General features: G+C 38.0%; 5 protein-coding genes and 1 pseudogene across 17 annotated transcripts in view; all 6 read right to left on the bottom strand.

Moving 5' to 3' along the window:
* The window catches only part of LOC104613312 (Ubiquitin-like superfamily protein), a 19,338-nt gene extending 6,287 nt beyond the window's left edge, over positions 1 to 13,051 (bottom strand). The window contains exons 1-4 of the mRNA XM_010281088.3: positions 12,904 to 13,051; positions 12,724 to 12,802; positions 12,577 to 12,641; positions 12,332 to 12,471 (exon numbers count right to left, since the gene is read on the bottom strand). Coding sequence (XP_010279390.1) covers positions 12,332 to 12,471; positions 12,577 to 12,641; positions 12,724 to 12,802; positions 12,904 to 12,906 — 287 coding nt within the window. The 5' untranslated portion in view covers positions 12,907 to 13,051. The remainder of the gene's footprint in view (positions 1 to 12,331; positions 12,472 to 12,576; positions 12,642 to 12,723; positions 12,803 to 12,903) is intronic.
* Positions 13,052 to 46,536: 33,485 nt separating this feature from the next.
* On the bottom strand, positions 46,537 to 51,670 carry LOC104613311 (amino-acid permease BAT1 homolog). 3 transcript variants are annotated; one of them, XM_010281087.3, is made up of 8 exons: positions 51,154 to 51,670; positions 50,769 to 51,029; positions 49,350 to 49,368; positions 49,134 to 49,203; positions 48,705 to 48,886; positions 47,550 to 47,839; positions 47,298 to 47,427; positions 46,537 to 47,007 (listed from the first exon to the last, which is right to left on the bottom strand). In XM_010281087.3, exons 2-8 carry the CDS (start codon positions 50,927 to 50,929, stop codon positions 46,660 to 46,662), a joined length of 1,200 nt encoding a protein of 399 aa, XP_010279389.1. In that variant the 5' UTR covers positions 50,930 to 51,029; positions 51,154 to 51,670; the 3' UTR covers positions 46,537 to 46,659. The 3 variants fall into 3 exon arrangements, with proteins under 3 accessions (XP_010279389.1, XP_010279388.1, XP_010279387.1); XM_010281086.3 differs by having other exon boundaries at positions 48,984 to 49,203; positions 50,769 to 50,955; positions 51,154 to 51,667; XM_010281085.3 differs by having other exon boundaries at positions 48,984 to 49,203; positions 51,154 to 51,665.
* A 10,218-nt stretch (positions 51,671 to 61,888) lies between these two features.
* LOC104613349 (uncharacterized) lies at positions 61,889 to 62,293 on the bottom strand. The gene has a single exon (XM_010281128.1). The coding sequence runs from the start codon at positions 62,291 to 62,293 to the stop codon at positions 61,889 to 61,891; it is 405 nt and encodes a 134-aa protein (XP_010279430.1).
* A 14,751-nt stretch (positions 62,294 to 77,044) lies between these two features.
* Positions 77,045 to 77,913, bottom strand: LOC104613310 (large ribosomal subunit protein uL24z pseudogene; annotated as a pseudogene). Its single transcript, XR_016085208.1, has one exon. The product of XR_016085208.1 is annotated as a large ribosomal subunit protein uL24z pseudogene (transcript).
* Positions 77,914 to 84,748: 6,835 nt separating this feature from the next.
* Positions 84,749 to 91,880, bottom strand: LOC104613308 (lipid phosphate phosphatase 2-like). Of its 4 annotated transcripts, XM_088903599.1 has the most exons (9): positions 91,706 to 91,880; positions 89,952 to 90,142; positions 89,459 to 89,683; positions 89,250 to 89,337; positions 89,041 to 89,150; positions 88,822 to 88,915; positions 88,467 to 88,655; positions 88,265 to 88,324; positions 84,749 to 85,382 (listed from the first exon to the last, which is right to left on the bottom strand). In XM_088903599.1, exons 3-9 carry the CDS (start codon positions 89,672 to 89,674, stop codon positions 85,174 to 85,176), a joined length of 966 nt encoding a protein of 321 aa, XP_088759725.1. In that variant the 5' UTR covers positions 89,675 to 89,683; positions 89,952 to 90,142; positions 91,706 to 91,880; the 3' UTR covers positions 84,749 to 85,173. The 4 variants fall into 4 exon arrangements, with proteins under 4 accessions (XP_088759725.1, XP_010279384.1, XP_010279382.1 ...); XM_010281082.2 differs by lacking the exon at positions 89,952 to 90,142 and having other exon boundaries at positions 91,626 to 91,880; XM_010281080.3 differs by lacking the exon at positions 89,952 to 90,142 and having other exon boundaries at positions 91,706 to 91,879.
* A 4,399-nt stretch (positions 91,881 to 96,279) lies between these two features.
* LOC104613307 (lipid phosphate phosphatase 2-like) lies at positions 96,280 to 108,943 on the bottom strand. 7 transcript variants are annotated; one of them, XM_010281077.3, is made up of 11 exons: positions 108,569 to 108,943; positions 108,363 to 108,438; positions 108,183 to 108,289; positions 104,930 to 105,151; positions 104,734 to 104,821; positions 104,531 to 104,583; positions 104,301 to 104,391; positions 103,720 to 103,908; positions 103,554 to 103,613; positions 97,020 to 97,224; positions 96,280 to 96,554 (listed from the first exon to the last, which is right to left on the bottom strand). In XM_010281077.3, exons 3-11 carry the CDS (start codon positions 108,258 to 108,260, stop codon positions 96,500 to 96,502), a joined length of 1,041 nt encoding a protein of 346 aa, XP_010279379.2. In that variant the 5' UTR covers positions 108,261 to 108,289; positions 108,363 to 108,438; positions 108,569 to 108,943; the 3' UTR covers positions 96,280 to 96,499. The 7 variants fall into 7 exon arrangements, with proteins under 7 accessions (XP_010279379.2, XP_088759722.1, XP_088759721.1 ...); XM_088903596.1 differs by having other exon boundaries at positions 96,287 to 96,554; positions 104,531 to 104,640; positions 108,183 to 108,280; positions 108,569 to 108,937; XM_088903594.1 differs by having other exon boundaries at positions 96,288 to 96,554; positions 104,531 to 104,640; positions 108,569 to 108,936.
* Positions 108,944 to 144,179: the final 35,236 nt, after the last annotated feature.

The following is a 144,179-nucleotide window of genomic DNA, read 5'->3' as shown; positions in this document are numbered from 1 at the left end:
ACTGTTGCAGCTTTTGGTTCAGCCCAAGTGAAGTCTATCTAGTGTTCTACCAGCACTGTGAACACTTCTACCAGCATAGCAATGTGGCAAACAGCTCCAAGTTCAGGGTGGTTATCAGTCCGAAACCCCTCACCACTGCTGTGAGATTACCTAGGGAGCTGCCAGCTCCAAATTGTTCAGCACTGTGAACCCTAGTTGAGGACTGATGTCAGCAATCCTAGTATTAGCCGCAAGGAAGGGCACTCTCTTTACAGTTGCAGTACTCAAAGTTCAAGTGGAGTCTGCATAGCACAATAGTTGAGAACCCTTAGCTTCAGGTCGGTTACCAGCCCAGAACTCCTTGCTTGCTGTTGTAACTGAACTGTTTTAGAACTGTGACAATCTCGGCAAGTCTGAAACTGTGCCGAGTGCTGTAAGAACCTGCTGTGATCATTTCAGCTAATCAGATCTGCTCCAAAACTGGTTCAGAACCTTCAGAACTGCTTCGGCTAGTCTTAATCAGTGTCACCTACACAGTGGCTGCAGTCAAGATGTCTTCAATACCCAGAGATGTTTCTTCTAGAGATAACAAGCCTGCGGCAAGTGGGAATTTTGTCACCAGCAACAATGATGACAACTCACAAAATACACCAACAATGTCTTATTCTCCTATGGGACAGGTTGTTGATTCCTCTGGAACTGGTACTTTGGGCTTCACTGCTAGTGAGGTTGAGGTCCTTAGCAGGGCATTAGCCCGTCTAAGAAATAATTCTTTTGCTTCTACATCTCTTGCTAGATCAGGTACAGCCTCTGCCTTCAATGCCACTGGCTCTATTGACTCTACTTCTTGGGTTATTGATTCCGGTGCTACTGACCATATGACACATATGTCTTCCCTATTCTCTTCATATCATTTGTTGTCTGGACAGGATAAGATGAGAGTTGTTGACGGGTCTTTCTCCACTATCTCTGGAAAGGGAATTGTTGACCTAAGCAAGGACCTCTCTCTTAAATCAGTTTTACATGTTCCCAGTCTTACCTCAAATCTTTTGTCTATTTCAAAACTTACCAAAAATTTGAACTGTAGTATAACCTTTTTTCCTACTCATTGTGTCTTCCAAGACAGAGTGACAAGGAGAACGATTGGGTGCGGTCATGAGTATGGAGGCCTCTACTACCTTGATGCAGACATCGTCTCAGCCCTACAAGCATCTGCTGCTAGTAATCCGGAAAGTGTGGAGTCAATAGCTAAGCTGCATCTTTGGCATGCTAAGCTAGGTCATGTGTCTTTCTCCTCATTAGAAATGTTGTTTCCTGAATTGTTTAAGAGCATTCCAAGTCATAGTCTAACTTGTGAAGTATGTCAAATGTCAAAACAATGTACAACTGTGTATCCAATTTCCAGCAATGAAATTTGTGCTCCTTTTGATTTGGTTCATTCTGATGTCTGGGGCCCTTCACCCATTGTTTCCTTTGATGGCTTCCGGTACTTTATCAGTTTTATTGACCACTACTCTCGTTGTACATGGATCTACCTATTAAAAGGACGGGATGAAGTACCACGGATAACCATGGCATTTTGCAAGATGATTGAAACACAGTTTAATAAGAAGATTAAGCAATTCAGGTCAAACAATGTTACTGAATACTTTGAAAAGTCCTTGAACTTATTCATGGAAGATGCTGGCATACTACATCAGTCATCTTATGCTTATACTCCACAGCAGAATAGGGTTGCTGAGCGCAAGAATAGACATCTATTGAAGACAACTCGAGCCTTACTCTTCCAGCACAAAGTCCCCAAGCAATACTGGTCTCAAGCTGTACTTTCTGCATCATATTTATTAACCCGGATGCCATCTAAGGTGTTGGGTATGAAAACCCCTTTCTCTGTTTTGTGTCCCACTTTTCCAGACTTTCCCCTTCCTCCTCGGGTCTTTGGCAGTATATGTTTCATACATGTGAATGATCCAAAGAAGACCAAACTGGATCCTAAGGCTACAAAGGGAATATTCTTGGGGTACTCTCCTACACAAAAGGGTTACAAGTGTTATGACCCTGTCTCCAAGAGAAAGTATGTCACCAGAGATGTGGTCTTCTTTGAGTCTCAACCCTATTTTCAGTCTTCTCAAAATCCTCTTCAGGGGGAGACTAGTGGGATGGAAGAGGATTCTCATTCTCCCTCCTTTTTTGTTCCCCTATCTGCCTCGGGTCTTCCATCCTCTCTTCCTACTCCTTGTTGTGACATTCCGGGTCAACCCAGTGAGGCTCCCACTGTGCCGGTTACCTCTCCTGATGCTGCAAATGTTCCTGAAGGCTCCAGTAGGCAACAAAAAGAGATACTTACTTACAACAGAAGAAAAAGGGGCCCTCAACCTCATGACAACAACCAGTTGGACTCGGATTACTCTGTCTCTACAATCCAAGGTAATTCCAACTCTCATACTTCTGATTTGGATCTTCCTATTGCTCTCCGTAAGCCTATCCGCTCTTGCACCACCCGGCACCCCATTGCTGATTTTGTTTCTTACTCTCATTTATCTCCTGCCTATCACTCCTTTGTGTCTGCTCTTTCCTCTGTGCGTGTTCCTTCTAGGTACTCAAAGGTTGTGTCTGATCCAAGGTGGAAAGAAGCTATGAATGAAGAGATGAAAGCCCTAATGAAAGCAAGAACTTGGGAATTAGTGGATCTGCCAGAGGGGAAGAGCACTGTTGGGTGCAAGTGGGTGTTTACTGTAAAGCACAGGGAGGACGGGTCCATTGAAAGGTACAAGGCCAGACTTGTGGCAAAGGGGTTTACTCAGAAAGAAGGGATTGACTACAAAGAAACCTTTGCCCCAATAGCAAAGCTCAACACAATTTGGGTTCTATTGTCATTAGCAGCAAATTTTTCATGGGAACTTCATTAGCTGGATGTGAAGAATGCCTTCTTAAATGGTGACCTTCATGAAGAGGTATTTATGGAACCTCCACCAGGCTATGACTTTAGTAGAAAGGTGTGCAAATTGAGGAAAACATTATATGGGTTGAAGCAATCTCCCCGTGCATGGTTTGAGAGGCTCTGTGGGGCCATGAAGAAAGTGAGGTACACTCAGAGTGGTGCAGACCATACCTTGTTCATAAGGAGACAGAATAGTAAACTTACTGCACTCATTGTTTATGTGGATGATATGGTAATTACCGGGAATGACTTGGAAGAGATAAAAAGACTGAAGGAGTATCTAGCTTCTGAATTTGAGATCAAAGACTTGGGTCATTTGAGATATTTTCTTGGGATTGAAGTTGCCAGGTCAAGAGAGGGAATCTACATATGTCAGCGGAAGTATGTTCTTGACCTCTTAGAGGAAACAGGCATGATGGGGTGCAGGCCAGCAGATACTCCAATGGAACAGAATCATGGCCTGCAGGAATCAGTAGGGGAGGACTACTGTGATAGAGAGAGATACCAAAAATTGGTAGGGAAGTTGATATACTTATCCCTCACTCGGCCAGATATTACTTATGTTGTGCATGTTGTCGGTCAATTTATGCACTCTCCAAAGATCCCTCGTATGAAAGCAATTGAAAGGATTCTCAGGTACTTGAAGACTTGCCCAGGGAAGGGAATTCTCTTCAGGAAAAACAATAGAATTGAAATTGAAGCCTACACTGATGCAGATTGGGCTGGGTCTGTTGGAGACAAGAAGTCAACCTCGGGTTACTGTACATTTGTGGGAGGAAACCTAGTCGCATGGCGCAGTAAGAAGCAGAATGTAGTGGCTAGATCAAGTGCAGAAGCAGAGTATCGAGCTATGGCCCACGGGGTTGCTGAACTCTTATGGCTCAGAACTCTTCTTAATGAACTTGGCATTAAGGCTGAAGGTCCTCTCAGGCTGTATTGTGACCATAAAGTTGCCATCAACATTGCCAACAATCTCATGCAGCATGACAGGACAAAACATATTGAGATTGATCGGCACTTTGTTAGAGAAAGAATTGTCTCGGGTGAACTCTGTGTGCCTTATACTCCATCTGAGATGCAAATTGCAGATGTACTGACTAAAGGGCTGGCAGCAGCAAAGTTTAGGGACATGCTTGGCAAGCTAAACATGATTGATATCCATGCTTAGCTTGAGGGGGAGTGTTGGATTGAAGTCTTTGTATGTATGAATATTCGGCTGATAAGAGTTCTTATTAGCCTATACTTAAGTTTAAGTTGTCCTGTACTGGGCCTTTGTTAATGGGCCTAATCCTATTTAATGTTTTAAGTTGTCTGGGTGTCCCATCACTAATCAGGGGCATTCTAGTAACTTCCTGTATCATTGTACTACATCATAATATAAATAATAGTACTGTCGAATGAGCTGAATAGTTCGACATTCCAGCATCTCTTCTTCTTCTTCTTCTCTTTTCTGCTACTTCGGCTACAGTAATTTAACTTTCAATAGGGTGGCTATTTAAAGATCACAATGGCTTATGAAAGTACAATAATGAGAGGAGGAAATTCAAGTGGCTGGTGCGGGAGATGGAGGTTAAGATACGTTGGGTTAAAAGATCGGCTAATTCCCTAGCTGACGGTTTAGCTAAACAAGGGGCAGAAAGGGATTCACTTTTTTGGGCCAAGCTGTAACTTTAGTGTGTTTTCTTTCTTTTCTCTTTCTTTTTTCCTTTTCTTGAGATTCTTTGTTGCTCTTGGAAGATAAGCGTGTTTGTCTTCCTTTTGTAAATCTTCTTTGATGAATTAATGAAAGTGTTATTGATCAAAAAAAAAAGGAAAGTATTTTGCTTTCCACCCATCTAAATCTCTTTTCAATCCTCTCCAAAATCAATCTCCATAAAATATCTGAGTTTGAACCTCCCCCAATTGGCTTCCCCAAATAAGTGAAAGGAAGCTCCCCAATTTTGTATTCAAAAGCCTCTGCACACTCCAACATAACTTTGCTTTCAACTTCCCCAACTCCAATCACCACACTCTTGGACAGATTCACCTTCAACGATGTCAGCAACTCAAAATTTCCTAGAATTGCTCTCAAATTCAGAACCTGTTCAACTTAGGCATCCAGAAAAATTAAGGTATCATCTGCATACTGCAGATGGGAAATACATGGCCCATCTCTGCTCACCTTCAATCCTTCATTCAAACCCAACTGACCACTATTCTCCTGCAATAAATTCAGTATGTCCATGACCAGCACAAAGAGCATAGGAGAAACTGGATCCCCTTGCCTAAGGCCTCTTGATGCATGAAAGAACTCCAAGGACACACCATTTATAAGAATTGAGAATGAGACTGTGGACATGCATGCAAATATCCAGCTTCTCCGCTTCTCTCCAAACCCCATTAATCACTGAATCTCTTCTACAAAACCCCATTCCGCATCAAGGTTTTAAAAGGCTAAAGGCTTAGTTGAGGCATAATGGCCCAAAAAAGGTGAGGCTTAAGGTGATGCAAGGCATAAGCCTCAAAGCTTAAGAATAAAATTAATTAAAGTTTATAAATTGATAAAAATAACATACAATATAACAAATTTGATAGAAGGTATAAATATCCATAAAGTAGAAGCTTATAAGAAATAATTTTCAGTGTTTAAGTATTAAATAAAATAAAAACTAGTTAACTAACAATTATAAACATTCTACATTTCATATTTCAAAATGCAAAGTTCTCAAATAATTCAAATGGCCAATTTAGAAGAAAGGAAACATAGGAAGAATCATCAATAGAAATAGGATATTGGATTTATGGTCATTCAATAGTTTAGAAGAAAGAAAACAGCTTAGTTAATTTGATCTATGCAAAAAAAAAAAAAAATCAATAAAAAGAAAACAAATCCATTAAGAAAAGAAATGAGAAAAATAACAAACTTGGGATGTTAGATTTAGAATAATAAGAAGAAAATCTCACTTGATATATCCAAAAGAAACTAAGAACTTGATTAACCCTTTTTGCATTGAACTCTCCTGAAATACTAAGAGAAACTAATATAGCTTGTTTTTTCCCATTGGTTTTTTATTTTTACTCTTTTTATTTATTTTGCCCATGATTATTTAAGTGCTTCTTCCATATATTTTGAACTATATGGATGCATAAAATATATATATTTTTTGCATTAAATAACTAAATAATCTTTGATACTTAAGGCTTAAGCCTTGAGGCAAAATCTATGCACCTTGCCTCTAGGCTTAAGACTTAAGCCTTTGAAAAACAATGTTTCACATGGTCATAACCCTTCTCAATTTCAATCTTACAAACCAAACCCGCCCTTGCACTCCTTAATTTAGAATCTATGCATTTATTTTCCGGTAAAACTCCATCCAAAATCTGTCTACCATCCTCAAAGGCCATCTGAGATTCACCCATCACCTCATGAAGCACTTGTCTGAGTCTCTTTGATAACGCCTTGGCCAACAGCTTATATGGACTGCTGATTAAGTTTATTGGCAACTCTTCTTCCAGCAGGCTTTGATGAAGGAAAAATTAAATCCATCTAGAAAGAGAGCCTTATCCCCATTTATATCTTTCAATGCTTCAACAATTTCCCCCACCTCGAACTCCTTCGCAATCCAATTTACTAAAAATTCACTTAACTTCTTGGGAGCCATCTCCCCTAAAGACATCTAGCTTCAAACTCTCGAAGTGTATAAGCTCTTGTAATACCCCACCACCTTCTCTTGTATTTCATTCCAAGATTCCACCATTTTCTCTCCCACTTGGATTCTTGAAATGAAGTTCCTTCTTCTCTTTGCCTTAGTATAGGCAAGAAAGAAGACAATGTTTTAGTCACCTGCTTTCAGCCATATCATTCTTGATTTTTGTCTCCAGCTCTCCTCTTCTCTAATTAGCTTCTTCAACCCGGATTCCAACCTTTCTTTTTCCATCTTTCCCTCCCTTGTAACAACTCCCTCCTCCACCATCCTATCCAAATTCCAAATGGGCCATCTTTTGAAGGATCTCCTTCTTTTTCCCCACATTCCCGGAAACATTTTTGTTCCATATCTTAATCTCCTCCCTCAACATCTGCAGTTTCCTAATCAACATGAAACCTATTGAGCCTTCTACTTGCAATCCACCCCACTTCTCTTCCACAGTTCCACCCATTCAGAAAATTTCAATGATCCAACCACATTTTCAAACTTGAAAGGCTTTGGACCAGCAATCACCACAAACTGTCTAAGCACAATTGGCTTATGATCTGTCATGAACAGTGACAATGCTTCCTGGATTACTTGCTCTAACGTGCTCCTCCGAACCTCCTGGAAACAAAAACTTGTCCAACCTCCTTCATATAGGTGGGCAATGCCCATTTGTCCAGGTGAATCTACACCCACTCAATGGAGGATCAATCAGACCATGCCTCCTAATGAAGTCTCCAAATCTTCTCATCCCCAAACTTTCTCTCACATCCCTTCCCCCCTTCCATTTCCCCCTCAACATTCTATGTTAAAATCGTCATCACACACCAAGGGCTCCTCACTCCTGTCTTGCCCCCTCCACTCCAGTTCCTTCCAAAATTCCCCCATTAACCCTTCTCCATTTGGCCCATACACATTTGTAAGTCTCCATCTCCACTCCCCTTCCACCATTTGAAAGCAAATCGAAATTGAATGCACACCTACCTTCTCTCCAATCTTCCTGAGAACCCTTGGATCCCAGATAATCACTAAGCCACCCAATAGACCCAAAACCTTCACCTCCACCCATTCCTCATTATTAGATACCCAAATTTCATTCTTCAATCTTAAATCAAAAGTCTCCAACTTTGTCTCTTGCAACATCACCATGCCTGGGTTATGTTTTCTCAGAACATTCCACACTAAAGCTCTTCTTCTTTCTTCTCTTAGGCCCCTAGCATTCCACGACACCAGCTTCATCTTCTAACTCTACCTCCACCCCCTTCCCTTTCTCCTTTCTAATGTCCCAACTCTACTCTTAGTCAAGTATCCCTTCTTCCTTCCCCTACTATTTTTCTTTTATTGTATTCTTCCCTCTGTTTCTCTCAAACTACACAATCACTTTTCTCACTACCCCTTCCCCCAAAAAGAAGAGTCCAAGTTATTTCCCTTCCACCCATCTAACAACCAAGATGTCTATGTCAACCTTTCCCCTCTCTTCACAAATCTCCCTGTGCCTCTTCCAAGTTCAGCCCCCAATCAACACTTCTCCACCCCTAAAACTCTCTTCCCCCTTCTTTAGCTTATCCTTCTCCCTTCCTTCTATCCTCCTATTATAGGCTTTGTTGTGCTCCTCTTTCGATTTTTTCCTCTTCAAACAAGTTCCCCTTTAAACCACATCTCCTGACCCAGGCAATGCAAAGGCTGAAGAGTCAAATTTGGAATTTTCTGAAATTTTCTGTATATTTGTATATTTGGATAGTATGGGTATTTTCGACATTTTAACTAGTCCTATGAGAGGCTGGGTTATAACATCTTGTTCCTCTAGTTTAGTAGGGTTTGTCTTTCAATTTTCAGTTTATGTGCATTAGTAGATAGAAAGTTATTGTGTTTCTTCGTGCACAAGACAAGGAGTGGCATTTTTTGTAATTATGGTGAACTGTGAACAGTATTCCGGGCCACACAAGTCACTCTATAAATAGATGTATTCTCTTCCTTTTGAAGCTAATGAATGAATGAACGAATGAGAATTTCTTAAGAGCTCCCATGATGTATGGAGTGATTCCTACAAACCCTAGAGTGATTGATTCTTGGAGTGATTCATTTCTGTCTTCTGATAGTTTGTTCCAGCCCTACTGCATTAAAACCCCAAGATTTCCATCGCCCTTCCTATCAACATTGCTAACCAGCTGAGACATTTCCTCTATTGACTTCTACTGCAATTGGATTTTGCAAAAGTTGTCAAATGGATTGACCTGAGACCAGTGATTTAAAAAGCACGCCTAGGCGCACAGGTGGCACATTTTGGGGTATGTGCCTTGCCCAGGTCCTAGGTGCACACCTGGTGCGCCCAAGTCCGAGAACCCCCTATTTGCTAATGTTGTTCATTCATTCATTGCAATAAAATATCTTCTTAAAAGGCAATGAAAGTTATAAATTTATTTTTTATGTGAGAAATAAGAATTTCAGACCCTAACATGAACTTGTTTGGGCTTGCCTCGAGGGGCGTGGTACAAAGGCAACTCATAGAATCAAGAGTGCAATATGTTTTACATCACATTAGCTACTTGAAGCAATGCAATTAAGGAAAAAAAGAGATTGTGGGTTTTACGTGCTTGAAAATACTTTATATGTCTGCTTTTATTTTTAAATTTTCATTTGAATACGCTTTACATGTTATGTTTATGTATTTTAATTTTAGATAATAGGTTTTTTAAAACATTTATTTTAAAATTTAAGTTTATATTTTTTATTAACATTATGTTTAATATTTTTTGCATTTTTTTTAATTTTTTGGCATTTTTTTGAATTTTCTGGCTTTTTCTATTTTTTAGCTTTATTTTGTAATTTTGCGCCTCGCCTTGCACCTTGAGCCTCAGGCACAAATTGGCCCTTGCGCTTTTTTTGCGCCTTGTGCTTTTGAAACACTGCCTAAGACTAATCATCAAGGAGAGAAATTGCTGACTTCAAAAGGTCTTCCAATTTCTCTGGAAGGAAAGAAATTGCGGTGTGGATTGGAGTGCTAGGTATACCACTAAATGGCTGGAGCATCTTGACATTTGAAGAAATACACAGATGTTGTGGTAGACTGCTAAAGTTTGATCACAGGAATAGAATGTTGGAGAAGCTAAAACAAAACATTTTTTATCAAAAAATCCAGCAATTTCTTTACTTCCAAAGAGCCCACAAGATGGCAGATCAAAAAATCCTCCAAAGCAACTTGCCCCTAGCATTCAAACCCTCACAAGTCCACCCTTGCAGAAGCTGAAGTACTGATTCAGGTATGTGGGAACAAACACCAAAGCAAGACCAAGCCATTTCCCACAACTGATGAGAAAAACTAGAGTAGATAAAGAGGTGACTAGAGGATTCAAGGACCTCATTGCAAAAAGGGCACAAGATACTAGGAAGATGCAACCCCCTTCCGAGTAGCTGATCTGATGTTAGGCATTTACTAAGAGCCACAGTCCAAACCAAGAAAGCAATTTTCAAGGGAGAATGGGAATTCCAAATCAAAACCCAAGGGAAATCACTATCCTCTCTAAACACAAGGTTGTTGTAGAAGGGCTGAGATGAAAACTTACCTGTATACTCCCAAGACCATATTCTTTCATCATCAGAATGAAGGTTAGGCTTTATACTTAAATGAGGCTTAACATCTCAGTCAGTGAACCAGTTTCCCAATCATTGGGGTGATACTTTACCCAAAAATTTTTATCATATATCAATAACATCCTCGGATTTTAGCTGTTTTAAGCTTGGAATCTTTTCTACATTCCACTTTCAGCACCTATTTCAGCAGTTATCAAACACCACCTAACAACTGTCAATTAGATTAAATGAAGTAGGTCTTTTTTGCAAGCCGAACCTTTTTTTGGATGAACCTTTTTGTATATTCCCGATGTACAGGCTCTCATTGTATATGGGCTGATGTATTTTGACTTCACTCTTAATACAATTCAAAAACTTCCCTTCTTCAAAAAATTAAATGAAGTAGGATCTACAACAGGCTTAGAAGGATAATATCATGATTTTATCTAATTTAAGCTAAACAAATCAAGAATTTGACCTTGAAAACGAATGTAACTCTCCTTAGAAATGATGTTCTTGATCAAAACATAGTAAACCATTGGCAAAACTAGAACATTTTGTCTGCAATACCTTGGTTTTGATAGGTTGGTTGAGTATTTGTTAAATTTGGAATAGGCTTGAGTTTGATGTAGTTGAAATTGTTCAAATCAATAACATGATTCCCAAGGGTATTATAAAGCTGAAGGACGGTTACCCATTGAAGATAGGTAAAAGCAACAGACCTTCTAGTTGGAACTTACCATGTTCAACACCTATCTTAATTCTATGCTGTATGGGTGTCTTTTACCACATCTTGCTTTGTATAGCATTTCCACCATTGGCATTTTCCCTATAGTGAAATTCTAGTGATCAAACAATCTAAGAAGAAAAGGAATGAGGAATTATACTTGCCCAGCCTGGTTATTTTTGCAGTTTACAACACTAACAGTCTCTAAGAGAAAAGAATCTGATGAACGAGGAGTATAGGATTGGGTTTCCAACTTTTTTTTGATAATTGAATGAAATTTATTAGTCAGCAAAGATAAATAGTACAAGGACCCCAAGGAGAGGCACAAGATGCAACCTCTCCAAGCTAATTAAGTACAGCTTTCCAGTTTACTAGAACAAGTTACAATGTAGCACAAAAAAAACTTCCCTGGAAACCCCCTGTTTGGCCAAAGAATCAGCCAGGGTATTAGCCAATCTGCTTACCCATTTAACCTCAACTCTCATATTACTGGTTAACCACTTTACTTTTTTTATGAGGTCTTTGTAGCCCCAAATGGCAGCATCCAGTTTTAGAAGCCACCCTGTTACCACCTGAGAATCCCCTTCAACTAAGAGATGTTCCACCCCAAGCTGCTTGGCAATCTGGATCCCTTGTACAGCAGCTAGTATTTCTGCCCTTGTAGAGTCCCCCACTCCCACCGGTCCTGAGAATTGGGTTTCCAACTTTCTGTTACTTCTTTTCTAGTTCTGTTTGATTCTGATTACTTGTTCATTGACTTTGGTCCAAGTTATAGCTTATTACTTTGGTTTAGTGGCGTCTAACTTCTAGCAAAACCCAATACTTAGGGATTAAGGACTAAACAAAAGTGGATTTTATTCAAAGTTCACTTACCCATTATGAACAAGTTGGATATTTAAAAAGTATATAAGCTTACACGCATTGGACTTCCTGAACCAGATCTAGAGTCAAGAAATTCCACATATAGAACCTACAGGCTACAATAGATCTGACAAGTGACAACATCTACAGCCAACAACTGCAACCAAAAGCATGCAACATGGCACAAACAGAACCAGTTAGCTTCTGGAGGCTAGATAGGCCCGGTAACTACTCAACTTGTATTTTCTCATTTAAAAGCAGCAAGCATACCTCAGTAGGAGCACTAGCCAGGGAATCATGATTGACAATGAAACAAATTCTTGATTTTCATAACAGCTTGTTTAAGGCTGCATTGCTTTTTCTCTTTAAAAATAATAGAGTTAATTTCATATTCTTACTACTTTTTTTCAGTGATGGTTAAATAATTAAAATGTAATAATTTCCAAATGAGCTATACCGAATCACAAAATACGATAGTAACCAAATTTGACGTATTATCAACTCAAGATTACATATTTACGATTAGGAAGCACATGAGAAACAAACTACATTGAAAAAAAAAAGGAAAAATGAATTATATACCTCAACTCTTTTATGGTTGAATCGGGTTCGATTTTCAGTGCAGCATTCGAAATCTTAGGTGGAGGAGGGAGCCAATCCTCTTCGTTTTCTTCAGAATCAGTGACATTTACAACTTTGCCGCTTTTACCCGCTTCTTCAACCTAATAAGCATAGAAGAAAACCCCAAAACCAGAGGGGGAAATCCGTATTCAAATTCAAATATGGCGAACTTAAAAAGAAAAGGCAAAAGTTAAGTTGACACTTACTAAGGAAGTGCTACTACTTTTACGTTTCCGAGAGGGAGTTGGGGGCGAATCGAGGCAGTCGTCGGCTGAAAAGAGGGAAAAAAAAGAAATGAAAGTGAACCCAATTCAGCAGTATTTAAAACTTCAAAACATCTATGGAGAACTAACCATCATCAATCCATATGACATCTTTCGGCTGAACGCGGCTGTAATCGAAAAGCGGTTCCAATTCTTCGGTGGATTCTTCCTGAACAAAAATGAGAGTAACAGAGAAAGAGTTCTTAAAAGAAACCCTAAAGATGGTAAAAATAATGAGCTCGGCATGGTTGATGGATCAAGAAAGCTCACCATGTACAGAGTGTGAAAATTCCACTATATTCTTTAAGAATCAAGACGTATGATGATTTTAGGAAGAAGAGTTGGACAGTCCAAGCTCAGATAGTTGAAATTTTAGAGAGAATTCAGAAATTCAAGTATCGCGCGCCGAAGCGAAGGCAGAGGCGGGGGTTTGTTGTTTGTTAATTTGTTTTCTCCAGTAAAACGGGCCAAGATCAATAGGCCCGGTTCATTAAATGGGCCATATCGGCCCAATGAACTTCAAGGATTGGGCTACGTCCCAAATGGGCTGCTCATTGATTGTTTGATTATAAATGAAAAGAATAACTGGATTTTAAATGAAAAGATTCAGTTCAGGTACATCATCAGCGTTGCTGTCAGGCTGTGCATCCAATGTTTGATTTGTTTCATTTCCTTCTTTCCCTGCATTTTCGTCACCATCACCAATTTTGATTTTCTTCACCATGTCTAAGCCCTTTATTGAGTGATCCGGTTCAGCTGACGGTTCGCTCTCAACTCGGTCCCTTTTCCGGCTCACTTGTTCCGGGTCCTTGTTTTGGTTCATCATTTCATAATCTGGTTCATTTCCACTCGTCTCTGCCACATCTATCTCAGTATTGTCCTCCTGCTCCGTATTATTTGCCGGATAATGCATGACATACTCCTCCTGCCCGGTCAACTCCATGTTCTCCATTCGATCTCCATTTAATCCAAGCTGCTGCACCGCCGAAGATCCATAACCATCACAGTCCTTTTGCTGACACATCTTACCCAGGTCGATTTTCTCCGAAAAGGAACTGTTTGGATTCCACGTCAACTGGTCTTTCACCGGAGATAGAAACACCCGCAGGCTGCCGGAGCTCAGAAACTCCGACCTGCTAACCTTTGCCTGCGAACTAGATTCTCCAACGAACTGAGCTCGTTTATCCGCCTTGCGTTGCTCACCCACCTGGGGTTGCAGCTGAGAAGGAGATATCTTCACTTCTACCCTTTGACCAGGTTGCAGGCTTGACTGGTTATTTGTTTCCTGTGAACATACAGCACCCGATGAACTACCATCTTCTGGATTACCAGACGGTTTGGGTTGAAGTATGATTGGACGAATGTAGTTGTTCTCTTCCGGTTCTAACGGAGCTTCCAACCGGTCTCCATAGCCTCTCTCTCTCTTCCAGCGCTGCCTACCGCTAAATCCTCTATCATTTGATTATCTGTATTATTTGGGCAGAGCCTTCAGTGTGACCCAAGAATCCGCAGTTGGGCGTGGCGGGGGCGGGGGCGTGCGCGTGACTCAATTTCTTTTTTAAAATTTCGAATTTAATTTCAAATTAAAACTTTTTATTTTTTGTGTCTATTCTTCCTTTCTCTCTCTTCGAACACGAGCACCGTTCCGAAGAGTTTCTTGTGGAGACATCTATGTCCATTTACACACCATTTTTCAACATTATTATTTTCTCTGAAAAATCTAAACGTCAATCTTCTATGGTTCATGGACGTCTAATAAGTGGGTGCACACCTACAAATGGCCTATGGGCTATTTTATCTTAGTGACTGGTTTGCGATCACCCAGCACCATAGGGGGCAAATACCGTTTTAAGGTGAGTGACCAAGTGACATGACTCAGTCCTCTATTTTCCTGTAATTCTCAGTTTCGAGTTCCTACAACAACTTCACATCACAACAACTTCAGTTTGGAAAGCGATTACCAATAAGTTCCATCTACTCTCTTTATTGTTATTACAACATTCTTAAAACCGCATTTATGGAACCTATCTTTGCTAACCCCTTCATGAGGAATCGGATACTGTTAATAGCTCACAATTTCTCTAAGATTGAACCCTTCAATGGAACCAATTACAAACGTTGGGTTCCTCCATGTTTAGTGGATTCGGTTTGGTTAAGGCAAAAGCTACCCCTAATTGCTCTAAGGCAAACAACAAGCGTTGGACACTGGACTACAACCGACCACCTTTGCACCAACCATATCCTAAACTGTTTGTCCAATGAACTGTACAATGTTTACTCTTCCTACAATTATGCCTATGAAATCTGAATTGCATTGGACACTAAATATGCTTTAAAAAATGCCGAAAACAAGAAATATGTCATTGTCAACTTCCTACACTTCACCATGAAAGAAGACATGGACGTGTTTGCCCAAATAGATGAGTTATAAGTTCTTGTGGGGGAATTGGCAAAGGAATGCATGGTACTGGTAGATGAATTCATTGTTGGTTTTCTCATACAGAAACTGCCACATACATGAAATGATTTCAAAACCAGTATGAAACACAAGAGGAAATGACACTACTTTGGACCAAGTAATGGTCCAAATTAAGATTGAAGAAAATAACAGAAACAAAAATGATGACTAGTTTTCCAAAACCAATCTAGTAGAGGAAAAGACTACAAAATTCAAAAAAAAAAACTTGAATGTAAAAAATGACCAAAAATTCAAGAGGCAACAAAAGAAAGGAAATTGCTATGTATGTGGCAAACCCAGACATTACAAGAAGGACTACCGGTACTGAAAGAATGACTCTAGGAAACCGAAAGTCAATTTGACTGGGGATGTTATCGCATCCATGGTAACTGAGGTAAACTTGTTGATAAGCCGAAGGAGTAGGTACTGGACACTAGTGCTACCAAGCACATATGTGGGGATTGCAGTTCCTTCTATGAGTATACAATTAAGACTGAAGAAGAGCAAGTCTTCATTAGAAACTCACAAACTTCGAAGGTCATCGACAAAAGAAAGGTGCTCCTGAAACGGACCTAAGGAAAAATTCTCATGTTGAATGATGTGCTGCATGTGCCGGAGATCCGATAGAACATAGTATCGGGAGCACTCCTCAACAAAGTAGGATTGAAACTCACATTTGAAGCAGAAAAGACCGTGTTGACTAAAAATAAGGTATTTATTGGAAAATGGTACAATGCAGGAGGATTGTTTGTACTGAATGTTTCTGATATTATTATGAACAAAATTGTTTATTGTTCTACTTATATTTTTGTATCTTTCGATATTTGGCATGTTAGACTAGGACATCGTAGTGCTCCTTATTTAAAATGTTTATGTAAATTAAGAGTTTTGAATGTTCCTATTAATTTTACAAATAAAAAATTCCAAGTATGTATATAAGCAAGATTTACTAAGAAACCTCATAAAAGTGAACAAAGAGAAACTGAATTGTTACAACTTATACACAGTGATCTAGGAAATCTTAAATGTCATGAAGCAAGAGGAAGAACAAAATACTATATAACCTTTACGCATGATTTCTCTAGATATGCAAAAGTAGTTATACTTATATCAAAAGATGAGGCTGATCAAGCTTTCACAAACTACAAAATTGAAGTAAAAAATCAGTTAGAAAAGAAAATAAAAAGACTTAGAATAGATAGAGTAGGGGTGAGCATTCATTTTTTTTCGACTCAAAACCGAACCAAAAAAACCAAAATTTTAAAAACCGATATAGTGAAATGAAAAACCGAAATCGAAATGTACTTTCGGTTCGGTTTAATCGGTTTTAGTACATTTCGATTTTGGTTTTTCATTTCACTAGATAGGTTTTTAAAATTTCAGTTTTTTCAGTTCAGTTTTGAGCCGAAAAAAAAATGAATGCTCACCCCTACTCTATCTGTTCTAAGTCTTTTTATTTTCTTTCCTAACTGATTACCGAAAAAAACCAAAATTTAAAAAACCGATCTAGTGGAATGAAAAACTGGAACCGAAACTGAAATGTACTAAAACGATTAAACCGAACCAAAATTTTTTTCGATTATTTTGGATATTTCGATTAAAACCAAAATAATGGACATGAGCATGAAGCACTTATGTGCTATGTGAAACTGATAGAGTTATCAAAACTCAAAATCACTTGAAATTTAAAACCAAAATTGTCATTGTAACGTTATCAAAAGCTCCACCACTTCTAACCTCTGATTTCTAAACACAAATAAAAGTCCCTTACAAAGAAACTTTGCAATCAAAAAGTTAAAACTAGCGGGCTCTGCTGAGATACTCTAACCTATGCTAATATTGCAAATCATTTGAAAAGAAAATACTGAGTTCTAGCCTTCTAGGTTCTATCAAAAACAAAGAAGAAGAAGAAGAAGATTTATTTACCTGTAACCAAATATGAACACAACAATAAGTCTTGAAAGTGAAGTATGGACTCTAGAGTCTGGACAAAAGTCTGAAATCGATGGGAGCGAGTTGAGTGATGAACTAACAATTGGACTAACAGTCTAGCACTACCACACTGGGCATTGCACACTTGGAGTCTTGGGCAATACTCACAATAGGACTAAAGTCTAGATTTGAACTCTGGATTGAAGTCGTCGGCTCGTCGCTAGCTCACTGCTTTTCTCTCTGTATCTCTGGAGTCTCTAAAATCCTAAGTTTCAAAGGTTAAAGGTAAACTCAAAAATCAAAAGTCACAAAGTTCAGAACAATAAAACTAGAAGGAAGAAGTGAGAATAAGAACTACTATTTTGTTGATCGGTTTCTACGAAAAGAGAGGGAGGGTTGCAGGCTGCGGTGGCTGCCTATTCGTATTCCCTCTTTTATTGGATTTATTTAATTGTTTAATAAATTTGGCCTTTTCGAAAACATTAGATGCAATGGGAACCACAATTGTATTGTGTCCCATTGAATGACCCAATGATATAGAGTTTCAAAACTAAATCGGTTTTTTCAGTTAACTGATATGTCAATCACAAGAACCAAAATCGAAAACCAAACTATGTAACCGAATTCCAAAACCGAAACTGATCGAAACACCGATTAAACTAAACCAATTAAACCAAAACCAAAATTTTGATTCACTTTTCGGTTTTAACCGAATTGTGCTCACCCCTAAGATAGAGGAACTGATATGATGGACAAACCATTAGAAAATTCTTTGAAGAAAATGTAATCATACATGAAACCACAGCTCTCTATCAACCTGAATCTAATGGAGTTGCAGAAAGACTTAATAGAACATTGAAAGAAAATGATGAATGCAATGCTAATTAGTTCAAGTGCACCTCTGAATTTGTGGGGGGGAAGCAATCCTAACAGCTTGTCACTTATATAATAGAATACCACTAGACCTGTTCATGGGTCGGCCCGGCCCGACCCGACCTATAATTAAACCTAAAAACCCAAGTCAAATACCCCTCTTTTTTTCACCTCTTTCCCTTATTTTTCCAGCCGAACCCTTCTTCTCCACATCCTTTTTCCCTTCTTTATATTATTTTTTTAATGTAAATAAATTTTGAATTTATATTCTTTTTTTAATATAACTAAATTCTAATTTATATTGATTATTGAATAGGGAAAATTTCTAATTTTTTTATTAGGTCAGGCTTCAGGCTCGGGCCTAACATATTTCCATTAATGAAGAGTAAAAGCCCGGTCCGGCCCGACCCATGAACAGGTCTAAATACCACCTAAGAAGAAATGACAGATTCCCGTTGAACTTTGGCACAACAAAAAGCCTAGTCTGAACTACCTAAAAGTCTGGAGCTGCCTAGCAAAGGTTGGAATACCCAAACCTAAAAGAAAGAAATTAGGACAAAAAACGTGTGACTTTTTGTTCATTGGCCATGTACAAAATAGTGCGGTTTATTGGTTCTTTGTAATTAAAATATTAAAAATGTTGTCGAAAATAACACAATAATAGAATCCCGAGATGCATAGTTCTTTGATCACATCTTCTCTTGGAGAAAAAAAACATTAAATAGGGAACCTTCCCAAAACCAAGTTAGAAATCAAGAACAAGTGAGTGCTCAAGGAATCAATACTTTACTTAGGTAAGACCTAGACTTAAAGAGAAGTAAAAGACCAAGAAGAGAAACAAACTTGGGTAACGGAATGTTCACATTTTTTGTAGATAAGGATCCAGTAACCTAGCAGGAAGTTGTAACTTCACCTCATGCAGTTTTTTGGAAAAGAGCCATAAAAGGTGAAATAGACTCTTTAGTCACTAATCACACTTGGAAACTTGTAGATCTCCCACTTAGAACTAAGGCACTAGATTGTAAGTGGATCTTTAAGAAAAAACTAAAACCAGATGACACAATAGACAAATTCAAAGACAGATTAGTTGCTAAGGGGTTCAAACAAAAGAAAGATGTAGACTTCTTTGACACCTACTCCCCGGTTCCAAGATTAACAACAATTAGGGTTTTGTTTGCTATAGCATCCATTAACAAGCTAGTAGTTCATCAAATGGATGTGAAAACAATTTTCTTAAATGGGGAATTAGAGGAAGAAATTTACATTACGCAACGTAAAAACTTCATAATGCCAGGACAAGAAAATAAAGTATGTAAATTAATTAAGTCTCTGTATGGCTTAAAACAAGCTCCCAAACAATGGCATGAAAAATTTGATAATGTATTAGCAACTAATGGATATAGCAGAAATTATTCTGATAAATGTGCCTATAGCAAATTTGAAAATAATACAGGAGTCATGAGATGTGTATATGTTGATGATATGCTAATAATGGGAACTAGTATAGAAGTTGTAAAAGAAACAAAATAATTTCTAATGTCCAAATTTGATACCAATGACTTGGGTGAGGTTGATGTAATATTGAGAATTAAAATCCATAAAGAACAAGGAAATTTTATTCTCTCCCAATCAAATTATGTAAAGAGTATTCTTAGGAAATTTGGACACTATGATTGTAAACCGGTTAAAACACCTCTTGATTGTAACATTCACTTAAAAAAAACATGTAGGAGAACCTATTTCACAAAATGAGTATGCAAGTATAATTGGATCTGTATCTTACTTAATGAACTGTACAAGACCAGACATAGCTATAGTTGTGGGAAAATTAAGTTAGCATACTCATAATCCCAGAAATGAACATTGGGAAGCTTTAGTAACATTCTTAAAATATTTAAAAAGAATCATAAACTTTGGTTTACATTACTCAAGTTTTCCTCCTGTTTTAGAAGGCTTTACTGATGCGAATTGGATTTCATATTCAAAGCATAGTACTTTCACCTGTGGATATGTGTTTACTCTAGGTGGAGGAGTAGTATTGTAGAAATCGGTAAAGCAGTCATGCAATACAAGTTAAAAAATGGAGGCTGAGTTCATTACACTAGAATTGGTAGGGTCCGAGGTAGAGTGGCTAAGGAACTTGCTAGCAGATATACCACTTTGGCCATGGCTGATTCCGTACATATCTCTCCATTGTGATAGCCGAGCAACAATAGCCAGAGCTAAGAACTAGACGTACAACGGTAAAAGAAGGCACATCCGCTTAAGGCATAACCTGGTAAGACAATACCTCAGCGAAAGTACAATCGCTCTGGATTTTGTAAGGTCTGACAAGAACTTGGCAGATTCGTTAACCAAACCACAAACTTCTATGATGGTTTATGAGGCATCAGTAGGAATGGAGCTAAAGCCCATTACAAAATCATTAGTGATGGACACCCAACCTATGTGAAAGGAGTGGAAGTGGAGTATGTTTGTAGTTTTGCTTCCTCTATAGGTAGGGAGCCATAGAAGGAGAGGACTATAGATATTCCATGCATATGAAGGAGGTTGGGGGTGCTTTTCACACGTGCACACCGAACCGGGTCGGGTCGGGGCATGGGGTTGATGTCTAGGCTCCATCTTTGCAACAACAGTGGATATTCTTGGATGGACCAGGGACTCATTTCCACTAATAGCTTTAGATCCATTTCACGTTCAAAGCTTAGCCATAACACTTCACCCGTGAGGATTTCAACTTCATATCTTTTTGGATTATTCCATAGCTTCCTAACTTGTTCAACAACTTCATCAACATTCATCCATTTGTCCGTAAGAACTCTGCCAAAAAGACCTAGACTTCATAGATCCTCCACCATATCATCCTCTGTAAACTCAACCATTTTTAAACCCTTAACAGTTGCACTAGTGGAAGACATGACGAGAGAATAGCTTTGTTTGAAGAGGTAGATCCAAGCTAGCTTCAGGGGAACATCGGACCGTGACGGGATCTGCTCCTCACAAATGGGCGCCTCACAGGCACATCCCCCGTGCATTGGGAATATCTCCCGTGAATAATAACTAAAAAATACGATAAGATGTGCGTGTGAGGCGCTTGTGAGGTGCCAGGAGTGAGGAACTCAAGCACATCAGCTCAAACAAGTACTATAGAGAGACATGACGAGAGATTAGATCCCAACTCCTTGGGAAAGGGAAGCGTGTCCTTTTGAATTTTGACAGTTTTGACAGGGGGACAATAGCTCTGAATCGCTGAACGGGTGATACTGTGGCAATCCAAAGTATTTTTTCATGTCGATGGTTCCACGTAACATGCCTCTCTCCTTTCTCTAAATCCCCATCCTAAATATTTATTTTTTAATTCTAAATAATTATATATATATATACTAGAAAAAGTGTACGTGTGCGTTGCACCTGACAATATCAAATGATGATGATGATGATAGCCAGCAAGACAGGACCCTTGTGCGTTGCACGGACCAAAACCCTCCTGCTACCTTACGAACTCCCCGCGCCAAGACAGGACCCTTGTCGTAGGGAGTGGGGGGCAATTGATGAAGGAGAATTTGGCCCGACCTCGCAATCACCCGACACGTGGCGAAAACAAGCAACTCGGGACAGTAGAGCGCCCGAAGCGAGCACCGAAAGCAAGTCCAAGCTCACTACTGAGCCCGAACTCCACCAGACCGCTCTAAAAGGAGCCCGAGCTCCCTACCAAGAGTCCGAGCTCCCTACGGGGAGTCCAAGCTCCCTATTAAGAACCCGAGCTCCCTGCAAGGAGCACGAACTATATTGGGCCCCAAGCCTCACAAAGCTGTGACCCGAGCTGGCCCATGGCAACTCGGAACACTCCCCAAACCGAACTCAAGACATCTCGCTCGCCACTCCAACACTTCGCTTCCGAAACACCAGGCTGACCAAACGTACCTGACACCAAGGACGTCCGTATCCAAGGGCGACGCACCTGACTGATTTGGGATCTGACGCCTGACAGCCGCACTTCAAACGGCCTCCTGCTACCGCCACTTGCCACCGTCGTTACTAGCCGCAGAGACGGCTCCGACAAAAGGGGCAGTGGCGGTTCTGTCCGGCCAGAGGAAATGACATCCGAACTGGCAGGAGTTCAGAAGTAATCATGCCCGATCTGACAGAAGCCTGGAAGTGAGTGCGCGAGGTGGTTATAAAAGGCTCTTACCCCACAAGAACGAGGTATGCCAACTTTTGCGCTATCTGGTCTATCTTGCCTTGGAAAGACTCTAACTTGAGCTTCGGAGCCCTTACACCGGGTTCTCCCTGGAGCTTCTCTTCTCCTTCCGTTTCAGGCCCCTGCCACTCAGTTCAGAGGCAAGATCGTTGACAGCTAAGATCGACCGGATCGTGCATCATCAATTGGCGCCGTCTGTGGGAACGCTTCAAAAGGCCTCCCTCCAAAACTCTCATACCCCTTTCTTCTTCTTTGAAAAAATCAATACTCATGGCCTCTTCCAGCAACGCCGGACGCGGCACAGAGACAAACACCACCGGGGAACAGTTTCAAGTTCCCGTGGTGTGTGTTGGGCAGTTCACCATCCCCCTCTCGGTGGACGGAATTCCCAATCTGAATACGCCACAAGCAGTGGCGCCTGTAAACCTACCTGCCACAAACATCCCCTTTCCTCTCCCCATCGAGACTACCTTCACTGAACCAACCGCCGTCCCCCTAGCAGCTAGCCAAAATCGGTTGGACGACCTAATGTAGTGCATGCGGGCAATGCAAGCCCAGATGCAACAATTCCAGCAACACCAGCTTCACCAGCACCAAGTGTTGCACAACCTCTCCCAGTATCACTATCAACAACAGTTCCCCCAACTGCCACCGAACCAACCACTACTTCCACCTCGCCACCCTGCTCCGAAGCCGGTCCAAGCCTCTCCGCAGGATGGGCGCCTCCACCAAGGAAAGGCCTCCAGGCCCCAAAACCCCCCAAACAGCCAGGCCTCGTCCCCAGGCCGGAGAGAAAGAAAAGTCATCCCCGCCTCGCAGCTCGCAGGCGGGTCGGGAACCTCGCCCGCGAGATCGGCACCTTGGGGCTCCAAACCGGAGTTCCCACTCGTGGAAAACCGATTCGGCGCACTGGCAGCAGCGGACTACCAGCACTCCAGGCCCATCGAGCTCGACAACACGGAGGCCAGCAACGCCAGTACAAGGCCGACTCAGCAGCGAAGGCGCCGTCGAGGTCGACGAACCGCCACCTGCGTCCTGTCAGAGCTCAGAGGCAAAGGTGAGACGAGCTCGGACGAGGTAGGAATTGCCCCGATTCTCTCAGTTCCTTCCCCCCTCGCGTCAGAACTCCTGGCCGTCCCCTTGCCCAGAGATTTCAAGCTCCCGCCTCTAGACAAGTATGACGGGTCCTTCGACCCCAACGACCACGTTGACGCTTTCCAGTCCCAAATGCACCTCGCCAGAGCCAGCGAATCATGCATGTGCGTGGCTTTCACCACCACCCTCAAGGGGGTAGCCCACACTTGGTACAGGAACCTGGCCCCTTGGTCGATAAAGTGTTGGGCTCAGTTCGTGCAGGTCTTCACTGCACACTTTGTCACCAGCAAACGGTGCCCCAGAGCAGAGGAAAGCATCTTCGGGGTAGTCCAATGGGAAGGAGAACCCATACGGGGCTACATCAAACGATTCAATGAAGCATGCTTATAGATACCGCGGTTAGACCCCGCGGTGCAGCTCGCCGCAGCAAAAAGAGGGGTGACACACAAGGAGTTCAAATGGCACATGGTAGCTAACCAGCCCGCGACCGTGGCCGAGTTCCTCAAGCTCGCGGACAAGTTCATGAGGACGGAGGAGGAAATCAACCAACGAACCGAGGGCGGAAACGAGAAAAGAAAGAGGGATGGCGAGCTCTCTAACTCAACCGACCGAAAAAACCCGGCTCGGGACCCAAAACCGAACCAGTCGTTCCGAGCTCCCCTACTAGTTCGGACGGATTACACGCCACTAAACACAAGGCGGACCGAGATCTTAATGACGATTAAGGACGCCCTGTACGTGAAATGGCCACCTTGCCTAAAGGAAAATCCGAACGAAAGAAACAAGAATTTGTATTGTAGTTTCCATAGGGACCAAGGTCACAGTATCGAGCAGTGCAATAACCTCCGAGACAAAATAGAGGGGCTCATCCGTCGCGGATACTTAAGAAACTTTGTACAGCACAACAATAATAGCAATAAAGCGGATCGACCAGGCGAGCATGAAAAGGACGCCCCCGAAACTAGCAGCAGGCCTGCCGAACCGATGCAGCGACAGCTTCCGGCAGAGAGGCCAATTCGGGGAACCATCCATGTAATTGTGGGAGGTTCGGTGGTAGCGGGGAGTACATTGGTGGCAGCCCGGACTTCGGTTCGCGAAGCGGTCCTCGAGGAGCGGAACCCTCCGAAAAGGCCAAAGACCGAAGAGCCAATCCTCTTCACAGAAGACGACGCGCGAGGAGTTTGCTACCCTCATGATGACGCGCTTGTCATTAAACTAAGGATCAGCGACTTCGAGGTTAGGTGCGTGCTCGTAGATTCGGGCAGCTCGGCGGACATCCTCTTCAAATCGGCGTTTGATCGACTACAGCTGCCGAGGAGCGAACTAAAGCCCGCAAATACTCCTCTGGTGGGCTTCAGCGGAGAGGAAGTCAGGCCCCTCGGAAAAATAATGGTGCCTGTGGAAGTCGGCACGTGGCCTTGCGCGGTCAGACTCAACCACGACTTCCTGGTGGTCGCGACCCCCTCCCCATACAATGCCATAATAGGGCGGCCAATCACGCATATCCTGCGGGCGATGGTCTACACCTACTATTTGGCCATGAAGTTCCCTACGGACTTCGGTGTGGGGGTAGCGCGGGGCGACCAGCTCGAGTCCCGCAAGTGCTACGTTGCCGCCCTAAAGGGAAAGACCAAGGCAGCCGGCGACCTCGATCTAGAGCGGCCCCCGGAACAAGGCGAAGAACGAGTCTCGCCCACAGAGGAAACAGTCGCAATCCCAACCTCGCCTACGGACCCAGCTCGCACACTCTAGATCGGTGTTTCCGTTGAAGAACCCCTACGGACCGAACTGGTAAGTTTTTTACTTCAAAATTTAGATATTTTTGCATGGTCCGTGGCCGATATGCCCGGTATTGACCCTGACCTTATAACTCACAAACTTAACACTGACCCTTTACTCAGACCCGTTAGACAGAAGAAACGGAACTTAGCCCTAGAGCGCTGGAAGGCGGTCGACGAGGAAGTCGAGAAGCTCCTCGAGACAGACTTCATAAGGGAAGTCCATTACCCGAGCTGGGTGGCCAACCCTGTGCTGGTGAAAAAGACGAACGGCAAGTGGCGCATGTGCGTCGACTACACCGACCTGAACCGAGCTTGCCCGAAAGACTGCTTCCCCCTCCCTAAGGTTGACCGCCTAGTGGATGCGACTTTGGGACATGAGTTGCTAAGCTTCCTGGATGCCTACTCAGGCTACAACCAAATCCGGATGGACTAGTCCGACGAGGAAAAAACCAGCTTCATAATCGGGTTCGGTCTGTACTGTTACAAGGTCATGCCCTTCGGGTTAAAAAATGCCGGGGCAACCTTCCAAAGACTTATAAATAGGCTGTTTCGGCCCCTGATTGGCACAAAGATAGAGTGTTATGTAGACGACATGGTCGTCAAGACAAGGTTTTCACAAGAACTAATAAAAGACTTGGACTGTCTTCCAAATCCTGCGTCAGTTTAGCATGAAATTGAACCCCAACAAATGTGTCTTTGGCGTCACCTCGGGCAAATTCCTAGGCTACGTTGTCAATCGGCACGGTATCGAGGCCAACCCGGACAAGATAAAAGCCATCCTAGATATGAGACCACCTCGGAAAATAAAAGAAGTTCAGAGGCTAAACGGCCGCATAGCCGCTCTAAGCCGCTTCATGTCCAAGTCGGCAGATCGCTGCCTACCCTTCTTCAAAGCAATCAAAGGCAAAGGGTTCGAGTGGACCCAAGACTGTCAGCTTGCGTTTGACGAGCTAAAAGGTTACCTCGCCAGTGTGCCAACCTTAACTCGGCCTGAGGAAGGCGAAGTCTTAGAACTGTACATCTCGGCTTGCGATGAGGTGGTCAGTTCGGTACTAGTAAAGGAAGCAGACCGGGCCCAACGACCCATATATTATGTTAGTAAAATCTTGCAGGGAGCAGAGACAAGGTACCCGCAGATAGAAAAGCTAGCGTATGCACTGGTGGTAGCAGCACGGAAACTCCGCCCGTACTTCCAGGCTCACACCGTCATCGTCCTGACCGACAAACCTCTGAGACAAGTTTCACTCAGACCCGAGGTTTCCGGCCGACTGACGAAGTGGGCCATCGAACTGAGCGAGTACGATCTCCAGTACAAGCCAAGAACTGCCATTAAGGCCCAAGCCTTGGCAGATTTTATCGCAGAATGCACATTTAGCCTCGAAGCCCCTGAGCCGATCGAGCCCGAGATCCCCAGTTCGGGCGAACTCGGAGCTCCCAAGCCAAACGAGTCCGAACCCCGTGAAGTAGCAGCCAGGGTGGCATCCCTCCTGGTTAGACCAAGCGCGAACTGGGATGAGGAGCCCTGGATCCTTCACGTAGATGGCTCCTCGAACCAACAAGGCAGCGGGGCTGGAATAGTGCTACGCGGCCCGAGCGGAACAAAACTGGAATACGCACTACGCTTTGAGTTCACGGCATCCAACAACGAGGCGGAGTACGAGGCATTGATAGCCGGGCTAAACCTAGCACACAAGGTTGGAGCAAACCACATGGTTATCTGCAGTGATTCCCAGCTCGTGGTCAACCAAGTTACAGGCGAATACGAAGCGCGCGAGCTCACAATGATTGCATATTTGGCAAAAGTAAAGAAGGCTCTGCTCAACTTCCAATCACACTTCATCAAGCAAATCCCGAGGTCAGATAACGCTGAGGCCGACGCCCTGTCCCGACTAGCTAGCACGAGCCACAACGCCAGGAGAACCGTGTACGTAGAGGACTTACCTCGGCCCAGCATTCTCGGTGGGACAGAAGAGGTCGCTCCCGTCACTGAAGCAGAGCCGAGCTGGATCGACCCACTCGCGAGCTTCCTGCTAGACGGAACCCTCCCCGCGGACCGCAACGCAGCCAAGAGGGTGCAGCGCCAGGCAGCCAAATACGTCATGATAGACGAACGGCTGTACCGACGATCCTACATGCTCCCCTACCTGCGATGCTTGCGCCCTGCCGAAGTCGAGCTGGTACTCCGCGACACCCATGAAGGCTTGTGCGGCGGACACCTGGGGGTAGAGCCCTCGCCCAAAAAGCACTTCGACAAGGATACTACTGGCCAACGATGAAGATAGAGGCAATTGAGCTCGTCAGAAAATGTGACAAGTGTCAGAAGCATGCTAGCATCCACCATCAGCCCGCTGCCGACCTCAAATACCTCACCAGCCCATGGCCCTTCGCCCAATGGGGCATCGACCTCCTGGGGCCATTCCCACCAACAACAGGCGGGAGAAAATTCCTAGTGGTGGCAGTAGATTACTTCACAAAGTGGATAGAAGCTGAACCCCTGGCAATAGTTACAGCCCGAAACATACAGAACTTCTTTTGGAAGAACATTGTATGTCGCTTCGGGCTACCTCGGGTACTGATCTCCGACAGCGGCAAACAGTTTGAAGATATCAAGTTCCAAGAATGGTGCCAAAGTATGGGAATTAGTCAGAACTTCACGTCGGTCGCACACCCGCAGGCAAATGGCCAAATAGAAGTAATGAACAGAGCCATCCTCCGCGGACTGAAAGCACGATTAGACCGAACCAAGTGTTCTATGGGCTCACCGAACCACGGAAAAAACCGCCACAGGAGAGACCCTCTTTAACCTCACCTACGGCACCGAGGCGGTGATCCCGGCGGAAATTGAAGTGCCTACGTTGCGACTAGAAGCGTACGACGAACAGACAAACGAGGGCGAGTTACGCACCAACCTCGACCTACTGGACGAAGTGAGAGACCTCGCGCACATCCGAACTGCGGGTTACCAACAGAAGGTAGCTCGGTATTATAACGCGTGAGTAAAGAAGAGGAACTTCCGCGTCGGCGACCTGGTTCTTCGTAAGGTCATGGTGCCCAAACCCGGCGTAGGGAAACTTGGACCAAACTAGGAAGGACCCTACAGAGTAAAGAAAGCACTCGGTGGGGGAGCATACGAGCTCGGAACCCTAGAAGGAAAACAAGTACCCCGAGAATGGAACCTCGTCAACTTAAGAAGATACTACCTATAAACCACCAAGGCAAGTACCCCGAAGCCTAGGTAGAAAACGAACTAAAGGACCGAAATGGTCAGTTCGGAAAAAAACGCAGCTCAAAGACAGGACAACCAGCACTTAAACAAGCCAGCGGCTACTTCGTCATTATCAGAAGCCACATCGACCACACCCGAAGGACCTGCCTCCCCCTCGGAGTCCGGTTCAGCATCCGCAGCATTAGCCATCTCTTGAGTAATGCGCGAAGTGGATATGGCGCTGGTATCGAGCTTAGGGTACGTATTCCGGATCATCCACCGGCTTAGCTTGAAACCCCTCCTGTAGGAGTCCACCATCAGATCATCGAAGTCCGGCGAAGCAATATAATCACTGACAGCCTTCTTCTTCACGTCTTCGATGCCTTGAGAGAAGATCTGAGTCCTCTCCCTGATATCCTCCTGAAGATACTCGACCTGGTGCTGCAGGTCCAGCTTCAATTCCGCCATATGCTTCACCACCACTCCCATGGCCTCGGCATCTCTCTGAGACCTCGCCTGCCTAGACCGCACGAGGTGCGCAGCAGCCTCAGCAGCACGAGCAGCCTCCTCGGCAGCTCGCGCCTGCCTCGAGCACCTCTCCACCTGGTTCGCTAAGGCGTGAATAAAAGAGTTCACCTATCAAAGGGAAACGAGATCAAAGGAACGAATAGAAGAATAAAGGCCGAAGAACTCTAAAGAAGGGAGCACTTACCACCATAGCATGAGTAACGGCACGGCAGGCCACTTGGTGCAGAGGGAGCTCGGTCCACGCCGCAACTTCCTCGGGAAACATCGCCTCCTTACTCCGTTGAAGAGCATGAACAGGCGACAGCACGCTCCTGAAGTCCCTCGGGGCCTCCGAGCCTGACGGCCCAGCTTGCGTATGGGCAGACTCGGAGTAAGCGGGAGCCCCTGTGTGTGTGGTTTCGGCATAAGGAGCCCCCGCCGGCTCCTGCATAGGAGGAACCATCTCGGGCTCTATAGGCTGATCCTCCGCCGGATAGTCCGGCACCTTGGGCTCCGCACCCAGGGGTGGTTCGGCGCGAGCTCGCTTAGCCACCCGTTTTCTCCTCTTCATGCCCTGGAACAAGTGCCCACCTCGGGTCCCTCGAGAGTCCATCGTACCTGCGAAAAGGAGTTCGGCATCAGTAAGACACGTAAAAGAAGAGTAAGACAGGATCGCCGGGGAAAGAACCTACCCGAACTCAGGCCCGCAGCAATAAGCTTGGCCTCCGTCAGATACCGTTGACACTCCAGCCCAAGCCGCGCCCATTGCCGGAGGCCCTTCGCCGTCTCCTTATCGAGTGTGACGCCGGAGTCGGGAGCGGCCACCCCCCAGCCGGTCTAAAACGGCCACCCTAGCGCACTTTTCACCCCGAAATAGTCCCGCTTCCACGCCGGGACCTTATTAGGGAGTCTGTGTAAGAGCTTGAAGCCTGGGCGAGGAGAAAGGTAGTATGCCCGCCTACGCCCAGGAAGGGGACCCGCTTGCTTTTTCAGCATTAAAATAGAGGAGAAAATCTCCAGATCCAAAGGAAAGTTCTCGTCACAAAATAAGGAGATCGTCCCCACTAAATTCCTAGTGGAGTTCGGGTGAAGCTGGCCGACCGTCACACCGAAGAGGTTTAGAACCTCGACGAGAAGAGGATGAAAAGGCAGTCGCAGCCCCGCAACAAGCTATTCCCGGAAAATCACGATCTCATCAGGACCGTGTTCCCAAGGGAAGCTACCCGTAGGGATGAAGTAGGCGTGCTCCCCGGGCAAGTCGTAGTAGTCTATGAGGGATTGAAGTCCCTCGGGCGTCATAGTCGAAGGCCTGAACTGATCTACAACCCGGCCACGATGGGAGGTGGACGCCGACCTACCCGAAGCACCTCGGGCTGTAGGCTCAACCCCTTCCTCAGGACCTACATCGGGCTCACTTGAACTACCGGGGGATGCAAATTGGTTCGTAGAACCTACATCAGACCCGCTTGAATAGTCTGAACCCTTCGAACTAGACATCAGAGAATGGAACGGGATTCCAAAAGCACTCACCCGGGAAGAAGACTGAAGTAGACCACGAAAGCTCGAACAAGCTAGGAACCTAGGACGCGAGCTGAAGAGCCTGGACGCGAACTGAAACTTCGGTGCGAGCTCAAGAGGTACAATAGTAGCAAGGACGCCCCCCCCCCGCGCGCTATTTATATCCACAGCGGCCGGAAAGCGACGGCCCAGATCGAAGCCAATCCAATCGCCCACAGCCGCGCTAAATCGCACGTTTTTCGAGGCCAATCAGCGCACGTCTTTCCGAAACTGACGAGGCGTCACGCACATCCTGTTAGAGGACGGGTGTCAGCACACACCTTCTCGAAACTGACGGGGTGTTGGCGCACGTCTCCTCGCAATAAAAGCATCTACAGCTCAACTCTCGAACGACTACCGTCACGTCTCCTAAACGCGCGCCCCTTTTTTGAAAATCAAATTAAAGCGAGCGCCCTCAGCACGGACCAAAACCCTCTTGCTACCTTACGAACTCCCCGCGCCAAGACAGGACCCTTGTCGTAGGGAGTGGGGGGCAATTGATGAAGGGGAATTTGGCCCGACCTCGCAATCACCCGACACGTGGCAAAAACAAGCAACTCGGGATAGTAGAGCGCCTGAAGCGACCACCGAAAGCAAGTCCAAGCTCACTACTGAGCCCGAACTCCACCAGACCGCCCTGAAAGGAGCCCGAGCTCCCTACCAAGAGCCCGAGCTCCCAACGGGGAGTCCGAGCTCCCTATTAAGAACCCGAGCTCCCTATTGAGAACCCGAGCTCCCTGCAAGGAGCACGAACTATATTGGGCCCCAAGCCCCACAAAGCTGTGACCCGAGCTGGCCCATGGCAGCTCGAAACACTCCCCAAACCGAACTCAAGACATCTCGCTCGCCACTCCAACACTTCGCTTCCGAAACACCAGGCTGACCAAACGTACCTGACACCAAGGACGTCCGTATCCAAGGGCGACGCACCTGACTGATTTGGGATCTAACGCCTGACAGCCGCACTTCAAATGGCCTCCTGCTACCGCCACTTGCCACCGTCGTTACTAGCCGCAGAGACGGCTCCAACAAAAGGAGCAGTGGCGGTTCTGTCTGGCTAGAGGAAGTGACATCCGAACTGGCAGGAGTTCAGAAGTAATCATGCCCGATCTGACGGAAGCCTGGAAGTGAGTGCGCGAGGTGGTTATAAAAGGCTCCTACCCCCCAGGAACGAGGTATGCTAACTTTTGCGCTATCTGGTCTATCTTGCCTTTGAAAGACTCTAACTTGAGCTTCGGAGCCCTTACGCCGGGTTCTCCCCGGAGCTTCTCTTCTCCTTCCGTTTCAGGTCCCTGCCACTCAGTTCAGAGGCAAGATCGTTGACAGCTAAGATCGGCCGGATCGTGCATCATCAAGAAACGTGTCCATCTTTTTCAAAATTACTTTTTTTCTATACTTGTATTTCTTATATTTCTAAATTTGTTTATTTATGAAGTTGTGAATTATCAATTTGACCCAAATGGTTGAAGTACTTACTCACAACTAGACCTGTTCATGGGCCGGGCCGGGCTTTGACTCTTTATTAACAGAAAATTGTTAGGCCCGAGCTCGAGCCCAGCCCGACCAACGGGCCTATAACTTGGGCCCGAGCCCGGCCCTGATAAAAAGCCCGAAGCCCGACCTAATAAAAGAAATTCAAAATTTTCCCTATTCAAATGGACATTTTTTATTTTAATTTAGATGTTTTTTCCCCTATTTAAATGAGCAATGAGCCTACAAGTGAATCAATGACATTCTCAAATAAAAAAATTTATTGAAATAGACATCACATAGGGTTTTTATTTAGGTTTAACTATAGGTCGGGCCGGGCCGGGCTCGGGCCGGGCTATTTTGGCAAAGCCCGTTCCCGGCTCGAATTTTATGCGGGCTAGGCTTTTTGGCCCGAGGTTAAGCCCGCGGGCCAAACTGCCTGTTCAAGCCCGTCCGGGGGTCAGGCCGGGTCGGGCCGGCCCATCGGGCCACCCGGCCCATGAACAGGTCTACTCACAACCTAGATGGAAAATATGATTTAATTTCTAGGTTTATTTTAAAAATATAAAATTTCATTCTATTAATAATTATTGTGTATGGATTTATTAGTGGAATTTAATGATGATAAATAAAAGCATTTTTTATATTTCTAAATTTGTATTATTTATTTATGACATCATGAAGTTATCCATTTGACCCAAATGGTTGAACTACTTACCCTCCACCTGGATGAAAAATATGATTTCATTTCTATGTTTATTTTAAAAATATAAAATTTCATTCTATTAATAATTATTGTGTATGGATTTATTAGTAGAATTTAATGATGATAAACAAAAGTATAAATGTTGGATTAGACAATGTAATTTATTTAATGACTTGAATGTGAGACTTAATGAGAGGTAATTAAATGTACTTAATGGCAATCTTTTAATTACATTTTATGCCCTTTCAATAGAGGTGAATTAAATTCAAGATGAGGGATATTTCAATAAAAAAAATTTCAAAAGCCAAAACCTCCTCATTCACACTTTTATAAGTAGTATATATATATATATATATATTACTTAAAGCACAAGGGGGCATAAGTAGTATATATATATATTACTTAAGTAGTATATATATATATATTACTTAAATTACTTGAGGAAATAATAATAAGCATCTACACGTATGAAACTCAAGCGTGTGTAGATGACCCAACGGCATTGGAGGCAAGAAATGTGTGTAGATAACCGGTTAAGTAGTTATCAGCCATTAAGAGGAGATCAATGGTAGATCAATGGCTGAATAGTTTTCAACCAAAGAAGAGAGGTTTTTAGTTTTACACGTAACAAGCTAAAATGACATATTCTAAGCCGGTCATCGCATTATGTACCTTTTGAGCACATTAAATACCTAAAAATGATATTTTCTGAATGACATTCAAAATGGTTCAATGGTTCAGAAAATACCTGAATGACATTCAAAATCAATGGCTCAAAAAATACTCAGCCGGTCATTCAAAATCTATGATTGATCTCTTATTAACAACTGAAAACTACTCAGTCGGTCATTGGAGGCAGAATGAAATTCAAAATCAATGGTTCAAAAAATACCTGAATGACATCTAGGTATTTATTGTGCCCAGAAGGCATTGGAGACGAGATGACCGATTGAGTAGTTTTCAGCCCGTTACGTGTAATTTTTTGAACCATTGATCTTGTTAACTTCATATTTCATTCAGATATTTAATGCGCTCCAACTTAATTAATACTTGATGTACTTTCTTTTTCTTTGATGTCTTGTAAAGTTGTAAGTGTAGCAGTTACATGATTTTGTGTGTCCTTAAAATTCTTTCAAGATCAAAGAATTTAATGCAGTAGTATGAGTTAAGTGTAGCAGTTACATGATGTACTTTCTCACTGTTTTTGTTCTTGTTTTCAACTTCAAGGTCTTTTTTCCATCCCCAAAGATTCCAAGGTTAAGCATTAATGTCAAGGTTTTTTGGTCTTTTTCTCATCCCCAAAGATTCTAAGTATTTCAAGGTTTCTCATCCCCAAATACTTTGAAACATTAACTTCAAGGTCTTGTGACTGTTTTTGTTAATGACTTTGCAAATTTTGTTTGACGTTACTCATGTCGTATGTGCTTGGTGCCTTTTTAATTGAAGCTCCATAGAGCAAATGTGCGGTTGGGGTTGATCTCTAAATGAAAGAACATGTGCCTTCAATGCTATAAGCCTTCTTCTATGATGTAATCTTACTATACATTTATTACATGGTTACTAGAAAGGTACAAAGTCTTGTTTATTACAAAGATATTGACCGATAGGATGACACTATTTTCCCTATTTGTTGTAAAAGCATCTTCAGAGGTTTGCTTCGATTCCTTAGGATTCCTAAACCCATGTGCTTGGTGGAAAATGATGAACGTGGCTATAATACCAGCCTTGTGATTACTATTCACGTTTTGAACTCAATTCTTGCAACCATATAATTATTTTTGTTCATTATATATATCATATATGAACAATAATCAAACTTGCCCAACAAACACAACATTCCTTTCATGAAAGAATATTAAAATTCAGTGTGACAACAAACACACTTTGACACTACTGCTCACAATTTACATTGGTTCTTCCTTTTCTAGGCATTGGCAACAACTTGTACATTGGAGAGACTAGCTCATCAAATAAATGGGGCAAGAACATTCTTTAATAACCCCCTCTTTGCTTCAGTTCTTACAAATGAAACAACTTTCGTTGAAGCATTGTCACCTTCATAATAACGAATATGGAATTATTAAGCACGTTACAACATTTTTATAAACTTTAGAGCTATTGCTTTGTTTTCTTTTTCCTTATGTATCACACCTTAAACTACTTTGTCTATCCCTGCTCAATGATCCAATATGTTTACAGACTTGCAATTTCTCTATTAATTTCTTCATTTCTGATTTTTTCTTTCGAATTTATCATCATGTTTTGCCCCTGCATAATAGGGGCCCCTCGCTAGTTACTCCTTAACCAACAAATAAATAACATAAGTTTAACTATTTCAAAGTTCAAACAACCATAAAGAAAGAGGACTTGGTTTCTCAATGTTTAGTCAAGTGGCACCACTTTTCCCCACTTTCTCTTAAATTGTCAATAATTCATATTTATCTCCTAAATTATCTCTAACTCGGTAACTCCTATTAATATCTTAACTTATCTTTAATTTATTAAAGAGATCCTCTCCTAAACTATCTCTAATTCCTATTTATCCCCTCCCCCACTTTTTATCTACATCTATCTAAAGAAAGTGTTAATTAAAAAATTTTAGAATTATTTAAATATTATAACAAAATTAAATACTAACTTCAAAATTATTATTCAAAATACAAAAATTAATTATAATAGATTTAATAATATTCATATTATTATATTTTTACAAAATTCATCATGAAATTATGTAGTTACTGATGAAGGATGATTTGACCCAACCTATGAAATGGCGACACGTGGACACTGACTCAACGTAAGCGACAGCTCAGCATTGCGGTCTAGTACAACTAAGTAACGGGCCCATAAAGTAGCTCGCTACATCGTAGCGCACAAAAGGAGGAGCTCGCCACAACGCGAGCTCCGGGTTCCCAAGCTACCTCTAAAGGGATATTCCGAGGCAACTTTAACTTGCGAGCTAAGAAAACCAGCTCGCCCGAGCTCCCAAACAGACACGTCATCCCGATGACCAATTCTACTAAGGGTGCTCCTGAAGTATTCTAAGCTCGCTGCAAAGTAGCTCGCGAATGGGCCGCACGATCATTCCTCAGAAAGCTTCTATTTAACAGGTCGTACCAGTCAGATTGCGCAACGTCCCTTACTGACGGCGCAGCCCCTGTCCTTTCGACAATCTGCACCCACGTCTCTTAGTAGGCGAAGGCGTGCCTGTCACTTTGGAGACGTGTCACTCACCTGGGCGAGGAGTACGTCACAACGGCCACCTACGCAGCCTTGGTAGGTAACGGCTGTGGCAGGGGCCCAGTGGCGGTTATGCCCAATCTCGCAAGAGCGCCCCTATAAGAGCCCTCAGGGCAGAAGAGAAACTTCTTCAAAAAAACCTCTAATCTCTCGAATATAGTGATAAAGCGCGACCTCCACTCTTAGCTTTCGTTCTCTCTTTGCTTCCTATACACGATACTAACTTAAGCATCGGAGTATTCCCACCGGGTAAAATCCCCGGGAATCCTTCCTTTCATCTTCTTAGGTGTCGTCCGTCGCCAACAAGGAGCCAGTCAGCAGCCAGCTAGGAGTGCCCGGATCGTGCCGCATCATTTGGCGTCGTCTGTGGGAAGACGCTTCAAAAAGCCTTTATCTCTAAACTCTTTCAGTTCTTTCCCTCTTTGAAACAATCCAACGCTCATGGCTTCCTCCAACAACGTCGAACGAAGCATAGAAATAGATAACTCCAGGGAGCAACCCCAGCTTCCTACTGTCTGTATCGGACAGTTCACCGTCCCCCTCTCAGTGGACGGAATCCCCAGCTTGAACGTGCCCCTTACAATGGCACCCGTCATCACCCCACTCCCTGCTACAGTCGGAATGACGTTCACCGAGCCTTCGGTTGTGCCCCCAGCGGCCAGCCCGAACTAGCTGGAGGACCTGATGCAATGCATGAGCCATGCAGGCTCAAATGCAACAGTTCCAACAACTTCAGCTCTATCATCAGCACGTACTGCACCAGGTCTCCTAGTATCAGTATCAGCAGCAGTTCCCCCAGCTACCCCAACCTCAGCTTTAGCAGCCTCAGTTCTCGCCTCAGCGCCCAGCCTCGCAGCAAGCCAAGTCTCGCCGCCAAAGAGAGCACCCCTCCGACCGAGGAGAGACCCCCCAAAATCTCCCAAAAAATCAGGCCTCCCCCCACGGTAGATGAGAGAGACCGGCTACCCCGATCTCGCCACAGGCGGACAGGTCGGGAAGACCTCGGCTCGGCAGGTCTACGTCGCCTCGATAGTCAAAGTTTGGAGCCCTAATCCTTGAAAACCGGTTCGAGATCCTCGCAACTGACTCCAAGCAGGACCCTTTCGTCCGCAGCCATCACCAGCAGACCGAGCTATTCCCTGCGCAAACCATTCTGGACAACGTGGAGGTGAGAAGCACGAACGCCGAGCCCATCAAGAAGCAGAGACGCCGCCGCCGAGCTCACCGATCTGTCACCCGCGATTTGCCCGAGCTCATGGGCAAAGAAGAGGTAAGCTCGGCCGAAGCCAAAGCTCCCCTCCTCTCGGTTCCGTCCCCCCTATCTTTCGAACTCCTGGCAGTCCCGAGGCCCAAGGATTTCAAGCTCCCCCCTCTTGACAAGTATGACGGGTCGTTCGACCCGAATGATCATGTAGATGTCTTTCAGTCACAAATGCACCTGGCGCGAGCCAGTGAGTCGTGGATGTGTGTGGCCTTCTCCACCACTTTCAGGGGAGCAACCTGCACGTGGTACCGGAACTTGGCACCCGGGTCGATAAGAAGTTGGGTGCAGTTCGCACAAGCCTTCACGTCCCACCTTGTCACCAGCAAACGATGCCCGCGAACTGAAGAAAGCATCTTCAACATAGCACAAAGAGAGGGAGAGACCATCCGGAGTTATATCAAGCGGTTCAACGACGCTTGTATGCAGATACCACGCCTGGATCCCGCCGTATGCCTTGCTACAGCCAAGAAGGGCGTGATGCACAAAGAGTTCAATTGGCACATGGTCGTCAACCAACCCGCGACCATAACCGAGTTTCTAAAGCCTGCGGATAAGTTCATAGCCACTAAAGAGGAGATCAACCAGAAGGGCGAGGGCGCACCCAAAAAAAGAAAGAAAGAAGGAGAGCCTTCTAGTCAAGGGGACACCCGAAGGAAAAAGGAAACAGTTCGGGGGGCAAAGCCGGGTCAATTGTTCCGAGCTCCTACACCGGACCGAGCTGATTATACCCTACTGAACGCGAAGCGGGCCGAAATCCTGATGGCGATCAAGGACGCCCCGTACGTGAAGTGGCCACCCCGTCTGAGGGGGAATCCCAATGAAAGAAATAAGAGTTTGTATTGTAGTTTTCACAAAGGCCACAGTCACAGTACCGAAAGTTGTAAAAACCTCCGCGACGAGATAGAGGAGCTCATCCGTCGCGAATATTTGAGAAACTTTGTACAAAATAATAATAATAACAATAGTAATAGAACAGGTCGGCAAGGGGAGCATGGTAAACATGCTCCCGAGTCCAGCAGCAGGCCAACCGATCAACCGCAGAGGCAGCCTCCAGAGGAGAGGCCCGTTCGGGGGACCATCCACATGATAGTGGGAGGTTCGATCGTTGTGGGTTGCACTTCAGCAGCAGCACGGACGTCAGTTCGTGAGGCCACCCGGGAAGAGCAGAACCCCCCAAAGCGACCGAAGACAGGAGACCCAATTCTCTTCATAGAAGACGATGTGCGAGGAGTCCACAACCCCCACGACGACGCGCTCGTAATAAAGCTAAGAATCAACGACTTTGAGGTCAGGCATGTACTCGTCGACTCAGGCAGCTCAGCCGACATTCTATTCAAAGCCGCGTTTGACCAGCTCCAGTTGCAGAGAAGCGACCTAAAGTCCGCAGACACTCCTTTGGTAGGCTTCAGCGGAGAAGAAGTCCGGCCCCTTGGGAAAATAACAGTACCTGTGGAAGTCAGCACGTGGCCTTGTGTGGTCAGATTCAAGCACGACTTCTTGGTGGTCGCGACCCCCTCCCCCTACAATGCCATAGTAGGTCGACCGATCACCCATGTCCTATGGGCGGTGGTCTCCACTTACCACTTGGCTATGAAGTTCCCAACAGACTTCGGTGTGGGGGTAGTGCGGGGCGACCAGCTCGAGTCCCGCAAGTGCTACGTTGTCGCCCTGAAGGGTAAAACCAAGGTGGTCAATGACCTCGAACTGGAATGACCCACGGAGTAGGGTGAAGAGCGAGCCGCACCCACGGAAGAAACAGTCGCGGTCCCGACCTCAACAGCAGACCCAGCTCAGACGCTTCAGATTGGCGCTTCCGTCCAGGAGCCCCTACGATCCGAACTGGTAAGTTTTTTACTTCAAAATTTAGATATCTTTGCATGGTCCGCGGCAGAAATGCCTGGTATAGACCCCGAACTCATAACTCACAAGTTGAACACTGATCCTGTAGTTAGGCCCGTTAGACAGAAGAAACGTAACCTAGCCCCGGAACGATGGAAAGCGGTCGACGAAGAAGTCGAGAAGCTCCTCGCAGCAGACTTCATAAGAGAAGTCCACTACCCGAGCTGGGTAGCCAACCCCGTCCTGGTAAAGAAGACCAATGGCAAGTGGCGCATGTGCGTCGACTACACCGACCTGAACTGGGCTTGCCCGAAAGATTGCTTCCCATTCCCCAGAAATGACCGTTTGGTGAACGCGACCTTAGGGCATGAGTTGCTAAGTTTTGGACGCCTATTCGGGCTATAACCAAATCACGATGAACCCGACGGATGAAGAAAATACTGCCTTCATCACGGAATTCGGCCTGTACTGTTACAAGGTTATAACCTTCGGTTTGAAAAATGCAGGGACAACCTTTCAAAGGCTTGTAAATAAATTGTTTGCGTCGTTAATTGGCTGAAAAGTACATATAAAGCCTGAGCCCAGTAAATAAGTATATGTATTAATAAAATACATTTAAGCCCGAGCCTGAGCCCAGTCCAATCATCAGGCCTAAGTTTTGATCCCGAGCCCGACCTTCATATAAAGCCTGAAACCCAGGCCCAAGTCCCACTAAAAATTTGAAAATAGATTTTTTTCTTTTGTATTCAATAAAAGATGTTTTATTTATATTAAAAGTCCTCAAAACTCAAAAATAATTAAAAATCTTAATATTACTTCAAAAAAGAGAAAATAAAAAAGAAAAAATATTGTATATATATTTTTATTAAATAAAATATATTTTTTATTATATAATATATATTATTAAGTTGGGTTCGGGCTCAAGCCGGGCTTTTCTAAAAAGCCTAAGCCCGGCCCGAAAAAAGGTAACGCCTGGTGTTTTAGGATTGAGCCCGAACCTGTGAGGCCCTAAAATAATGTTCAAGTTCAATTTAGAACAGATCAGGCTGGCCTGGCCTGTCTTAATACCCGACCCATGAAAAGATCTAGTGAAAACTGGAAAGAGGAATTGTGTCAGATTCTGAGAAAAAACCATAATTGATTCTGAGAAAAAAGGCACATGTTAATATCATTCCCAAATACAAGAACGCAGTTGAGATCGTCAATAGATCTCATTTCTCCTGAAGTCGTCACCAAATACAAAGACGCAACTGAAATCGTCAATAGTTAACATCATTCTCAATACCTCTCTTTGTTTTGTCTTTATTTTCTTTTCCGTTGGGCCGGAAGGGGGAGGTTTATTGCACAGCCGTTGTCTGGTGCTTTGGGAGGTTGAGGACGATGAATAGTGTCGGTGAACAGTAGATTCCACCAAATGGCCCGCTACCTAATCTTTCTCTGCTAATAACGAGGGAGTTGTTCAAAGTGGCCGTGCTAGAGAGAGAGATTCTAATAAAACAATGTAGAGTTCTAATCTGAGAAGAGAATATGAGTTCTTGGTACTTGATCGGCTCCTCAGTGGCTTAAGGTCTCAATGAGAAATAGTGAAGGATAAATTTGACTTTTTGCTTTCGTCAATGTTTAATGAAAATGAGTATTGTCAAAGAACCTAAAGATAATATCTAAACATTAACAATAGAGTTAATCAATTAGTTAAATCATAAGGGTAGTTTAAGAAATTTGTCCTAATGTAAACATAGAAGAGCATTCAAGAATCAAGTAAAGCACGTTCACCATAAAATGTAGGCTCAAATGATTTGGCAAATTCATCATTGTAAACCCTAGTTATGGCCTTGCCCCCAGCTTCCTTTGATGGGTTGTAAGCATTCCTCTGGCCGCTCTCTATATTGAATGCTAGAAAACATATCACTAAGGATGTGGCTAGCCCTATCAGTGTGAATTTCAATATGTTTAGCATAGGCTAAGTTTTGATTTTTTTTTTTTTGTAGAAATAGGAGGAGCTACATAAGAAGGGGGTAGTTCAACCCCAAGCATCACAAAGACAAATAGAACTTAAATCCCTATAGATAGAGGAAGAGCAAAAACTAAGAGTACTAAGAGGAAAAGAAAGAGCTTGATTTGCCATATCGGTTAAGGCTTGATTAAATATGAACCTAGAAGATGATCACGAGCAAAAACTTCAGTAGTCTTTATCCATATCTGGCCATTGTACCACCCAGTTTCCTCATATTTGACGGTGGCGCTAAGCAGACAATTTCCAACGTAGGCATAACCGTGGTACATATGAAGGACAACCAAAGTAACAACGAAGAGCCCATTGGGCACTACTCCATAGACGCACTTGAGGGGCTCCGATTTTGAGTTGACCACACCGAACTAGGCAACGGGGAGGTCGACGAAGAGAGGGAGGGAGGCGTTGGTGAGGATGAGACGTCTGCAATAGCCTGGTAGGTCGCTAGCTACCCATGAGAAAGGAAAGGAGTTTGTCTTCTATTTGGTTCTTTTTGAAAAATTGAAAGAAAATAAAGGGTAAAACTATCAAGAGGTATGTTTAAATCCATTTTAAAAATTCAGGGTATCTTTAAGTCAGTTTCTAAAAATTCAAGGTATATTTAAGTCTTTTTACCTCCTTTTTTTTTATCATGGATGCTTGGCACTTGGCAGCAGGTGGAGCACGAAGGGGCATTCTTTTTTCAACAAATGGGGTGGGTAAGTTGGTAGGTCCCATGGAAAGAAAGAAACCCATATTTGTGTTTAGTATTAGTTGTTCTAATAGAAAAAAGAAAAACCCTCCCGAGACTTAGATAAATAACTTTCCTGTTGGGGCATAAAATTGCTAAGGCTCAGTTTTGAAAGAGAACAAATGCAAATATGTACAATGCAAATACATACAAAACAATACAAAATATAAGGTTTTGCACTCTACATATTTGCATAGTACTCCTTCAAAACTGAGCCTAATGGGTAATGGAACAATACTATCCCTTCAATAATGACCCTTTCATGGCAAATGATTTACTCAAAAACGAACAAGCCTAAATAGGAAATACCTCCCCCCTACTTCGAGATATCTTACATAGTTCAAAAGGTACATAGAAACATGATAAGAAGCGATCCCTCGTTGCAAAGAGTTCAAATAATAACTAATGAGGGCGGATTTGGCCCTCCAATGACATTGTGACACATGGCATCCTGAAATAGCTGGACGCCACTTAGGCGATGATTTAGAGTTCTAGATTATATTTCGTCTTCGCCTCGACCTGGCTACCTGCCATTACCGCCAACCTAGCGACTTCGACCACAACTTAGACTAGCTAGGAGCACCTCGTCTAGGGCTGACCTGTAGCACCTCGTCAATGGCTGATGTGACCTCAACGCGAGGAGTGACCTCCCTCGAGGGCTTGCCGACCTAACTGAGGTTCAGGAGGCGACTTGCGATTTGTGCTCGCCGACAAATTCAATATGCATATCCCGAAACTCCCAAGTTTCTAGAAAGTTGGCCCACGTACCGAGTGTTCCGGAGGATGGCCAATGTGTGTGGCGGTTACCTCCGGGGATCTCGAACCGGTTAGGTAACCTCCCGGAAATCTTGGATGTGGTGTGTGAAACCCACGCCAAACAAAGCCTATATAAAGGCATCAACCCCAATGACACGAAGAGGTACGCGCGATTATTTGCTCACTAGCTCTCTCTACACTCAAGCTTTCAGCTCGCAACCAAGACAACATAATACTGACTTAAGCATCAGAGCGACCTTGCCGGGTTAGCCACCCCGAGTCCTCTCACATTGATTCCTTGCAGGTTTCTCTAAAGAGCTACCCAACTCGGCAATCAACCTAGCTTGGCATCCACTCTACCCCCCAGCTCGACATCCAAGTCCTCATCCAGTAAAAAATCCTCCTCTTCGGCCTCTGAGTCATCGACCACCTGGAAGTAGTCCGAACAACAAGGTGCTGCCAAAAAAGTGCTTCATCAATTGGCACAGTTTGTGGCAAACACTACAAGAAGCTAAGTTCTCACCTTCTAAAAGGCTAAGTCCTCATCTTCCAGAAAACTAAAGATCTCACCTTTTAGAAATTAAAGTCACTTTCTAATTTCCCTTTTTATGAGCTCAAATGCACTTTTGAGCAGCATCAACACCTAGAACGAATACCGATTACTAGGGGGCAAAAACATCTATGATGAACCTAGAGAACTCCTCTGTGACAATCAGATAAATACCCCTTTACCGCATGTGAATGCCCCTCTCCCCGCGGTAGAGCCATCAGTAGTTCCCGTCGGGATCAAAGCGCGAAAGTTCCATGAGATGAAGCATGAATTTCTAGATGTGAGCATGGGAGCAGCTCGGCGTATTCATGTCGATGCAGAATAGGCAATAGCAAAATGACCTTAACAACCAGCAGCCTGGCGACAAGCACCTCGGAGTAAGGCTGTCCCCACAAGTTGAGCCAGTCATGGTTCCCATAGGAAGTTGATGGCCAATAGACTAAGCAGCTCTGCCGACTTTATTTCAGCCTGGATAAGCCTCATTAGTCCTCTTCGCGAGGTCTCTCCTACAGATTGAACCCTTCGTGGCTCCCGCGGGAGTTAGCGGCCTATGAACTATGTGAATGCCCTTGCGGGTCAAGCCCCTCAAGGCTCCTGAGTGAGTCGGCGACCTATAGTTAGTAGAGCTGCCCTCGGAAGTCGAGCTCACTGTGGCTTCTCGTAGGAGTGGACGACCGACGTCATTACAAGGTTGATGCAACGCAGCCGTGGCCCCGAATTTCTGACTCACACCGACAACAACATTATGCCCTCGCAAGGGGGGGGGATAGAACATGTATGCCGTGGTCTCGCAAGCACTCGTCCAGGAAGATAATCCCACGGGATGACGTAGAAGCAGTCATATGAGAAATTACTACAGAATGACCACTCGCTTAGGCGGAAAGGGCAAGCCACATGTTGGCTAAATAAGGATGAGGAGAGTGGACTGTGAGTCGCTCCCAGAGCCTAAGGGCTAAAGTGTTGAGCTGATAAAAGACATCGGCACCACATGAGACCCAGTTGTTTCTTCGGTATGGGAAAGACCAAGGATAAGGAGAGAGGACTATAAGTCACTCCTTGAGCCTAAGGACTTTGGTGTCGAGCTGACAAAAAATCTCGGCACAATACAAGACCCAGTCGCCTCTTTGGCATGGGCAGATAAGTCCTAGTCGCTTCTTTGGCATAGGCGTGCTAAGTCCCAGTCGCTTTTTCGGCATAGGTGTGCTAAGACCCAATCGCCTCTTCGGCATGGGTAAAATCAAGGATAAGGAGATTGGACTGCGAGTCGCTCTCAGAGCCTAAAGGATACGGTGCCGAGCTAATAAAAGACCTTTGACATCACATAAGACCCAATCGCCTCTTTTGCATGGGCAAAATAAAAAGCAATTCGCATTCAGCACGAGAAAGAGAACAAAGGAAAGACTAGTTCGCTTTCAGCACCATGACAGACGTAAATTTAGTCAATCTCTTCATAGTAGACCTCCACCTCGGTTTCAGGCTCCGCATCGAACTCACTAGCTACTCTTTTGAGAACCAGCTCGAAGGACGTTGCATCAAAGTCTACCTAGGTGGAGCAACCTGATAAAGCAGTCACATAGAACCCCCTCTTGAGGATGGCATGATAAACTTCGCTCTTGAGGTAATGGCCGGATTGTAGAACCCCTTGATGGTTCCATCCCTAATAAGGTAGATGTCATCGGGGTACTTGCTCCACCTCTCCTTGAGCGGATGAATTCGCTCTCGTGCCCCGATAATCAAGACGATGAGGTCCTGCGTAAGGCTGTAAACACTTGGACTCTTCCGACCTGAGAAGCAAATTGGACCAACGCTTTATCGAATCAGTCATTTCGGGCCAAAAGAAGCGATCTACTCCCTTCACCGAGCTACTTTCAGCTCGGGAGTGGGGGGCAATTGATGAGGGCGGATTTGGGTGACACATGGCATCCCGAAACAGTTGGACAACACCTAGATGCCACCTAGGCGATGATTTGGAGTCCCAGATCGTAGTTCGTCTTTGCCCGACCTGGCGATCTACCTTTACCGCCAACCTCGTGACTTTGAGCACAACTTAGGCTGACTAGGAGCACCTCGTCTAGGGCCGACTTGTAGCACCTCGTCATTGGCCGATGTGACCTCAACGCGGGGAGCAACCTCCCTTGAGGGCTTGCCGACCTGGCTGAGGTCTAGGAGCCGGCCTACGAGTTGTGCTCGCTGACAAATTCAGTATGCATATCCCGACACTCCCAAGTTTCTCAGAAGTTGGCCCATGTACCAAGTGTTCCTGAGGATGGCCAACATGCGTAGCGATTACCTTCGGGAATCTCAGACCGGTTAGGAAACCTCCCAAAAATCTCGGATGTGGTGCGTGAAGCCCACACCAAATAAAGCCTATATAAAGGCACCAACCCCAATGACACGAAGAGGTACGCACGATTATTTGCTCACTACTTCTCTCTACACTCAAGCTTTCAGCTCACAACCAAGACAATGCAATACTGACTTAAGCATCAGAGCGACCTCGCTAGGTTAGCCACCTCGGGTCCTTTAACATTGATTCCTTGCAGGTTTCTCTGAAGAGCTACCCAGGTCGGCAATCAACCTAGCTTGACACCCAGTTTACCCTCCAGCTCGGCCTAATCAGCTCAACATCCAAGTCCTCATCCAACAAAAATCCTCCACTTTGACCTTTAAATCATCAGCCACATGATAGTTGTCCAAACAACAGGGTGCTGCCAAAAAACATGCTTCATCGATAACAATGACCATGAAGTCGTCAAAGCTCCGGAGAGAGGTTTAGTTGAATCCTTAATGTTGAAAACATCATGGACAAATTCTGCGCAATGGTTATTTAAATTGAATTCGCTGACATTAAATCCCACAATGAACATTTGCCTCCTGCGACTGAATGACGGTACTTTTCCCGTGTACAGGATAAAATTTATGTTTCATGGCAGATTCTCCGTAAAAATTTATGAGGTGTGTAGAATCATATTTCTAATTTCTCGTATGTTCCATTTGGTTGATTTGCTAGAAAAGAAGTGTTTGATTGGCTAGAAAAAATAAAAGAAAAAAACTAAAAACTAAAGTTATTTTTTCTTTTTAGAAAGGTAGCTTTTTGTAGGTCTCATCCACCCGAGCTGGCACATTCAATTTTCTTGCATTTTCACTTTTCAGGGAAAATGGTTGCCACCATTGTAAGAAACTTGTTTTCTTTTGGATCAAGACAATACTGTTATGGCCCTCACCCACTTCTCAAAACCAACAAAACGTAACCCTAGTGCAGATTAGAATTTCCACCAGCCCACAAGTTACTACCACCATGACCAACGACAACAACAACAATGCAGAGGGAAAAAAATCAAATATATAACTATCAAATGACTAATGTTGGGGTGGTAAGAAAGAGGAATTGGAAAAAGCTCTTGCTCATTAATTTTGTTATTTCAAATCCTTATGTATTTGCTTCCTTATTTACCAAGCTACTGAGGGTATGAATTAAGACTAATAAATTTGATTTACAGTGTCTCCATTTGAATGTTTTGCTCTATTTCATCTTTCATCCCAGCAGTGACTCTAGATTTCATGGTATCAATTTACCATTGCTTCTCATATTAGAATTCTAGCTACAGAAGTCCAATTTTTAGCAAAACCACTACAGCTATGCATCAAAAGGAAGAGTCTGAGAATCAGTCTCATTGGGAAACTCCAAAGCTACTAGGTATAGTTTTCAGTGCCCATGTATTCAACTCCTATTCACCAAAGTAGATTGAATTGAAACAATTTGGTTACAGTTAGAAAAGGGCAGCTATATGACAATAAATGAATATATTTTTAATATTATGAAAGCTGTAAATTGACAGGCAATATCATATTTAAATATCTATGTTGGTTATGGGACCTTTGAACCAATGCCGAGCACTCAAGAACCATGAAGACACGGTAAGAATAAGGAGGCCACCAACTGCAACAGGAGTGTAGTTGAGAGTGTCCTTTGTAATGGGGTATGCGACAGGCAAAGAGAAGAGAATTGTAATTGTTGCTACCCAGAGTACTGCAATCCAACCAACAAGGATCCCATAGCGGCCCAGGTTGAAAGGCCCTGGAACAAAAGACTTGTGAACCAAGGTCACCCTAAAGAATATCGGTAGAGCATATGCAATGTAGAGTCCAATGGTTGCTATTGACACCATTGCTTGAAATGCCACTAGGCTCCCGAGAGACTGCAAAACACAACAAAAGCTGCAATCAGCTTGAAATGCCATTCTTTGTAAGCATTATTTAGAGAGCCAGATAAGTAATACAAGTCTTTGTGGTGATCATGAATGCTATGATACAACTTTGGCCCAATCTATTGAAGATTTTAATATGGAAAATGGAACATTGAATTAGAGTTGCACCTAATCCAGCTGAATTTCGAACCTATGGTTTCAATCTCCAGATTCTCCACATAAAACCACAAAATGAATATGATAAAAGAAACCTTGAAAAATCAAAACAATGATGTACGTACAGTTAATGCCATACAAAATGAGATGAAAACAGAAAGCCAAACTGCATTTATTGGGACTTCCTGTTTGTTCACTTGATGCCACAATGATGAAAAGGGCATAGCTCCATCTCTTGAGAATGCATATGCCATCCTGAAATTAATTGGATCACACTTAATTAGCTTTCAAATGAAAAAAAAAAAAAAAAGAAACTGCAACTATGGAAGTAAACATTTCCAAAAATGTGAGACAAAGAGGGGAAAAGGAAATTTCACCTGGAGTTGCTTGTTACTGAACTCATACCACAGAAAAATATGGCAAGTGCAATCACTCCTAAGCAAATGATTCCCCCAACTCCATTGCCATATCTACTCTTGAAGGATTGGTAAAAGACTTCAGCAATGGCATAACCACCAGAATCGTTGTCATGGCTCAAGAGCTGTGGGATGTTGGTTACTGCAAATGTCATACCAAGTAGGTAACCCCAACCAACAACAATAGAAATTCCAATTGCACTAATTATTCCTTTTGGCCCATTCTTGTCTGCACTCTTTGTCTCTTCTGTCTGAAGTAAGTTCAAAGAGAAACATAATTATTGGTCCAAGTAATGGAATAAAATTTAAGCAACTAACATGAGAAAGATACTGGAACTAAAACTCTGTGAAAGGGAACAATAATTCCTTCCAAATAGGGGTGCAACTTGGGTCAGGTTAGGTTGGGAATTTGTTAATTTTTTTTTACAAGTATAATTGTATTAAATTAGAGAGAGTTTCTCTCATGTATAAGTGTGTAGAATGGATCTGAACCCTAACCCAAGCCTGATATAGTTGAAATTGTTCAAGTCAGGCAACCCAACTTGCAGCCCTACTTCCAAAGATAAAGATGGATTACAGTACACAAGAAAAGGAAGTAAAGAAAGAAAAATAAAAGGAAAAACCAGCTCAGTATGTTATACCCAGGGATTAAAATATCGATACCATACACCTCGTATCGGGCATATCGATATTTTAATCCTTGGTTATGTCTGAAGTCAATGGATGAATTAACTTGTAATGTAAGTGAACTAAGAGTTACTTCAAGTTGCTTTAACTAAGAGTTAGATATCCATTGATTCCAAACTCAAAATGCCAGATTCTACAAAAACAGTAATCCATCAATACAGTTTAAATAGTCACGGAGGAGATCTAATGAAAATGTCTCTGCCAAACTGGCTATAACCAACAAGGGTAACCATTATGTATGACAAGCAAGGTTTTGAGCTTCAGCAAGGAATGACAAACTAATAAGTGATCTTAGGCAGGATATCAACATCACTCAAACATGTCCTGGTTTGAGACAAGAAGTTCGAAATATATGGCATGCTTAGATTTTCTAATTCTAAAGGCAGCGGGTTAATCTAAGACTACAATTACTATGACACCATAACTTACCATATGTGCAGATGCATCATACCCAGTAAGCGTATATTGACTCATAAGGAGGCCCAGAACAAGTATATATAGTTTGCTGTGGATGCCTTCCCCGCTATCTTTGTTAAAGTGAGTGAAAACAAATTTGGCACTAGCCTTCTCCGTTGCAACCATAGGAATGAGAATCATAAGGACAAAAACACCTAAAAAAGGCAAATATAAGTTAGGTACAAGATTTAGACTACATCAAGTGCTAAGATTTGAAGAAGAAAAATTAAGTTAAAATCCTAGGAAACATACCTATGACATTCCATGCGGCAGAAAGTTGTCCAAATAAAGATAACCATGAAATAGGAAGACAATTTAAAACGGCATGGATGAGCAAAATTGTTCCGTGGAAGCAAATAACCACATATTTAGAATCTTCATACCCACCACCATTTTTCCCACCTGTGCTAAGAAGAATGATCACTTGAATCAGCTGAGCAAGTGAAAAATCCACACTTGTTGTGACAGCCCACTGCAAATGTAGAAGTCTTTTAGGATGCTAGAGACTCAGATCATGAACTTGTAATAGGTCACACAATACCCGGAGAAAGCATGGGCTAGAAATGAACAACAAAGGTTTTAAACTTCAAATAGATGCATTCCCATTCCCAGATATACCTGACCAACAATGTTGAACCTGCAGAGGAAAAAAAAAAGAAAAGAAAAGCGTCAGAAGATCCAAAAATTCAATTTGACAAAGAAATTAGTTTGATACAGGACCAGGAACATCATAAGGTAAACTATTATTATTGTTGTAAAGAAAGACAAACAATCAAAATAATACAAACAAATAAAAACGTAGATGATAGCAAAAATAATGCCAGATGTTCTTCAGTTCTTATTCACATTTACCCAGGGTAAGAAGATGCTGAAGTCATTCAGCAGTCCGCACAGATTAAAAGAAGTCAAGGGACAGAAATGTACTTCAATCAAAGATTCTTTTGCTTTCAGATCCAATCTATTGTGAAAGCCATAATCTTTTTGGAAAGTATGATAAAGAGGGTCACAGATTACATCTTGTGGGTTCTCCTCAGAATTTAAATGTGATGGCTCACACAATCATCCTGCAAATTTGGGTGATATCCACCCAAACTTATTCCTGCAATTCTGTGCATCCATCCTAGAAACTCCAACTAATGCATATCCTATTCAAGTTTGTCATCTTAATATTTATTTCTCATCTGCACCACACCATTACCAAGTATCCTAACAATGAAACAAAACAAACCAAGTATATACAGAAAACATCTATTTCAGGAATTAAAGTTTTACTTCACTTTTGAGTTTTGACAACTATGACATCTGACAGCAGGGGCTGTAAAGCATTACACCAGTTCCTTAGTAGATTGTTAGAGGTTGGATCAGAGTAGGGATGAAGATGTGAACATTGCCTATGCATTAGAGTAATAGCTATATTAGATTATTAAAGGTCTGCTCAATCCCATATGCTAATTGGGGTGTATAGGATGGTAGACTGCAACAGCATAGTCCAATCTTAAACCTCCATTTCTTGGTAGAATACTGGAACCTACCAAGATCAACTTACTGTTCGTACTTGATAGATAACAAACTTCAGAAAGGCTTTCTTTGGTTAAAACTTTTCTCCAAAGTATCACTGTTTGAAGAATGAGTTTTGAGCCAATGATTTTCATATACAGATTTAAAATGATAGAATCACAAAATTCATCATAATTAATTTTATGAAAGCATGTCAAGCGCAGCCTACCAAAACGAAGATTACAAGCTCCCTAGGGGTACTTATCTTTGTTGTCTCCTTAAGGGAGCTTGACAGTATCAATTATAAATCCCAGTTGAAGTTGACAAGATTGCTCATTGATCCACTTCGAGCGTGTATATATATGCCCCCATAAAGTGGAAGAATAAGTGAAATTGGCAATTACCAATTCTTTTAATGGATAGGTTGGAAATCAGTCCACATGGATCAACACTTCAGCTTGGAATTAGTAACGATAGCAACTAGAAACAAAGTTATATAAAAATTAAAAAAAAAAAGAAGAAAAAGAAGAAATGAATTACCAGCCCGTTAACCATGAAGCAAAAGGCGCCCAGTCAGGGCAAGCGAGCTTGGCGCTCCAGTAGTAAAGACCACCCGATGTAGGATAGGAGGAACAAATCTCAGCCATCGACAGCCCAACAAACATGGTGAAGAGACCGGCAATAAACCAGCCATAGACCATAACAACAGGGCCTCCATATGTTAGCCCTGTATTGTAAAGGGTCGTTATCCCTGTGAGCACTGATATAATCGAAAATGAAAACGCAAAATTCGAAATCACCCTGCAATTTCCAAAGAAGACCCATGAACTAAAACTCCACCACGAACCAATTAACCTCATTATTATGTATATATGCGTCGCGTGTGTGTGAGAGAGGGAAAGAGAGAGAGAGAAAACACACCCACCTCTCAGTTGGTTTACTTTAGAGATGGCCAGGAGACATGAAGAGACGGCCCTTCCTTCCCATATTCGGAACGGGAATGCTTCAGAGGATTCAGGTCATGCACGGCTGCACGAGCTTGGTTATAAGCAGGAACTGAAGCGCGACCTCTCGTAACCACTCGAAACTCTTATGTTTTGATTTTACTCATGATTCTACTATATTTCTTCAGATGCTTTCTATCGACTGTTCCCCAATGCAACTCTCATGGATTTACTGTGGGATTCTTTTTTGGTATAGGCAATTATGCATTATTGGATGGAATTGTTCAGCCGCATACCAAAACTCCATGGTGCACACCACAGTCTGCACACGCAGAGCAGAGTATGAAATCCAATGGGTTTGATTGGTCAATTACATGAGAAATTGCCCTTGCACACTTGGTCGAAAAATCAGTTTTTCTCTTACAAAAAACCTAGTTTTGAACTTATCCTATGTTGGAAAATTATAAGTTTTGTTCAGTTTTTCAATATGAGTTGATTTACACTCGTTAGAATTAGTAGAGGAGAGTATGGGGATTTGATACTGTGCAGTGCATGTGTGCGTGTGTGCGGCGCAATGAGGCACTTTAAGGCGTGTGGCTCGCGATTGATGGCTCTGGTTTTGGTGCGTTGATGACCGTTGATGAGATCAACGGTCATAATTCGATCGGATGTGATCAAGAGGCACAATTCAAAGTTAATAGTCACCAACTGTTAACTACTATTTAAACAGTCACAATGTTCGAAATTGTGACTGTTCAAGGTGTCTTCTCTAAACTAGCACCTACATTTTCTTCATACATCTTCACAAATTATTTAAGGAGCATGAATCAGACTCCAAAACACACAATTTCGAAATTCACTCACTCTCTCTCTCTCTCTCTCAGTTCGGTCTACTACAGTCTCACAGAAGGTTTCTCTGGAGACTCTTCAACTTTGCTGGTTGCAGATTCTCGCCCAAGGCTCTGTTGTATCCTAGGAACGAATTTGCCTGTAACCTAATAGCAAACTCAGTAAAACTGAGTGGGGGTAAATAACGTTCTAAAGACAGTGTCTTCAGACGTGCGTTAGAGCTTCTCCTCCAAAATTACAGTGACCCCATCTTCTCCAACAGTTCTTTCGAGTTGTTTAAGAGAAATTCTATTAAAGAACGAGAGTATGCAACTATGGGATACCTCGCCCTACCAACCAAACTCTTGGTCTATGGCATTAACATTCATGATTTCCAGGTTGTTTAATTGGTAATTTAATTATTTTCTGATCCTGTTTATTCACATCTGATTATTTTCCACTTTTCTCTTTTCCTATTGAACAGAGATTTGAATCTTGGGCTGGTAGGGTTTTTTTTTATTTCTATTTTTTTTTCTAAACAATCTTTGGATTTGCAACTAGCCCAGCTAAGCTGGGGAAACAAATACTGCTGGAGTCAACAAATATAATATATGCAATTAATTAATTAACCAGTCATAATCTTGGTGTGGCTGCAAATGCAGATTAAAAGATAATTGCTGTGGGTAAAAAACATAGATAATCACTTCAATCTCGAGACATGAATGCAAAAGAAATGGTGACGAGAAAGGCTAAAAAGAGCAGAGGAATTGGTGCATATAAGTGCTTGCTGTCATGCAAACAATTTTTCTGAGATTTGGCCAAGGCTTTGAGTTGTAGTAGAAGTACTTTTGTTGAAGAAAGAACGAAATGGCCAATCAAATTAAATGCTTAAGATATTTGAGTACAAATGATCTCAAAATGAATAATTATTTGCATCGAGAGTTCGGCATTCGAGCTCTATATTCCAAATAACATTCATACATGAGAAATTTTACAAGTTTTTATATTATGAGGTAACCCCTCTCTCTCTTATAGCAGTATTTTACTAAAGGGTAAATTTCTTAAATTACAAACTGTATTCTTATTATATGAAAATTGACTAAGGCTACCCTGTTTCTAAAAATTACCTAAAACTTTTCATACCGTTAATATTCTATCTAAACTGTACACATGCGACATCACATCGTTATATTTTCAAAAATCCCTAATATACCCTTTTATAATCGAAAATCCCCAAACCCTTCAAATCCATAGTATTGCAGAGATTTTTTTGACCAAGCCCAGTTTCGAACCTCATCACCGACTAGCTGAACCCGAGATGAGGTAGGCGAGGTGGGGGAGGGAGGGTTTGGCGGCGACAACTGCTCTGTCGTAGTATCTCATCACCTGCGACAATTATAAGCACCTCACCAACTGAACCAGAGATGTAGCAACGAGGTGAGGTGGGGGAGGGAGGGCTAGGCGGTAACAACTACTGTGTTGTAGTACCTCATCACCAGCGACAACTGTAAGCACCTCACCGACTGAACCAGAGATGCGATGGCGAGGTGAGGTGGGGGAGGGAGGGTTTGGCGACGACAACTGTTGTGTTGTAGTACCTCATCACCGGCGATAACTGTAAGCACCTCATCGACTGAACTAGAGATGCAACGGCGAGGTGAGGTGGGGAGCTTGCAATCGAACATGGATTTCTCTCTTCTTCGCCTTCTCCGCAATCGAACAAACCGAACAGAGATTTCTCTCTCTTCTTTGCCTTCTCTGCAATCGAACAAAACCAAACAACTCTGCTAGGCTCCATCTTTCTCTCTCCTCTTATTCGTCTTCTCTATGATCGAACAAACCGAACATGCCTCTCTCTCCTCTTCTTCGTCTTCTATGCAATCGAACTGTTGTCCCCTGTCCTAAAGTGAACCCTCTTCTTCGTCTTCTTTGCAATCAAGCGCCTGTCCTGAATCAAACCCCTATGGGGAACCAATGAAGCGAACCCGGTTACTCAATGTCTTCTTTGCAATCAAACCCTCTTCTTCGTCTTTATTTTCTTGGTCACCGTTGTTGCAACTCCTAGCAGTGGCGTCGTCTTGAATCCAAGACCATGACCACAAAGTAACGGCATCTCTCTCCTCCTACTTCGTTGAAGATGCCAGACGATTACAAGTTCTCTGGTCAGAGTCAGAGTGAGAGGGGTTGGGCAACTTTCGAGGGCGGTGCAATTTTGCCGGTGATTCTCCTTTCTCGGACACAAGTGGCTGAGACTAATTCCGGTAAAGCGTCAAAAACCTGGAAGAAAGAAGAATGGAAGAGCTTCGAATTTGATTTAACGGCAAAATAGACATTTTAGCCCTTCAGTCAATATTTTAATAGTAATGATAATTTTTAAAAACAGAAAGAATAGCTTTAATCAATTTAAAAAAAAAAATAAAGGTACACTTAATCAATTAGCTAAACTATAAAGATAATATAAAAATTTTACCCTTTATTCATAATTCATGTTATACTCGATATAAGTTACGAGACAATTAGAGTCATAGTATAATTGTACAACCGCCATTCATGCAGATTTAGCATCTAATAAAAAATTAATGTAAAATTTGCACCACCTTACCTTAATTTTCTTTCGTATAAAATTGGGACCACATAATCTCCTTCCTAGAAATAATGTGGGTCGAGCTGGGCCGGACCACATGTCCTAAATCGAATACTTGATTAGCTGATTTTCACCGAGGTCCAAAATATCGGAAGTGGCCAAATGTCTACGTACGGTCGTACGTCCTAAACTCCTAATTCAGAGTAATGTATTAATGGGTTAAAAATCCGATGCATATCCGATTGGATTTGATACTTTAAACATTGGTTTTCACACTTTCTGGCTTTCTGCTACGGTTCAAACTTCAATGATATTCTTAATTCCTGGCAACGCCCATGCTGAAAATCTATACAGCATGCATTTCGATTCTTTGAACCTTCTTATCCAGATTCCGCATCGATCTAACCCATCAATAAAAGTCATAAAACCTGTTTAGAGCTGGGAAGGTGGTGATTCAAAGGGTGACATCCTCTGATTAAAATGTTTTTAAGTTCCAAGAATGGAGCCAGGACAAGAATGGAGCCAGGACATCAATAATAAGAAGGGTAACCTTCAAAAATATAATGGCCAAGATTGATACTTATTTTATAATGGCCAAAATTATAATGTTTTTCATTTAATTTTGTTTTGGATTTTATTTTATATATTATTTTTAATGCAATCAAATATAATAAGCTAAAATTTGAAACAAAAACAGCTTAAAGATAAAAAATACATAGAGATAAATGTTCTCAATTCACCATTGACCCATATGGTTGAATCATTTGAACCATCACTTAATCTTGATTTTGGGTTTGCTTTGAAACTCGTTTGACCTGATCACTAGATCACTATATCACACTTAGGTGGTTCAACCATTAACCCATTTGACCCGATCACTATATCACATATTGCACACTTAATGTATGTGCAAATTTCTGGAGGCCATAATTTTGCACTCCAATGTCTAATTGTGGTGATATCGATCCGATCTAGTCGGGTTATTTAAAGAGCAAACCACAACCGACTTCTCATTAAGCAAAACCGACCCAAACATGAAGGGTTGTGATGAGGGCAGATTTGGCCCTCCAGTGAAATTGCGACACGTGGCACCTCGTGACAACTAGGCAAGCACCCAGGCAACAACTTACCAAGTTGGTCTCCCCCCCGGGGACCGGTCTGGCTGGCCTGGCGCGACCTGCACGCGGCCTGCGCGCGACCTGGCCGGATCAGCCTACCACAGGCGCCGACCTGGCAACCTGGCCCGGACACAGGCGTCGACCTGGCAATCTGGCCCGGACACAGGCGTCGACCTGGCAATCTGGCCCGGACACAGGCGCCGACCTGACAACCTGACCCGGACACAGGTGCCGGTCTGGCAACCTGGCCCGGACACCGACCCCCTGACTGACACAGGCGCCGACCTGGCAACCTGGCACGGACACCGACCCACCGACAGACACAGGCGCCGGTCTGGTAACCTGGCCCGGACACCGACCCGCCGACTGACACAGGCGCCGACCTGGCAACCTGGCCCGGACACCGACCCATCGACAGACACAGGCGTCGGCCTGGCAACCTGGCCCGGACATCGACCCGCCGACTGACAGGCGCCGACCTGACAACCTGGCCTAGGCGCCGACCTGGCCGCCTGGCACAAGCGCTAGCCTGACAACCTCGAGGAGTTCATCATCGTACCCCGGTTCTGACGGGATATGACGTCTTACCCTTTGAAGGCTTTTCACCCACTTAACCCGCAAGGGCACCACTATATAAGGACTCTGACCCCCAAAGCCAGAGGGGAGAAAGAAGGATGGTAACCTCCGCTCTCTAGCTCTCTCATTTCTCTCCAAGCCCTCTGTAATCAGAATGCTAACTTAGGCATCAGAGAGTCCCCGCCGGGAAAATACCCCCGGGTCCTCTGATTCAGTTCTCGCAAGTCCCTCAGCTCCCGCCGTCTACAAAGGAGAGAAAATCACCTCACGCGGAGGGTAGTCGGGTTGCGCTGCACCAGGGAGCTCCACCATCCTCTGAGTTGCAAACCGCCTAAGAGCAAGTCAAGTGACGAGTTCACCATCAGGCAGTTCGCCACCAGGGAGTTTGCCCCCAGGCAGTTCGCCACCAGGCAGTTCGCCCCCAGGCAGTTCGCCCCCAGGTAGCTCGCCACCAGGCAGTTCACCATCAGGCAGTTCGCCACCAGGGAGCACTACCAGGCAGTTCACCACCAGGCAGTTCGCTACTAGGTAGTTTGCCACCAGGCAGTTCGCCACCAGGCAGCTCGCCACCGGGCAGCTCGCCACCGGGCAGTTCGCCACCGGGCAGTTCGCCATTAGGCAGTTCGCCACCAGGGAGCACCACTAGGCAGTTTGCCACCAGGGAGCACCACTAGGCAGTTCGCCACCAGGGAGCACCACTAGGCAGTTCGCCACCAGGGAGCACTACCAGGCAGTTCGCCATCAGGCAGTTCGCCACCAGACCGCCATCAAGCAGTTCGTCACCAAGTAGTTCTCCCGCAGGGAGTTCGCCACCAAGTAGCTCATCACCAAGGCACGTCACCACCGGGTCAAACAACGAGGTACTTAGCCAAAAAATTTATACATCACAAAAAATGGTACGTGACCAAAAACGGTTACATCAATTGGCGCCGTCTGTGGGAAACGCTACGAAAAGCTAAGTTCTCATCCTACAAAAGCTAAGTTCTCATCTTACCAAAGCTAAGTCCTCACTTTTTTTGAAGCTATCACTTTATAGTTTACATTTTTTATGAACTCAAAAACTATGCAGGGGGCTAACAGACAAAGTAGCTCTACCAACCTTACTTTCAATTCAAATAATGCCTCATCAGTCCTCTCCGCAAGGTCCCCCCTATAAAGATGAGCTCTTCGTGGCTTCCGCGGGAGTTGACGGCCAACAGACTACATAGGCGCCCTTACCGGTCGAGCCTTCCAAGGCTCCCGTGTGAGCTGGCAACCTAAAGTTAGTAGTGCTGCCCCCGAAGGTCGAGCTCCTAGTAGCTTCTTGTAGGAGTGGGTGACCGGCCTTACGAAGCTGATGCAGCTCAATCATAGCTCGACACCTCACAAGAAAAGCCTACGGGCCACATTACTGCTTAAGACCCAGTCGCCTCTCCGGCATGGGCAAAAGTCAAAAAAGAGTAGACTACGAGTCACTCCCAAAAGCCTACGGGTCACATTACTGCTTAAGACCCGGTCGCCTCTCCGACACGGGCAAAAGTCAAAAAAGTAGACTACGAGTCACTCCCAAAAGCCTACGGGCCACATTATTGCTTAAGACCCGGTCGCCTCTCCGGCACGGGCAAAAGTAAAAAAAGAGTAGACTACGAGTCACTCCCAAAGCCTACGGGCCACATTACTGCTTAAGGCCCGGTCGCCTCTCCGGCACGAGCAAAAGTCAAAAAAGAGTAGACTACGAGTCACTCCCAAAGCCTGCGGGCCACACTATTGCTAAATATCCAGTCGCTTTCTCAGCAGGAACAAAATCAGCAAAAGTGAACTATAAGTTGCCCCAAAGACTAAGGGCTACACTACTGAACTGGCGGAGACCCCCTCGTCTTACTGGCAGCTCGCCACATACAGGCAGCTCCCAAAGCCTAAGGAATTGGATCAAAACTTACTAGCTCGTCGACTTACGGGCCAAAAGAAATCTACTCCCTTTGCTGAGTTACTCTCAGCTCGGGAGTGGGGGGCAATTGATGAGGGCAGATTTGGCCCTCCAGTGAAATTGCGACACGTGGCACCTCGTGACAACTAGGCAAGCACCTAGGCAACAACTTACCAAGTTGGTCTCCCCCCCGGGCACCGGTCTGGCTGGCCTGGCGCGACCTGCACGCGGCCTGCGCGCGGCCTAACGCGACCTGCGCGCGACCTGGCGCGACCTGGCCGGATCAGCCTGCCACAGGCGCCGACCTGGCAACCTGGCCCAGACACAGGTGCCGACCTGGCAATCTGGTCCGGACACAGGCGCCGACCTGACAACCTGACCCGGGCACAGGCGTCGGCCTAGCAACCTGGCCTGGACACCAACCCGTTGACTAACATAGGCGCCAACCTGGCAACCTGGCCTGGACACCGACCCGCCGACAGACACAAGCGCCGGCCTGGCAGCTTGGCCCGGACACCGACCCGCCGACTGACAGGCGCCGACCTGACAACCTGGCCCAGGCGCCGACCTGGCCGCCTGGCACAAGCGCCAGCCTGACAACCTCGAGGAGTTCATCACCGTACCCCGGTTCTAACGGGATATGACGTCTTACCATTTGAAGGCTTTTCACGCACCTAACTCGCGAGGGCACCACTATATAAGGACTTCGACCCCCAAAGCCAGAGGGGAGAAAGAAGGATGGTAACCCCCGCTCTCTAGCTCTCTCATTTCTCTCCAAGCCCTCTGTAATCAGAATGTTAACTTAGGCATCGGAGAGTCCCCACCGGGAAAATACCCCCGGGTCCTCTGATTCAGTTCTCGCAGGTCCCTCAGCTCCCACCGTCTACAAAGGAGAGAAAATCACCTCACGCGGAGGGTAGTCGGGTTGCGCTGCACCAGGGAGCTCCACCATCCTCTGAGTTGCAGACCGCATAGGAGCAAGTCAAGTGACGAGTTTGCCATCAGGGAGTTCGCCACCAGGCTGTTCGCCCCCAGGCAGTTCGCCACCAGGTAGCTCGCCACCAGGCAGTTTGCCACCAGGCAGTTCGCCCCCAGGCAGTTCGCCACCAGGTAGCTCGCCACTAGGTAGCTCGCCACTAGGCAGTTTGCCATCAGGCAGTTTGCCACCAGGGAGCACTACCAGGCAGTTCACCACCAAGCAGTTTGCCACCAGGTAGTTCGCCACCAGGCAGTTTGCCACCAGGCAATTTGCCACCAGGCAGTTCGCCACCAGGCAGCTCGCCACCAGGCAGCTCGCCACCAGGGAGCACCACTAGGCAGTTCGCCACCAGGCAGTTCGCCACCAAACCGCCATCAAGCAGTTCGTCACCAAGTAGTTCTCCCGCAGGGAGTTTGCCACCAAGTAGCTCATCACCAGGGCACGTCACCACCGAGTCAAACAACGAGGTACTTAGCCAAAAAATTTATACATCACAAAAAATGGTACGTGACCAAAAACGGTTACATCAGGTTGGTTTGGTCGGTTTGCATTGTTTGTGAACAATCCTAAATTTGGTGTAAAATTTTCTACTCAGAAAAGGAAAACAATACTAAAGACAAAAGTAATTTCCATTTAACTTATTTTTTTATTGTTCTTTAATGTTAAAAATAAGTAATTAACTAGAAAGAAGAAACTGGGATAGGGATTACCTAGTTAGGGAAAGACTAGGAAATCAGAAACTAACTAATTCAGTTTGATTTTGGTTTTCACACATGAAAACCGAAACTGTACCAAATTATCAGTTTATCCCTCTTCACAACCCGAAACTGACCAGTGGTGAAGAAAAACCAACCAAATCGGGTTGGGTTGGGTCGGTTTGGTCAGTTTGGCATTGTTTGTAAACAACCCTAATATCTTTATATATTGATTTTGGGTAACCTTTTGAGCCCCAAGGGGCCAAAGGCACCTTGTCCTACTATTTTCACAAAAAAAAATTGGGCCTTAAATTGTAATTTTTAACATTTTTTACAAATAAAAAATTAAAAACTGAAATAAATATATAAATTATACATAAACTAATATTTATATATACATATATTATATCTCAAAAATGATTACACATTTTTATTGATAATATACTTGTGTAGACATACCTACACACATATATACATTTGTTGATGTGGCATGGTTTGACAGGTATTCAACCCTTTTTTTAAAACAACAACTGGATATTCAACCCTTTTTTAGGGTAAATTGCTGAAACCTCCCTAAAGTTTGGTAATTGCAATCACCTCCCTTGAACTTTCTAAACATAGTTGGAAGCATTCCCTCTCTCTTAGAATCCTCTAACAAGAGGCATGAAAATATCCAAAATACCCATGCCATTAATTTTGACCATAATATTTATTTCCAACTCTTCACATCAATTGCTACCTCAAACCCTTCCAATCCCTTTTCTGAAATTGATTTATTTTCCTAAGTTTCCCTCAATATCAATTGCTCAAAGGTAAAGTTGTGACCTTAAACTCTTTTTTTGTTGTTAATTAAGTTTTCATTTCCTTTTTTTTTCCTATAGACACTAGTCTCAATAGTAATTGCATGGGTATTTTGGACATTGTTGTGTCTCTTGTTAGAGGTTTCTAATAGAAGGGGTCTACTTACAACTGTATCAAAAAGTTTAAAAGAGGTTTTAGTAAGGCCTTGTTCATTTTCACTTACTTGGGTAAGCGATAAGTTTACCCCGCCGGTCAAGTGTTTCCCGAGCAAAAGTTGCTTGAGAAAGTTTTGTGACAATGTTCATGTGTGTTCTCACTTACCTGGGTAAAGAGAGAGGCGGGAGGGAATTAGCATTTTCAGCATAAGGGTAAGCAACTTAGCCACCCCCCAGGAGGGTATTACTGTCCAGAAATTTCATTTTCCATGGCCCCCCTATGGTCTAGAAATCCCCCACTAATGAGTAATACAATTTTTTCATGTAAACTCCCCACTCCCCAACCCAATGGTTGGTCCCCTCTATGGGCCATTTACATTTACTCCCCCTTTTCCCTAATCCACTTTAGGTTTTGGCCCCCTCATAAAAATTTCCTGGTTCCACCTCTTTGTATCAGTCTATCCATGTGCACGTCTCTATGGTCATCCCTATCAGGGCAGCCTTTTCCCAAACTTTGAAAATTGTCATACCCTTTTTGTATCGGTCTATCCATGTGCGCGTCTCCATGGTCATCCCACAATATATACAATACTTGATATAGATACTTTAATCCTTAATCCTTGTTTGCTTTCTAGTTTTCACATCTTTCTAATCTATCAATATATATATCCTAAAAGCTGTTTAGACCTGGGAGGCCATTGTTGGCCAGTACAACATGCTCTACCGGTACAATTAGTTGGTTTAGAGAGTGCAGCATATCATAGCTAGACTTTAGACTTTTGAATTGCAATTAATTGAAATAGTTTCTGTCTCTACATTTAACCACCCAAGCCCTTTGAAATTTCAAAAAGCAACTCATTAGTCATTACACTGCCAAGCAAAATCAGCTGGAAGTTGACAACAAAAACAAATTCGAATCGTTTTACTCGAACAAGGCCTCCAACTCCCAAGCAGACTAGCTCGGTGGAAAAAAAAATGCATATTACGCATCCTAATTCCCATGATAGAAAAACAAACACCCAGAGAAATTTGAAGAAAGAAAAACAAAATAGAAAATATTTACATTGATTCTCTTCAATACGAAGACAGTTGACGAGAAGCTGCCAGAGACTTGTAGATTTCAAGGATCAACCTCATCTCAAATTCTTCGTTCGAAGAAACTGTCTTCACCTGCCTAGCCTTTGGAATTCTCTTGTTTCCGAACATGTTGTTGTTGTTCAGGTAGCCAACGTTGCCAGCCAATTTAAGCATCATATTCATGTAAGCTTCTTTCAGTCTCACCAACACCTTCATCGGCGAAAGCATCTTTAGTCGCAACCTGGGTATCGGTCTTATCTTCCAAACCCGCCGAGTATTACCTCCGATCATCACTATCTTCATGTTCTTCCTTCCGGTGGTCGATCCCTCGAGCCGATGGTATCTTCTCCTCCTCCAGTACCTCTTCAAGCTCCCATAAAATGGCAAAGAAAGGCTCTCCATCCTCTTTTTTTTCCTATTTCTTTTCTTCTAATTCTTATTTAGGCCAAGTTCTGGTAAAGAGACAGGGAGATTATTAGGAAGAGAGAAGGTGAATATGGAAACAATAATTCTGAGGCAAAGATAAGAGAACCCCTTTAAATAGCCTGATTTAGTGGTAGATGCTATAGGTCTGACAAAGAACAATAATCTAATAAATAAAGAAAATGAGTTCTATCTGATCACAGCAAAGGCCCTCCAACCATTTCCCAGCAAGCGAAATTCTCATCCATGTGAGTCAACAAAGCCGGTCTGGCTATAATCAAATCATCTCGATTTCAATAAATAAATAAGAGCATATGTCATTGGGCTTTCGTCGACTAATATGCCAACAGCCGAATTTGACTGCTATTTAGACGTAACTCAAGGTTGGTGGCGACGATTACACACTCCCATGAGGTAGATAACATTGTCACGCTTTACTATACTGCTCAAATTCGTCCTACTTTGGCTGAGAGGAAAAACAGGAAAAGGATACAAACAGAGGTTTCTAGATGATTTATTTTCTTTATTTTTTGGGTTGATTTTCTAAAATAATTTTGACCTTTTGATTGCCGCCTTATATCTGTGCCAGTCGTATGCAATCTTTTGAAACGTAGGTTGGAGTCTGGAGTCTGAATCAGTGAATCTTCTCCAATTTGGGCTTTGAGCTCAAAACCTCCTTAGTCCTCAAAGACTTCTAGCTAATTAAAAGAGGGCAAGAAACTATATTCAGTTTAGCTATTTCAGCTGTTACTAAAAAGCCATTTAATGTAAAACTCGGTCGATCTCTGACCAACAGATGGACTGACTTAAGCCGAGATCTCAACTCAACTAGTAGGCCAGCCCAGAAATACAACTATTTTATGGCACAGAAGCGCACCTCACACCGACCTCAAAGCCTCGATATTAGGAACATCTTCCCATGGAATTGGGATTTATTCCTCACAAAGCAGGCCTCACGCCTACCTCACAGCTACATCCCACTTTATATTGGGAATATCTTCTCATGAATAATAAATATAAATACCGGAGATGTTGCTCGTATACAGTTAGGACATGCTATGAAGTCAGTGTGAAGCATGTTCTGTGAGGAGCAGATCAGAACTTTTTCCCATCAAAAACGACATGAAGTGCAGATATATTTCTCATGTGTGACTGAAACGCATTGTGAGATCGGTGTGAGGAGCAGATCAGAACTCCACCCCATGAAAAACAACATAAAGTACAGGATATATTTCCCATGTGTGGCTGAAACACATTGTGAGATCGGTGTGAGGAGCAGATTAGAAAGGAGCATATCCTAACTCCTACACAAGGTAGGTGGGAATATTGTAGGTCTCCATGCTTTAGTTTACCTTAATAATGCAACTGCATTTAAAAACTCTCTCTCTCTCTCTCTCCCCTCGGGTTCCTTCGAATTAGGGGTGGCCATGAGCCTTTTATGAGCTATTCGAGCTCTGTTTAAACAGAGTTTCGAGTCAAATTTGAGCCTGATATATAGGCCCGTTTGCTAATAGAGTCGAGCTCAAGCCTAGTGAAGTTCGGCTTGTGAGGCTCACGAGCCTAGTATTAAATAAATAATTTTTATTACATACATACATACAAATATATATATATAATAAATAATTTTATTATATATAATAATATTTTTATTAATATAATATTTTTATTTTTTATATATAATAGTAAATAATTTTTATAATTCTTAATTTTTTGTCTAAAAAATAAAAATAATTATATATATATATATATATAATTTTTATTTAAAAAAAAAAACTTGACTTATAGTTGAGCTCGAGCTGAACCAAACTCAAACTTGTGAGCTATAAACCGAGCCGAACTTGAATTCAAATCTCTAACTCGAATTGAACTCGAATAGCCAAATATTCAATTCAGCTCGGCTCAAATCCACCCCACTTCGAATGATATTTTAAGTCTCTTGACGACAAATAGGAAAGTACATGGTACTCCCCTCACCCATTTTCTCAAAACCAAATAAGCAATCAACCATCTAGATGTTTTGACCACCCAATTGTAGCAAAGACCATTAGCTAATTTTCATCCACAGGAGATGTCAAAATCTTGTCAACCTCAGGTTTTGTACATGTAGTATGCCCATGTAATGTTCTTGCCATGTGCAGGTTTCAAAGATGAAAAGGACATAAATCAGCTCAATGTTTGACAAAACGTCTACAGTCCAACAACACCAACAAGTCCGATTTGAGAATAGGTTTATAAACGGATTAGGTTGATTTACTTGGATTTTAGATTTCAATTCAGTCCTGTTAATATTCAACTTCGATTGGATTCAGATCACAGACTACTTAAAATAAATTACAAATAGCTTGCAGGAGAATTATATATAATGAAAGTACGATAATAAACAAAATTTATAGATAGATAGATATATCCTGATTTTGTATAGACTTTTATACAAATACTAAAATACTATCGAACTTAGAATTTAAATTTTAATTGAGCAAAAGCTCGTTTATAAGGAGAAAAACTTTCTTGGGTTTCAGATGAATTCATCTTATCCTAAGAAACCACAGAATAGTAGATGAATTATTAATTATTTAGGTTCCATTTATTTGCGATACAAACATCGAACTGGGGTATTTATGTACTCCGGTTTGCATTTGCAAGTGTTTATTTGAGATACATAGATGTATCAATTATAAGCATAAAAGTGTATTTTCTGACAGGATTGTATCATTCGAAGAGTGCATTACTGCATCGATTTTTTGGATGCAAACTTGTACTCTTCGATTGACGATGTAAATAGGGTATGCTTTAGTGCTTTTCGACTGTGAAAGAAAATAGCCAATCGGTGCTGAGTGAGAGGAGATCTTCTGCGCCCCCTCTTCCAACGGTAACTTTCTCACCTCCATCTCCGACCATGGCATGGTCGTCGGTGATCGGCGATCAGTATGTTGATCTCCTCTTGTGTTTAAACTGACTTGTCTTTGCTATTTTTATGTTCATGTCGTTTAGGTTGCAGGGTTCCTGCCAATCTTCATTTGGGTGGTTGATGGCCGGGGTTCCTACCAATTTGCATGTTCGATCTTCATCTGAGTTGAAGTCTTTACTTCGAACTAAACAAGATAATACTAGATCTGTCTTGAACTTCACAGATCTGATGTATAAATCCATCTTCGCTCATACACACGTACATATCTGATATTTTGCTTCGACTAATATTTTTTTTTTCATTTTTTTGTTGCTTCTTTCTCAGATTCATGTATAAAAATCCAATTTGCATGTTCGATCTTCACTAGTTTACTTTTACCGACTCACAGCTGAACTTGGGTGATAAAATCCATCTCAGGTTCAAATATATCATATATAAATAATCACATATCAAATAATGGACGGTCCAATTTGCATCGATATCATAAACGCCAGCAAATTTGTACCCTCATTTATATCAATTCCAAACGAACGAGAAAAATACAAAAACAAGACTAACATGTGAACTGGCATTGCATTCATAAACCGGGATGAGGACAAAAATGCAGGGTACATATTTGCATTTGTATCGGAAACAAATGCAGCCTTAAGCAATTGAAGGCTTCAAAGCTCTTGCACGCATCTTCGCTTACATCAGTTAGTTAGTCCCGTATATCATGTTTAGTTATTAGTTGCTGCCATTAATTCGAGGGAGAGTCAATCAATTGTCGAATACTTCAATCTGTTTTTATTTTTTATTTTTGGCTGTTAGTTTTTGACTTAACATCTAACAAGAAACTGCCTGTAATTAATAAGCAGACACCGAAAATTGAAAATACATATAGACACCCATTTTTGACATGTGTTCCGTGCATGTTCGATGACCACACAATAGAAGACGATAGCTGTTTATTTTGAAGTCAAAACATCAGTCATCTGTTTTAATTTGATGACTGACGTGTCTATATTTCACAGATGGGTTGTGTAGGAAAACCTAGCACAGACTCCTTTAAAGAGTAGCATCAGTGCTGGAGATGAGATTAGCTAAATGCGATGGATGACTATGTTAGATGATGCTGTGTAATCAATAACAATGCATTCCCGTTCAGTTAATACCAACTCTCGATGTTGAATGATTGATTGATCTGGGTGGATTGAGCCGTTTTGGAGAAATTAAGATAATTTTATAGGAGAATGGTGCGTGGTTCAGTTCAGGATCAGAATTTGTAGGCTCAAAGTACATTTAGGGTAGGTGCTAGTTTGAAATTGATGTCAATTTATAGATAGGTATAGATGCATAAAGTGTGGATTTTGGACATTTTAGATGTTTATAACTCTGAAGTGAAAATCAGAAATCTGTCTGTACTTCTCTATAATTTTCTCCCATGAAAGTCGATTTTTTAACATGTAAATCAATCCGTTTTCTGTTTTTTTTTACCGAATATGGCTTATTAAAAAGATCTTGGACCTTTCTGCTCACCGATCGTCTGCCTGAAAGCCCTCCCAAATGGGGACTAAGAAAGTATTACAACTACAATTAGTTAGAAAAATTCTTTGCTGTCTACAGCTACAGACTACATGAAACGTTTGAAGTTGGTATCATTTTTGGCTGTAGTCTGTAGTTAGAAAAATTTTTTGCTATTCGTTCATGAAACTTCGGGGTTGATCAATAGAAATTGGTGTTAAAATGTCATGTCATGTAATGAAAGATATCAATACAAATTGTTGTTGTTACTTGAAACATCATTTTTTTTCAGTTGAAACGATTCTCTTATGGAATGTGACAATTCCTCTTTCTAGCCAATTTATATTAATCAACCTCAAAACATTTCATGAAGAAAATGCAATGATAGTAAATACAATTTTAGGCCCCGTTTGCTTTTCGGTAAATTATTTACTCAGGTAAATGCAATTACCTGGGTAAGTTTTTCCTCGGAAACATTTATCTGGGTAAGTGCATTTATCCATATTCTTTTATTTCTCATGTAAATAAGACAATGATCATTTTAACTATAAAGATCTATTATTAAAATGGATATTTTTGTCTCATTAAGTGTTGGCAACTTTCCTTACCCACCTAGGAGATGGGTACCCAGGAAAATAAACATTTATTGATCTTCACATAAATCTTAAAAAAAGAATATGAAATTCTTGATCAATAGAAATCAAAATCCCATTAACCAACTTTCCCCCTATCAAAATCCAAAAAAAGAATACCCCACCTAAGATAGAAGAGTCTGTGAAATCACATACTGTGGAGGGCAAACAAACAAAATGATCTCGTCGTCTAGTCTCAGTCTCACACGAGAATGGTGCATATAGAGTTCCACTTATTGATGTCAGCAACCTCTAAAGTCAATAAGAATCTCGATTTTCAGCCATGTATTCTATGTTCATACTTTCTATGCTTTTATGTATCTTTATTTTTATTGATTTGTTTAGATGGGACTCATACTTTATTCTTTCCCACCGTTCGGTGGCCAAAATTCCGAGCTTTTTCCCAGACAAATACATTCCGTCAATCAAAAAAAGGACTTTATCATAATATTGTTGGATGGTGTAATAATTTTTCAAATATCATTTTCTCATTAATTACCAGTTTTGGGGGTTTCCTTTGGAAAATGCTATTATGTATGAACATCTTCACTTTATACAGTGTAAACTAAACTATTATCTTGAACAGTTGAGCAGCTTTATGTATAAGCCCAGCTACAAAACTTCTCAAAAGCTATCTAATATTTTGCTCGTTGAGCAGCTTTTCTATTGGCAAGTTCAAACCATTGCAAAAGAAGAAATAATCAGCTGTTTGGTTTTCTTCCAGATAGATGATATGTGATATTTTGATGTTCCTCAGGGGTGTCCATAAAGAACCGAAAAATCAAACCGAAGTAAGAAAATTGAACTGGAAAGTGCAGTTAATCGAATTGATCAGTTCGGTTTCTATTTGGTATTTTTGAAAAATCGAAGGATCGGTTCGATTTTTGGTTAACCGAACCGACTGGTGTGTGTGTGTGTATGTGGGTGTATGTTTTATATATATTTTTAACATATGTCACATATTTTCTATATACTATATATAAATATATACATATGTTATATTTATAATAATCTATTTATAAATATATTATACATTATATATTTTTATAATATTTATAATATATTATATATCATTTATTATTTATAATATAATATTATACATATATTTATATAATATATATTATAAATATAAAAAACCAAAAAACTGAAGAACCAAACCGATAAAAAACCAAAATCGACGAATTAGTTAGACCAGTGGTACTGGTTCGGTTAACTAAACCGTGGACACCCCTATTCCATAGCTCTAGTCAAGCTTGAGTGAATTGATTGTCCCAGTCTCCCAGTTGCATATATGATTATTGCTTTTATGGTGCCACTGGCATCCACTTTGGCCAAGTGTACCAAGGTTTGGTGCAACTTGGGATGGATTAGCACGTCCCTACAATGAGTCCAGATCTGCTCCTCACAAAGTGCGCCTCACACAGACCTCACAACATGTCCTGGCTGCACATCGGAAATGTTTTCCGTACTTGTATTTATTATTCATGAAGAGATGTTCCCAATGCAGAGTGGGATGTGGTTGTGAGGTCGGTGTGAGGCACACTCTGTTAGGAACAGATCTCAATTCCCCCACAACTTGGGCTGGGTTGGATTCTATTCTCCCATATATGATTATTGCTTTTAAAGTAAAGCTTAGTCACCCCATTAGCCAGGGGTTACCCAGCCTACCCATTCTGGATTTAACATGTCCTATGGCTGCAAACCCAGCCATCACATTCAACCCGGTTAGAATAGAATTCAAACTCTCTTGAACTCCTCTCTTGTTAGTTGTATAAACCCAGTGGCTATAACTTATTGCAATAAGGTCAATAAAAGTTCTAGCCCCCAGCTCTTATTGTTGAAAATTCCAAGTTCTTTGTTCCAAACTCTCGAGAATTAGCACCCTAGCACCACATGATCTTTCTTCTGATAGTCCAGATAGGGGAAAAGTTTAAATCAGAAGAGCTACACAAGACTGGGGGTAGCATGTCCCCATAAATCACTAGAACAAATAAAATCTAAAGACCCAGAAAGATTACCCAGATTTAGAGAAACAAAACCATGAACGTGCTTATAAACCACACCTTTGATGAGAGACTCCCTCAACTTCAAGCAATCTTGAATAGTGTTCCTAAATCTCCATGGAGGATCGAGCTTGAGATGAAGGCAAGAGATCATGAATTTTGAATCACCCTCGATGATGATAGAATTACCTTTAAAATTCAAAAGTCAAGTTATGGGCTTCCCATACTGCCCAAGCTTCACCCCAGGTCTTAAGTTGTAAGCTTTGAGGTTCACTATTTCTCCAAAACGATTCCTCGCAATACATGCCACCGAGAAAAGGCTGCCATTAAAACAAGCAGCATCGAAATTACTTTTAATAGCTCCATATTCAGGGGATGCGACGTTATCAACTGCCAAGATTTTGGTGATTATTCTGGACCTTGAGAAAACGGCGATTCTGGGCAGAGGAATTGTTGAATATTTTTTTGATCCTGTTCTTCTATAGGTGCCAAAGGATGAAAACACATTTTTCCTTTTTATTTTCTTCCCCTACAGTATCATTTTTACACACTTATTCCCACCACTCTTTCAAAGAACTATCCTAGTCATTTGTTTAGCAAATGTACAGCTCTTAAAAACATGTTCCAAATCCTCTTCCCCACAAATGTTTCACCCGATGTCAATATTACATCCCCTCCATCTAAGAAGGCTTTTCAATGGGAGTTTATTATTGAGGAACAAGATCTTACCAGTTGGAATATCTTACCAGCTTTTAAACCAAACAAATTTACATGTGGAGACGGCGGCTGGGTTTTCACCTATGTTGGAATATCTTACCAGTGTTGATTATCCTCAAAATGCTGCCTCGAATAAATTCATTAACGTTTGTTGGGGAAGTGGTTGTCTCAAAGAGAAGAAGACAAAAAAAAAAAAAAGCCTTTGAATATTGCACTAAAGGAGCTAAAGTTCACACTATAAAGTCTTGCCTTTCAAGAGGAAGATTATTAAATTCTTGAACGGGAAAGCATTGTCTAGGCATCGACTAGGCTATCACCCAGGTGTTCAGATGCCAGTTTCCTTGGATGTGCAAACTGCAAATAAGCAATTATGTCCCTTTTAATTTATACATTGATATGAGTTTAATTTCGCAACCCAGGGCAATAACAAGTTATGTAGAGCTAAAAATTTCTATGTTGACATTGAACCATCAAGATTAATAAAATATCATCTCACTTTGTTTTGGAAAATCAGGTGCAAGTTGTCACTCAGCACAATAATTACATGCATCATAAAACATGAATAATTATTTATTTATTTTTGTCAAATGAGCGACATCTAAGCCATGTTTGGTTCACTGTTCTGACCTTATTCTCTTAATTCTTGCTCATTGCAAAAATAGACAAGAATGAATAACATTAGTGTTTGGTTACAAAATTCTTACCAAGAGACACATTCTTTTTAGAATGAAAAATCAACACCATAGCACAAAAATTGACTAACCCGTAACATAAAAATAATCATGCCCCATCTTTGCTCATTTCATTCTTTAAGTAAACTCTACCTATAACTGTTGCCATATATGTTTATTTTTGTAAAAGCACTTTTACGAAAGCACTTTTATGAAAGTTCTTTTACAAAATCACTTACGAAAATACTTTTATAAAAGCACTTTTTATGAAAGTACTTTCATAAAAACACTTTGTGAAAGCACTTTTATAAAAGTACTTTTATGAAAGCACTTTTACCAAAGTATAAAAGCACTTTTATCAAAATACTTTTATAAAAGCACCTTTGTATAAAAGCATTTTTACAAAAATACTTTTATAAAAGCACTTTTACTAAAGTACTTTTACAAAACATATATGCCAATTGGTAAACATTAACTATTGGAGACCTACCTAGGCTGGCGGTTTGTGAACACCGACACAATTTTTTTTTTTTTTTGAAGAATGAAAATGAACAACATAGGACACTTACGAGTAGGAATGGCAACGGGGCGGGGCGGGGACGGGGAGCCTCTCCCCATCCCCGCTAATGGGGACAAGGACATCCCCATCGCCACGAGAATCCCCATTCCTCGTAATTTTTTATAATGTTAATAATTTTGTTATTGTTTTTTTATTTTATTTTATTTAAAAAATAAAAATAAAACAATTAAAATTTACAATTTATTAAAAAAGATTCAACCATATTTTTAAAACATTAATATATAGACGTATGTGTACATATATAACGTATACATACATATATACATATATATTAGTGGGGATCCCACGGGCGGGGATCGAGGTCCCCGCTAACGAGGATGAAAATTTCCCCATCCCCATCCTCGTGGGGGGAAATCATCCCTATCCCCGCCCCATTCGAGACAGATCCCCATAGGGATCGAAGAAATGAGGAAAAATGCCATCCCTACTTGCCAACCTGAAAAGAATTCATTTTTTGGAAGTGTTTGATTCATAGCAATATTTTCTCATTTTACATATTTTACCCATTCTTTTCTATTTTACAATTTCATCTTGGGTAAGAATGAGAAAGAATGAGAATTGAACCAAACATGGCCCTAGTTGTCGCCAAAGAACCAAATTATCTTTCTTGACACGACAATATGCCTAGGTGTTGGATGGCTGCTCATCTATACTGCAAGTCTAGTTTTCTTTTTGTTTTTATCAATATATACTGCTAGTTCCCCTCCCTTTACTTGCTTGGTACAAGCTCAAGAAGGCATGTAGGCCGTTGGCTATATATCACCACATCTTAGAATCCATTTGGTTGGCTAGAATCAGACTTGGAAGGGCCCATTCCCATTCCAAGTGTTTGGTTGGGCAGATTGAGAATCCCATTCCCATTCCTGGTGGAATGGCATCCTCCCATTTGAGGGAATGGTGACTCCCTCCCCCTCCCTTTGGAATGAAATCCCATTCCAGCTTATTCAAATTCCCATTCACATTCCTTTAAACACCAAAGAGACTATGAAATAGACCATTCCGATGCTGATCCTGATAGTGAACCAAATGGACCCTTAATGTATTGCTCTTAATCAATTGCATCACCAACACAGTTTTCTGTTATGCCAGAAACATCAATCCCTAGTGGATAAAAGTGCTATTGTGCTGAAGCCTGAAGATATTTATTTTTTTATCATTAACATAAAGCGTTTCATTAAAAAGCATCAACTGCTTGAAAAATGGCAGTAGGGCAACTTGAACAGGGAGCAGGCTACTGATCACCCAGTCAGTAATCTTACAAACATAGCAACAGCAGAGAGAAGGAAAAAAAGAAAGATAACACGACATAACATTATAACAATACAGCTTACAATAGAGCACCTGGCCCTGAACAACCCCAAACTAGACAATCCCTACCAACCCCTGTTCTGGCAAAGAGTCAGCCTGCACATTAGCGCTTCTAGGTACCCAATTGAACGAGGCATTCAGGGAGGCACCTAACTTGCCAAGTAGACCAATTGAACTGGATTTGGTCCAATCCAATCCATCTACTCCAATGAATATTTTGGACCGGTCCGGTTCAATGTCTGGACTGTTCGCTCTGATCAAATTCATATTTATTTTGATTGATTCCAACTCAAACCCGGTCCATTGACACCTATGTTCTTATCTTCTATCAATGGATCAGATATTGGCTCAATCCAATATAAATTCATTACGGATGAACCAGGTCCAATCCATCCAAATTCAACGTCTCATTGGTCTGTCCAATCCGGCCAAATTGATTGACTTGAATGGTCCAAAATACCCCTATTGCCAAGGAACTTGAACACTTGCCCCCCATCCAGCTTATGACTACTTGACAGTCACCTTTCACTTGCACATTGCTCAAATCCTGCATCTTCAGTAATTTGAGGCCTTCAATCAATGAGGGGATTCCCATGACCAACCGGACCTGAATAGCTGAGAATAACATTGCCCACATGGTCTAGAATTCCACACCCCAGAAGCCCCTGGGTTTACAAGACAACATCCATCAAAGTTTAATTGGCCACCCCTCCTGCACAAGGGGACCACTCATCCGTTGTTCTTCGTGCTTAGAAATCATCAACCACCTGCTGACTACCCTCCTAGTAGGTTATTTACTTATTTAGTAAAACTCCTTTAAACCACAGCCCAGTGAGCAGCCCTTAATCTTGTCAAACCAAAAACCTCCTCTACATCCCTACTTTTTTCTTCAAAAACTATTGCATTTCTTTCACAACACAGGCCCATGCATACATTGCCAAAACCTATTGTCTAGTGCTGCTGTCCATCACCACTACTTTGAACAAGTTAGCCACTTCAGCTGGTTCAGTCCACAGTTTTCCAAACAAACAGAAAGCTAGCTGCCACATTCTAGAGGCATAGAAGCTATGTAAGAGATGATTGGCATTCTCCCCACTCTTCATACAGAGGACACACACACACACATGAGGAGAGAGAGTACAGAAGTTCCATTTTCTTTGGAACCCTTCACAGGTATTTGGTTAACACAGCCTCCCAACACCTCTAACACAGGAAACGGTTGAATCTCACTAGTTGGATAGGTCTTAAAAAAGGAGGCACAGGTAAAGTTCCCTAAGGTAATGGGTATCCAAATTCTCTCATCGACCGTTGTTTGGCATAGACTTTTTGTATAGATGTTCCTGATTGGCATAGATTAACTTCCTAAAGATTCAACAGGGGAATCGGTTCGTTTGTTTCATAATCACTCGAGGGTCTTCTCAATCCCAAGTCCCACACCAGTGACCTGTTCATTTTCTAGAGAAAGTTTGACATTTGACAGAAAGGAAGATTCCCCCACCAAGTATTCTCCCAAAACTTCATCCTTTGTCCAGAAACCACATCATATCATATGAAGTTCATATGTAGGTAGGAAGTAAAGCCTGAAATGCTTTCCAAGGGCTTCGCATAGCTGTACCCCAAGGTGGTCCAAAGTCCCACTCATTCGGGTGCACGCCATAGATGACTTTTATTACTTTTATTACTAAATGCTTTCCAAGGGCGTGCACTCATTCGGGTGCACGCCCTTTCTGTCAAATGTCAATCTCTCTTGGGAAACTCCAAACCACTTCCCCAACAGATTCAATTTCTTTTCCTGGATTCTACCTATTGCTAGTCCACCCAACTCTTTTCGCTGGCACACCTCTTCCGAATTCAGGAAATGACCATTTTTATTCTCCACTGGATCCCACAAGAAATCCCTGATGATTTTTTCAATCCTCTTCACCACTCACTGGAGGTTCAAAATGGACAAAAAGTACACTGGCATATTTAATTAGAATAACTCTCCCTCCTTTAAAAATATAATTCTTTTTCCACCAGACCAGCCTCTTAACAAACCTTTCAATGATGCCCTCTGAAAAACTCACATCTCTAGAATTGCCCCCCAATGAAAATCCCAAGTATCTAAGGCACTCTTGAATTTCACATCCCAAAACAATTTCAGCCTCCTCTAGGATGCCCCTCTCCAAACCCCACCAATCTACATTTCCCTAAATTAAATTTCAAACCTGTAACCCTCTCCCCTATCTCCAGAATCCACCTTAAAGCCCTCACATCTTGTATTCCCCTAAATTCTCCCAAAATCAAGGTGCCCTCCAAGGTTCAAAGTATCGATAGGATACGCATATTGGCCATATCGTATCGGTACTTAGAAACAGCCGAAACACTTTTTTTCAAGTTTTTTTTTCAAATTTTGGTTTTTTGGGAAGCTGAAAACATGTTTTTTATTATTAAAAAAATTGGGGTTCTGAAACACCTGGAAACAGGCATTTCAGACCGTATCTTTTTCAAAAGATACGATATGATACCCCGATACAGGGTGTATCATATCGATACTTTAAACCATGGTGCCATCCATGAACTACAAGTGGGAAAGTACTTAGTTTTCTATCCCCACTCTAAAACCTCAAAAGATATTTCTTTCACCAGTCCCTTTCAACAGTTTATTAAAAATTTCAGCCACTACGGTAAACAACATGCATGAAAAAAAGGGTGGTCTTCAAAACACCCCATAATCCACTTTATCCATCTTTGACCAAAGCCCATGTTCCCCATGACCCACTGGAGAAAACCCCAATCAACATGATCATATGCTTTTTCCAAGTCCAATTGAAACACAAATTCTTTCCTCCCTGACTTTCTATAGTTCTCCACTGCCACATTAGCAAATCAAAGTAGACCAAAATATGTCTAAGATAGTCCTACTTCCAGTCCTAGGCTCAGAGTAGAACCATGCTTTGCATCCAGATAAATCCAATAAAAATAGGTTATGTTTCTTGCCACTTTTTAAGAAGCACTAAATGTAGAAATATGCAATGCCATATCCCAATTATTATAACCCTCATTGCTTCCTTGAGCAACCCTTTCTACTCAAGAAAGTTTGTAACCCATTCAGCTTCATCTTCAATCCCAACATAGAAACAATCATCCAAAAAAGATTTGAGGGATGTTAGCCAAATTGAATTCTATACCAATAAGCATGTGATCTATTTAAATTTGCAAAGGGCTAGAAAATTTGACACTTAATACCTTATTATGGAAGCAGAGATGCTCAGTGTACACATTAATGTAAAGTACCAATAGGTTCAAACATGCTAAGCTATACAAGTTACCAATATTACATTGGGCAACCAAGAGAAGAGCTGATTAGATGCATCTTTGGATAAAAGCAGTATATTTAGCTACCTCCTTTGGAGATCATCATAAAAACATCAACAGGGTATTCTCTTCACAACCAGAAACGGTAGCCACACAATGAGACCAACCACCTTAAACAATCACTAGAGGCTCAAATCCCGTATTCAGCAAGTGTCTTTTATCAAAATGGAAACCTTGTGTTGCATGGAAATAGACATGTCCAGGAGCCTCACTCAGCAAGATGAAGAAAAAAGGACTTGGTAATATGTCTACAAACAAGTATAACCCACAAAATAATTCGTTGAACTTTAACATCATTAACCTATAGAAGCAGTTTTAGAAAGGTTATCATTGTTGTTTTTGCTTAATATAACGTTTTGTAGGGAAAATGACATTTAATCTGTACATTAACTGTTCACTTATGTCAAATAAGTAATGAGAGAGAAATATGCCACATAGAAGTGTCCATCAAGAATCAATTGAGTGTTGGAACTTGGAACTCGGCAAATGTCCAACACAGACACTTCATGCATTTAGGAGAGGCTGTGCAACACTAGAAAACCTTAAAATAAATCCATATAGATTATAGCAAGTAAATTATCAATTTAACTGCTAACATGAATCAATAAAGCAATAAAATTCCAACCCAATGACTAAGACAACAATGAAAATTACCAGGGCCCATTTTCTAATTACTTAACTGAATTTATAAAATTCTACCCAAACAACTTCATTTTTTTTGGTACGCAAAGAACCCTAGGTGCCCACTGATAAAAAACCACAAAGCCGTAAGAAATTGTCAAACGCATAAAGGCTCATAAAACTCAGATTTGAGTCTCAAACATTCAGAATTGGTGAAAACAACTTCAGAACCGCAAATATGCTCAGTGATTGCAAAAGCCAAATGTCTAATCGAACTCAAACGTATAATTGTCCATATCAGCAATCCACTCAAAACCCAAATCTCTCACATTCAAGCTGCTAATCCAAACGAATAAAACTAAATCCAAAGTAAGCGAAAGTAAGCGAATTACTTGAGTCAAACGCGATCATCGTTTTCCACCCAAACATATAAAATGAAACAAGCGACATCACTGCCCAATATATCATATTCGCTAAATAGTTCACTTAACCAAAGATTAAACACAAAACTTGCCGATTATCATAATCGATAAGACACAACCAAGAAAATGCAGGTAATTGTCTGTCTCTAAAATGACGAGCAACGCTAAAAATTACTACTTTACTTGCTAAACAAATGCCCTTAATAACTAATAAGAAAGAAGAAAAAGGCACAAGTGATGGAGAGCAATCAAGATCAACCTAATCGATCTCTTGAAGAGATGGTGCAGCGGCGGCGGCGGCGACGTCTTCAGCTGTGAACTTGCCCTTGGCCTTATCGGCTGCGCGGCCCTTGGCCTTACGATCAAGAAGGGACTTGCGATCCTTGTCGAGCTTGAGCTTGGTAATGACGACCTTGGAGGGGTTGATGCCAACATTGACCGTGGATCCATTAACCTTCTCCCTTGTGATGCGCTCTATGTGGATGACCCATTTGCGACGGTAGACTTGAACCACCTTGCCCTCTCGTCCCTTGTAGGTTCCACGAACAACCTGCACCTCGTCGTCCTTCCTCACCGGCACCGACCGGACGTTGTACTTGTTCCTTAGGTCGGCAGATAGTGGGGCACTCATCAGCACCCGGCGCACACTAGAGGGGGCCGTGAAGTGCGCCTTTCGGCACTTGCGCCGGGAGCTGGAGACCCGTGGATTGTACTTCATGGCTGATCTTACCAGGAATGAATGCTGTGGAGAGAGGGATAGAATAGAGTGCAACACCTCTTTCTCTCTTCTCCCTTTTTAGGGTTCAATCGGCGCCAAAACTAACGAGATGCACACAAGTATGGGCGTAAGACGAGAAAAGCTAGGGTTTTGGTGTTTTGACTATAAAACCCTCCATTTGATGCCCAAAACCTCGGTATTTAAAGCGGTGCAACTTGGGCGGGTCCAACCCGAGTTTTTGCACGGGTTGGACCTATATTTTCTAGCTGCGGACCGGGCCTGAAATCTCGGGCTTAACTTAAGCTTGTAAAAATTTGCGCGGTCTTTCGGCTGCTTACCAGCCGGGAAGACCGAAAATCGGTATATTCCAGTTTGGCACGTAGAAGATCTCGTTGCCAAAAGATGGGGCACCGAAAAGACGCGGAAAGTCCATTTTAGGCTGATTTCGGGAAGCTCCAAATGAAACTTCCCTCATCTTTCGTGTTTTAATCTCGCGTGAAAATACCTAAAACGATGCACAGAAAGGTGCACGTCTGGCAAACGGTCTTCGGGCTACCCAGATCTTATGGCAAAAGGTCTTCGGGCTACCCAGATCTTATGTTAAAAAAGAGTGAATCCCACCCTAAAGATACAATATGATACACCTAATATGAGGCGTATTGTATCGAAATTTTGAACCTTGGGTTGAGGCCTCCGATAGCCCAAGTCGAACCGGAGCCTACCCAAAAAATATATAGTACATGCATATGTAAATTATATATATATATATATATATATATATTCTAGTTATGTATATAGCATATGTCATATGATACATTTGATAATGAAATTTGTATATATTTTCAATTAATTCTACTCTTAAATTAAGCAATAAAGCCCAACGAAAGACGACTATGTATATCTATCTATCTATCTATCTATCTATCTATCTATCTATCTATCTATCTATCTATATATATATAGAGAGAGAGAGAGAGCATCTTTTTTATGGATGTTTTATTTTGTCTCCGCCCCCAAAAGAAGCGAGCTACGTCTGAGCTAAGCTTGGAGATGGAAGTCTTCTTTCGTTTCTCGACGGCAAGCCCATGAGCTTATTATCCTAGGTTGGAACAAGTTGATAGGATCCCCTTTTTTACGTCCCCATGTCCCTCCCGTTTCGCGACATGGGGGCACAAAAAGGAAAGAGAGGGATGGGGTTTCTCTCGCTTTTGGCATAGTGGGCCCTAGTGGGAGTATATAGGTGTAAAGTGGGTCGCAGGCGGCTCGCGTAAAGTGCGAGCTATGCCACTCGGTGAAAATTTTAGGGGTCGGCCCAGCACAACCCACAGCCCAGGCTTGTGTGGGCCGGGCTGGCCCGTGGGCCAAGCCTTGGCCCAAGTCGGGCCATGGACGGGGGCCAAAGTTATTTTTGCCTATTTATTTAAAAAATTGAAAAAGAAACTTAAAAATTTAATTTTATATCAATTTTGATGTATACAATAATTAAATAAATTAGTATAATAAAATTGAAAAAAAAATTGTTTATTTTATTAATATATTACATACTATATATTATTATATAATTATAATTTATATAATATATTATATATTATAGATAAATATATAAAATATATAAGTATTATGTGTGTATATATATAGTATATATGGGCCATGTTGCGGGCTGTGCTGGGCCGGGCCGACCCGTGGGCTGTTGTACCGGGCCACGGGCAGCACGACACAATTGCTAATATATATACTACTTATAAAAGTGTGAATGAGGAGGTATTGGCTTCTTGACATTTTCTTTACTGAAATGTCCCTTCTCTTGAAATTATTTCATCTCCATTGAAAGGGCAGAAAATGTAATTAAAAGAGTACCATTAAGTACATTCAATTACCTCTTATTAAGTCTCACATTTAAGTCATTAAATAAATCACATTCTCTTTCATTGAATCCAACATTTATACTTTTGCTTATCATCATTAAATTCCACTAATAAATCCATACTCAATAATTATTAATAGAATGAAATTTTATACATTTTAAAATAAACATAGAAATTAAATTATATTTTTCATCTTGGTGGTGGGTAAGTAGTTCAACCATTTGGGTCAACTAAATAATTTTATGATGTCATAAATAAATAATATAAATTTAAAAATATAAAAAATACTTGTATTTATCATCATTAAATTCCATTAATAAATCCTTACACAATAATTATTAATATAATGAAATTTTATATTTTTAAAATAAACCTAGAAATAAAATCATACTTTCCATCTAGGTCGTGGGTAAGCACTTCAACTGTTTGGGTCAAATGGATATTTTATAATGTCATAAATAATACAAATTTAGAAATATAAAAATACAAAAAATATAAAAAAAATGAAATTTAAAAAAATAGACATGTTTCTATTATTATACATTTGTTATATTAAAAAAACTATGATAAAATAGACATAATTTTATTAATTATGGACATTAAATATACAACTTAAAACCAATGGGAAATTAAACCATCTTCCTATCTAGGGGGTGGGTTAGTGGTACAACCTTTCAGGTCAAATAGGTTAGTCCATGATGTATAATTAAAAATATTTTTTTAAAATAAAATAGTACAAAAAAATATGAAACAATTTTGGGCACATCTATAATATTATATACTAATAATATAAACCAAAATAAGTATGATAAATAATAATTATTTTATCAATGGTATAAATGAAATGCAAAATTTAAAACCAGTTTGAAAATGAAATCATTCCATATCTAGATGGTAGGTAGGTCAATGATCTAATGCTTCGGGTCAAGTGGTTCAATCTATGATGTCATAACTAAGTAACGAATATTAAATACATACATACATACATACATACATACAAACACAAAGAAAAATATAAGCTTTGTATAAAACATTTTGATACAATTCTATTGTTATATATTCACCATATTAAACAAAAATAAATGTGAAAATAATAATTACTTTTATCAATGGTGAAAATGGAATACATGATTTAAAATCAATGCAAAATGGTTTTTCCATTCAAGTGGTGGGTTAGTGGTTAAACTATCAATGTCAACTGGATGCTATTATTAAATAATAAAATACATAAAATTCTATAAAATGTAGAAATTTATCGATAATTTTGAGTATATTCTATAATATTATATATTCATCGTAAAAAGTGTGATTAATGATAATTATTTTCATTAATGATAGAAAATGGGATAAAAAATAAAGAGAATTAATGTCTAACACATGGTCTGACTAACCATGTCAAATGGTTCAGTAATTTAATTAGCTAGGTCATCGTAGGCAAGTGGTTTGATAGGGATGAAAACAGATCAAATTAGATTTGAACTAGGGTATATTCAAATTTGATCTAATCAAAAGATTCAACCGAATCTCATAAATATTGATTTGAATCTAAATCCAACCAAGATGTCGGATATTCGAATTTGATATGATCCGATTTAATCTTTAAAAAAGTAATAAATTATTAAATGAAAAAGAAAATTATAATATATAAAAATACTATATATAAATAATTGATTTGACCACAATATTAAAAACTAATGTTCAAACAATATATTGGAATTGCATTTCCTCTTGGTAAATATGTAATTTTTATTATCTCATAAATTAAATAATAAAATAAAAATATAAAATTCTTATAAATTTTATTAAAAAAATTGAACATATATTAATATTATATATTCTTCATATTAAACAAAAATATGTTTGAAAAAAATAAGAATTATTGTTAGTAAAGATAGAAATGGCTAAAATATAAAGAAAAAATGAATTAATGTCTTGATCATAGTCTATTTTCCTGGTTAAATAAGTTAACGGTTCAACCAATAAGGTCCTTTGGTTACTGATTATTATCATCATCATCATCATTTGATACTGCCACGTGCAAAATTAAATGTGAAATAAGAATTACTTTTATTGATGATGAAAATGTAATATGTGATTTAAAATCAACCAAAAAAGAAAAAATGTTTTTTCCATCCAAGTAGTGGGTTAATGGTTCAACTATCCATGTCAAATAGATCAAAACATGATGTTATTATTATATAATAAAATACATAAAATTCTAGAAAATATAGAAATTTGTAGATAATTTTGGGTACATTCTATAATATTATATATTCATCATATAAAAAAGTGTGATTAATGATAATTATTTTCATTAATGATAGAAATGGGATAAAAATTAAGATAAAAAATAAAGAGTATTAATGTCTAACACATGACCCCACTAACCATGTCAAATGGTTCAATAATTTAATTAGCTAGGTCATTGTAGGCAAGTGGTTTGGTAGGGATGCAAATAGATCAAATTCGAATCAATGTATATTCAAATTCGATTTGATCCGAAGATCTAATTAGATCTCATAAATATTGATTCGAATCGGAATCTGATCAAGATGTTAGATATTTGAATCTAATACAATCTGGTTTAATTTAAAAATAATAATAAATTATTAAAAGGAAAAGAAAATATAATAGTTGAAATAAAGAAATACAAAAATATAAGTATTTTTTCAATTGTTTTCATCATATAAAAAGTTTATACAAAAATTCAATATAAATAAATAATAAAAACATATTATATATATATAATTGATTTGACCACAATATTAAAAACCAATATTCAAGCAATATATTGGAATTGCATTTTCTCTTGGTAAATAAGTAATTTTTATTATCTCATAAATTAAATAATAAAAAATAAAAATATAGATTTTTATAAAGTTTATAGATAATTTTAAACAAGCATTAATGTTATATATTCTTCATATTAAACAGAAATATGTTTGAAAAATAAGAATTATTATTTGTAAAGATAAAAATGGCTAAAATACAAAGAAAAATGAATTAATGTCTTAATCGTAGTCCATTCCTGATTAAATAGGTTAATGGTTCAACTAGTAAGGTCATTTGGTTACTGACTATTATCATCATTTGATATATATATATATATTCTTTCAAATCCAAACAACTTGTCCAAGCTTGACTAACCCGACCTGGCCTGACCCTTAGCCCAACTTCAATTGTGTTGTATTAAGCTCAAGTTGGCTTGGATTGACAAATTTGGGTTTAACCTGGAGTTGGGCCAGGCCTAAACCTAAGGTTTACACCATTAGGGTTGGACTTGGGTTGACATTCATCTTGACCCAACCTGCCCAAGTTACACTCCTAGATATTTATCGTATCCATTAGGCAATTAGTCTATTTTCTAAGACCTTCAATAACAATATAATGCGTAAGATAAAGCTTAGATTGAATGTCATTGGACAAATCCAATCTTTAATATCCTAACTAACCAAATTGGATTGGATTTTGTTTTAGATGTTAATTATAGTTTTTACATCTCATGCAAATAACTCTTTTTCCCTTCCCCCCAGGGGTTTCTATAATAAATTTTTCCTAGACTGGGTTGGGTTTTTTCTTTCCATAATAGCAGTAGTGAGGGTGGCTTCGATAACAGTGCCAACCATAGAAGCACTAGCACACATATTGGTGTTGTCATACTATGACCATATATCCTCAAATCTAAACATATTGGTAAAGGCAAAGGGATTTATAGGAATCGACCATTTTAAAAAAATTGTAGTAAAACCCTAAAAATGAAAATAATTGCATCTTACTCAGTCAATCGGTCCAAAATCCCAACTTGATTTCAATTGATAAAGCTTCTAAGCTTCCCAAGTTACTAACTTAAGATACTTGAGCAAGCCTTCTTATTGAAAATTAAATAAAGTTGAGAATTAAGGACTAGAGAGTATGAGATTAAGAAAGTATGCGAGTATATGAATATATGAGAGTAATTGAGTATATAAAAATATAAAAATTGGTGTGATGAGAATGAGGGAGGGTAAGAGTATTTATAGGAATTGGAATTAATTCAATTGACCAAAATGCCCTTAAAGTAGTCGTTTAATAGTTATTGGGAGAGGTATTTTGGCCTTTTAGAAAGTTTATTATCATTTCACCAAAATGCCCACCAAACTAGTTGTTATATAGTTGTTGGTGGGGCATTATTATCGTTTTTCCTCCCCCTAAAGCCAAAATACACAAATACCCCCTTCAAACTAGTTATTTATAACCATTGGGGGTATTTACGTAAACCCCTAAAAAAACAAAAAATAGCTATCGGAAACCCACCCAATGGCTATATTGTTGGTGGGCCAGTGCGGCCTGTAGTGGACTGACTTCATGTCATGCCATGCTGTGTTAAAGCTGTGTTGGGTCGGGTTGCGAGCCTTGAAACCTAAGCTCGTTATGTCTCGTTGGTATGGATCGGCCATGACACAACTTAATTGTTATAATGCTCGAGCCATGCCCGACATGTCCCACTTTACAACTTGATCCATTGACAAAAGAAAATGGTACTGCTACCTTTCTTTTCAACACATTGGTGAAAGGCTTCATCACTGGACACAAAACACAATTGGTTATGTTGTTGGTTTCATTGGGCTCAGTTTTGAAGTAGAATGCAAAACATTGTATTTTATATGCATTTGTACTATTTGTAATCTTTCCAAATTGAACCTTGATTCATGTCTTAAATTGGGATCAAAGCAACAGGATTAAAATATCGATGCTTATGGTATAGGTAAAAATACATTGATACAAAAGTTCTTTCAAAATTTTAAAATACTGGATGGAACCCTCTAATGGAGCCGGATCTCTTACGAAAAAAACTCCGTGCATGTAACATCCACATTGGAAATATCTCATATACATGTATGTTAAATTCATGAAGAGATTATGTTCAATATACGGCTGGATTCCCATTCTCGTAGAGTGTGTACAGAGTTTTTGCTTGTAAAGAATCTCATTGCCTATTTAATACTTAAATAAGGCATTTTTGAAAAAGAGAATTATGCGATACACGTTTAAGCAAAAAAGAGGGAAAAGAAAAAAAGAAAAATAGAACCACTACTTGAAAAAACTTAACAATCACCATTTGTGAGTCGATGGTACAAAGGCTGCAAAATTGAGATTCCCTTACAATAAAAATTGGAATTATACTTAGCATTCAAATAAGGCATCCTCACAAACGAGATCACAAGCTTCATCTTATGCACCAGATGGATACACCAAATCCTTGTAGCCTATAGAACTTTCAAACTTGAGTAAACTCACCAAGTCTTTTGCACTCCATCTCTAAAGACTTCTTTTTTTGGAATGTGTCTTTGAGATATTATAATACCTTGGCTCTCGAACTTCTCAACAAGATACCATTAAGTAAATCACAATAGTTAACAAACTGCACAATGGATGATGTAAGAACATGTACAACCTGATATCCTGATATATGACCAATGGCAAAAAACAGGGACATTTGGGTTTTATAAACAAGTTTGACATGGAGGAAATTTTACAATGCACCGAGTATAGACTATCGCATTCCATCCAAATATTACAGCCTCCTACCAGATTCCATTGCATTCAGAATTGGACTTGTATCCTGTATGCCCATTACACCCATCTCCCTATCATGTACAGGTTGGGTGTAAGCATTCTCAATCTCTGATGACCGGATGCTTAGATGATTGGTAGTGGTGTTGGAGGACTGTTGACCATTTCCTATCTCAGCTAACATCTGAAAATATGCATGAGGTCCCCATCCTGCATGTTTTACCATAATGAATTAAAAAAAAAATCAGAAAATCACAAAGAATGAACTGAACCAATGGTGCAAAGAAAAATAAATTTCTAGAAATGGGAACGAACATGAAATCAATTAAATATGATAGTTGCATCTAAAGACATCAGTACATTCTATAATGATTTAAGCTGTGCCAACTCAAAATGGAACCCCCCCCACCCCAACCATACGAGGCTTATAGCAATCCATAAAAGCCAACCATGAATCTATAGCTCTGCACATAGCTTGAGCACCTGGAACAAAAGTTCCCAATGATTAGTAGCTCTTCCCTAGGCAATATGAAAAACCTTCCTCTCCAAGTTGTTAGAAATTCATACATATTTTGAGTTCCAACATTATATTTTCTTGTAACAGTATCTTGACCCTTAACAACCTAAGTGCTTTGCAGGATTTTGAAGTAAGCCTACCCATCAACCTTGCCTTCCCAGCCCCTACATTATTGTCTAATCATATTTTACCACATTGCCCATATTTAGAAGAATCATCACATCGCATAGTTTTCAAAGTGCCAAGGTGAGGCTAGGCAATGGATTTTTTATTTTTTTTAATAAAAACCATGAATTCTAGGGTAATTCCCTAGGTTGCAATAACAAGCAACAACCATCTTTCACTAGTAATTGTCTATAATCCTGGTAAAAAAAGATGCATAAAGTTCCTTAAAACACGGGAATTCAACATATTCATGAAAAATATGGAAGAAGGAAAAGAAATTCCAGAAAATATAGGGTCTGAGCTCCTACTTTTACCCCTATTTTTTTTTCCAATATTTGTTGATTGGACAAAATTTTCTTATGAGACAGGTTTTGAATTCTTTGAGGTTTCAAGGCAGCATACATGTTGGTTGAACCCTAAAAGAAAATAGTAAAAAGTGGGGAAAAATTGGAGGTCTTCGTCTCCTTCTAAGAGAGTGATTGAAATTTGAAATATAAAAGATGTTATCGGGGGTAGATAGCTCTACCAAAGTGGGATACTTGATACAGCTTGTGTATATTGTGATTCATTCTTTTATCAATAAAGTTCAGTTACAGAATAGTGGAATATAAAGATTTAGACTCAGTAGAAATAATTTTGTGATGGAGATTTCAGGTAGAAAGGAAGAGAAGTATATAGCTGGTGAGACTGTATGATAGTAGCGCCAACTAAGGTTTCAACAATTAGAAATAAAAAAGAAAACTTAAGATAAGCATGAAGAATGCTTGATACAAAAGAGTAAGGTAATAGAGGAATAATAGGAAAACAGATAAAGAATTAGCAAAGGGACAGGGGATGGGGAACACACAACTTGATCACCAACTTTTGTTCATGAATCAACTATAATTTATAAATCATTTAAAATATAAACAAGAAACAACTCAAAAGTAGATTACAAATGATAAAGGCTTGAATATTGTCAGCAACTGATACCCAATTAGTAAAACAGTCCTAACTCCTAATCCATACCAGATTTATAGGAGTTTATTCTTGTTCTGGTAATCGAAAACGTATCTAATGACACCCCAAAAAAATTAAACCATGGTTCAAAGTATCGATATGATACACGTACCATTCTGGAGGGTCACCAAAACACCTATTTTTAGGCTTTTGGAAATTTTGATGTTTTAACTGTTAAATATAAGTATTATAAACTCCCTGTAAAAATATAGAACTAGAAAACTAAAAAAAGGTCTCATCCACCCGAAATGCTTGATACGTGTTTGGGTGTATCAATACTTTGAACTATCAGTCAAACATACAGGTTTTAGACCCAGCAATAGACCAGAAAACTTGATGTGATTACAACCCCCAAGTTCTCTGAGAACTAACTCTTCAAACTAATTATGACCTTTTAAACTAATTAAACCAAATTCATGGCAATAATGAAACAGACATCAAATTGGTTCAACACATAATAACCAAAACTACCAAAATGACATTGATCCAGGATGTTGCCAATTCTCCTATTCCCTTCTATAAATCTTCCTCTGGCAAATGATTCAAATCCTTTGATTTATTTTTTTTTTGTTTCACCTCATCGAGGTTTTACTTTTGAAGCTTCCAAAAAGGATCATAGTTGATAAACCAGGTAGGAGTGAGCATTCGGTTAAAAACCGAACCAAATAAAACAAAATTTTAAAAACTAAAATAAAAAGATGAAAACCAGACCGAAACCGAACTACAAGAAAACAGAAATAACCGAAACCAGAATTTTTGGTTTGGTTTTCGGTTATTTTGGTTAAAAACCGAATTTAATTAATTAATATATATAATATTATATTATAACCCATATTATGAAATTGAATTTCATTATAATACATTATATATAATATATTAATATATAACTACATAGCATATTATATATTATATGTTATAAATTGTATACTATATATTACATATTATATAATGAATTTCGGTTAATTTGGCTTTTTCGATTAACCGAATTTCTAACTCTGAAAACCGAAATTCCTAAAAACCGAACTAACCAAACCAAATTACCCAAAAACCGAAACCAAAATTTTCGGTTTGGTATTTTGGTTTTAACCAAATAATGCTCACCCCTAAAACCAGGAAACTTATGCTGCATCACATACAAGAACAAGACTAATTTTCATGGACTTCTTTTTGCTTACCAACTTGAATAGTTGGCTGATTTTTTGTTAATTTTTATACTTCTTAAAGCTTTGTTGCATGGAGTTTTCCAGATAGGTTCAATTAATTTAACATATAGGTTGGTTTTACCACATGTATTTTCATTGTTATACTATTATAGTGCAACGCCAACGCTTCAGTTGAGATAAAATTCTCATTCCAAGTGGTAACTGGTAAGAGAAGCAGAAATATGAACTAAAAAAGAAAAGGAACATACCATCTATGTCATACGGAGGTGGAAAGAACTGCAAATAACAAAATGAAGCTACAGTTGTGCCTGCATGGGGTGGGGGGGGGGGGGGAGGAAACAAGTTCATTAGTTGATGAGTTGTGACAGAACAAATTAGTGTAGAAATGCAAACAAGAAACTTAAAGTTTGAAAATTTTCTGTTAGTTATAATAAATAATAGAGTTTGTACCTAAAAGACCTCCAGCAAATACATCTTGCCAGTGATGCCAATAGTCATCAACTCGGGAAACACCCACAAGAGCTGCAACAAGCAATGGAAGAAAGACTATGCAGAGCTTTGCAACGTGACCCCTGCGGTCAAATGCTCTGATCTTTCCTGAAATATACCATGAAAGAAAACAAAGGCCTGCAAAACACCCTGCATATGGATAGATAAAACCCAATTATAGTGAAGCCATAAGAATGAGGAAATGGTAGTCCCCATAATGTCATAAAAAGTATGTAATGAGAAAACCAAGAAAAACATGATAAATATCTTAAAGCATATACATTTCCTTGTGCTATCATCTGATTGTGCTACTTACAAGAAGTATGACCACTTGGAAAACTTTTATGCCCTTCCTTGATGACACTTTTATCCCCATGGCAAATAACATTTGACGTCACATTATCATACACCTGAACAGTGAACATGCAGCTTGTGAATATTATGAGATCTTAAGTACAAGTGCTGTTAACATAAATAAGCACATGCACACACATACAGACATATGTGTGTATATACTATGAAAATCAGGACTCACCCCCTTCCCATCAGGAAAACAACGCCAAAAGAAGTCTGGTCGAGGACGACCGACAGCATCTTTGATTGCATCCGTAATAACTCCAGTTATCAATACAGAAAATAAAAGGCCTGGGTTGCGTATGTAAACAACTTAGTACTATGCAAGCAGCTTTAACATGTAAACAACAGGAACCTATTACAGAAAGCCTAAAAAGATAGAAGAGTTACCCAATATGGCGTGGTGCAGATCGTATACATCCCTTCTGTAAAAGTAGTACACAAGAAAAATTGCAAAAGGCAATAATATTGCAATAACCTTTTACAAGAAAAAGTAGAAAAGTTAATTTTCTTGCATACATTAAACAAACTCAATTTCTAGAGGAAACAGTCTTTAGTATATGGTAATTGAGGCAATATCTTAAGACTTGCAAACATACTGGAACAGCCCAAAAGGGAACAGTATTGCTTTTCAATGGGTACTTCAGATCAGCCATCATCTCTGCTCCAACGAAGCGGTGAAATGGCTCTATAACATTCAATACTATTTCTATCACCACAAGAAGTAGAAGTATAACCCAGTCATGCCTATGCACTCTGGCCACTTTAACTCCATGGGATCTTATGGTGTGAGCTCCCAACTGAATATCTGGCATTGTTACCGACTATAAGACAAATGGAACAGTCAGTTAAGTGAAAATGAACCTTCATAACTTGAAGACAAAAGAAAAGGAAAGAAACATAAGAGAAAATTGAAACTGGATGGATAACATGAAACATGATATTCCATCCAGTTCCCAAGAAGAGAAAAAGTATGCACACATCCCATTAAAAGAACTTCATATTCTTGCAGTAATTGTTTAAGAAGAATGACTTCTACATTTTGCAGAAACTGTTTCAAAAGAACAATGAGCAGGGAAATTCACTGATCACCTTGAACTCAATAATTGACAAGCTGAACTGAGAAAGCTAACTTGCCAGGAACAAACACCAAAAACATATTTCAGACTCTTGTGCATACAACTGCATATATGCTACAAAAAATGCATTACAAACTCAACCAGTCATTCCATAGGCCATGGTAGTATGAAGGGCAGATCCTATATTAGAATCAAAGTAACCATCTGTAAAAGCAAGCATAAGGGTAAGATTATTCCTTATGATTGAAAATAATGTCTTTGACATTTATGTATGACTCCTCATAGAAGAAAATTCACATTAATGGGAAAAAGGAGACTGAAAAGAGAAACTTTATCTCCAAATCAGTGAGAAGTTAGAACTTATCTGGTAAATAGTTTTACAAGCCTAATGAGATTAAACTATATCATAATGGCTGAGGAAAAAGAGTCCTTTGATTCAGGGAGAATGAACATCAAAATAGTGGCAAGTAATGAGAAGTACGAAGTTCATATACCCAGACAAATTACTAATAAACAAAGTATTAGCATATAAGCTCATATATACCCAGACAAGTTACTAACAAACAGAAGATTACTATGTAAGATCATATATACCAAGACAAATTACTCAAGTTACTAACAAACAGAGGATTACTATGTAAGATCATGCTATTGATCATATAAGAACGAGAACAGGACGGCAGTAACTGAGGTAGGAATTAAGATCAGTTTCATCTGGTCAGGTGGCAATCATTGTAAATGGTCAGCAATATGAGCGTCTTAAATCTAGATTTAACTAAAACCACTTTGATAAGGAAACACCAAAGACCATGTAGCAACTAAGAGTTCTACAGCCTATGTCATCCCCAAACAATATCTAGCATAGAGAACCTAAAATTCTCAATTGACTGTAAAAGTTTACAAGACAATCACCTGTTTCTTTAAAAAGGAACACTTTAATCCATGCTCCCCTACACCCCAACCCCAAGAACATACTGATTACTTCAACTATAAGGTCGCATCTTAAGCCAGTAAGAGGAACCCCAGGAGGTAGACATATCAAGCACATAATTTACCTTAGTAAGATTAAATCATCAAATCCAAAAACAAATATGTAAGAGTCACAAGGGTCCGTCCAAATACTTAAAATGAACTTAATAATGAATAGTTCAGAATTTTAAGGACTTACAAGGAAATCAATAAGAAGTTCTCTCTACAATACTTATAGCAGACAAGAATTTGCAGGGTTCAGCATACCTGACTTCCCATAGAAGAACTAGTCCTCCGTTCGGTAAACCAATTCCGATGTTAATGATTCATCAGATCGTTCAACACAATACCAAAAAAAAAAGACTACTTAAAATAGCTGCATCTACTCGTTAACTTACAAGAATGATCAAACAACGAGCTATCTTTACATTACCTACCGCCTTTCTTAAATCAGACTCAAGAATCTTGTATAAAACTAAAGAAACAAAATTACGATACAACGCATAGGGTTTAAGCATACTGAGAGAAGCATTTCTAAATTATATAATAATACTTTTCCTCAACAACCACCAGCGCAGAAATTCATGAAATTGATCAATGAATGAGGAACAGACTTGTAGACTTTCAAAACGAAACCACTAACCATAGCCTGAAACTATTAATGGATTTTGGGCAAAATAAAGATGAAAAGTCGAACGTTCCAAGTCAACAAACTGACCTGGAAAAACCTTCAGAACTGAAAATTGTTCTAGAACCACAGCATAGCAGATAAAACTAGGGGGGGGGGGGGGAAGTAACCTTTTTCTGTTCATTTGAAAATTTGAATTTCTACAGCGCGGCCGAAAAACAAGGAAATTCCACCGGAATACCGGATCCGAGATCACGTCAGTACATATCTAACAGCGAGTCGGAGAGTGGTCAAAGGATGGTAGAGGAAGAGGCTTGTCAGTGAAAAAGGAGGGGGGAGGAAAGTAGTTATCAATTGATGGGCCTTGGTTTTAATTAATGTTAAATGAGTCCAAATAATTGAGTTCCAGAACTGGGAAGTGGGCCATGGGTCATGAATGAAGTGGAAAGTAGTTTCTGTATGGGCCATTGGAGCAGGTGACACTGTGAAAAAGAAATTGTTCGATTAGTGGGAGTAGTGAGTTGGACCCATTTGGCTCGAAACGAATAAGACCAGAGTGCCTCTTCGATGTCAAAGTGGCCAAATGGGTCAAGATCTTTAGGGCCCGAATAAAATAATGTGTCCGTTTGTGTTTGGGTGTCAAAACTCAAAATCACTCAAGATAATGAATAAAATAATGTATTATTGCAGCAAAATTATTAGGTTTTTTAAGCTAATAATGTATTGTTACTTTGAATTTTAAAAACTGGGCCTTGCTTAGAAGTATATATTAATGCATTCATTTGCAAGCAAAAGGAAGGTTTTTCTGGACAGGTGGTCTAGGTCTGATTGGTACATAAGGAAACAAATTAGTCTTACAGACCGAGCCCAAGTAACGCCTAGAAGCAAAAGAAGCGACTAATTTGAGATGTTGGGTTTGGTCGTTAGTTTTCTATGAGCACACTACAATTTTTAAATGGGAGGTGATTTGGGATTTTGGGTTTGGGCAGGTTCAGTTTTTTGGTTAGTACTTAGTAGGGGCAAAACCCATGCGAGGAGACCTCAGCCTTTTTATCTTTGTAGAATACTTTTGGTTTTGGGCCACCAATTGAAGGTATGCCACGCCACGTTTTACCAAAACGAACTGTGCCCAAATTTGTAACTTTTATTTTTCAAAAAAAAAAATGGTAGCTTTCTTTATTCATTAATATTAGAGTTTTCTAAGATGCTTCCTTTCCCGTCTCTTATGCTTTCCTTGTTGTTTGGGGAATATCTTTTTCGTTCTTTTTCACTGCCCTGTTTTCATTATGATAAAGCTGTCTATGGCTTGTTCCTATTTTAAATCAACTCTCAGTTTGGGGCGTAAAATCATTTTAACTTGTAGGTCAGGTTGTTCAGGACAAAATGGATGGATATGATGTATTCAGAGTTGTATGACACTTAGATAGTTAGATTAGAAAGAAAATTTTCTAGACAACTGAATGGAGCAAAGAAGTGGGTAATCAAGAAATAACATGTCTAAAAGATGAATGTGACAAAAGAACATATATACTAAGATGAATAAGTAGAAAGTAAAAAAGCTAAAAATTTTTTTGAATGAATCGAGGAATAATACTAATAGATGATAAAATAAGAGAAAATACACTAAACATGATTTGATCACGTGAATCTATTGCAAATTGAAGGAGATAAGGTTAAAGGGACAAGTGACGCGCTCAAGCATGCTACTAAAAAAGGATATGGGTCCAAGTAGTGAAAAATGTTTTAATCACTCATACTTTTAACCATGGGTATAGCATTAAACTGGTAAAATAGGATTCATATAATCAACTATATAGTTGGGATAAAGCTTGGATGATGATGATGGTCGAGTCGTCCAATTCAATCATTCAATCCGTTTAAATAAAAAAGTGAAAAGTAAAATTTAAAAATAATAAATAATTTATGTTACCTATAAGACTATTCTATCTATCAAAATAAATTTAGAATAATAAATATAATAGGTGTATAACACCTGTTAATGCGTGCATGAGGGGTAAGTTCAACCAGGTTAACATTTCCCAAGAATAAGACCATCCAAACACCGTTTTGGTTGTTTATATTCTATAAGAAGAAAAGAAAAACCGTTTTGGTTGTTGGTAACGCGCAAACGGACTATCTGTTCCGGTCCAAGTCCGAATTTCTAAGGGGCTTACCAATACCAACTGACCCAATCGGCACCTTCTGACCCTGGACCATGAACCAGATAATTACTGCATCAATTCGTCAACTTAGCTCCACCTCACTATAATGAAGCGGCACATGTTATGGCACAAATATTTTTAATTGTTGAGAATAGCTTTCAAATTGAACTCTTGGGCTGAAGTGTTCACAGAAGTAAGTATATGTGATTATCCCCAGTGTTGAAGGTGCTGTGATACAGGATATAGAACCTTTAACCCTTTAGGGTGTAGGGTATATTTAAGTAATTTAACAGGGAGTATTTAAGTAATTCAGTGATAAGTGAAAACCTTCTTTCATGGACAAGCAAGTAGGAAAGCAACCTGAGGAAAGAATACTACATAGTGCATACCCAATTTTTATTCCCTAACACAAGAATAATTATCCACCAACTCAACCCAGGTCGTAACTAACTTGGATACGGTAAGGTTAGGGTTTTCTTTTCTTTTTATAATTCTCTTTTTCTTCTAGTTCTTCTCCATGTTATTTATTTGAATTTTGAAGAACAAATTGGCAAGATTAGGTGACAAAGAATACATTAAACAATGTTATAGTAAATGTCCAGTTGTTCACATGAGATCCTGTGACCAATCCAGACCTCCATCTGATATGACCCACTGGATTGGGCACATGTCTAACAATTAATCAATGTCATATGCCCCACTTTTTACGGGCGTTTTACTCTTTTTCAGTTTTTACCACTGATGTTAGCCCTTCAGAGTTTTCATATACAAGGTCAAATGCGACTCTAAATACATCCTCACAACTAACAACTAACAAGGCTGTGATTCTTGTCTAACTCCAACCTTTTAGTCCAATATGCCAGCCCAACTTGGAGTTGGAGGTCTGGTTCAGGCTGACTGGCTGATCACAATCCAAATTGCAGGTTTGTCCCCTATGTCTTCCTCAGTTGATTTCTTGTAGCATGTTCATCACTTCAAGTTGCAAAGAAGTGACTTCCAAGTACAGATTTAAGGCCCGTTTGATTTGCGGGAATGGGTAATTCCGATTCCAACTGTTTGGTTGAGCGGAATTGAAATCCATTCCCATTCTTCCTGGAATAACATTCCCCCATATGAGGGAATGGTCATTCCCTGCCCCTCCTTTGGGAATGGAATCCCATTCTTGCTTATTCCAATTCCCATTTTCCTTCCTGTCTAAATCAAATAGACTATGGAAATAGACCATTCCAATTCCGATTTCAAAGGATTTTGATTCTGATTCCGATTCCGATTCTGGCTGTGAACCAAACAGACCCTAAGAAGTATTTGGTAGTTGCTTTAATTTCCTACCACGGATCTTCGTGGGAAGGGCTGTCTAACTCGCAAGTTGCCTTAGCTATTTGGTTGGTTATACATGTCCTAAGCATGCTACTCCTCTAATAGGCAATCTCTTCCAGCTGGTTTAAGCATCCTTCAGCTTCAGCTTCTTTAAGAATAAGAAGGATGCAACATCATACCCTAAACCCTGGTACTGTTTTCTATGTGAGTCTATGACATGGTTTCGTTGTGCTCTGGTGGTTGTGGTTTATTATGGCATTTCAAATTACCAAAAAAGATTACAAAAGAAAACTTTCCTTGAACCCTCTTTCTCAATTTGACAGGAAGCATGGCTTTGTATAGTTGGTAAGAAAATGCCAGTTTATAAAAACAAAAGATAAATCATCTACTGCAGGTATCAAGTAATGGGAAAAGAGATCAAGTTTCAGTTAAACAATGCAATTTCCCAAATAAATTTCAAGTGTTCAGACAAGTAACTAGTAAGATAACCATCTAATGTCTTAGAAATTTTGCTTTTCTGAGTCAATATTTTCTAACCATTCCAATGCCATAAATGAAAAGGAGAATTCTCCTTTTTTCACGGGTCCCTTCTCTGACGAACCAAACAAATCCAAAAGAAACTGAGCCATGTTTAATGTCAGTGAACAACATTAACACATGAATAGACAATGTTCCTGATAGTGATACTGACATTCCAATAATACTATTCAACAATTTGCCCAAAATTCTGTGCTTCCATTCTATTTTTGTTTGTGTCAAGTCAATTCCTAATTTCTTTCATTTATTCTCTTTATCCTGATTACCACAAAGAAAGAGGTACAATGATGGCACACATTAAGGCTCAGTTTGGAAGGAATACAAATGCAAATATGTAGACTGCAAAACCTTGTATTTTATATTATTTTGTACATATTTGTACTGTACATATTTGCATTTGTACTCTTTCCAAACTGAGCCAACTTGCAAATTTGAAATGCCTATTATTCTCTAGAATAGCTATTTCTTTTGTTTGGTTAATGGATTATAAAAAAGGTATTCACATCAGATCTGAATAACAACGACATTTTCCAAACTATCAGCCTACCCATACTGCAAGCATTGCATGGACTCCCCCCAATGGGATTATCTTGTCTCAGAGACATCTTTGATGATGAGTTCTTAATGTTCAAACCTATCTGTTCTTTTCTTACCCTTGTTTGAGATAAACTAGTATCTGTCATGCACTGCTAATTCACCTTTCCCTGTATAAAAACCTCCAGATGACAAAAGATGGTAGTCTACATTTATTTACCATTTAACATGGCATATGAATGGCAAAACACAAGATCCCACTTTTTAGCAACACATTTTCTTTGCACAAGTACCTAGATCCACATTTTCTCAGCTGGCCATCCATATCAATCAATATGCAGTGAATTCTGATTCCTGTGCCCATATCCATGCAACACTTCAGTATGCTTCTTCATACAGCCACAATCATCATCTTTAGACATTCAGGAGTGGCAGCATCATCTCTTCCCGACCTCTGTGTTTCTTAGAGCTTAATAATACATTAACTATCATATTAACATTGACAATGAAGGTAAATGATAATTGAAACTGGAGCATGACCACTTGAAACCAAACCAGGCACCAGAACTGAAAAAAGTTTGTTTTTATTTACAAGGGAAAACAGAAACATGTTTTGCGAAACCAACATTTACTTCTAAAAACTCAGAGAGAAAATTGCCAGTCTCCCATATTGGTACCTCTGATTTTATGCAGAAGTTTTTGCTGATTTGAATGGCATTACAAGTTATATCCTGATTCACACGAATAAATTTTTATCTGATTTGGTGATGCATGCTAAATACATCTAGAATTAATTATTAAGCATGCCTTTTTCTCTGAAGAGAGGAGCAACTAAAAAAGGGAATTTGTGTCAATACATTTACATGAGACTAGTATAGTTACAGCACATCAAGAAGGAGGTGCAGATAAACAAATTACAAGATGTACAAATTACCTCCTCCCAGATTCCAGTTCATCTAATGTCATGCTAGAATCATTTGGCCTAGATAATCCCATAAACTCAGTATTGTTCTGTTCAACTTGTTGGTTCACAGTCTCTACCCTCACAGCATGCACATTTAATGTGTTCACTGCATTGGTTGGTTGTTCACAGCCATTTAATTCTTCCAATGTCCTTAAGTATGCATAAGGCCTACAACCTGCAGGAGAAAAGGTTAAGAGGCTAACTAATTGAACCAAATCTTGGATTATTTTAGAACATCAGTAAACATATAAAATAATAGGCAAATTAATCCAGTATCTGAGTACTCATTACTCATCATCTTGGCTTCAACTATCTTTATACCAATTCCTTAATAAATAAATGTATTGTGTGCCAAAGGGTTATGGACATTCCCTAATAGAAAAGATCAATTTCTGTGACCATGAATTAGTTGCATATTGAGTTGTTCTCTAATTGGACAAAATAAGCAGTTTTATCAGCAAACATAAAAGCAGTGCTGTCAATGGGGTGATAGAATGGCTGACCAAAAACTAACTGTATTTGCTGCGAAGGATTTGACTAGTTGACTATATGTAATAAATGAAATAAAATAATTCAATCTCAAATATATGCTAATAAAGATTGTAAATCATGGGTTGAGGATTTGTTAAATTCTGAAAGGGGCCCAGCCCGATGCCTAGGCCTGATGAAGTGGCAATTCTTCAGACTGGTTAGCTACATTTCACAGCATTTAATAAACATACCAGTTTTGCAAACACAAAAAAGAAGGCTATTTATTGTTCAGAGGGAAAATATACTTGCCTGTTTGATGTGACCCCTTTATTTATGTAAATTTTTCAAACATACAAAGCAAATCAGAAAACCTACAAAAGCTCTTCCATTCTTCCCTTTTATTTTGCCTCATTTCTATTTTACATTCTCTCATCTAATCAATTGCCATCACAAATACTTGACAGAAAATGGCGTTTTCAAATAATTATATATAAACACATACAAGTAAAAAAAAATTAGAAAACAAATTGGTACTCAACCAGTTGTTGCTTAGTGGTCCTATGTGATTGAATCCTAGACAACGACTGACTGTTTAATGATGCAAGCAATATGGACCTTAACTGATGACCAGTTGACACACCAACAAAACCACCTCAAAACTAATGGGTCTAGTCATTGTATACCTCTTTAAACATGTTGATGATCCAAGCCAAATTCAACAACAGTTGTTAGCACTTGGCAATGTTAGAAAGGCACCATAAGAAAATAAATATCCAATTAGATGCAAAACTTGAAAATAGTTATTTTATTAAATACATTTTTGAATTATTTATGCCCCTTAATATTTATTTTATGACCATGTCCATATGCTGTAATTTCTAGAGATTTACATGCCTGATATATGTGGGAACATGAATACATGGCTGCAACCCATGCCAAGTAGCTAAGATGACAGCGGAAAATATCAATGCTCATCATAAGATCGGGCAAATACTCAATTATAACTGCAGGTTCAAGTTTGAGCTCTTTCAAAAGAAAGTGAGAAAACTACACTCCTTTTCAGAACTCACAAGAAAATCAATGACATCATTTTCCTCCTCTAGGTAGCATACTTATTTTTCTTTAGTGGGTGGAGGGGGGCTGAGATATAGAAATGCAGGTAAAGGACAGAATCTCCACACAAGAGAAATAAAGGCCCAGTTTGGCAATGTTCCCACCTGTTCCTGTTCTTTTAGAAATTCCTGTTCCAGAACAAGAATTTTATTTCTTGCTCTTCAGGAGTAACAAATACATTTGGAAAATTGTTCTTCAAGAACGAATTTTTGTTCTACAGGAACAGAAATAGTTTTTGGATAATGAAACTATTTTTTAACATCGGTTTTGCAAATCCACCAACATTCATAACCAAAGTGCCATTCTACTAGTCATTGTTACACTACCCATTTACCAAACCATGCAAAATAAACGGAAATCAAACTATATCCTAGGCCATCCTATTGAATCAGCTATTTGATTTGCAATTTCTCGTTGAAGTTCTACCATTTCCAGCACATTTTCTGCATTCACTTCATTATTGACCGCTGATGTCCATCATCTGGATCTTCTTCCACCTCAAGATTATCATTCCCATATTCATTAGAAAGATCATCATCAATCTTATCTCTCTTAATTTCATCTCAGACAAAATTGTGAATCACACATGCATGATGCAGCTACCACTATCTTGCACTGTGTTCTCAAAGAAAATGATGGCATGAGTTTTAAGATTAGAAATCTTGCTTTCAGCACACCAAAACACCGCTCTATACAGTTACACAAGCTTGAATGTCTGTAGTTAAACTCCTCTCTCGCACTCTTGGACGTCTTTGTCTTCGAAAGTCGGACAAGTGGTATCTCAGATGGCAGTAAAAACGATTAGAGATTGTTTAAACTCCACTAAGATTTGCAGCGGCAAGTTGGAGTTCACTATCGAACAAAAATGTTTGGTAGGGCTTCTTTCTATCATTTAGTGTGAAATACCCAAAATACCCCTTCTCTCATGTGGGAGTCGTTAACACGTGTTCGTTAATAGGGGTTAACGTTGTGGGAACCGCACATTCCTTGGGAACATGTTCTTTGGGAGCGTCGATTTTTTCACTCCCAAAGAATGCGTTCTTTGGGTGTTGCTCTCACATGGGAACACCTTTTTTTTTTGTTTTTCTTGTACCAAACACGTTTTTGCTCTGTGAGAACACTAGGAACGTGCAAAACGTTCTCGCAGAACGTTGCCAAACAGAGCAAAAGTTTTCAGATCAAGAACATAGATATATTTAGTTGACTCACTTTGTTAGGATTAGAAAAAATGGTGAAGTGGGATGACAACTATAAGAATGGCAATGGGGTGGGAACCCTATTCCCTAGCACTAACTCCGACTTTGAAACAAATCTCCATCCATGATCCCCGATGGAGATGGGTTCCCATTGGGGACTTGAATCCCCAAAGTTTTTAAATTAAAATTACTTTTAAAAAATAGATTTACTTAATATAAGAGATTTTTTTTTAAATATAATATAAATAATATTATATATGTATATATTTAATATATACATATATGTTTAATATAAGTTGGGTTGGGGTGGGGCAGGGAATTCACTTCCCATCCCGGTCCCTGTCCCTGTCCCAGATCAGGTATCACCATCAATCCCCATCCCCACCAAGGCAATGGGGGGGGGGGGAGGGGAGGGGTCGAGGAATCTGGGTACCTGATAGGGACGGGTGAAATTGCCATCCCTAGGCAACTATTAATTGAAGAAAGTCATACATGTAATTAGAAAATCAACTTATGCATACAAACAATCTTAGGAAAAGACAACTTAAAATGATCAAATAACACAGGAACTAGTGAGGACATACTATCATGGAAAACTAAATGCTGGAAATAAAAATCTGGAAGACTGGAACTGCTTGGGCTTCTTAAGTGCATACACTATAAGTTTGTCTCATGTTTAGATGGCCTAAAAATGAAACTTTTGAAACAACAAAACTAACAAGACTCATCTAAGTAGAACAATTTATGATCAAATTTATGCAGATAATAGTAATAATACGTAATGGAAAGACCAAGAGTATCTAATTTGTAACATCTATGCAGCTAGAGATCTGTGAACAAGTCATGGTCAAATATGTGGATCCAAATGAGTATGAATATTAGAAAGACACAATACAATAAAAATGCCAAAGGATAAACATAGTAATATCCTTGCTGTTATTTTCATTTAATATCATGTATTTTGCTTAACTTTCCTATTTTAAAACATATCATTATTTTAGAAAAATGAGGAATAACGAAAATTTGGTAATAAAAGTAGCTTTTGTTTCTTCCCAAGCACAAAACAGGTGCCTCTTTTATTGACAAACACACTCAAAAAGCATCCAATGCTGAACAATGACCCATTTTACACTTGACTGACTTTTCTTTGAAAATTCAACTAATACTTCACATCTAGACAAACAGTAAGGCCTTGTTTACTTGTAGTGAAACTTCATTTCTAATGCACTGGTGCAACAGTATGGGAATGCAAATGAGTTGAGTGAAAATTCTGGTTTACTTTCATTTAGGTCCTACTTGTTTCATTTTTTTTCAATGTAGAGAAAATAAAGTAAAATCTGAAGCGAAAGTAAACCAGAATTTACAGTCTTGTTGTTTATACTCCCATGCATTTGTACTAGTGCAAATGGAATTGCACCAAAAACAAATGGAACCTAAAAGGTTAGAGAGCATTCACATGAGTATCAATGTCTTCATTTTCCTAAATTAAGAAAGTTAGCTATTAGAAATTCCTTAAAAGTTCCTATACTTTGAGTTCACATAACTTCTAATTAACATTGTTCTACAGTAAGGAACACCTCTAGCCATTTGAATTCATGGTATGAACACTTTCGTCGTCGTTCATGTGGAATAATGTGTAGGACCCACATATGTGGTAATTCCTCTTTAATGGTGATTGTAGTTCTGTATTACTATGAACTCATACCACATAACTTGCAATTATTGTTAGTGTATGCCCTTAGCTCCAATTAGATTGATGTACATAAAACATTATTAGTGAATGAATAAAGTACATAATTGTTTCATGTTCTAATTGGTATGTTTTATGTGAAATACTCCTTAGGTTGGACACTTATGAGACTCGTGTTAGTTTAGAATGTTCTCAACCATTGGATAGACTTGGGGAGTTTATCCTAACAAGGTTGACAATGGTGTGCTGCCGAACTGGTGGAGCAGCTTGTCTCAACTGCTAGGGTTAGACCCCAAGCACATCTAGTGGGTGTTTAAAAGAAAATTGAACCCAAACCAATTTCCAGTTATGCCCTAGACCTTGGAGATAGATGGGAAAATTTGGAAAGTTGCACTTAACCCCGTACTTGATGTGCCAACCAGTGAGATCCATCAAGGGTCAAATACCTGGGCATGCTGGAACAGTTTGGGAAATTACTTGAGTGGGTGATCATAGTGATTTGATCACCCCATTGTCAGACAAAGTGAATATCAAGCTTTACACTTTCTGATGGAAACCTAAATTGCCGGTAGTGGATTTTAACTATGTTTGAAATCTGCAAAATGTATCTATATGTTATATTACTATTTTATGAAAAAGGTTTGCAAAATGTTTTAATCCCAGGATCCATCCGAGCAGAGAGTGTGACACTATGTTTTGCAGTCAGGGAAAATGTCCTTCCTTGTGGGTAGTGTTCTGATGATTATGGGTTGAGAGGTTAGGTGTAAGAGACCATTACAGGGCTAATTACCTGATGAGATTTACCATACATAAGTCTATTATCCTTGGGTCTTCATAGAGTGGCTGAATTCAATGATCATTTAGGTGTAAATGTTGGGCTCAAACTAAGCCCAAGTTGATTGGGTCAGGGGTTCACTATCTCAAGCAGTGAATTTGGCCTAACCTCTTCCAGAAGTAGGGCTGAACCTATATGGACTTGTGAGAGACTTTTATGGGTCCCACACCATACAATATTTAGGCCCAAAGTGGTCATGCAACACCTTAGGACATGAACCATTAGAGAAAATGGGCATAAGGCCCATTACTAATAAGTTGTCATGTGACTTGGGTTGAAAATGGGCATGGATTTGGATATGGAACATTATCCTCTTAAGAGGATAACTCTTATCAATTAAAGATAGAGTCTTGATCCAAATTTGATTTGGATAAACTCCTAATTAGATTAGGAGAGTGTTCTATATAAAGGAGAAATGGGGGAGAGTCCAATTCAGCTAATTCTCTCCACTCTCTTGTTCTCTCATCTTCTCCCTTGCTTCCCAGAAACCCTAATTCGATCCAGCATTGTTAGGGACTGATTTCTATCAGCCCTCGATTGTGTTTTTGCAAGAAAAACATCAGGGCATATCAGGTTCACAAAGCCAATTCGATCCAAGCAAGTTGGAGAACAATTTTTGCTGAAACAGTGTTATTGAATCAACTTTGCATACACACTATGCCATCTTTAGTTTGAGGCCGATTTTGGGACTGATATTGGGTGTGAACTACCACTCTGGGAGTTGCGTTTTTGTGGTCTCCGTATCAGGTGTGATCAGTTTTAATTTTGGCTTCAAATCTGGTCCAGTTCAATGCAAGATCGATTCCGAAATTTCAGATTTCAAAATCATCGGGAAACCGGTTATGGGGTTGGGTTAGAAAATTTTTGAAAATTCAACCTGGTTTGGCCATGTCAAATCTGATTTCTAACCCTTCCAAGAATTATAACCAGCATTTATCACAAAAAGTTACACATGAGAAATCTTTGGGTCATAAACTAATATCGTGGCCTGAATGCACATTTATGGTTTTTAAGAAGATAGTATAGATATATATTGGCTGTTTATATTGGCTCTAGAGAAGATGGGAATATGATCAAATCTGCATAACATAAATGAGTGAATTCATGATAGTAAGTAGCTCTATGGACTGAAGACAGATAAATAAGTAGTTATCCAGAAAGATTATGTTGATTAATGTAGAAAAGTTCAAAAATGTTACCATCAGTATGATATGGGGGTGGGAAGAACTGCAAATAGCAAAACGTTGCCACTGAGAGGCCTACAGAGATTTAGCAAACAAAAGTGATGAGGTAAGCACAAAAATACATTAGCAAGCAGCTTTAGATACACTTTGATGACAAACCATACTATTACAAAGTACAAACCTAGGATGCCTCCAGCAAAAACATCCTGCCAATGGTGCCAATAGTCATCGACTCGAGAAATGCCAACAAGAGAAGCCGCAAGCAGAGGAAGAAAAAGTATGCATAGTTTTGCCACATGGCCCCTACGGTCAAATGCTTTTATCTTGCCTGATAAGTACAATGACAAAAAACCAAGACCTGCAAAAGACCCTGAAAGGGAATTTGAAATCTTTGAAACTTGTATCTTTACAAATTGGAGGTGGAGAGACTATAGATGAATACTGCACAAGGAGCTGTTTGAGACAATAACTAAAAAATAATGTGAAAATGAGAAACAACAACAACTACTAATATTTGCATTTTTTTTCTGATTTAGAAGCCTATATTAGTTGTGATCAGTATATGATAAGAGATTAATTGTTGATAAAATCATGTGTATATCTGAATAAAGAAAACATCAGTTTGAAGGGTTAAAGATACTCTGTATATTCTAATTAAAAAGCATCCATTTATCAGTAAATATGTAATCTTTTTCCAATGTCAACTTAAACTAGAAAGCCACATGGCTAAAGCAGTACAGGTCCATGAAGTTTGATGCTTACATGAAGTATGACCACTAGGAAAGCTCTTATGCCCTTCCTTTATAACACTGGCTTTTCCATGACAAATTACATTTCCCAATTCATTGTAGACCTAAGAAAATTAAATATTAGGAAATGCTCTTATCACGTACTCAAAGTGTGAGCTAAAATAAAACTTACTGCCAAAACACATACACACAAAAGATTAACAATGCCAAGTATAAGAGAATTTGTAGTTTAGAGAAGCATACATCCTTTCCATCAGGAAAACAACGCCAGAAGAAGTCTGGTCGAGGCCGACCAACTGCATTTTTTATTGCATCCGTGATAACCCCAGTTATCAACACGGAGAATAATAGCCCTGCTCTTGCAGAGTTTGCATCACCAAATTGACTATTATAAATGGTTACACTAAGAAAGGTATTATTAATAATGAAGATGAGAAAAATGGTACCTAATATGCTATTGTGCAGATCATAAACATCTCTCCTATGAAAATAGAAGGTAGTAAATATGGCAATGGGCAACAACACTGCATACATCTGGTCATCGAGGAAAGAATGGATATAGGAAATTGTCAGAATGGATATAGGGAACTGTATATCAATTCATACTATATTTACTATACTAAAGAATACAGATAAACTTACAGGAACAGCCCAAACAGGAACTGTATTGTCTTTCAGTGGATATTTGAGATCATCCATCATATCCTTCCCCACAAAGCGGTAAAATGGATGAATGACGTACAGAGTGATCTCTATCACTACAAGAAGCAACAAAATAATCCAGTCATGCCTGTGGAACTTTGCAACTTCGTATCCATGGGATTGTACAGTATGGGCACCAAGCTGGATCTCCCTCACTCTCTCCTGTTAGAACACAGTATCATGCCAAACAGGTCTCTATGAGAAGGAGAAAAGTTCTGCTAGGATATATGTGGTGACCAGTGGATAAAGAATAACTCAGATATTATATAAGGGAAATAAAGGAGAAATAGAAGGGTTTCAAATCTGAAATATAAAAGAAAATGGAAAAATGAAAAGAGGGTGCATGTCAGTATAACTTATTCAAATTCTTAACCCATAATCAAAGCTCTCTACCAGAGAATTTAAAAAGTGCATATTTATAAAGTCTAGGAAGACAGATGCCCAACTCCTTTTCCTATTTCAAATAAGACTCAAAGAAAATAGGAATTATAAACTCAATCCTATACCCATTGATAACCTGCTAATAAAATGGTCATAACTTTCTTAATCACATTGGATTCTCAAGATCTTGTTGGCCTCTTGGATAGGTAACTTAAAACCTTTCAAAAGACGCTGAAACCAAGAAAAGAGACAAAGTTTTGGCTCCTGAAAAACAACCTTAAAGAAATAATTCCAATTTAAGATCCAAGAGAATTTTGTGGACTGCACAAGTGACCAGACAGCCATTAGATACTTCCTTCAACTTCTAGACACTCTAAAAGCCAGTCAAACTGAATAGTACCTACCACAAATAAAATTAAAAAATCTCTAAAATATAGAAATTATTAAAAAATTACAAAATTACCTCTCTACAACCCCAAACATTGTAGTTCAATAACTTTACACTAATCATCTTATTTCCACATTTTAGGTGTCCTTTAAAGACCGTCTAGGATGGTGGGGCACATAAGAGACTTGTGAGCCCCACACATGGAATACCAAAATTTTCACAGGGAAGCTCCAAGCCACAAATCAGTTTCTTTTCTTATCAAGACCTAACAGAATCCTTGAAGCCAAGTTTAACAATGCTTTTTCCTAAATATGACATCCATTTGAAAGAGAACGCTACTACTAGGGGTTATGATAGACCGTTGTTTTAGATTTTTCTATTTTCAAATACAATTTGAGTATTTGACCAAGATTGTACATTTCAAATGTTAACACAGGGCAATTATTTTAACTTATTGAGTTCTCACAAAATCAATTTAAAGTCTTGCCATTGAACTCATGGGTCTGGTTGAACCAGTAACACCATCTGAATTCTGTAATTAGTTGGGTTCAGCTGTGATTCCTGTTTTTCTTTCCTAGTTTACTTGTAAGATTCAAGGAGGGACTTCAGCTTGCGCCTCTCCCTGGGATGTTGTATGAATTCACTCTAAATCAGCTTCTGAATTAATAAAAAAAAACTGAATTCTGTAATTCCAATCTCATGTTTGTTGGTTTGTTAATAAATTCCATTGCAACATAATGGAACTGAATTTGATATCCTGAGAAGGTCTACATTTTTTAATTTTTCAAAGAAATTTAAGTCTCATATGTGACAGAGTAGGGTCACTATGGTTAGATTAAGTTTGTGACTTATTCAAAAAACAGAGTTCTGTTGGTATTGTTGAATAAGGCTACTAGAGAGATGATGACAAAATATATAAGAGTAAATTAGGGGTGCTATATCCTAGTGGGGTGACTAAGAGAAATAAGCAAGATGGCTTTCTGATTGTGCATAGTTTTCAAAACACTAGACTTCTGTATGGATTTGATTTGAGGGACGAATTTCTTCTTATGCTAGTAAAGATTTCAGATCTGAACATGAACTAACAAGAAGCCACTAGGTTGTGAAAGATGAATTCTATGACCAAGAAATCATAAAACTCAAACTACTTAAAAGAAACTCTTTTAATTCATCATTCAATCCTAGTTATAAATTCATGTAACGGATACATAAGCTCTCTGCTTGTAGCCATAGCTTCTTAGGATTAATAAATAAGTAACTAATTTATTATCTACGAGATTGAAACCAGGGATTTGTCTGAAATCTGAATATTTAACAGCTAAACTAAAATGAATCAAGGATTGGTCTTCATAACAAGTAATTTCTGAAATCAACTAGCTATTATGTTTCATCAGAAGGTTGTATGGCTGTTCAGCTTCCAGCAGATTCTTATGTTTATTGCAAATTAATTTAATGGAATCCATGATCTGGTTTCAGCTTCTTTCAGTTTCTCCAGGACTTTAGCTCAGTACATATCTCTAAGTCAAGCTGCACCAAGTTAAAGCCCAAGTATTGTTGTTCTCTAATTTATTTGCTGACAGAGTTACAATGGATCATCCGGTCAAATTAATGCTTAGTCCCTTAGATTAGACCTATAAGTCCACCACCTCTTTTGGTTTAAGCTTGACAGTATCAGCAATCATTCCTCTAACAACTTTCTAAGGCTTCTCGAAGACATAAATATATGTCACACGACCATAAATAGCTCCTTGTAATCGGAACCATTGTCATCCTCCAGATAATAACCCCAGAAACAACAGCGTATGCCACACATTTTGGGTTAAAACAAGGTGATAAATGCCTTTTAAGTTACTGTAACCAAACCCTTAGAATCATATTTTTGTTTGGGATGAACTCTGTTTCCATGTAAAAGGGATAGAAACCGAAGTTTTCTCAATAAAGAGGCAGAAATATAACGGAAATAATACATATTGAGAATTCAACATGTTCTTTATAGATCCTTAACCGTTCTCAACTCCTTTCATTTCATAAAAATCACTTATAAACGACACGGATACTTCCTAAATCTGCATGGCTAAATATCCAGAAGGCACAAGCAAAACAAATAAGACTGTGAGTGCCAAACTTCATGTTGTACAAAATTTTCAAGTAGTTCTAAAAGACCAACTATATCAAAGTCCAAAGTCAAGAGCAGGGAAGGGGCATAGCGTCCCAACATCGACGGACACTCAGATTCTCATAGGTCAAGAACTTGTCATTTGCCATCTGTACATGTACACCAAACAAGACAAATCCATAAATTCCAACAAAGAAGCGGAGTTGCAGACACAGACAATATTTTATTCCTCCCATATCAAGCAACATCACCACACAAACCATACATATATTATAAACCTACTGGTTAAGAGCAAGGATCCAACCAACCTGGCGGGTGCCACTGGGATTCTTAAAGAAAGAAAGAGAAACTATGTTCCTCCAAGTCCAGGACATCGTCATGAGCATAAACGAACAAAATTACTGACCTGAAAACACTGTTAGCACTCTCAGAAGTCAGAGGCAATAAAGATAAGCCTGCCAAAGAAAAGAAAGTCAAACACTACATACCTATAGAAAACAGAAGCAAAAGATAATGGAGGAAAGCGAACTAATAATTTAGCACCAACCAATCAAGATGCAAATCCTATCCAGGACAAATGCGACTTAGGAAGTAGTAAAATCGATGAAAGCGATGATATGAGAGAATAAAAAAAAAACACAGTAAATAAGATGAATGACAGAAGGAAAAGCAAGCAAGTTGTTGTGTGGGTTACTTGAAAATTCCTGATCAGGAACTGCAAGACTTTAACTGTCGGCCTCGGACCCAAGATTTATACAGAGAGGGAGGAGAGGTTGGATTGGAGGAATGGCGGGTTGAACAGTAGGAGTTACCACGTTGGATGTTGGAATTCGATGATTGGCGCTGCGACGGTTTTGTTTTGCGTCTCGGATCACCGTTAACTTTCATATCAAGGATGGCTCTGTGGTCCTCTCCTTCATTTAGCAGGCTATCTTTACGGGGTGGTTGATTGTGGCTGCTGACATCGATAACCGCTTGATTAAAACTGGTGCATAAGGAAAAAAAAAAAGTTTCGGAGAAATACGGACAGGCACAATGCAGATTTCACATTCAAAATGTCTAATCTCTACCCTATCGATTATACACAGTCAAAACTCGACAGCTTATGACGGAAAGTACACCCGTAAGTCTCTTAAACCTTAATTGATCAAAAGTACCTTCATTTTTTATAAAGAAAACAAATTAATGGAAAATCATTTCATTAGCATAGAAAAAAGTTTTCGTTTGACATGAATATCTCTCTTCAATTATCCACTCCTTTTTCCAACAAATCAAGAAAAACCAAAATGAATCCATAAATTTATATTTATCATAAGCAAACTTTTACTATTTCATTAATATTGAATTCAGTCACAAATCTGCAAGGATGTATTGGAGCAACCAAGTGGACTTGAACATTGTATTTTGAAAATTAATCAAATAATAAATCGTTCAAATAAATAGATAAATGTAGTTTGAAAATTTAAAAATTTTTAAATAATTGAATAAAAATACATTTGAAAATTGACATGACTCTAAGGGAGAAAGGTATTATCACAAAGTGAAAGTTTAGGGGGTTTTGTGGAAAATGAAAGTTGAGGCGGTATTTGTCATTAATCCTATAGTAAATTTATTTATTTGGGCAAAATACAAAAACCTCCTTAAAGTTTATGAAAATAATTAAAAACTTCCCCTTTAGTTTTATTTTAACAAAAATCTCACTTGAACTTTTAAAGAAATTGACAAAAACCTCCCTTCCATCAGTGACCCAAACGAAAATTGTTAGACCAATGCATCAATATTTTTCTAAATACCCATTTTACCCTTTTGTAAATTTATCTCTCTATTTTCCCTCTCTCTCTCTCTAGGAGTCAAGCTATTTCTTTACACTTTGACTCGTTGTCTCCCCAACTTCAAAAGCCACGCTCCCCCATCTAGGGGTGATCATTTCAACCCAATTTGCCCTGGCCCTGAAATTCTGAGCTTGGGCTTGGGTTTTGTGTTCAGGCTCGGCCCGAGCCTGGGCCCACATCAAGCCCGCAAATTTTAGGCCGAGCTTGGGCTTAATACTTCAAGCCTGGCCCGGCCTGCATACATTTAAACTTACATATTTTGTGTATAATGTATACATACATATGTTATTTTACATTATATTATATATTTTATATATAAATATTATAACATGACATATATAATTTATATTATATGTAATATTTTATATTATATAATATATAAAATAAAAGTTTATATGCATGTTATGTCATTTAATATAAAATATTATACATTTGTAATGTTTTATATATGAAAGACATTGGTGAAGAATCAGGCCCGGCCCCGCCTGGGCTCGTGTAGACTTGGGCTAGGGCTTATGTTATAGGCCCAAAACCAGGCTTAAGCTCTCATATCTAGTATTCAGAGTTTGCCTCGATTTGGTACCGCCGGGATATCTTATCTGTTTCTCCAGGAAAATGGATATCTCCAGGAAAGATTTTCAATTCAATCTTTTTTTTTTCTCTCCACTCGGACCAATCCGCCTACTCGGCTTCTTGTATTTAAAGTGATTCGTGTATCTACTCCAATGACACTATTGTTTCATACCAGTATGGAAGAAGACCCGGGTAAGATATGCACTTCCTCGGGAATGAAAAAAAAATCGATCTACTTTCTTTTGGTATTTTGGCCTAAATTCTTTGCCCTTATCATAAGTGCAAAGCCCAGCCCGGGCCATGATCACCCCTACTCCCATCCCCCACCTCTCTCTCTCTCTCTCTCTAGGAGTCAACTGATGTTGTTTCTTTACATCATGGTTTTTAAAACCAAATCAGACAAAAAATCATTCAGGAGTCCAGTTCTCAAGTAGAACAATCTGACCATTTGAATCGAACGGACAACCCATTCTGACAAAAAAATTAAAAAAAAAAACGGTCAAAAACCACTGAATGGTTTGAACGGTTCAAACGATTCGACCGCCCAAGTCAGCGATTTGTTGACCAAATCAACAGTTTTTGGCCAAAATGACGATTCTAGGGTAAACCATGCTTTACACTTTGATTCATTTGCTCCCCAACTTCAATACCCATGCTCCCCCATCTCCCACTTCTCTCTCTCTCACTACTTACGACTAATCCAGTATCTAGAAATGGCTCGATAGTGCCCAAAGTAGAGAAACGTTATTTGTTACAGTAGGTTTCGCACCCATTGGAGCGCCACTAATGACTTGCGGAAACTTAAATTAGGGTTTCAACATATGGTTTCCCATCGTTTTAGGGTTTCATTCACCCTCTACAATTGTTGCTGTTGAAACAACCAAACGATTGCAATATTGAAGCAGAAAACAGAAGAACAGTTAATAGTCTTAAGTCAGGATTTTCAAATACTTGAACTAGTAGCACCTAAAAATGGCTCCAACAATCGTTTATCTTTTTCAAAATAGAAATTTCCCCTCATGACTCATGAGTGCGTCCCTATTCCCATCTGCTCCTCCCCTCTCTTTATTATAACTTTCTTATTGAGATTTCAAAAATCAGAACAGAGAATCCTCCCGTTCTCCTTCCTTGAAATTAAGAATGAAAATCATAAAAAACAAAATTTCAATTTCTCCTCCAAAAAGAAGCCAAAAAGCTTCCACTACCCACCATTACATAGGGTTAACTTTGGTTGTTGGGGCCCAACAACATAGGCTGTTGAGACAGTTTCTGGGCTGGGCCCGTTTTGGGCAGTTCACCTATTCATGCCCATGCTTTGGTTTTTAGTCAAAATAAATTAAGATGTAATTATTAATTTATCCATTCTCATGGTAACGTGGCATTTTCAGAAATTCTCTCAACAGTATAGGCTATTGGCCTCCAACAGCTAAAGTTTTTCCCCGTTACATATATCTCTCCCTCTCTCCTCGTTTCATTATCTCTCCTACTCTCGTTTTTCCCGAACAACAACAATGAATGTCATCTCCCTCTGTGAATAAAACAACAAAGAGAGCATCCCTCCTTTCTTTGCCAACCAAATTAGCCAAATTCATGAAATCAATCCCTTTTTCACCAATAAAAAATGAGGAGGATGAAAAGGCCTCTCGAGAACATTACCCATCTCATATGTCCATTAGTTTGATGCAGTGGTTGTTGATATTGACACCTCCAACTAAAGCGTAGGCTTAGTTTGGAAAGAGGATAAATACAAATATGTAACAAGATTTAGAAATACAAAATATATGTTTTTGTATTTTAAGGCTTAGTTTGGAAAGAATATAAATATAAATATGTATAGTACAAATAAATATAAAATAATATAAATACTGAGCCTTACTACAAAAATTGAAGAAATCACGTACACCCCTTGCATAAAAGCAATTTAAACTAATGTTTTCAACTCACTGTTGACCTGATTGTTCAAACCATTTGAACCATCATTCAAATAAGATTTTGGGTCCAGTTCAGTCAAAACCTGTTAGACAGTCAAAAACCGTTGACTTGGTCAAGAACCATTTGACTTGGCCGGTTTGACTGTTAATCCATTCGACTCGGTGACCAGGACACGAGTTGTACACTCAATGCATGCAAACTTTCGAAGGCCATAGTTTTGCAATCTGATGTCTAATTGGGGTGATTCTTTTTTTATTTTGGGCAACTTTTCGAGACCTATGTGCCCCCTACTATTTTCATGAAAAAAACCCTTTTCTAGCCTCAAATTTTAAATTTTAATATTTTTATAAATAAAAAATTAAAAACTGAATTAAAAAACATAAATTAAATATAAAATAATACATATAACATATCTAAAACATATTTATACATTATTTATTGCTAATATATATATCTATACTACTTATAAAAGTGTGAATGAGGAGGTATTGGCTTCTATAGTTTTTCTTTACTGAAATACCCCTCCCCTTGAATTTAGTTCATCTCCACTGAAAGGGTAGAAAATGTAATTAAAAGAATATCATTAAGTACATTCAATTACCTCTCATTAAGTCTCACATTTAAGTCATTAAATAAATCACATTCTCTCTCATTGAATCCAACATTTATATTTTTGTTTATCATCATTAAATTCCACTAAGAAATCCATACATAATAATTATTAATATAATGGAATTTTGTATTTTTAAAATAAACATAGAAATGAAATTATATTTTTCATCTAGGTGGTAGGTAAGTAGTTCTACAATTTGGGTCAAATGGATGATTTCATGATGTCATAAATAAATAATACAAATTTAGAAATATAAAAAATACTTTTGTTTATCATCATTAAATTCCACTAATAAATCCATACACAATAATTATTAATAGAATGAAATTTTATATTTTTAAAATAAACCTAGAAATGAAATCATATTTTGCATATAGGTCGTGGGTAAGTAGTTCAACCATTTGGGTCAAATAATTTCATGATGTTATAAATAAATAATACAAATTTAGGAATATAAGAAATACAAAAAATATAGAAAAAAAATGAACACATTTCTATTATTATATATTTGTCATATTAAAAAATAACTATGATAAAATAGACATAATTTTATTAATGATGGACATCAAATATACAATTTAAACCGATGGGAAATTATACCATCTTCCTATCTAGGGGGTGGGCTAGTGGTTCAACCTTTCAGGTCAAATAGGTTAACCCATATGATGTATAATTAAAAATATTTTTTAAAATAGAATAGTACAAAAAATATGAAATAATTTTGGGCACATCTATAATATTATATATTAATAATATAAACAAAAATAAGTATGATAAATAATAATTATTTTATCAATGATAAATGAAATGCATAATTTCAAACCAGTTTGAAAATGAAACCATTTCCATATCTAGATGGTAGGTAGGTTAACGATCTAACATTCCAGGTCAAATGGGTCAATCTACGATGTCATAACTAAGTAACGAATATTACATACATACATACATACATACAAATATATATATATAAGCTCAAAGAAAAACATAAGTTTTGTATAAAACATTTTGATACAATTCTATTTTTATATATTCACCATATTAAACAAAAATAAATGTGAAAATAAGAATTACTTTTACCAATGATGAAAATGGAATACATGATTTAAAATCAACCGAAAAAGCAAAATGGTTTTTTCATCCAACTGATGGGTTAGTGGTTAAACTATCCATGTCAAATGGATGTTATTATTAAATAATAAAATACATAAAATTCTAGAAAATGTAGAAATTTGTTGATAATTTTTGGTACATTCGATAATATTATATATTCATCATATAAAAAAGCATGATTAATGAGAATTATTTTCATTAATGATAGAAATGGGATAAAAAATAAAGAGCATTAATGTATAACACATGACCCGACTAACCATGTCAAATGGTTCAATCATTTAATTAGCTAGGTCATTGTAGGCAAGTGATTTGGTAGGGATGCAAACAGATCATATCAGTTTTGAATTAGGGTATATTCAAATCTGATATGATCCAAAGATTTGACCAGATCTCATAAATATTGATTCGAATCCGAATCTGATCAAGATATCAGATATACGAATATGATACGATCCTATTTAACTTTTAGAAAAGTAATAAATTATTAAAAGAAAAAGAAAAATATAATAGTTAAAATAAAAACAAAAAATATAAATATTTTTTCAACTATTTTCATCACATAAAAAGTTTACAAAAATGCAATATAAGTAACATATTTATAAATAAATAATAAATAAAATATATTTTATATATAAATAATATATATACTATAATATAAATAACTGATTTGACCACAATATTAAACCAATTTTCAAACAATATATTGGAATTGCATTTCCTCTTGGTAAATAAGTAATTTTTATTATCTAATAAATTAAATAATAGTAAAAAATAAAAATATATAATTTTTTATAAATTTTATAAAAAATTTGAACATACATTAATATTATATATTCTTCATATTAAACAAAAATATGTTTGAAAAAATGAGAATTATTGTTAGTAAGGATAGAAATGGCTAAAATACAAAGAAAAAAATGAATTAATGTCTTAATCATAGTCCATTTTCCTGTTTAAATAGGTTAATGGTTCAACCAGTAAGGTCCTTTGGTTATTGATTATTATCATCATCATCATCAGTTGGTATTGTCACGTGCAAAAGTAAATGCAGAAATAAGAATTACTTTTATTGATGACCAAAATGTAAAACATGATTTAAAATTAACTGAAAAAAGAAAATGGGTTTTCCATCCAAGTGGTGGGTTAATGGTTCAACTATACATGTCAAATGGATCAACACATGATGTTATTATTAAATAATAAAATACATAAAATTCTATAAAACGTAAAAATTTGTAGATAATTTTGGGTACATTCTATAATGTTATATATTCATTAGATAAAAAAAGTGTGATTAATGAGAACTATTTTCATTATTGATAGAAATGAGATAAAAATTAGGATAAAAAGTAACGAGCATTAATGTCTAACACATGACCCCACTAACCATGTCAAATGGTTCAATGATTTAATTAGCTAGATCATTGTAGGCAAGTGGTTTGGTAATGATGCAAATAGATTGGATCGGATTTGAATAAGGGTATATTTGAATTCAATTCGATCAGGATCTCATAAATATTGATTCAAAACTGAACCCAGTCAATATGTTGGATATTCGAATCTGATACGACCTGATTTAATTTAAAAAAATAATAAATTATTAAAAGGAAAATAAAATATAATAGTTAAAATAAAGAAAAACAAAAAATATAAGTATTTTTTCAACTATTTTCATCATATAAGAAGTTTACAAAAATTCAATATAAATAACATATTTAAAAATAAATAATAAATAACATATATATTATATATAAATGATATATATATAATTAATTTGACCACAATATTAAAATCCAATATTCAAACAATATATTGGAATTGCATTTCCTCTTAGTAAATAATTAATTTTTATTATCTCATAGATTAAATAATAAAAAATAAAAATATAGAATTTTTTTATAAATTTTATAGAAAAATTTAACATGCATTAATATTATATATTCTTCATATTAAATAAAAATATGTTTGAAAAATATGAGTTATTGTTAGTAAAGTTAGAAATGTCTAAAATACAAAGAAAAAAATGAATTAATGTCTTAATCATAGTCTATTTTCCTGGTTAAATAGGTTAATGGTTCAATTAGTAAGGTAATTTGGTTGCTGACTATATCATCATTATCATTTGATATTGCCACGTGCAATGCGTGTACACTTTTACTAGTATATATATATATATATATATATATATATATATATATATATATATATATATGCTACTTTAGAAAGCACAAATAGCCTCTAGAATATTTTTGGAATTTTTTGAGGACAAAATTTACCCTTTTATATTTAAATTTATTGATAAAAAATAAGGGCAAATAGGATAATTGGTTATTGATATTAAATGAGTTAAAAAGAGTTAATTTTAAGATATTAAATGCATTCAGTTCCTTCTCATTAAATTCAACAATTAAGGTATTAACTTGCATTCACCTTCATTAAATCATATATTTAAAACATTTTTGTTTATTCTCATCATTAAATTCTATTAATTAAATCCATACATAATAAATTAATAATTCCATTAACATAAAACTTATACTTTCAAAATCTACCTAGATAAAATAGTATTTTCATCTAGGTGGTGGTAAGAAATTAAACCATTTTGGGCCAAATGAGTCAATCCATGTTGCCAACAATTAAATAATGGGATAATAGCATATAAGGGGGACTTTTGGGATTTAATATCAATAAAATTAATATTTTAAAAAAAATTCAAAAATAGGTTAATTTTTTTAAAAATAATATCAATAAAGGGCAAAAATGTTGTTCATCATCTTTTTCTTGCCATTTGTTCACCAGCACCGCCGCCTGCCGCCACCCGCCACCGCGTCCACTACTGCCTGCTGCTGCCTCCGCCTCCGACAACGTTGCCGAAGGTGGCCGAAGGCAGAGGTGACAGCAGTGGCACTGGTGGTCATTTCTCTGCCCAACGCCGCCACCTTTGCCCACCTTCGCCTCTGCCTCCGGCAACGTTGCCGGAGGTGGGTGGAGACAGAGGTGGTGATGGCGGTGCTGGGTGAGGAATGACCACCAACGCTGCCACTGCCACCTTTGCCTCTGGCCACCTATGGCAATGTTGCCAGAGGCGGAGGCGGCGGCAGATGACAGCTAATGGCGGTGGCAGGTGGCGGTGGGTGGCCGCCTGGTGAACAAATGGCAAGAAGAAGATGATGAACAATGTTTTTGCCCTTTATTGATATTATTTTTAAAAAGTTAACCTAATTTTGAAATTTTTTAAAAAACATTACTTTTATTGATATTAAACCCCAAAAGTTGCCCTTATATGCTATTACCTCTTAAATAATAAAATTCAAAATTAAAATAGATAAATTGCAAAATATATAGAAATTAAAAAATTGGAACATTTTTAACATTGTATGTTTGACATATTAAACAATAATAAGTATGATAAATAAGAAATGTTTTTATTAATGATGAAAATGGAATATAAAATTAAAACCAATTGGAAATAAAACTATTTTCTTATTCTTTCTCATTAAATCTTATATCTAAGGTGTATTCTTTCATTAAATCCTATATTAAAGATATATTTTTCTCATCATTAAATTCTATTAATTAAATCCATAACACTAATTTTAATAGTATAAAAATAAATATTTTGAAAAGTACTTTAGAAACAAAACTATTTTCTTCCTTTCGAATGGTGGGTAAGCAATTCAACCATTTGGGGTCAAATGGGTTAATAAACAATACCATAATTAAATAATAAAAATTAAAATAAATAAAATATATAATACAAAAAAAGAATTGGGATAAGTATGTAATGTAAGAAGTATTTTTATTAACAATGAAAATGGAATGCCAAATTTAAAATCAACCTAGAAATGAAATGATGTCATAGTCAAATAATAAAATTTTAAAAATAGAAAATACAAAGAATCACAAAATTAAAAAAAATAGAGAAAAATATTTGGACACATATCTAATGCTATGTCTTTATAAAAATAAAATATTGGGTACATCTCTAATATTATAAATTCATTATATTGAACAAAAGTAAGTTTTATACATAAGAAATAATTTTATCAATGATGAAATGTAATACAAAATTTAATATCAGCCTAGAAATCAAAATATTTTCCTTTTTGTGTGGTGGGTTAGTAGTTTGGGTCAAACGGATTAATCAATAATATGATGGTTAAATACTAAATCAATAAAAAAGTGTAAATTATCAAAAGAATATATAAAAAAGTATATATTAATTATGTCAAACAAAAATTAAGTGTGATAAATAAAAATTATTTATATAATGTAGATGAAATATATAATTTAAAATTAATTCAAAAGTGAAGCTATTTTCTTATCTAGATGGTGGGTCAATGATCCAGCTTTTCAAAAGACTCATGAAGTCATAATTGAATAAAAAATATTTAGAAAAATATGAAACACAGAAAATGAAAAAATACAGAATTTTGTCAAAAACATTTGGGAACATTTCTAATGTTATATATGCATCATATTAAATAAAAATAATTGTTAAAATAAAAATTATTTTTATTTATGACAGAAGTGGAATACAAAATTGAATTCTAATAATAATAATAATAATAATAATTTGTTATTATAATTTAAAATTTCCACATACAATTAATGCACGTGCACATTTACTACAAACATTTAATTAAGTTTATTTTTAATCATATTGTTACTTTTGTAAATTTTTAATTTCTATCTTAACTATGATATATATAAAATTCAAATAATTAGTATAAAGAAAAATTTTTCATGTACAATGCATATGCTTAATTACTAGTGTGTGTATACACACACACGCACACACACACACACACATACAAACGGTTCAACCATTGGATCGGTTTTTAAAAGATTGATTTAAACCATTCTCCTAAACAAAAAGCTAGCTATTGCTTTAAGCTAAAGCACCCGAAGCCTCAACCACTTTTCCAGCCTAGCCCGACCCAATACAAATTTACCTCTTCAATATCTAATAACCATAGCAATATATATATATATATGTATTGTGCATGTAGACCGGCTAGAATTTATCTTTAGGAAAAAGGTAGGGAAACCTGTACATAACCTAATGGTATGTTAGAGTTATGGGAATTGGGAGATAGAAATAGAAAATGTAGGTTGAAATTATAATTTTGGGCATGTTAATGTGTCAAATTAAAGTCAATTAGAATACTCATAGATTTTTAGTTCATTCATTTAGTGGTAATTTAAATATTTTTTTTATTCCATGTCTTTATTGAGTAATATAGATTAATAATTATGAAATCAATAATAATAATAAGTATATTATTATTACTATTATTTACTAATATTATATTCTTATTATGTGTGTATTGATTTTGAAATAAGTAATATTAAATTATTATTATTTATTTTTATTATGAAGTAATTAATTTGTTATAGTTACAATTTTTAGTTAATTCCTGAAATAGTAATTGCTTTTATAATTCTTTTAGTTTAACAATAATGAATAATTAAAAGTTTATAATTTAACTTTCACTAAATGAAATATTTATTGGAGAATAATAATAGTATCAAATATCATTAATTATAATAATAATAATAATAATAATAATAATAATAATAATAATAATAATAATAATAATAATAATAATAAAAATAACAACAACAACAACAACAACAATAATAATAATAATAATAATAATAATAATAATAATGATAATAATAATAATAATAATAATAATAATAATAATAATAATAATAATAATAATAATAATAATAATAATAATAATAAATAATGTAAATCAGTAACACTAATTATATATTTATAAAATAATTAATATGAATTAATATAAATATAAAATGATTATATCCAAATTAATAATTAACATTATTAAAATACTTATTAATTATCATTAATTAATTAACATTCTGAAGTAATAATTATCATTGTTATAATTAAGGAATTAATTATCAGTAAGTAATTATAATAACTAATTAATTTTTATCAAAAATCATTATTATAAGTAATAAATAATTATAACTATTGATAATAATAATAATATAATTATATTAATTAATATAAGTATTAATTATAATTATTGACAATAATAATATCATTAGTTATTTCATATAAATGTATGAGTTATAATTTCTAATAATAATTCTAATATACATTATTAAAATTAAATATTTATTTTCAAAATAATTAATATGAGTTAATATAAATATAAAATGATTATTTTCGAATTATTAATTACCATTATGAAAATCATTATTAATTATCAATTCGAATTAATAATGAGAAAAATTAGCAGTAATTAAGTATTAGCAGTAATTATTATAAGAAAATATTATCAATAATTAATTATTATCAGTGAATTATTATTTTTAGTAATTAATAGCTGAAATTAATTAATTAAAAGTCATTAATTATTATTAGTACCCCTCTCTTTCTAAAAGTTGACTCATCATCATCATCATCAATAACTTGATAAATACATAATTTGATAAAAATAGATAAATATCATTAATTTATTTATTTTTATCTTTTGGAAAACTAAATAAGAGAAAAATAAAATGGTTGGCATTGCATATGAAAAATTATTTGGATTTTTGCAAAAAAAATTATTGAACATAAAAAACCAACTATTCAAAAATAAGGTTGTTAAATCAAAGAGTAATTCAAAATATTCAGTAAATAATAATTTTAAGAAATTAAAATTTATAATTAATTATCTGCCCGAATTAAAATGGGTAATTTCAGAAAATAATTTTCAGTAATTAAATGTTGCTATTAACATTTTTTAATAATAATCAGTATTATTAATAGATTAATAATATATTAATAATTATGAAATCAGTAATAATAATAAGTATATTATTATTATTATTATTATTAACTAATAATATATTCTTATTATGTTTGTATTGGTTTTGAAATCAGTAATATTAATTTATTATTATTATTATTTTATTATTATTTTTATTAAGTAATTAGTTTGTTATATTTAAGATTTTTAGTTAATTCATAAAATAATATTTGCTTTTATAATTCTTTAAGTTTAACAATATTGAATAATTGAAATTTTTATAATTTAACTTTCACTAAATGAAGTGTTTATTGGAGAATAATAATAGTATTAATTATAATTACTTGTAAATGTAAATAAGTAACAAGAATTATATATTTATAAAATATTTAATATGAATTAATATTAATATAAAATGATTATATCCTAATTAATAATTAACATTATATAAATGCTTATTAATTATCATTAATTAATTAACATTCCAAAGTAATAATTATCACCATTAGTTTTAGTAATAATTAATTATAATTATTGATAATAATAATATAATTATATTAATTAATATAAATTATTAATTATAATGAATTATAATAACATAATTAATTATTTCATATAAATGTATGAATTATAATTTCTTATAATAATTATAATATAAATAATTAATATTAAATATTTATTTTCAAATTAATTAATGTGAGTTAATATAAATATAAAATTTTTATTTTCGAATTATTAATTACCATTATGAAAATATTTATTAATTATCATTTTGAATTAATAATGAGCAATATTGTCAGTAATAAATTATCATTAATTAAATTAGTAGTAATTATTATAAGAAATTATTTTCCGAATTAATAATGAGTAATATTATCACTAATTAATTATTATCAACAATTAAGTAATAGCAGTAATTATTATCAGTAATTTATTATTATCATTGAGTAATTATTATTAGTAATTAATAGCTGGAATTAATTAATTAAAAGTAGCTAACAATAATTAATTAGTAATTAACAATAATTATTATTAGTAATTAATAGCTATAGTTAATTAATCAGAAGTATTTAACAATAATTGTTATTAGTAATCAATAGCTGGAATTAATTAATTAGTTTAGTATTTAACAATAGTTAATAGCATAGTTTTCGTTTTTTAGGAAAGGATTGAAAGTGGGAGCTTTCCACTTCTCACAACTCTGCATGGTGGTGGGCTTCACTTTGCATGTTAGTGGTCTCTTTTCTTGAACTACCACAAATCAGAATTTGACACATGTCTAGTGGGCTCTATTCTTGAACTACCACTAATAAGAATTTGACACATGTCTAGTGGGCTCTATTCTTGAACTGCCACTAATCAGAATGTGACACATGTCCATTTTGTTTAAATCTTTGGAGTGATAGGTGTTTGAATGTAAATGAGCCACATGTCTGACTGTAGGGGGCTTTGCCTTAAAATCATTCCTTTAATATATATATATATATATTAAATTTATCTTAAAACAATGATACGTATGTTGGAGGAATATCCATATAGAGACAGGAGTTGACGTGCATACATGAGATGATGCGAAGGTCGATCGAGCTAGCTAGGGGGTTGAATTCTTTACCCTAATTTGTTATTACACCTCCCTTCCCAAGAATGCAATAAAGACAACCGCACATTTTGTCCACTAAGGTAGAGAAGGATCAACCCTCCACCATTCCTTCATCCATTTGCAAAGATACTCCAATCTGGGTTTCCATCGATATGGAAAGCTGAAATTCATATCACCACTATCATCCATTAGCTATATAAATCCTTTTCGCCAATTGATCTATTTTATTTAAAATCATATCCATTGTCAAATTACAAAATGCGAAACTAGAATTACACTGAATCAAATGAATAATATTTAGGGGGCGTTCTATTTTTGGATTTTGAGAAGGAGGAAGTAGGTCAATAAGATTTTGGTTCCCATTGACCAAGAATCCCATGTTTTATTTTAGATTAATGTTTGGGGGACCTGGGAAAGTTTATTTTCTTAGGTATCACTTACCTAGAGTTCTAGGTGGGTAAATAATTTTTTTACCTAAGGGGAAAGTTTCCAACACTTGAATGGGACAAAAATGTCCCTTTTAATAATGAATTTTTATGGATAAAATAATCATTTCCTTTTTTTACTTGGAAAATATAAGAACACGGATAAATGCACTTGGCTAGGTAAGTGAATAAGTGTATTTATCCAGATAAATAACTTACCAAAAAGTGAAGTGGGCCTTAAAGAACTGGTGGTCCAAAGAATGAAGAGAAACAGAAGCCATGATAAGGTACCACCATGATGCAGCGCCATTAAAACATGTTAAAATGAGGCGGCAAACATTTAACCCTCCAAACATAATATATAGTACTTTGTAAGGTGAAGAACAAGCGAACTGCCCTGCCCACTCTTAGTTAATGTCCACACAAAGCTAGCTATTCTGTAAGACTGTATATAACTGCACTGTAGTCGACAGTAATGGAAGCTTAATAACCTTTTTGGGCAGTATGATTACCAAAACCTGGAAATCTATGCATGGGTCAGAGAAAACATCTATCTGCCCAGAAAAGGTTTCCAGCTACCGATGGTCCAGGTATTTCTAATACGTCTCTGATTTGAATTGTGAGATTATTTTATGACACCTATGGAAAAATAGAAATGGGGAAAAACTTTTAATAGTTGTTTGACGTTCCCAACCGTCCTTGAAAGAGCCCATATTATGGATATATTTTCTTATGTTGATAGGGAGAATTAAGATTAACTTTGATATTTTATGAGGGCAGAACGGTTTCTGCTCCGTTGCTTACATTGCTAAGAATCATGTTGAGAGTCTCTTGGATGTCAGAGCTTACTTTGTTGGATTTGTTTCCATTAAATTGGCTGAAGCTTGGGGGCAACATGGGAAGTTCATAATATTACCCTTAATTTCGTGCCCTTCCGGTGATTTCAAGCTTGTCATCACTGCTTATGAAGGAGACTAATTCCTCCACGAGTCTCAAGATCATCATCGAGTGTCAATGTCTCAATGAGCAAATGGATCTTAACATTAGATATCGGCATGTCTTTCGCGATGCAAATTAGGCTGTAAATTATCGCTTACTCATCTTTCTGGTTATAATAATTAGTGAGCTTTAATTCTAGAGATCTTGATATTTTATTTGTTTTTGTGAGCTTAGCTAGTGATTTTTGAACACGTTGGTATTTGGTGTGAAAACAAAATATCACATTAATTAAATTGGTATTTGATTAGAACATTGGCATATTCGAGGGGTCTTAAATTTGTCCTTACGACAGTGGTCGCAAAAAATGTGATCTCACTCACTAGAAGCCCGATCCATTCACTATCCATAAAGTGTCCCATCCACAAAGGTATTTAGCATGGATAATATCTAGGGAAATTTTCCCTAGTGCCATTTTGGTTTCTAAACTTTAAAATACAATAATTTAGTATTCAAATTTTTAAAATATGACAATTTAATACCTGCCGTTAATCAGTCATTAAGTGGCATTCAGAAAAAACACAAATATCTTTCAAGTGTTACTTAATTTTCTTTATCAATCATCTAAACATTGACAAAAAGTTAACAGTCCCAAATCTTTGTCTTTTTCATTCAAGAAAGTTGGGGTCACATTTGAGTGGGCATTCTGATGAGTCCAATTTTCTTGAATAGAAGAGGCAAGGATTTGAGATTGTTAATTTTTTGTCAATATTTGGATGGTTGATAAAGAAAATTAGATGACACTCGAAGGGTATTTATGTCTTTTTCAAATGCCAATTAATGGCTACTAACAGTTGTTAACAGCAGATATTGGGTTGTCATGTTTTGAAAGTTTATATACTGAATTATCTCATTTTAAATTCGGGGACCAAAATAGCACTAGGCCGAAAGTACAAAGTACTAATACAAAATTATCCCTAATATCTACCCAAAGACAATGATGGTACTCAAATCTCCACCCAACCTTATTAATGCGCAATTATTCAAATTGAAACTCCAATCCATCCTCCATTAATCCACCCGGCTCCAACAAAAAATCCCGGGCCATTTACATTCAATTTGTGACAAACCAACAAAAAGATGTGTAGGCTGTGTAGTCATAAAGTGGGCTGATGATATAACAGAGTGGGTGAGTGGGTCTACTTCACGAGGATAGTGCGACCAACATGCGGGAAACATCATCATTTCCATTAAATTCTTAAACGCCAAAATAGCGAATTTGGCCCCGTTTGGGTTTTAGTTTTTCTGAAATGTCAAATAAAAGAGGTTAGGGCAGGTTATGAACATATTTGTTAGAAAATACATGAGAGGTTTAAGGCCCCGTTTGGGTCTGGAATCGGAATCGGAATGGGCTATTCCGATTTCAACTATTTGGTTGGATGGAACCGGAATTCTATTTCCAATCTTGCTGGAATCACATTCTTTCATTTGAGGGAATGGTCATTCCTTACCCCTCTCTTGGGAATGAAAATTCATTCCTGCTGATTCCAATTTTCATTCCTATTCATGTCTGAACCAACCAGATTATGGGAATAGACTATTCCAATTCTAATTTTGAAGGATTTCGATTCCAGTTCCGATTCTGATTCCGATTATAAATCAAATAGACCCTAAATAAGTTATCCTTATTTTGATTAAGATGAGAGTTTACTTTTGCTCCTTCAAAGAGAAACTGATCTTTCTTTTAAAACAAACGAAAGAAGGGACCGGCCCTTTTCACCGTAGGTGTTAATAAAAGTTTTAAAAATTTTCAAAAAGGATTATACTAGCATGTCAAAACCATACGATACCATAAAACCTCATCTTCTCATTTCATGGGATTGCATGCTAAGGGGGATTGTGTGGTCATAGTTCATTATCATAGCATAAAGTCTACAATGTTTTCTGCATGATGCTGTCCGAACCTAGGTGGATGCACAATTGATGAGACCTCGGTTTGGACAACATCACTGCATATCAATTATCAAGCATTTGCCTTTTTAAAAACAGGAAGTGTAATCGTATTATATACCATGGACTAGGACCATTTTCTCTTAATCGTAGGAATGACAATAGGGCGGGGTGTGACTGGATTTTGCATGCTTCATCCTTGATCCTAAACTCAAATACCCTATCCGATACCACAATGGGATTAGAAATCTCAATCCCATTCATGTTCTTAGAAAGAATGAAGATCCTTGAATTTGCCCCACCTCATTTCGATCATCCTTACTTGCAAATTTATTTTTCTTTTATTTTTAGTTGAGAATAGGTGAACAAATACCATTTTCGCCCTATCTCTAGTCATCAGAGTTTCAGGTTTCCCTAAAACCCACCCAAATGCGATCAATGGTCCAAAAACCCACCTTGATTAGGATAGGGTGGATCGAAGCCCCAACAAGAATAGGTCAAATTGCCATATCTATTTAATCGTTCCATGCAGGTAGGAGTGGAAATTCATGTTCTCATGTTGTGTTCATGTCATGTTAAGGTAGGGGCATTCAGATATATGGGTCAGCATAAACATAACATGATTAATTAATTGTGTCAAATTTTCAAACACACAAATGACACATAAATCGAATTAACACAAAACAAACACAATTAACCTGTTTAAATTAAACAATAGATAGATTTAAATATATTTAAATCTATTTCCTCTAAATAAATTCATATAAACCATTCAATGTCATCCTTACCTACCATAATAGTATTTCATCCAAATATGCATACATGATATACTACTTGAAACTTTGGGTTATAAATAGGTCATTTTCGAGTTAAGCATGTTAATTTGAAATTGATACATTTATTAGTCATGCTAAACATATTGACATGAACACAGTTAAAGTAAATCTAAATCCACTAACTTCATGTTGTGTTTGAGTTATATTCACATATTATGTCAAATATTGTAAACTCTGTATACAAAAATATAGTGTGGATTGACTTGGATTGAGGTCTACTTTATTTTAATTAACCAAACCACATTGGTTAAAACCTCAACTTTGACGTAAGGCAACCTAATTATTTTTCCACCCCATCCTAAAATTGATTGGGTCTAGACTTACTTTATTATATTCATGTGATCAAAATATAATATATGCAACATGAGTGTGGTTTAAACTTTTTCATGGCGTCATTATATCTTTATTTTTAATAAATCTATACATTGAATCCTAATTTTGTATTATAGAATATGAAATAAATTGTGGAGTTTCAAAATCCAAATATACAAAAAAAGAAAAGAAAAATATTACAAGAAATACCATGAACACTGATATTAATAGTATAAAACCTATATTTTTAAAATCAACTAAAAATTAAATTGGTTTTTCTAAATGACAAATAAGCAGTTCTATTGTTTGGGTCGAATAAATGAATCCTTGATGCCATAATTAAATACTAAAAAAATTTAAAATAGATAAAATTACATAAATAAAAAAATTAGAAAATTTTAGTTATAGCTCTAATATTATGTATTTTTTATATTAAACAAAAATAGGTATCATGATAAATAAAAAAAACATTTTTTATCAATGATGGAAATGGGATACAAAATTTAAAACTGATCAATAAATGAAGCCATTTTCCTTCCTAAGTGGTGGGTAAATGGTTCAACTATTATAATTTGATCAGCCTATGGTGTCATAGTTAAATAATATTAAAAACATAAAAATACATAAAATAGAAAATTTTAGACACATATCTAATACTATATATATATATATATAGATAATTAAATAAGAATTATTAAAAAAAGATAAGTGTGATAAATAAGAATTGTTTTTATTAATTATGAAATGAAATACAAAATTTAAAACAAAATGAGTCAAGCCATTTTGTTATAATTGAATAATAAAAATAAAAAAATACAAAACTACAAAAATACAAAAAGCAGAAAACTTTAATAGAAAATTTGGCACATCTCTAATATTATATAGCCATCATGGTAAAGAAAGTAAGTGTGATAATCAAGAATTAATTCTATTGATGGTGAAAATGAAATACAAATTTTAAAATTGTTTCAAAAAGGAAACCATTTTGTGCTTTCCATTCAGGGAATGGCTCAAGAATTCAATAGTTTAGGTTAACACGTGATGTCATAATTAAATAATAAAAAATGAAAAATAGATAGAAATACTAAAAACTATAGAAAAAAAGTTTATAGAAAAATTAGGAAACATCACTAATATTAGACAAAAACTAAGTGTCATAATTAAAGAATAAAATTTTAAAATTAGATACAAATGGAAAAGATTGTAGAATAATTAAAAAAAAAAATATAGACACATCTTTGATATTACTATTCTTATTACAATTATTATTATCTAAAAAGAAAGTTACAAATGGGTACCGAATACTTTGGGGGTAATAACACTTAAGGGCCTGAGCTTTCATGAGCAACAACCCAATACCCTGAACTTTATGAAATATACAATCAAGTTCAACCATTAGCATTCTGTCAGCTATCTTGGGTAGGCGACGTCATTGTACTTTCAAAATTTTTTAAATCTCAAAAGGACCCTTCTCATCCACCTCCCATCAAACTTCCTTTCTTTCTCTTACTTGTAGCCACAAGCCCAACACATTAGTAATAATCTTCTTGGCACCATTGGCTGTCCTTGAAAACATTGGGTTTGAAGGTGAGTAAGAAGACTAGTACATTGAAGAGCCTATCACTCATATTCCTCCTTCCTTTCCTCTTCTCAAACCTCGTCATCTTCTCTTCAAAATTCAAAATCCTCGGCGTTCGCAAACAAAATGCTTACTAGATCAAAATCCTCGGCGTTCGCAAACAAAATGCTTACTAGATCAAAAGCTAAAACTCTGAAATGCCCAAATAAGTAGGAGGCTAGGAGCCTCTTAATTGAGATTTGGTGCCTTTTCACACACAATTCGCAAAAAAATTAAAATAGTCTCATATAAATAGTCTAATCTTTTATTGCCATATATTTGATACTTTCTAGTCTCATGTACAGAGCATAGGTTATAGAGTTTGGCTTCCATCCTAACAAAGAAAGTTCACTTATATGGTTGCAACGACCTTGTAAATGAGACACATGATACACATACTAAGGTTCTCAATGTATTAAGTTCAAAGGTTGGGAGGAAGTGAATTCAGATAACTATTGTAGTATACATGTGTATTTGTTGTGAACCAGCTCTTTTACTAGCATTGTTGCACTTAATGTGGTCGTTTTTGTTTTCTTTTAGAATTTTGAAATCCTTTTGAGTTAGGAGTGGCAATGCGGCGGGGCAGGGTTGGGTTTTGCCTGTCGTATCCCCGATTCCGAACTCAAATGCCCTGCCTTATCCCCAGATTTGCCTTACCCACCCCACTCATTCCTAGTGGTATACTTACAAATTTATTTATTTTTTAATTTTTTGAAGATTATCTAGAACTATTTTATATTATATAATAAAATATGGTATAATATAATAATGTAACATATATTAATAGTTATATACATTATGTTACATAATATAGTTGGGGTGGGTTCAGGGCCAGGGCCAGAGCCGGGACGGGTGGGGCCCCATGGAGATGGGTCAAATTGCCATATCTACTTTGAGTGGACATAGACATATTTACATGAAATCATTGGGGCTTGGGCTGATTTCATGCTCAAAAGCATATAACCTGTTCTTTGTTTTGGATTCCTTCCTTTTAAATAGATTAAGAAAGGTCTCTGCAATTTGTTTATTTTTATTCCAAAATTATAATCTTAAATAAATTACAAAATAATGGGCAATTTGATAATTCTACCACCTATCGTGATGTTAGTTAATAGTGTTGGTTTCTCAAGGTTTAGGTTACTTGATTGCCATATTTAAAAGTTCAGGCCCTTATGTGTCATTACCCCCAAAGTAGAGAATACCTAATTTATCCTTATCTAAAATTATCACATGACATCTATATTTAATAGTCAAATTAAATGTAAAAACCATTCATCATTGTGCTTTTCCTCCCTCTATCATATAAAATAATATGATACATTGGGTAGGATTTGGGTTGCCTTGCCCAAAGCATCAACCCAAAACCTAATCTTTGGCCCAATATGTTTTCGAGTTGGGTTTGGATTGGCCCGGGAGTGGCAGTTCTAGGATTCTATCTCCATGATTTAATGGACAGCATTTACAACACGAATTTGGGACCAAAGGATATTGAGCCAATGACGTTAAGCAATGCCGGCTTACATGCAGTGTTAATGTGGTGTATCGTGATTGGTCCAATGATTAATTGAACGTAATAGCTGTGAAGGTTGTGAAGCCAATAATAATATTCCACAACGGTCATAAAATACAAATTCAACTCCTCGCTGTGGGCCTTATATATTTTACCACTGGTGTAAAGTGTTATCATTGATTTACAGTCACATAGTCAAAAGTTTTTCCTAATTCCAATTCCAATATTTGAAGTAGAAATGTAAAGGATTTGAAGTATGAAACGCAGGTTATACCATTAAGTTGGCACAAATAACCAGACAACCAGTTCAAGGCTCTTTACCAATAATGTGTTGAATAAACATAGGAACTATACACCAAGTAAAACACTTTTGTTTAATTGCTCCAAATTCCGTCTGATGATGAGCAGCTAAACTTCACATTTGAGAGGCGTATTGCATGTTTTTTTTAATCGTCGTTGATCCAGATGATTTGGACCATTTGGCCTCGCTACCAGTTACGATATCGGTTTTGTTTCAACCCCAAACCACTTTTTATACCAAAAACCGTTTACTTGATCAGTGATTTATTGATCCAGGCGGTCGAACTGTTTATCCGTTTGACCCATTTTAAGTTTTTTTTTTTTTTTTAATTTTTAAATTGTTATGAATTGATTAATTGAACTATTGACACAAAAACTGGTGGTCAAAGTGGTTTTGATTCCGAGTCGGATTTTAAAATATTGCTGTACTGTGATACAACTGTGAAGAGTGCTGCAATCAGCTACAATAATCTATAGAGAAGCATCCATCGACATTAACAAGTAATAACCCAGTCATCAGGTAAAAAAGCATAGGCTTCAGTTTTTTATGCTATCCCATTCGAGGTGTTCTAAATCGAGGCTGTAGTAAGATAGTCCTATCAACTAGATGAGGCTGAGGTGGAAAGATGAAGTTATACACCGAAATCTGCAATCATAAGAGGAGTCAGAGGCCCGAAGAGTTATTCTTCGGGTAGACACTCCAACGCTTAAGTTAGTGAGTGGTAAAGAGGACGATCAAGACGAACCAAGATATGTGGGTTGGTTGACACCAAGGTGAATGCAAGAAGGGTGGTTGATTGAGATTTGAGTCCAAAAGTCCTTTACCTTGAGTATGGTGTACCTATTTATAATTGAACATCCGTGTTTTGATCAAACCGGGCATCCAGGGTTGTTGGGATGAGGTTGTCTGCTGAAGTCTTCGAGGGGTTTCATCTTTCTCGACAGAGTCCGCTTCCTTGTCCATATGGGACACTCCTTCCTAGTCATGCTCTCCCGTTATGCAATTGATGCTGATGCAATCCAAAGAGAGCAGCCACGCAATGCCCTTAGGCCAGCTCGGCAATCACCCAAACAGCTTCCTCTCGTGATCTACATTTTCACTTTTTGGTACTACTCGTGATCTACATTGGATTCCTCCACCTGCTACTTTGGTAGAGAAGCCTCCAATCTCACAAAATTGTGCTTGGGCCTTAGACATAGTATCAATGGATCTGAGTGGCTTCTATTCCAAAATGACCTTCTTGTGGCTTTTCCATATGGGTAGTCCAATGGATCCCTTCAATCCCTCTTATATTTGCATCCGGTCATACTGGACAGGCTTTGGGCATGGAATGTTTAAGAATTTAAGGGGTTAGACATGGGCTATTGGGCTTTACCTTTACCTTTACCTTTTTCTTTTACTTTTGTTTATTTATTGCGGTAGAAGACATGGTCTTTACTTGGGTAAGATTCTATCATAATCAATGAATGCATGAGAGAATCAGAGAAGTTGTGTTTGATCATTGATGTATCGGTTAGCCCCTGTTCGGGACTACTTAATTTTATAAATAATAAATAAGTGTTTGAGTGTTTAGTGAAAAAAAAACACTTATTTTAAATAGGGGTAATATAAGTATTTTCAAAATGACATAATGGGGCCAAGACGAGTCAGAAAGGAAATAAACGCTTAAAAATAAGTTCAAATTTTGGGTTTCTTGAATAAATGCTTATTTTTAGGAATAGACACATATTCAGGTTTATTATCAAACACAAATAAGTGCTTATTGATGTGATCTCGGCCTAAATGCTTTTTCAAAACTAAGCACTCAAACATGCGCTTAGATCTCTCCATCTTCAATCATTTCAATGGATGTATAGAACAAGGCCTGCAAGAAGACTCGTCTAAAAAAGAGATAAGTGGGAGTCTCCGCGTTGTGAAAAAACCAGTGGGCGGCTGGGAACTGCATGAATGTTGGCTAGGCCCACGATCAGATGCCATTAAAAAGTAAACTTGGCTAAAGGCCCAGGCCAGAAACTGGACTCGAGATAGCGGGCCCAAATTTTCTAAAGCCCCACCCACCTAGTCCCTGTAGATTGAGATGACATGGATTAAAGGCAAAAAGGAAAAAAGAAAAGCAAAAGGAGAAAGACAAGTAGCTGCCTTTTACTTACTGTCCTGAAATTTAAAGACAGTGTCAGTTACCTTCAGCCATTACCTTCCACAACTTGTAACGACCTTTGCCAATTGCCATGGCAAAGACCGTTACAAGTTGCATTCTCACACTTTTGCATCATCAGTTCAAATGAAAGGCAATGATTTCAATTAGCTTCACCCATTTAAGTAATGCACTAAAGTTTGTAAGGTCCCATTTGGTTCGTGGAAATATATTCTAATATTTAATTGGACAGAATCAGAATCTCATTCCCATTCTTGGTGCAATGGCATTCCTCCATTTGATTTTAATTCCTGTCTGAACCAAACAAAATATAGGAATAGGTCATTCCGATTTTGATTCTGATTCCAATTCCAATTCCAATTCTCACTGTGAATCAAATGGACCTTAAGAAGTCTAAGCCAAGTAAATTGATGTACAAAATGATTAAGAAAAATGTAGAGCATAAAAAATGACTTTCTTATACCAGACACTTAATGCCAGACATAAAAATGATAAGATTTCAAATACTCTTCGCCCATTTAAGTAATAAATCAAATCAACTCAGAGATCTAGACCATAAAGATCAGTGATTCGTCCTCATCCACTGAAGTGAACAAATACTTCCACTGACCCAAGAAGAACCCCCTTCCTGGTTTCTCATTGGATGGTAAAGCCGTAAAGGGGCTGACTTATGGGCCAACGTTAAAGTTAGGTAACTAACATAAGTTGGTTGCCAAACTGCAAGAAGAAATTTGATAGCTACGACTTTAGGCTGGTCGCCAAGCCTCAGAGGTGTTGTCATATATATATATATATATATGAGTCACCTTACCCTTTTAGAGCTCAACCAGACCTCTCATGCTTGGAGGTTCGTTAACCACCATTAGATGGGCCTACAACTCTACAAGCTAATAAAAAACGGGCCCAAATGCAGTTATTAAATAGGACCCTGCAAATAAGCTTGGACATATGATTCCAAGTGCCCAACTGTGTGCACATGTGTTTTCCTTACTTGGCTCCACGTAGAACGAAGTGACTTATTTAAGAAACGTTATACAGGTCAAATAGTTGAAAATCATCCGATTGTTTGGCCTTTCGGCTTACCAACCTATTATTGGGCCCATAGAATAGTTAGTCGCTAGCATGACTGATGGCCCATATCCATTTTATAGGTATTTAGGCCCAAAAAGTAGAGATACTAATTCTAACAACAAAGTGTTCGTTCCCACGGTCCCACCATGGCATGGGCCTTGTGGATTTTAGCCAAAAGTTTATATCTGACTAGCTGATTGTAGACTGATTTGCTAGCAAGATATCCAAACATATCATGGCCCATAGGACGGAAATCGTTCCTGTCCCTCTACCCACTTTTCCTAGTAAGCTAATACCCTCATTAGAAACTCAAATGAGGGCATAATAGCCATTAAAAGAAATCTTTGTTCTTCATTCTTTACGAGTAAAAGTACTTTTACTCATGTAATAATATGGATTGATTTGGGCACAATTTATGTTAGAGAGAGCATCCTGAAAAGACAAAAACACCCGAATATTTTGACTTTCATCGCTACAAACAATTGTTTCTTTCTCCTTTTTTCACTAGGGATGGTGCTAGGTTTATAAAAAATGGAATGTGTCAAAATCAACCCATTTCAAAAATAAAGAAAAAGAAAGAAGTTGACAAGCAACACTCAACGTGAAAACAAGTCAAATTGCAGTTTATTAGTATAATTATAAATTATAATATAGGATAGCCGGATAAGTTTACTAGACGACCCGTCTAGCAAAGGGTTCGGGACGATCCAAGGAATCTTTCCGGTGGTAGCGTAGGTGATATGGGCCATATGGCAGCGCGAAAAGGGCTTCATGATTTCCTTCTCCACGCTAGGTTTTATGAGGCAAATTTTTAGGCTTCCAGCAACGTCTTTTAACGTGACCGTGACTGTCACGAGACGTTTCAGCAGCAAAACTGTCATGCTAGCCAAGCTTTCAACCACCAGAATTATTAATTGACAAAAAAAAAAAAACTAAATACAAACGGTGGGGCAGAGAGCTGATACAGACTCGAGCAAGTGAATCTTTGTACCACATGGTAAATACAATGTATATCAAGGACCATTTAGATTGGCCACATCATCCTTTCATGCAACCGGAACTAAATAAGAAGCCTGCCAGAAAAGAAATAAATAAGGCTGCCTTTTAAAAAAATATTTACCCTAAGGCCTGATTTGTTTGTATTGTAATTTTATTTGCACTAATTCAAAAGTATGCGAGTGCAAATGATTGTCGTTTTGCATCATTTTTACTTCAGATTTTGCCTTATTCTTTTCTTTCTTTCTTTTTTAATTTTGTTTGTTTGTTTGTGTATGTGTGAGTGTAAATAAGAAATTGTGAGACCGGATCTGCTCCTTACTCCTTACGGAGAGTGCCTAATTCACACCGACCTTATAGCATGTCCTAGTCGTATATTAAGAATATCTCTCGTATTTGTATATATTTCTCAATAGATGATGGGATGTGATTGTGTGGTTGATGTGAGGTGCGCTCTGTTAAGAGTAGATCCCAATTCAGAAATTGCAATTATCATGCATTTAATCTAATACAAATGAAATTTCACTGCAAACAAATAGAGCCTAATTATTTCACCATGTATTTACCGAAATGATAGCTGGGGTCGAACATAAAGTCACGCCAAAGAAGCTAGGAATAGGAATAACTCCAAATGATAAAATTAGAAAAAATAGATTTAGATGATTCAATCATACATATAGAAATCCACTTGTCAGAGAATTATCAATGACAAGTTAAAGGGGTTAAAAGGACCAATGGCAGACCAAACAGGAGTAATAAGAAGTAAGAAATAATTTAAGTGCTCATTTGGCATTAAACAGAAAGTATGGTGGAGCCCATCGCCATATAGCTGGAATAAAGGTTTAGATGAAACTCATAAATTACAAATAGCATCAAACCACATGGACTTACCCCCTGTAGAAAATGCATTAAGCTTATAATAATTAAAAAACTAAAATATTGAAAATAAACGTGTATCAAAATTCAAAGAATTCTGGATTACACATAAACAGAATAATAATATATGGGAATATATTCTGTTTTATCCAAGGACTAAGGGATAGGCCACAGTACATGCAAATTGATTGAGAAAAATATATGTAATTGGGAGAGGATATTTTGGTAGGGTTGCTTTGTCCAATTGTCCTCATCTTTTCCTCTAGACCTCCAGAGTCTTAATTATTTGTATAAAGGGAATTGATTACATCTAAAGATGTTCATGTCCCACAAAAGAGAAATGAAATTAATCTGACTACTTAAGGAATCTTCATTAGTTTTTAAGACAAGAGATGGATATTCAGGTGCTAGAATATGCACCAATTCCTATCTAAATATCATTGCCTTTTGTTTTGCAGCTCCGCGTGCATCTGTGCATCCATGGAGAGAATATAACAGATATTTTGGCGTAGAGGAATTCTACCGATATGATGGTGGGACCCATGAAACAAAATAAAATTAGAACGAGCCACTAAAATGTTGCATTGGATATTTTGCCCAATGCCCAATGGGTATATGCTAACGGGGCAGGTTTGTTTTTTGCATGATTTTTGGGCGAAGACAAGTTTTGGCATTCTATAATCCGTATGGGTATAACGTATAATATTAAGAGTCCGGGTTTGTTCCTTACAAAGTGTTCCTTACACCAATCTCACAGTTCCTTTAAGCTGCACATGGGGAACATCTTTCGTAATTTGTATTGTTATTCATCAAGAGGTGTTTCCAATACATGGTGGGATAGGGTTGTGCGTTTTGTGAGGATCAAATCCCAATTCAGATATTAAGCTAAGTATGGCCCTCTCTGACTCATATGGTTGAAAAGCATATGAATTTTATGTATTAATTAGTGAATTAATAATATTTTAAATTTTATGTAAATGATATATAATTGATAATTTATAGCTTAATCAAATAATTATAAATAAAAATTTTGTCATTTATTCATGTTATTTTACTTAATAATTGTCTATATATAATATGAAATAATAAAAAATTAGATGTAGATTTTAAACCCAACCCACTCTACCCTTAAATGCAAATAAGGTAGAATTAGGGAAGATTTTACATTTTTATATAAAAAGAATTTTAATTCCAAAAATCCAATCCGCTAGAGTTTTAAGACCAATACAGTTCAAATACTTAAAAGCGATGAATACTTTTACAAAATCCTCCCTGAATCCGCTGGTTGCCAATCCTTGCTTTGTACCACCTTATCCGTAGGGTGGGGCATCCAAAAGTTGCATGCATGCAACTAATGGAGATAACCCTAACTGATGCAAGCTTAATGAATCATGAAGTGTTGTGGTTTTTCCTATAAACAGAGAGGCTGACAGCAGTTGAGGAGCACGAGTGGGCATATTTTTTTAATTTTAAGGCTATCTTTAGGCAATGGCAAAGGTTGGCTGTCGTGAATGAATCAGTTGGAAGTTGAGGAATAAAGGTGGTGACAGAGAGATAAAAGTAAGATGGAAGCTACTAATATAATATAAATATATTAGATTTACATGGGGCTGCATTGGCAAAGCTGGCAATTGCTAGTTGTTACATACAGCGGTTGAGAAGGGGGAGAGAATCTAGGACGACCCTCCTCACTCCTCAGTCTTCAGTCCTCTCTGGTCTCGGGCTTTTAAATTCTGTCCAGACTCATTAGCTGTTTCCTTCAGAGCTATGAGTGGGATCCAGTGATCCCACACATCCACGGATCCACCTCGATCACCACTGTCTCTGCCTATGGGTCTGCCTCCATTCACACCGCCCCCCCCCCCCCCCCCCCCCCCCCCTTCTTCCTTTCTCTTTCTTCAATGTTTTATCCTGATTTTCACTCTTTCATCTATGGATCAAGCTCACGATTCTACTCCCAGTATACTAAAAGGAATAAAATCAGAGGGCTATAATTAGAATAATAGCAACGTAACGGAATGTTTTAAAGTTGGATACGGAATCGGAATTATTTTGGCCATTGGTTTTCAGGTTAACAGTTAAATCGTCATTTTCGAATGAACAGTCCGTTCTAACAAAAAATTAAAAGATTAAAATAATAATTAGAATAAAAAATGGCCAAAACTGTTGCATGGGTTGAAGGTTTGACTATCGGGTGGCTATTGACTAATTCAATAGTTTTTGATTAAGGATCAGATTTAGGATAAAATGGAACCAGTTACTTGAACCGTTATTGAGTCAAATGATCCAACCATCCAGATCAGTAGCAGTTCAAAAACATTGATGTAACGGGTTCAAGATGGGGTTATATTTCCCGTTCCCAATCATATCCCAACTTTGAAACAAATCCGTGTCGCTAATTCTAATCTTCACCGAGAATAAAAATAACCCTCTGTCTCCAATTTTTTGTCGGGAATTGAAATCCCCAAAATTTAAAATTAAAATTATTATTAAAAATAGATTTATTTAAAACAAGAATTTTTTAAGATGTTTTTATATTTTAAATATATTTTGATATAAATAATACAAAATGTTGATTTTAAGTAGAATCCACCTGATCTTGGATTTTGATACCTCATACATGGGAGGAATTGGAATTTATGGGGTGATCGACATGAACATGAACATGTCGGTCGGTATTGTTAGTTTAAAATGGCAAAATCTAGGATTGGAGACAAATGCGACATGACCACATTTCTACAAAATACAGATGACTGGTAGCCATGCATGTGATTTTATTGTTTTTAACTGGACGGTTAAAAAAAATATTTATTTTAACCAAAAAAATGAGAAAATAATGTTTGGCCCAAAACCCTCTTCCATCCAAATTGTAGAAGCAGGGTAACTGATGAATAAGCCCAACCAAAGTAGATTTGGAAAACTTTTTCCCTTCACTTACTGGAAGTTTGACACTTCAATTTCTAAACTTCTATTAGAATTTATTGACTTATAGTGAGGAAAAGTCAAGTTCCACACAGCACCATTTTTGCTTAGGAGCGAGAAATTAGGGGAGAAGTGAGTGGAGTTTCCTATTTTGGGATGTACTTACAACTTACAATCTACAAGCTGCAACTTCCAATCGTATCCGTATGCCCAGAATTTTGCTTCGGTTTATTGGGAGGGATATTATCGATAGGCGCCTGTGTAAAGTATGGTGCAATTGCGGTTCAAACTTCCAAGGCGCCGATTGCTTGTCCGGGCCGGGCGCTGCTCAAATTTGGCGTTTTTTTCCCTATTCTTGGAAGAGATGATCTCAAGCCTCATCTATTTGATTGATAGGGTGGGATTTCTTACACTGCTCGTGCAAGGGGATTCTTAAGAGAGCCGAACAACTTACATGTGGCAAAGAAGAAACGTTCCTTTGCCACCTGGAGTGAAGTTTGGGTTTAAATAAAAAAAAATGAGAAAAACGGTTCAGTCTAGGATCAGAATTTGTAAGTTTAGGTATCAACTTGGACTCGGAATTGATGTTAATTGACAGCCGGGCGTTAATACATAGAGTGTGGTTTATTAACATTTTAAATATTTATAACTCTACAGTCAAAATTTAAAAATCTGCATTGGACCTATCCGTGGCTTTCCGATAAAAAAAAAAAAAAAACTCGTTTACCAATGGCCATGTCATCTTTCTATACGTATTAATTGTTTCTACCTAAAAAAGGAACATTAATTGCTTGTGTTGCTGTTCAATTCGGCAACAAAGGTGAGTTGAAAGATGACTGGATGAGCCGGAGACTATTGGTGACTTGTAAGCATATTGATGGCCAGATGTCTCGAGGTGGTTTCCTGAGAGAAGGTTATCCAACGCTAAATTTAGTACCAGAAGGTGATGAAGTGTGTTATGAGGTGCAAGCAAGCAATTGGTTGCTAGAATTATTCAATTCTAGCATGGGCGGCAAGTTATAGGGATGTAAATGGATTGAATTAGATTTGAATGAGAGTATATTCGAATTTGATTCGATATATTATAGATTTTATTCAATTTCATCAAAAGATTTGATTAGACCCTATAAATATTGATCCGAATTCGAACTTGATCAGGATGTTGGATATCTGAATCTTACCGGATCCGATTTAATTTAAAAAAATAGATTATTACAAGAAAAAGAAAATATAACAGTTTAAAATAAATAAAAACAATAAAATACAAATATTTTTCAACTATTTTCATCATACATATACATGTTTTTATAAAAAAATAAATAATATAAAAAATTTACAAAAATTCAATATATAACATATTTATAATTAAATAAATAACATATATATTATAAATTAAAGTGAAAATTAAATAAATAACATACATATAGGATTGGATCCTTTTAGATCAGATATGGCATGATCCAAATCAATCCGAAAATCCAAAATAGGAATATCCGAATTCGACAAATTTAGGATCAGACTTTAGGTCGAATCAGATCATGATCCGATCCATTTGCATCATTTAGAGTCCATTTGTTTTTTGGATTTTGAGAGGGGGGGATTGGTGAAGTTGGTCTAGGATTTTGGTTTCCATTAACCAAGAAACCCATGTTCATTTTCCTTTTTTAGATTTATGTGACAGAAAATTTATTTTCCTTGGGTAAATGTTTAAGTGATAATTGATACCGGTCTCCTAGGTGGGTACCTAATTTTCTTACATGAAGGAAAAGTTCCAAACACTTGGATGAAACAAAATTGCCCCTTTTAATAATGACTTTTTATGACTAAAACAGCCATTGTTTTATTTACCTTGAAAATAGAAAAATATGTATAATTAATTTTTTGAAATGCATACATACATATACATATATACATATATACATATATATATATATATATATATATATATATATATATATATATATATATATATATATATATAATTGCATATACCATGTACTTGAATAAGTACATTTACCCAAATAAATAACTTATGAAAAAACAAAGGGAACTGGAGTATCTCCCTTAGGGTTTGACCTACTTTCCTTGGTGGGTAGCTAGTTTTATTTCTATATATTTTTATTTTTTATATATTATAAATTAATAAATATTTATAAATATTTAATTTTTTATTATATATTTATATAATATATAATGTTAAAATAAAAAATCAAAAAATTGACAAACCAAATCGCCGATTAACCAATTGACTTCAATTTGATTTCAATTACTAGTTTTCCATAAATCGATAATACCCGTACAGTCTCAAAAATAAGTCCATGGTTCCGTTAAATCGTGCATTTACCTACTTGAGTAAATGCATTAGGAACAGTCATCATAGCCTTGCATTAGGAATATCTCTCCATGAAATAAAGTATAGAAATACGGAGATATTCCGATTGCAAGGCTATAAAAACTGTTCGAACAGTGTTCGAACGGATTTTGCTCTGACCGAAGCCCCCGTTATGCAAACTCGAGTCAAGTCGTGCATTTACCACGTGGTATGTCAAGGTGCTACATCTCAACATGTACCACTCCCTGATCAGTTGAAATTAGTTGGACACGTGTTACATCCTTAGTTGAATCTTGTAGATCATGCACCTATTCCTCAGTTTGGCCACCGATTTTTTTCACCGTCTTGGCCACGGGCCACACATGTCAGCTGCTTATTAGAGTTAGCTGCATCAGCTTGTATTTTTACATTATTAGACCAATAATTTAACGACTGTTTGTTTGCAATGTAATTTGATTTGTATTAGTGCAAATGGATGGGAGTGCAAAGTCTTTATTTTGCCATAGCTTTCATTTTACTTCGTCCACTGATGACAAACAGAACAAGGCCTTGGGTATTAAATTTGGTTTGGTCAACTGTCAGAGAAGATTTCTATGAGAAGGTAGGTCACATAATTTTATAAGCATTTGTTTAATTTGCTGGTGGATTAAAATAATATGGGTACAATTATCCTTAACAACCACGAAAGATAGGGTTTTAAGATTATTTAGGACTTAATACCCAATGACACTAGCTTACATATCCTCCTCGGATATACAAATATTTTCTCGTCTGCACATAAAATGTGAACTTTATCATCTCCAACACTCCAACCCTCACACTTATACGCCACTTCATGTGCGTGGCCATTGTGTCATCCACCAATTTTGCTCCCAAATAAGCTCTCTTCTTTTCAAGCCCACAAGTTATTTATGGGAACTTGATCTATAAACGGCATTTCACCAACAGCGTTATCATGGGGTTGTTTCTGGTTGCGAAGAAAATGATATCAACTGATTACAGTAATTCAAAATAAGATTGAAGACCCATTCCTTTTTTAGATTTTGAGAAGGGGGAATATTGGTCAATGGGTTATTAATTTTCATTGATTAAGATACCTGTTTTTTTATATATATATATATATTTATGTGGGGTTTACGGATTCCCTAGAGTAGATATCACTCTCACCTGTGAGAAGTTGTCAACACTTAGATAGTGTAAAATTATCCCTTTTAATAATGACTTTTTATGGCTAAAATGGTGATTGTCTTATCTACCTAGGAAATAAAATAACATGAGTGGATGCAGTACATTTAGCTAGGTAAGTAATTTCCTGAAAAGCCAACAGGGCCTTAATAGTTTTTGCCCTTAAACTCTTTAAATCCTTTCAAACAAAAATGGTAAAGGAAAAAGAAAAAACAAACAATAAATGCATCAATTTTACTTTGACAAATGCAAATTTGATCTATGTGAGCAGGATTCCCTTTCACTAAGCCTATGTTACTTTTCAGGTAAGTGGGGGGTCAGGGGGTGGGCATAGTAGGGATGGCAATTTTTACCATTTCTCTAATCCTTGTGAGGACCTGCCCCAAATGGGGTGAGAATGGAGATGATTTCCTTCCATGGGGATGGAAAAATTTTCATTCTCGTTAATAGGGATGGGACAGGGATGGATAAATTTTTAACTATTTTATTTTTAATTTTTAAATAAAATAAAATATAAAAATAAAATGATTGACATCATAAATAAAAAATCAGAGGAGAGATGATCTCTACGGGGATAGAGATCCTAGTGGGGATGGGGATAACCATGTCCCCTGCTGGTGGGGACAAGGAATTTTATGGGGATGGGGATGGGGAGTGGATCCCTGTCCCCACCCAACTCCTTTTCCATTCCTAGGGGGAGGACAACTTTCACATTTTTTTTTACTTAAATGTGAATCCACAATAATGAATTGGGATCTGTTCCTCATAGATTGCTCCTCACACAAACCTCACAGCTACATTCCACCGTGTATTTGGAACATCTCCCCATGAATAATAAATTTATATACGAGAGATGTTCCCAATGTGTGGCCAGGACATGTTGTGAGGCCAGTGTGAGGAGCAGTTTTGGACTCCACAATAATGGCATTTTCTAGGTAAGTTTCTTGGCCAGAAACTCTAGAACTCTAACCCTTTTTTACCCTTCTCCCATGTGGGTAAGTTATTTTTCTAATGTTTTACCAAAAAAATTCCACTTACCTAGAAACTCTGAAACTCTTACATTTTTTACCCTTCTCCCGAATGGATATGTTATTTATCCACTAGGAGTCCGAATCTGCTCTCTAGAAAGCACACCTCACACCGACCTCATAGTATGTCTTGGCTGTACATTGGAAACATTTCCCATACTTGTATTTATTATTCATGGAGAGATGTTCCCACTACATGATGGGATGTGGCTGTGAGGTTGGTGTGTGGAGCGCTCTGTGAGGAGCCGATCCCAATTCATCCACCAGAAGAAAAATATTAAAATAAGTAAGATAAAAATATTCTTTAAATTTGCTTTAAAAATAAAAAAGGTAATAAAAATGAAAATTAGAAAAAATCTTCTACCTTATTTTCAATTGTTATTATTTAGTAATGGGATAACTAACAAACAAGGGTCCTTTCTTCTTATCTATGAACGATTCCAATCACTTTCACTACCGTCGAAAAAAAAAAAGAAATCAAACTCTACCCTTCGACATATCAAGTCAAAAGCAATCGTTCTCTCAAGACTGTAGATGCAGCAAGTTGATTGACAAAAGCCCATCTCTTTTTGTACAAACATTGATGAATGAGGAGTATTTTATACTCATGTTGCCAATCAGTTTGACAAAACAAAGACAAGGGTGCTTTGCAATTTACATTGAAGGGCCTTCACAAATCCCCTTTAGTTGAAGCAAAATCTTCATCAGCAGAGAGCAAATTAAGCTCGACTACTTGAACCAACATTATTGTGTCATACTTGTGCTCCTCCCATGCGAGGTTGAATAAACGGTGGTAGACAGAATTGGTCGGTGCTCGGTGAGCCGGAGTGATACGATGTTCTGTCAGGAATTGATAGGCCTATTTGCTGTGTCGGAATTGAACCCATACATCAATGGTTGCCCAACCAAAACCAAACATTACTCCCGATTTCCTTTTCTTTCTTTTTTTTTTTTTCTCTCTCTCTCTCTTTCTCAAAACTAATGCCAAATTGCAATTAATGGTACCACTGTAGAGCTAGGGTAGTAAATTACAAGGTGTCCCACATGTTTAGGGGAGGCAATTAGGCTATGGACTTTATGCCACGAGTTACATTACTACATACACATAACTTATCCTTCCTTGGTTGAGTCTTATGATGCCATAAGACTGTAGGGGGCACTTAGGATAACCGCCCCTCTCTTTTTTAGCCTTTTTTTAATTGATTCCAATCCTACTAGTACTAATGAACATATTTCTGTCAAAGAATGTTCTCTTCCATACCCTAAAACTCTTTTTTAGGGGTAGATAGGATTATAGGAATTGAGCTTTTTCATAAGTTATTTAAACTTAGTTCATGAAAAGTTCAATTTAATTTGGTTTAAACTGAGCTTTGATTTCAAATTTGAATCTAATATGGATTTATTTGTTAATCAAATCTC

This window comes from Nelumbo nucifera, chromosome 4 (genome assembly GCF_055504915.1).
Source record: "Nelumbo nucifera cultivar China Antique chromosome 4, China Antique-T2T, whole genome shotgun sequence".
In the NCBI taxonomy this organism is placed as follows: Eukaryota; Viridiplantae; Streptophyta; class Magnoliopsida; order Proteales; family Nelumbonaceae; genus Nelumbo; species Nelumbo nucifera.
This window is presented reverse-complemented; position numbering and strand designations above follow the sequence as displayed.

What these genes read in the sequence shown, in the direction of transcription:
- LOC104613311 (XM_010281086.3), bottom strand. Translation starts at nt 50,929, where the DNA reads ATGGTCTATGGCTGGTTTATTGCCGGTCTCTTCACCATGTTTGTTGGG. An exon ending in ATGATGCATCTGCACATATG is followed by an intron (nt 47,840 to 48,704) that starts GTAAGTTATGGT and finishes AACTTACTTCAG; the next exon opens with ACAGAAGAGACAAAGAGTGC. An exon ending in TCAGTAACAAGCAACTCCAG is followed by an intron (nt 47,428 to 47,549) that starts GTGAAATTTCCT and finishes AATTAATTTCAG; the next exon opens with GATGGCATATGCATTCTCAA.
- LOC104613349 (XM_010281128.1), bottom strand. Translation starts at nt 62,293, where the DNA reads ATGGAGAGCCTTTCTTTGCCATTTTATGGGAGCTTGAAGAGGTACTGG.
- LOC104613308 (XM_010281078.3), bottom strand. An exon ending in TTCCCTTTTGGGCTGTTCCA is followed by an intron (nt 89,338 to 89,458) that starts GTATGTTTGCAA and finishes TTCTTGTAAAAG; the next exon opens with GTTATTGCAATATTATTGCC. An exon ending in ACCTCCGTATGACATAGATG is followed by an intron (nt 85,383 to 88,264) that starts GTATGTTCCTTT and finishes TAAAACATGCAG; the next exon opens with GATGGGGACCTCATGCATAT.
- LOC104613307 (XM_088903596.1), bottom strand. Translation starts at nt 108,260, where the DNA reads ATGCTCATGACGATGTCCTGGACTTGGAGGAACATAGTTTCTCTTTCT. An exon ending in GTTTTCCTGATGGAAAGGAT is followed by an intron (nt 104,392 to 104,530) that starts GTATGCTTCTCT and finishes TAATTTTCTTAG; the next exon opens with GTCTACAATGAATTGGGAAA. An exon ending in TTTTGCTGGAGGCATCCTAG is followed by an intron (nt 103,614 to 103,719) that starts GTTTGTACTTTG and finishes AAATCTCTGTAG; the next exon opens with GCCTCTCAGTGGCAACGTTT.